General features: G+C 34.2%; 3 protein-coding genes and 1 long non-coding RNA gene across 5 annotated transcripts; 1 reads left to right on the top strand and 3 right to left on the bottom strand.

Annotated features, from left to right (window-relative positions):
* Positions 1–1152: 1152 nt before the first annotated feature.
* Positions 1153–54307, bottom strand: LOC142357290 (leucine-rich repeat serine/threonine-protein kinase 2-like). Its single transcript, XM_075408970.1, has 11 exons — positions 54251–54307; positions 44459–50224; positions 27558–27929; positions 25990–26228; positions 25010–25200; positions 18281–18367; positions 17698–17917; positions 15454–15627; positions 13831–14415; positions 4921–5035; positions 1153–1674 (listed from the first exon to the last, which is right to left on the bottom strand). Exons 2-11 carry the CDS (start codon positions 49886–49888, stop codon positions 1222–1224), a joined length of 7866 nt encoding a protein of 2621 aa, XP_075265085.1. The 5' UTR covers positions 49889–50224; positions 54251–54307; the 3' UTR covers positions 1153–1221.
* Positions 54308–62056: 7749 nt separating this feature from the next.
* LOC142357107 (uncharacterized) lies at positions 62057–98514 on the top strand. 2 transcript variants are annotated; one of them, XM_075408830.1, is made up of 10 exons: positions 62057–62383; positions 66209–66340; positions 66826–67038; positions 92171–92281; positions 95156–95383; positions 95458–95586; positions 95657–95896; positions 96214–96321; positions 96959–97344; positions 98175–98514. In XM_075408830.1, the coding sequence occupies exons 1-10, from the start codon at positions 62231–62233 to the stop codon at positions 98491–98493; spliced, it is 2019 nt and encodes a 672-aa protein (XP_075264945.1). In that variant the 5' UTR covers positions 62057–62230; the 3' UTR covers positions 98494–98514. The 2 variants fall into 2 exon arrangements, with proteins under 2 accessions (XP_075264945.1, XP_075264990.1); XM_075408875.1 differs by lacking the exon at positions 96214–96321 and having other exon boundaries at positions 62060–62383.
* On the bottom strand, positions 79082–80170 carry LOC142344732 (uncharacterized). Its single transcript, XR_012759275.1, has 2 exons — positions 80094–80170; positions 79082–79955 (listed from the first exon to the last, which is right to left on the bottom strand). It is a non-coding gene; the product is annotated as an uncharacterized LOC142344732 (long non-coding RNA).
* Positions 98515–102753: 4239 nt separating the features above from the next.
* Positions 102754–109289, bottom strand: LOC142344724 (uncharacterized). The gene is made up of 4 exons (XM_075396605.1): positions 109141–109289; positions 108273–108368; positions 107731–107802; positions 102754–103021 (listed from the first exon to the last, which is right to left on the bottom strand). Exons 1-4 carry the CDS (start codon positions 109141–109143, stop codon positions 102866–102868), a joined length of 327 nt encoding a protein of 108 aa, XP_075252720.1. The 5' UTR covers positions 109144–109289; the 3' UTR covers positions 102754–102865.
* Between the last annotated feature and the right edge of the window lie 1369 nt (positions 109290–110658).

Genomic DNA, 110658 nt, shown 5'->3' with positions numbered 1-110658 from the left:
TTAAGCGACTGACTAATGACAAGGCTCCTTTCCTGTATGTGCACAAGGTTCCTCCTCAATGCGTACTGAGGAACCACTATTTCTCTGCTAAAATTGGGTTAAGACTTTTTTATTTGCTTTCGAATCCATTTGGTTTGGAATCCATTTGCTTGGAATTCATTTGTTTTGGAATCCTATTGAGTTCTAATTAATAGAACGATAAAAAATGTCCACGTCCTCACAACTTGGTGCTCAACTTCGTGGAAATCATTTGAGCAAAAACGAGTACTCATTGGGTGATATATTCAGGAAGCTGTAATAAAAATGATCCCCGGTTCCCTATTTCTAAATATGATGTAAATCTTATAGCATATTTTTGCTACAAAATTGGCCATTATCACACATTCTCGAGAAGGTATGGAATTTGAATATTATGATCAGGGACACATTCCTGCCCCCCCCCCCCCCCTCGGTGGTCTGATCAGTGCCTATATCAGAGACTGCACAATCTATAGTCTCTATTCGGATAATGTTCAATATACCAATTTTACTTCGAAGTTTTTGTCGATGAGAGTGACAAAAGCTTAAACTATCTTTATATTGCTCGCTCAGTTTTCGTTTTTTCTTTATTAATCACCAAAAATCCAATTTAGAAACCAAGTTTCATCAAAACCCATCTGATCGACAAGTTCCATTTTGCAATGAGTAATGCGGGGGGGGGGGGGGTATGCGCAATTATTTATAAATTAGGCTTTCCTTATGTCTAATCGTCACGTTATTAACTCCGAGATCATGTTATAAATAGTGACAAATTCGTCGAGTAAAACTTATCAAAAATATGCGTTAAAATATGCCTTAGGTGGCCTAAAGTGGTCAACTCTCATCCTGTTCTCCGATCATAACTGACAATATTTTAATTAGCCCAAAATTGATGGCTCCAATTTCGTTATTAATTATCTAAGATCCAATTCCGATAGCACCGTGTGTGAAACTCAAGGTCTGATCAGAGAAAACAAGGCGTATAAACTAATTTATCACAGCGAAGAAAAACTAACTTTGTTTTCACTCCTCAAAATGAACGTGATGAAAACCAGTTGACTTTATTTAGACTGTTTCCCACGAGCTTCATTTTGTAACGGGAAGATCGCCAAAGTTTCAGAACAACTAGCAAAATAATGCCACTTGAGTTGAATTAATAAATAATTCTAATATCAAAACTCGTATCATGAAGCAGAAAATTTATTAAAACGCATCACAAGCCTTCCACGAAATCAAAGTCCAGGGCCTGTTTCTCAAATTGCTTTGACCTTTTGTTTTCAAATTGCTGTGCCTTTGGGCATTACTTTGTAACTTTTGAGGGTGCATGAAACCCTTTCCGATAGAGAACACGAGTGGAATGAACTCCGAATCACAGTTCGCTTCCGTTTCCTCAGAGGTGAACAGAAGTTGCGCGTCAAAATAGTGTCGCTTGATGATCTTGATCGAATCAGTGTCGTCCGTGTGGTACAAATTGAGTACAATTATATGTCCACTTTTTAATGACACCCAAAGAGTGTTATGTGACACGATGGCAATGTCTCTTATGTAGAGATGTTGAGGGGAGGGAATTTCTGTGGTTTTGAGGACTCTTGGAGCTGAGAGATCCAGTTTGCATAGGAGCTGAAGAGTGCAGTTGCTGGGTATCCAAACGTACGTCTGAAACGCAAAAAGATTTAAGCGACTTCTATAACTTTTAATTGTTAAAAAAGTACTAACTGTTAAACACAAGTACTCAATGACTGAATAGTTAAAAACATCTACACGAAAGAAGATATACATCCAGGCTCAACGATACAAACTTAAATTGCTCAAAAAGCAATTTGTTCATTGAAATGTTGCATCGCTTTCTCTTTGTTAAGTACCGGTAACAAACCTGAACTCACGCTTAATGCAATAGGGGTTTTTTCCAGTTTAATCTGGTTCTCGTAACTTCATCTCTCTCGACGAGCTTTAATAATCCCAGGTGTCATCAACTACAACTCTGCTCGAAGTTGTTAATCAATACATTTACTCTTGGTAGCAGTCTCTTGGTCTTAAGTAGTTTGCACGTTCCGATTTATGTGTTTTCAAATATAGCTCTGACTGCTCAGAAGTCAAGTTAAAACACTCACGTGCACATTTTAAAATGCCGAATGTCTGCAGTGCCAGAATTGAAAATGTCAGAAGTTGCTACTTAGCCAGAAGTTGAATTTCGTTGAATTTTGTCATTTTAAAACGAGCGCGTTTCGTGTTTTAAGCATGGTTAAGTGACTCTGCAGAAGTCACTTCGAAATTCTGACTTTATATCTCGAACCGCTTCGCGGTTCTCGATAAACGCCAGAAGTTCTTAGTGACTTCAAGCGGAGTCACGTAACCATTACTTCATTGCACAAGAAAAAAGCTCAGACCCAAAATAATACGATTCTTGAATTTGGATCTTTTCCGTCTGTGCCCCCCCCCCAATACGTTATGCTCCCCCCAGTGACAGAGCACGTGTCATTGCATAGTAAATCATTATGTAAAAATATTGCACGTGCGTCTGGGGGTTGCAAATAATATGCACCCAGTAAGCTGGGGGGGGGCACAAACGGAAAAGATCCTTGAATTTTTAGAAAACAATTTAAACAGTTCAAAAAAGAGGCTCAGCTCTGTAGCAATTTCAGAGCCATGAAATGTTGCAAAATAGAGATAGTTTATAGCGCAAGAAACGGTCTAGATGTAGTTCCATAACGTTTATCAAATATCTGACAAACACGTTAAAAACGCTCGCGTATTCCTTACAAAACGTGTAAAGTAGCCAGAAGCTTAAAAGTAGATGTCAAAGAAACGACAAAAACTACTGCAAAGTAGCGAGCTGTTAACTAACGAAGTTTTTTTCGACTATTTACCGAAATTGTGAAAAGCATTGCCACAAACTCGTAAGTCTTATATTATACCTCTAAGCGGATTTCAGATTTTTTCCTTTGTACAAATCACATTTTTTACGTTTTACATCAGACTTCCCTCGCGTGCTGTTTCAACTGATTGAACTTCAATGAGTTTCGCAAAAAGTCGGAAAACATTCACCTTCGAAAGCGAAAAGTAATACAAAACGGATTAAACTGATAAAGCCCGCTCATTAGGACTTAGAGAATTTTAGGGTCAATGATGATGTTATTAGAATTGAGCTGGCCATCTTCTAGTTTAGAGGCAGGCCGAGTTCTGCATATTTATCTAGTCTAGTGAAATAGCAACAGTTAGAAAAAAATTGGTAATTTCTCCGCCTTTCTTTATCTGTTTTCAATCCTACTTTGATCAGTGAAGTCAACGTCTGCTATTTGCCTGAAATCTGCAGTGTTACTAAGTAAATAAGCCCCATTTCCGAAAAAAAATGTTACCATCGTGCGACGATTGTTGAAACAACTCTGCGTGACTCGCAATCGTACGACGATTGTTGAATATCTTTTTATTTTAATTGAATTCGCTTGACGATTGTTACCGCAAAAAAATGAACAATCTTAGAAGCGAGAAAAGTTTCAATACGCATGAAATCTGTTCTAATATAGTTCGTCTAAACTAATTTTAAGTAAATATAACCACGATTTGTACAGATTAAGGTGGTTTTCGGCTTATAATTTTTAGGTTATCTAGACGATTGTTCACTGAATACGAACCAATTTTGACGTCAATAACACCAGACAAAAAAACTGTAAAAGAGCATCAAAAAACCTTGTCGTCTAAGTTTCACCTTGGTTACTTTGGACGTTAGTACTTCGTATGTTGCTTCATATAGTCAGTCCCATAAAGTTGCAACGCTATCGAACGTCTCAAAGGTCAAAGTTCAAATTTAAAACATGCAGATATTAGCACTTTGATGTTCATTTGCTTGCCAGGAGTTTTTCGAACGTTCGCTTGCATTGCAACTTTATGGGACTTACTATAATAACTCGTTTGCATACACTTTATAGCGTGTCCCATAAAGTTGAAATAAGCGAACGTTTCAAAAGCCACAGGTTAGAATTCAAAGGTCAAAGTTCAAATTTAAAACATGTAGAAAAAATGATGAATAGACGCTTATTGGAAAAAACGTTGACATTCAAATGAGCACATTTATGCTCATTTGCACGTTTTTGGCGTTTTTCGAACGTTCACTTATTTCAACTTTATGGGACAGACTATACTTATACTTACTATACTTACTGTTGGAAAGACGTTGATTTCTATTTTGTTATCTCGAAGCCTGTTATTGAATTCACGTTCGAAATACTGATTGTCTTATCAGAGTTAGCATGCAGTCTATGTTTCAATATTGTGCACCATTATGCACACAGAAAACTACTTATTGCCAAAAGTCGAAACGTCTGTGTTGGAACCATTCATGTGCTTTTCACAGCAAATTGCGATTCGGCTTGTTAACTCTACTTTTGCAACTCTGAAGTCAATTTCTTCATGTGGACTAATTACTAACCTATGGAGGGCGCTGTATTACATCACTTTATTTCTGTAGTTTAATATGTAAAGCCTGGTTGAAATTTGCAGAGGTATCTTATTATTTGTAGATATTTTATCATTCTTGTCCTTGTGACAGGGTGACAACGTTTTACCATGCATTTTAATTTTATGTCAGCGTATTTCTTGATTGCATATCTAATATGTACATATGTATAGTATATGTTAATCATATTTCTAATAAATCCAGATCCAAAATTTAAGACGACCGCTTTACTACTGAGAATTTCTAGTTTTTTGGAGCGTTCTGTATTGACAATGAGATTTATTTAAAAAAAATAGATATCTAGGGTCCTGAATACGATCTAGGGCGTCAATTGTGTCCTTGCGAAGCACATTTGCGAAGGTGTAAAATTTAAAAAGATCAGATTATTGTAATAAATGATCTTTTGTAATAAGCCAATCCGTAAACAATTAAATATTATAATATCTCACCTCAAGGACAGGATTGCGTATTCTCGACAGGACAATGTGCTTATCATGGACCACTAGGCGGCTGATTGGGGCTAGCTTTGCATCATGCCCAGAACTGAAGATCTCTCTTCCCAAGCTAAAACAAGACATCAACCATGACAGTATCTGGTAATTCTAAAACATAAACCAGGGACGTCAAATGAATAGCTCTCGAGAGACAGACAGACAGGCCAATCAATTTAACTCGGAGGTCTCGATTAGCAGCCCAGACAAATTCACTGTACAGCGTCAAATGGTGCCGTTAGAGCTTATTATATATTACTGGTAAGGTGTAGAATGAAAAAGCACAATCAATTTTTGCGCGTTTTTCGAGGGACTTTTAGAAAGAGAAAACTCCATTAGGTAAAGCTAATTTTTTATAGCCATTATTCGAAAACTCTAACTTTGTGCAAATTAGGCGGAAAACATTGAAACCACTTAAAGACGGTAATTCAAATTTCAATTGACGCTATAAAGCACTCTAGTGTCCCTTCCGAAGAGATACAAAAAGAGTTAATGGATACCATTGAAAACCCCAATCAATCTGTCGTACACAATCAATATTGTGTACTTGATCTTGGACTGCGAATCACGTCTGTATTAACGTACGCTTACTTGCGCGGCGAGTGCGCTTAACAGTTTTATAATTGAATTCGCTTAGCGAATCGCTCGACAAATACTTGTCTAATTTACTCAGCTAGTGAATACGACTGACAAGAAATAAATTAAATTGGGCAACTGTACTCGAGGTGCAAAACTAAGAGAATGAAACTGAGTACAAAGTGGGTTCTCAGAAGTCACAACAAACATGAACAATAATTTCCCGATTCGGTAATTAGGGTAACAGACAAGCGCATGAAACAATAAATGAACTAAACTTGACTTTAACACATGCCCTTCAGGATTAAGTACACTCAATAAATAAGTACATCGTATCATAATTTTACTCCACTAAAATAATTGATTATGAACAACATTTCTCCCTCTTTGGTGAAAATTAAAATTGCATGAAATGGAATTTTAATAACAATACTGATAATAAATTAATACTTATTCACCGGTTAAATAGTTATCAACAATATATTTACTGGTTATCATAGCTAGTCATAAGTAATAACATATCGAGTTTTAAACGTTTAGAGTTTAACTACATATCTTCATCGAGTATTTGCTCATCAGAAGAACTGTGGTCTGCTGGTCGAATGCGGGGATCGGTTGGAGATACCTCCCCTATGATAGGCGAGGGGAATGGATTTGCAATAGGTTCCACTTGAGACGCAGTATCCACAATCGTTTGAACTACTGACGGTTGTACCGATTCCACATCACCTGCACGTCGCTTTCTGCGGGGCTGCAGAAAAATTGGGGGGCAGGAATTAGTCGACTCGCCAGACGAATCGTCATTGTCGTACCCGTACCATTTCGGGCTCTTGCGCTTCCTCTTAGTTGTTCGTGGCGGAATCTGTTGTAAAGCTTCTACTGGAGCCGAAGTAGATGGTAGAATCAATTCTGAACGTTGATCCGTTGGAGGGGCAATTATTACCTCGGAAGTAATAATTTGTGGCTCAGGAGTAGCTTCTGGTTGAGAGGACGTTTCTGGCGTTGCAAAATTCTCCGGCACTTTAGGCATGCGAACGCGCATTGCACGAGCAATGTTAGATTTATTTGAGGAGACTCCGCTTCCCGTCTCACGTTTTCGGTGCTTCATTTTGCGATCACCTTTCTGGACGCGTGTTGATTCCTTAATATGGCTTAATATTTTAGCCTCTGTTGTCTTAAGTATACGTGGCCCTCTGCGGTTCATATAGTCCATCAGTTTTGTTTTCGCTCAACGCGTGTGCCAAATTTTGAGATGTCACTATTCCGGACTGTCACCTCTAGCTTTCCAGGCTCACGTATCACTGATGCATGTTGGTCTGTTTTCTGAACCACTGACCCTGGGGCTAACACCTCGTAAAGTCCATCGAGGTACTTTTTCGATCGTCTATGGGGGTGTTTCTTTCTGGCAATGTTGATCTGCACTGCATGCTCCTTTAGCGGTATCGGTCGATTGGCTTTTGTGGTGCGCAAGACTCTAGATTCTTTGTCAGTGGCAAGTCGTTCGCGCGTGGAAGCGTCCCGTGTAGCCTTGCACATATTTCTCTCGACCTCATCGTCGCTACGAGTGTTCCCCCAATGCTCTTCTGGTAACAACTCATTTGGTGTGACCGTCTCTTCGTCTTCATTTGAACAGAGGGTTTGTGATTGAGATTCCGAGGGCTTCGAATAAATCTCTGCCAATCAGTGGTTTTAGTCCGTCTTTAACCACCACAAATTCGGCGTCTTCGATCCGCCACCCATTACTGACTGTATCATTCCAATAACAGTTATGGGTTCATTAGCAAACGTTCTAAGTTCTTGGGCGGGTGCTGTTGTCAGCCATCGTGCAAAAATAGAGTTGTCGATTATTTCCATAGCGAGAAATTAGTTCAAAATACTATACACACTACCGGAGTCAATAAGAAGTCCTACTTGAGAATTTCCGATCTGTAAAGTGGTATTCGTGGTATTCTTTGGTTCGATTTGAATAGAGTTACTAGCAATGCTAGCTACCATATTGTCATCTGAGCTATCATAGTCAGATTCGCATTGGGGATTGTAATCAGCATTTTGGATCGCATTCACGGACTGATCAGTTGTAGTTTCCTCAATTGAGTTAATGCTAGAGCGAGTGGACTTATTAGAGAAAGACTTCGGCTTGCCGCATACTCGTGAGAAATGATTCTCTTAACCACAATTATTGCAGGTCTTGCCTTTTGCAATACACTTATCCTTGTGATTTGCTGACCAAGTCAGGCCACAATTACGGCAAAATTGATTCGACTGTCGAGTAGAGTTTGAAGTAGTTGGCCGCTGATTTGGTTGGCGAAAAGATCGTTGTAGAATTATAGCATTAATATGCGATGCGGGTTGTGTATTCGAGATCTGTAGTTGATTTCGTTGTCCAAGTTCCATGTTTGTCCAAGCATAGGGCTTGAGCTGGTTCAAGAGTTTCTTTAAGCAACTCCCTCTGAATTTCCGGATCTTGCATGTTCGCAATAAACAGATCTCTGATCAGTGTATCCTCCTGGTTTCCAAGATCACAATTCTCGGATAATTCCTTCAATTTGCCAAAGAAATGTTCAATGGATTCTCCCTTCGACTGTTTGGTAGTGAGGAGCATGTACCCATCAAAGGTAATGTTTCGCTGACAAATGAATGTAGATTCCATGATATTCCAAAGCTCTACTGTTGTCAATATGTCCATCTTGAGATGAGAGTTCCTGCTGCAAATAATCCGTCTTCCCTCTGTGCCCAAACTGAGATATAGCATTGATACTGTTTTTCGGTCTGCCTGTGCCCACGGCTTGTCTCCACACATGATCCCTATCTCCATTTGTTTCTGACATCGATTTTCACAATTCATTTTCAGCTGTGCCTTTCTTGCTAACCTTTCTCTTTCCGATTGAGCTGAAGAACCTGTTATTGTATTCTCGTAAATTGGTTCTAGCGGTAGTTTAACAGCTTCGGGTTTTGGTTCGAGCAAGATGTCGAATGCAATGTTTTCCTTCGCAAGAAGAGCCAATTTTGCCTGCATCTGCCATTTCTCCCACTTCAATGGAGGATCAGCACTCGGCTTTTCCCAGAAAGGCTCAATGCCAAGTGGGGTCCGCTTTTGCGTTGCTGACTGCGTCATGTCGTATACATTCACGACTCAACAAATCGCTCGACAAATACTTGTCTAATTTACTCAGCTAGTGAATACGACTGACAAGAAATAAATTAAATTGGGCAACTGTACTCGAGGTGCAAAACTAAGAGAATGAAACTGAGTACAAAGTGGGTTCTCAGAAGTCACAACAAACATGAACAATAATTTCCCGATTCGGGAATTAGGGTAACAGACAAGCACATGAAATAATAAATGAACTAAACTTGACTTCAACACCTGCCCTTCAGGATTAAGTACACTCAATAAATAAGTACAACGTATCATAATTTACTGCACTAAAATAATTGATTATGTACAACACAATCCATCAAAAAATTTTATTTTTGTTATTTGAGCGGAAAACGAGGCTTAATGTTTTCAAGTAAACTTTTTGAAATTAGTCTGCAAATTATATGGCAAATCAATTAGATAATTGTGTTTCAGTATTTTAGTTAATTCTGAGAAAAAATATCAACGGTGTCATTTCAACATATCAAAAAAATCATTTAAGAGCAAAGTTTTGTTGAAAGAGACTTAAGAGACTTGATTACTTTCAGATGCATGATTAATTTTGCTTCCTATATTCTGCGAAACTCATTAAATGTTGACTAAAAGATGAACCCATTAAGCGTTTCAAGAATTCAAGAACATCCAATTTAGCTCTACTTAAAAAACCTTATCAACAATTCTCGATTGCGTCAAATACTATCAAAGTTCTTTTATAATGATAATTGCTAATTGTTTGATACAAAAATATCAAAGTTATTTACCACGGCTTTCGGTTGATCACACTCCAGTAAAAACAGAAGCAACAGAGCTGCAGCCACCACACAGCAAAAATCCAGATTGTGAAAAATCTGTCGAATTAATATAGAAACATTGCCGGTAGATTGCCGGAAAATGGCCGCCGTTGACGCGCTAGACGTACATCGGGATTGAAACAGAAAAAGAAGAGAGTGAAATTGACAAAAAATTTTCCTAAGTTACAAAAATTGTTCTAATTCAGTGTGCAGTTTCAGTTAGATTCTAAACCTCTACTTACTTCAGCTTCTAAAATGAAGGGTATTAAGCCTAACGCTAATATCAGCTAATTATTGCTCTAATGAACTTTGATAACCTAATGCACTATGACTTAATGACCGGGATTTATCGGTTTATCCCCTTTCTTTTGATTTTGCTCTTGACATTGACCGTTTTCACTACATTGCGTAATTCAATGCGTGAAAGAATTTAGAATCCATTCAGTTGAAACAGTGAGTGAGGCAAGTCAGAAGCCAAACGTGAAAAACGTGAATTATGTAAAACGAAAAACGTGATCAAAAGGCAAAGCCAATTAAAAAATATAGCAGGACAAGTCCTGACGTAAAATTCAAAGAATTTTCATTGACTAAAGAAAAACTAGACCTAGAACGGAAAAAAAACTGAAAATCAATGTCAAATTGCCGCATGTGAAGAAAAATCCACTAGCGAGAAAGAGAAATTTGGTTCAAACAAACTAAGCTTAGAATGAACTATGAATGAATTGGGAAAACTATTTAAAAAATCGATCGAAAAAATCGAAAAAAACATTAAAAATCAAAGTAAAATTGCCGCATGCGAACAAAAAATTACTACCGAGAAAGCGAATTGTTGTTCAAGCACCGTTTTCTCACTCTACTTTAAAATTAGAGCGAAAAAAATTCACGTCACAAAACCACTTGCTTTTTCGCTCCACTTCCTGTTTTGGCGTGACCAAAATCACTACTGCAATTTGACTTCAAAAATCATGAAAATGTGTGAACAGATCTTTAAAAAAGACAGCGCCCCAATACAATTCAAATTCTTTGAATTGTAAAAAAAAGGAGAGCACCTCAAAAATAGCCGTTTGATAGGCTGACGGCGGCTATTAATTAAACTTCAATTTAAATTTTATTATAATTCGTCGGGCTTTCCCGGCCAAAAAAACTGAGCCCAAATACTATAGTGACCGCAAAAAGGTGCTTGCTCCTATAAAATATTTTAAATTCTGATTATAAAACAGAGTTAAAAATCTCTGAATAACAAAACAGTATCGTTATGTGATTTCCAAACGCCCAGCTTGTTCCAAAAATTTGTGATCTCTCGTAGTACAAAAAGTGTGAAGTGTTCAACCAAAATGCGCAAATCAAATCTTTTAAAAACACTTTAAAAAACACTATGAATGAACAGTTAAAGTTTCTTTCAAAAACAAAAGAAAAAATAAGTGCCATTTTCAGCTGAAGACGCAAACAGTAAATATGGGCATATCATTAGTTGATTTTTTTAAATATAATTTCAACGCCAAATATGTACATTGTTTCGTAAAATTTTAAATGTAAAAAATATTTCTATTTTTAATACCAGAAGATTTTAACTGTCAGCACCAGGTGGTTGGAAAATTAATAAAAAAGCTGCAAAAGAAAAGAAGCTGAAACAGTGCAGGTCAAAATCCTAGTGATTATTTTGCATTTAAAATACGCCAATTTTTTTTATTGCAAATTACTTGGACAAAACGCGCAATTTTTCTCGTTTTGGAATTTTTTTCATTTCACAAAGAACCTGTGACTTATAGAGATCGTCTGCAACTGGCGATAATAACGATCTCTTTAAATGTTGGTTCACAGGGGATTAAATGAAAATTTTTAAGTCAAAAATTGTTACAGAATTGAAAAATGTGTTTCGTCGAAAAAGATGAGGACTCATTTTTTTAAAAAACGAATTTTTATAATTAGTAAGAAAAATGTTAACAAACCAATGCATTTTTCTGCAAAATTTAAAAATGTAAATAATTCGTTGTTAACACCAGATGAAGGTGTTAACTGTCAACGCCAGGAGTCAGACCACAAAAATAAATAAGGGGCTGTAAAAGAAGCTGAAAATGTGCACGTCAAAGTCAAAAAACGTCAATTTTACAGCAAAACAATTGGAACAAGTTATTTTCAGCGCAATTTTTCCTCGTTGTTTGTTGGATCTTTTTGATATTTTACAGGTAACTGGGATTTAAAGTTCTCATCTGCAACTGTCGATAAAAAGGTTGCCTTTAACTGTTGGCTTACAGGGAACTGACGGGAATTTTGAAAACTATGCATTGTTAAAAAACCGAAAAACAAATACTTCGTTGAGAAAAAGGATGAGCACGTTTTTAAAAAAAAAAACAGAATTTACAATTTTTTAATAATACTAAAATTATACATTAATACAGGGTTTGACTGCTCGGCTTCATTAATAAACTAAAACAACAGAAGCTTGTCATTAAATCTGCTGGTCATTAAATTTGACTTCAAAAAATTTATGCTGCTTTTTCTAGTTTAGCATTGATAAGAATCTTTACAGTATCCAAAACAAGAAAATATCCAGTCTCAGATCAAACTCCGTAGCTAATTGCTTTACCGGCTGATTTTTTTAAATCAAGCGGAGATCTACAATTATCACTACCTGAGTCAAATGAGTCAGACGAAGAATCAGCTAGGAGGAAAATCGCAAAAAAGGCCACAGGACCAATATAATTACCACAAACTTCGTTTGAGAGCAATATTCACAAAGTTGAATTCCCGAAGATATGGACTGTTCTGCTATCAGCCAAGCATTGATTATATTACGAAACATACCCGGCAGATTGCCGGAAAATAGCCGCCGTTGATTCCAATAAGCATGATTGGGATTGAAATAACAGAAGATATTGAAAAAAAAAGATTTTTGTACAAAAACATTTTTTAAGACCGATTTATTTTGATGGCATTTCGTAGTTGATTATACTTCTGTTTCTTAGAGAGAGGCTACAGGGGCTACTATCAATAACAATAAGCATTAGAGAGAGTTAACTAATACTTATAGGAACGACGTTCAAATAGCGGGCATCTAAAATTGGGCTTTATGGGTTTATCCCGTTTCTATTTCTGACTTCAATTTTTCTACTGACTCTGTTCATTTTGAATTGCTTTGCTGAGCAACTGATGTTCAAAATCACTTTTAGCAGAATGAGAGAAGAGAAAAACTAGCCTAGAGAAGTCAAAAAGATTTCACGCAAAATGTTGAAAAGGCGGCAAAATGAGGTAAAGCGAAACATTTTTTTATTCGACGAAGTAAAAAAACATAGCAGGACAAGTCCTGACGTACAATTCAAAGAATTTTCATTGACTAAACAGAAAACTAGACCTAGAACGGACTATGAATGGATTGGGAAAACCATTTAGAAAAAAATCCGATCCAAAAAATCGAAAAAACAGTAAAAATCAAAGTGAAATTGCCGCATGTGAACACAAAACCACTGCCGAGAAACCGAATTTTTGTTCAAACACCGTTTTCTGACTCTACTTTAAATTTAGAGCGAAAAAATTTCACGCCGCAAAACCACTCGCTTTTTCGCTCCACTTCCTGTTTCGGCGTGACCAAAATCACTACTCCAATTTGACTTCAAAAATCATGAAAATGTGTGAACAGATCTTAAAAAAAAAAAGACAGCGCCCCAATACAATTCAAATTCTTTGAATTGTAAAAAAAAATAGGAGCGCTATAATAGCCGGCTGAGAAGATGAGGGCGGCTATTAATTATTGGAATACGAAGTTATTATACGTCGCCCGATATGTGCTCATTGTTTGAATTTAGTTGATTGGATGCTTGACTATTAAGTATACCGTAAGGGTTGAAACCTAATGGTGCGGACGCACAATACCAATCCTCCTTGTTTACATTTTTAAACAAGCTGAGTAGTAAGCAGTGAAACACTTAGAGCCTTATTAATAGTGGAAGAGTCGCTTCAGTTCAGCCGCTTGAAATTCTTAACAGAGGCATTTCGATTACTTAAAAAGTTCACAAATCGAGACTAAAAAATTTAACCTAATTCCAATGAAAAAACGGTTAGTTAGGTGTTAATATTCATGGAAACCAACAAAAGGATTCAGCTAATTGCTCAAAATTATGCTTCCAGGTTAAATTTAGCTTAGGAAAAGAGAATGCTGAGGATAAAAACGATGGACAAATTCGTACAGAATTTTCGGATCTATTCTGTTTCGGCCCCCCAGTGTTTTGACCCCCAGTTACAAATTATATGTTGTTATATAGCACGTTACTATGTCAGAAATAGCACGTGCGCCTGGGGGTCATAAAAAATTTATGCTCACTAAGCTGCGGGGCCGAAACAGAATAGATCCGAATTTTAATGTACCTGCTATTGCAAAGATAAGACCTCGGATCAGAGTCGGCCATCTCTACTGTGTCTCGGCTATCGCTCAAAGTCAAGTCGGTGAGAAACACCTCGTAATACAGAAGTTGAGACCCACAAGAAATCCAAACCAGGTGTTCTTTCGTGTTGATCAAATTACAGATTGGCGTCTCAGCCGTATCAGATCTCAAATCGGATGCTAACTTGAAAATATAAATACCGCTTGAGTAGCTAGTCAAATTCTGATTGCACAAAAGTTGCTCTTTGTCAATACAGACTAGCGTTCCCGAAGCCATACCCAGCATTATCACTTCCGATTGGTACTCAGGTGTACAACCAACAATGCTCAAAATAGTATCGGCTGGAAATTGCAGAAGCTTTGAAAAATCATTATTGCCTTCCAAACTCATTTTGTAGAGAGATCCATGCAGAGTTCCGAGAAGAACTTCAGTTTCTGAGATAAGTCTGATTGACATTATTTCTTTCTCGGGAAGTGTGACCGCTTTCTGGGCAGTTTTCGTGTTGTTGTAGTCGATGGTTATTACATGAGATCGCTTTTCTTTGTCTGAACCAGTAGCCACAAGGAGTCTGGAACAGACACAAATAATTATTGCTGCGAGCAAAAAACTAAGCAAAAAACAAAAAATCAAAACCAAGGCAACATCCTGCATTATGCTGCACTGTCAATTAAGCAAAATTGCAATAATTAGAACATAGCCGGCAGATTGCCGGAATAGCTGCGAAATAGACTTGCGTGCCGTAAAATACAGATGGAAAAAGATACAGAAGTGAGTTGATAATAGTTATCGCCGCCGCCATGAAACTTACAAGTTTATTTCAAAGGAGGTTGTTTTTGGGTGCACAAAAAAGTTTCCCTGTCGCGTCTCGAACCGGCGATCTCCGGATTAACAGCCAGTTGCCTTAACCACTCGGCTGTCGGACCATACGATCTGTTTTCTTACAATCAAGTTTGTTTTAGGAACAGATTCTGTTTCTGAATAACCGCAATTTAGGTCACGCAGAAAGCGTGAAATCAAGCGCGAAAAAGCCATTTAAGCAGTGACGAGACAGAATGTTCTAGAACAAATGTAAAACGAAAATAAAGCGTCAGACGACGAAACAAAAAAAAACCAAGAGCACCGCAATATAGCTACGCTCAGCTTACAGCTTCGCAGCTATAATAAACAGTAATTTTGCAAAGTAACAATTCCAATAATTATAACACATCAAGATCAAAAGAAAATCATGCATTAAACCACGATGTCAGATCCTACGTCAGAAAAAATTGCATTAATTAGACGAACGCAAAGTAAGCGGACATGCAAGCAAGCCGAATGTTATGTAACAGTTATGTAATCTTTTAGAGAGAATACATTGTTAACTGTGCACCAATGAAACAAATATGTAATTTCTAAGACATCCAGTTATTGCAAGCCCCACCGAATCCCTGTCAATGTCTACGTCTCTTATCAGCTGTGGAATGTAATCCCGAAAGCGCGACCAGCCCATTGGCCCGCCAGGCACAATTTATAATACGCCCCTCTAAAATTTTTTACCTTCGTGATGTATTTTTCAAAATTCGGCTTCCTTGCCCATCGGCTTGCTTGGCCGCCACACAATAATTACCTTAAATAGTCATCGTGGCATCTCATGGCAGTAATACAGTTGACCACGTAAGTGTCAGACAGATCATTGGGGAGTTTTACACTCCTACGCATCAGCTGGGCGTCGAAAGAGCGAATGAGGTCAATCAGATCCTTAGACTCGGGTCTGTTCTCCTCAATAGGCGCAGTACAATGTCTAAAATGACACCAATACACCTTCAGTGAGAGCACATATCTTTTTTCTGTTTTAGAGTACAACAGGATAAGGAATATTATAATTATTATAAAGCTTTGAAAAGTTTTCAACCTATTTAAACATATCAAGCAGATTGCCGGAAAATAGCTGCGAGGGCTTCGCAGAACAGTAGTCTCAAAACACCAATGACAAAAAACATAGCAGGACAAGTCCTGATTTACAATCCAAAGAATTGATTTAACTTATGGCCTGACCATTAACAATTTTTCGGCAACATCCAATTAGCCTTTGACCCTATATGATCAAAAATGATTAAAAACAAAAAAAAATTAAGGAAATTCTTAATCCGAGAAATAGAGTTTAAGAATCACTGAAAACTGAACCTATGCATCGTTAGAATGCGTACACGATACAAGAAGAAGCAAAAACTGAAGAATCTGGCAAAAACCAGAGTACCTTCGAAAGACAGTGGCGTCAAACTGAGAGAACCTCACAAAAACATGCCAAAATACTTCACGGCATATCATAAAAGTTCAGAAGTAGTAACCAACCATTTAGCAGTTCTAATGGCAGAAAACGAGACAATAAAACTACAAATGAAGACAAGATTCACAACTTCACTTAAAAATTTCGAAAAAAACGGTATCTCAGTGAATAAACACGTTAGCACAAAGTTAGAGCAAAAAAAAAATTGCTCAAAACAACGGCCCGCTAGGCGGCCAATAATAATTGATGTTTTTGAGACTACCCGATAAGAACACAAAAATAAAAAACATGCACGACTGAAAAATCAACTTGCATTTTTTTAACAAAGTGTCAAAATCATAAAAAACGACTGTTATCAACTCAAAATAAGATTTCAAAACAAACTGACGTCTAAACCGCATAGAGGCATACTTCTTGCTTTTAGAAAATGCCCTAAAGAGCTTTCAATTACATTGAGACAGTCTTTAAACTTATCTCCTCAAATTAAAAATTTGCAATTTGCAAGTGAGGAAATTTTAAGTGTAAATTAAAATTTTACAACTTGCTCGTAAAAAAAATCCCGTAAAATTTTAACAATTCTCACACAATAAAGATTGCACTTTCACTTTTTGATGTTCTATCGTGCAAGACCTCACAAGATACTCATCAATCAGTTCTTACAAGTTATTAGCTCAATCTTCCTGAAGTATTATTTCATAAAATCTTTTCGTGAAACAATCTCCCTGCTTTGAAAGAATTTTAATTTTATCAAATCTTGAAAGAAAATTTTCATTTTATGGGCATGAAAATATTAACGAGCTCCTAATAACGTAGTCAGTGGTTCCAATTTTGTAATTTAAAATTCTTTGCTTAATCTTCAACAACAGCTGACTTACAATCGAAATTGTTTGGGGAAAGAGATGCGTTTATATAGATTACATCTATCCAAAACTATGCTTGAGGCCTGAGAATATGTTGCGACCCCTCGTTGCTCAGAGCTAAAATAATTAATCTTACACAACCTATTGAGCGATTAACTCGAGATCTTACTTGTGAAAATGATTTTGCGATGTGAAAAAAATGGTTTTTTGGATCACTGTCTTACGGCTGACTGATGAAAATCGTAGCTTATCTGTGCTGCTATTTTAACATTTGAAAAATCCACTTTTTCAACTTAACTATTTACTATTTTAGCTTAAGCAGAGCATTGTTTTTTTCTTCTCCCATCCTAAAAGATCTCACCACCTCTTGAACGATAAAAAATTGCAAATCACTGAAGCCTCTTCTTTCTGGGTAGAATATGAACATTATTGAACTGATGGCTTATTAAGCCCAACCTTGTTCTTATATTTTTCATGTTACCTGCAATGGCTAGTCTAAATTCTTAAGAGGCTATATCTTTTCACACGCGAATATTGAGGGCAAAATAGCGAGCGCAAAAGAAGTGAGAGCAAAGGAAACGTACGGCTCTGTCTACGCTATATACCCGCCCATTTAAAACAGCAAGAACCTATTGCCATAAAAATACCATCATAGGGGCCATATTGCACTGGGGGTCTATAACGGGAAAACCAAAATTTCTCATTTGACTCAGTTAGAACAAACTTGATGAGGTCTTCCATATCAGGCCACGGAGCTGCTCCCCGCTCGGAGATGGAGGGAAATTTGGTGTTTGCCAAGACAGCTTTGTCAATCTGATCCGCAAAGTGGATGTCCTCAAATGGATGGGTGCCGTTAGTGACGACGTAGTAGGCCACTATCCCAAATGCGTAGATATCCGACTGTATTGAATAGCGACCCTTGATTTGCTCTGGTGCTTTGTAACCTAAATGCATTAGAATGGCAACACATAGGCATCAATTAAAAATGTCTCTTTTGATTAACCGTTTCAGTTCATTCCACCGTTAAAAAAAAATATGCCTCCGCTTTCAAATAAATTTACTTTCAATAGTACTGCCTTTCAAATTAAATCCTTACATGACACCACGGCTCAATTAACAATAAAAATTATTTTGAGCAAACACCTTAAAATAAGGCAAGAATAATTAATAACGCCTACTTAAATTAGTTATAACAAACTCTTCTAAAAACGATTGAGCAAAATTAGATCAGTGAAATTAGAATTCGTTATAAGAAGGCAGTTTATCTACTATTACATCTTTCTCGGTGAAATGACTTGGTGTTTTACCTGGAGTTCCGACTGATGCAGATATGTGCATAGCTCCCACGTGACATGCAATACCATAATCAGCTATCTTTGCATTCACCTTCGACTCTAAAAACAACATCAACATATTATTACAAACCACCATTCTATTCTGCTTAGCAGTAATTTCACAAGATCTTGAAACACATGTTTGAGACAAATGGAAGCAGAAATTTGCTCCCAACGTTATTCTTGATGACTCAATTGTTTTTTATCATTTTCCTAAAAAAAAGGAAATACACCGATTTAGCAACTACAAGCACAAAAAGCATCTCTCTCTCTCTCTCATCGCCCAAACTTCATTTTGGCGGAAAAATGTAAAACCGGAATATTATCATTAAATTTCAACCGAGAGAACAAATTACGGGTTTTACGGGTTATGATGGGTGCCGTATAAACCATTTAAAGTGTTACATACTGCATATAAAATTTTTCGGCTAAAATTCTATTTAATAAGCAACCGTTCAGAAAGACTATTCTTCGAGAAAAATCCTGATATAGATAAACATTTCCAGCAACATCACACATCAGTCACTATGCGATTACGATAGTATAAGTATAAAGAATGTTCATAACCAAGCAATTGAGTGTTTCAAAACTGATCAGTGCCTGCTCCCAATGCATAAAACTATAACGAAAACATACCCGGCAGATAGCCGCCGTTGAATCCAATAAGCATGATTGGGATTGAAAGAATAGAAGATATCGAAAAAAAGATTTTTGTCCAAAAACATTTTTTAAGTCCGATTTATTTTGATGGCATTTCGTAGTTGAACATACTTCTGTTTTTTAGAGAGAGGCTACAGGGGCTACTATCAATACCAATAAGCATAAGAGATGGTAACTAAGACTTATAGGAACGACGTTCAAATAGCGGGTATCTAAAATTGGGCTTTATGGGTTTATCCCGTTTCTATTTCTGACTTCAGTTTTTTATTCTGACTCTGTTCATTTTGAATTGCTTTGCTGAGCAACTGATGTTCAAATTCACTTTTAACAGAATGAGAGAAGAGAAAAAATAGTCTAGAGAAGTCAAAAAGATTTCACGCAAAATGCTGAAAAAGCGGCAAAATGGTAAAGCGAAAAAAAAGTTCGACGAAGTAAAAAAAAACATAGCCGGAAGAATTGCGGAAGCAACTCGAAGCGTCAAAACTTCACTAACAAAACCGTAATTGCAGCGGAAGCCACTACCTTTTGAAATAAACCATTAACTCACTACCTCTCCAGGTCTGCTCTAAAAATTGGTGAAACTTAAACCAGTGTCACCAAGAGAAACAAAATGCAGCAAAATTTTACATCATTGAAAACGTTTGGTAACGTTAAAAAAAAGCGAATTAAAGAGGTCAAAAAATTGATAGACTAAAAAAAAGCTGAGAATGTTATCAATTGCCCTCAAATAATTCATGATTCTAATCTGAAAAAGATCGCGAAAGCAAACGGCAGATAAATCTTAGAAACTAAGTTAAATCTTTTCAAAACAGAAAGCTCAAATTTAAGAATCAGAAAACACCTATAATTACACTTCTAATCACTGCAAATAAGACAAAAAACAGCACACACTTGTTCTTTGTTGTACATATGCTAGACAATTTGATTGCATACTAATTCAAAAATTAAATTGATCATAGAAAAGACATAAGCAGCAGAAGAATATTCAAAGGCAAAAAATCGTTTAAATCAATACTAAGGCCGGAAGAAAATTGCAGTAAAAATTTTTAAGTGACACTTGTGGAAAAGGCTTGATATCAAACTCTCAGTATAAAGAATGTTCATAACCAAGCAATTGTGTGTTTCAAAACTGATCAGTGCCTGCTCCCAATGCATAAAACTATAACGAAAACATACCCGGCAGATAGCCGCCGTTGAATCCAATAAGCATGATTGGGATTGAAAGAATAGAAGATATCGAAAAAAAGATTTTTGTCCAAAAACATTTTTTAAGTCCGATTTATTTTGATGGCATTTCGTAGTTGAACATACTTCTGTTTTTTAGAGAGAGGCTACAGGGGCTACTATCAATACCAATAAGCATAAGAGATGGTAACTAAGACTTATAGGAACGACGTTCAAATAGCGGGTATCTAAAATTGGGCTTTATGGGTTTATCCCGTTTCTATTTCTGACTTCAGTTTTTTATTCTGACTCTGTTCATTTTGAATTGCTTTGCTGAGCAACTGATGTTCAAATTCACTTTTAACAGAATGAGAGAAGAGAAAAAATAGTCTAGAGAAGTCAAAAATATTTCACGCAAAATGCTGAAAAAGCGGCAAAATGGTAAAGCGAAAAAAAAGTTCGACGAAGTAAAAAAAAACATAGCCGGAAGAATTGCGGAAGCAACTCGAAGCGTCAAAACTTCACTAACAAAACCGTAATTGCAGCGGAAGCCACTACCTTTTGAAATAAACCATTAACTCATTACCTCTCCAGGTCTGCTCTAAAAATTGGTGAAACTTAAACCAGTGTCACCAAGAGAAACAAAATGCAGCAAAATTTTACATCATTGAAAACGTTTGGTAACGTTAAAAAAAAGCGAATTAAAGAGGTCAAAAAAGTGATAGACTAAAAAAAAGCTGAGAATGTTATCAATTGCCCTCAAATAATTCATGATTCTAATCTGAAAAAGATCGCGAAAGCAAACGGCAGATAAATCTTAGAAACTAAGTTAAACCTTTTCAAAACAGAAAGCTCAAATTTAAGAATCAGAAAACACCTATAATTACACTTCTAATCACTGCAATTAAGACAAAAAACAGCACACACTTGTTCATTGTTGTACATATGCTAGACAATTTGATTGCATACTAATTCAAAAATTAAATTGATCATAGAAAAGACATAAGCAGCAGAAGAATATTCAAAGGCAAAAAATCGTTTAAATTAATACTAAGGCCGGAAGAAAATTGCAGTAAAAATTTTTAAGTAACACTTGTGGAAAAGGCTTGATATCAAACTCTCAGTACTGCCTTATGTTGAATGAAATCAAATGCAAACAAAAGAAAAGACGAAAATCTAAGAAAAAGCTGAAATCATTCATTTTTAACAATTGAAAACATCAATATACCGAAAATAAATGTAGGTGCCAGGACAAAGATAAGATAGAATGATACTAACTAGAATGTGAAGAATATGGGCACAATGTAAGGAACACCGTAACAAAAACACATTTTTGATTTTTCAAAGTTAAAAATCAATAAAAAAAATTCAAGAAAAACTAATACATTTCATTGTTCAGCATTCAAGACATATAAAAGATAACTAATCATCCGATACAAAGATCTATTCTCCTGAAGAGAACAAAAAATAGGAAAAAGCAGAACTCATAAATACGAAAAATTGAAACATTTTGCTAAAAAAAAGGTCAAAAAATTTTAAGACTGCATTTATGAAAAAGTTTTAACTGTCTTTCAAAAAACTTACGCCAAAAAATGATTGAATTTTTATTGAAACGAAATTAAAGTCCCTCGTGTTGCACAAAAAGACCATTTCTAGCAATTACAACCAAAATAGAAACAAAAAACTGACGAAAATCGGAAAAAACTACCAAAATCGGATTAGTATATGTTAATTTTATAAAACAAAATTACATCGAGGTAGAAAGAGGCCTGGGTATATTAATTATCAAAGAGAATTTGCCATATTAACTGATTTTTGACAAAAAAAGACGGTTAAAAGATCCAAAAATGAAAAAATTAATAGAAAAAAAAGCCAACAATTAACTAAAAAATCAAGAAATATGTGCCAATTTTCAACTTGAAACGCATTTTCAGGCTCTGCAAAACACTGTGGAATCAATTTCCGAGGTTGACATTTCAATATAGTATCGAATAAACTTTATTTCTACAAGAAACCAAATTAAAAGCAAAAAAATTGGGCCACTTATTCCAAAAAACGGCTAAAAACGGTTATCTATAAGTGCCATTCAGTCAAAAACTATTTTTCAAAGTCAAAAAGTCATTCACTAAACGAAGCACATGATCAAAAAACTTCTCTCGCTTAGCGATAATCTGTTCACCAAGACAGCTTTTCTCACTTTTGCTTTTAGGTCAAAATGCCGCGTGAACAATTCTACTTCCTGTAAAAAAAAGACCGAGAGAAAACCAATACTCCTCTTCGAGTCGTAAAAAATAGGAGCGCTATAATAGCCGGCTGAGAAGATGAGGGCGGCTATTTATCAAATAAAATTCAAATCTGATTTAATTTTAGATTAAACATAACGTACTTTTCTTTTCAAAATGAAAGATATTAAAATAAAAATTTTCTTTATTTTTTTTAGGAATTTAAAGTTATTGACAACTGATGCCAAACGAAAGATTTTTCCTCTAGAAATTTTAAACTCAGAAAGAAAGGGACACTTTTAATACTGATGCAGCACACAAAGGAGTCATAACTCGGAGAGGTCGGCATCATGACCGTAATCTTTACGCCGCAATACATAAACATTTGGCAAAAAAAACGTACAAGTTGCGGGTTTTGTGGACAAGATACTCGTGTAGCATTAATAGCAGTGTTCGGATAATTATATTTTTTATAAGAAGCAAAAACAAACTGATATTAACGATAACAATGATTAAAAAACCAGAAGTTTATCATGCACAGCGCGCTCGTTCAGTATCAAAAAACATCCAGTTAATTTGTCATAAAAGATTGTGAATAAATCTGATTGACGCGCAAACAGCACTATCAAGTGAGACTCATCACTCCATCCCTGCCTCTCCACACCCCCGACCTCATCTCATCCCTGAAAAGGCACACTCGATCCCTACTCCTTGAGAACCTCCACTAAGCTGAAATCTCCCCAACTAAGCCTCCCCCGGCAAGAAGTTGTGTTGGAGCTGAGATTGCGTAGAAGGGTAAAAAAAATAAACTTCTCTTATCTTAGCCACATTCTGCTGCCATGGCAAGTAATTGAGTCATTGTATTAGCATTTCTAATTAAAGAAAATTTAGTGACAAAAAAGATAAAGGGGAAAAATAACAAAAACACACTAAACAACACTGCTCCAGAAACAACAGCTTCTTTTCTATAACTCAGCTGAACTGTTTCTGAAATAAAAAGATCTTCAGCAGTAAATAACTTGATACTGTGTCTGTTATCTAAATTCTGCGCATTAAATTGTCACTGTCTTGTATTGAAAATTATTCTTCTGCACTTAATTATTACAAGCAGTAATTGGCAATAATTGTTAGAAGCTGCTTTTGCTTGTAGGGAACATATGCATACTCTTTTGTCACTGTTTTGCAACATGGCGTTGACGGCGTGCAAAAATGACAGAAATTAATGGAAACCGTTTTGGTAAATGATTGCATAAAGTCACTCGGATTACTAATTGAGGATTAAAACAACAATTGTCAGATTAGCAATTTATGTCCATCAAGACTCGTTAATATTTTTAGGTTTTAGTAATTAGCAACAAACTCCCAAATCATGATTTCGACTAATAACACTATTCGCGGAAAAGATTGTATCTTTAATAGTGTCAAAGGTTGGTTTTTAAACCAGCTATTTGTTAAGTAATGCCTTCTAGTGCTCAATGCAATATTTAAAAAAAACAACATAGCTGGCAGATTGCCAGAAAATAGCCGCAATAGATTCGTAGATCGGCCGTCTAAAAAAACAGTAAAAAAGACAGACCAAAAAAATTCGTCTTTTCATTGAAGGCTGATCTGTTATATTTTGATTAAAAATCTGTATAAGTTTTTGCTGCATCCATTAGCTGCTCTCTAATAACCTTCATTTAGAGTGACACACACCCATTTGACCTTATCTCTTTGAATTAAAGTAAATAAAAGTCAATTTCAAAGTGAGGAAGTCATTTTTGAGAGTGAGGTAAGTCAAGTGTGACCAAAAATTTAATCACGCGCACGAACAAAAAAACTCACTCCACTAAGAGCGAAAAATGACCTCACACATGCAATTCAGTTGAAATTGCATGGACGAATGAACAAAAAGTGGCTGTGACGTCATATGGTCGTAACAAAAATCATGACGACGAAATAAAAAAACATAGCAGGACAAGTCCTGACGTACAATTCAAAGAATTTTCATTGACTAAACAGAAAAATTAGACCAAGAATGGACTATGAGTGAACTGATAAAACCATTTTTTAAAAAATCAGATCAAAAAATAAGAAAAAAATAGAAAATCAATGTCAAAATGCCGCATGTGATCAAAAAAACCACTAGCGAGAAATGAAAATTCATTTCAAACAAAAAACTAGGCCTAGAATGAGCTGTGAATGCATTGGGAAAACCATTTAGAAAAAAATCCGATCCAAAAAATCGAAAAAACAGTAAAAAAAAATTAGAGTGAAATTGCCGCATGTGAACAAAAAACCACTACCGAAAAACCGAATTTTTGTTCAAACACCATTTTCTCACTCTACTTTAAAATTAGAGCAAGAAAATTCACGCCGCAAAACCACTCGCTTTTTCGCTCCATTTCCTGTTTCGGCGTGACCAAAATCATCACTCCAATTTGACTTCAAAAATCATGAAAATGTGTGAACAGATCTTAAAAAAAAGACAGCGCCCCAATACAATTCAAATTCTTTGAATTGTAAAAAACCAAGAGAAGGCCAATAATAGCCCCAGCTATCGCTGTGCGGCTATTAAAAAGAACTTCGAAAACAAAACAGATTTTTAGGAGTTTTACCAACAGTTCAAATGATTCTTAACATTTTTATTATTTCAACACTAAACTGACTGACTGACCAAGAGAGAGTGAGAATACGAGGACGTTTTCTGGCTTCAAGTCTCTGTAGATGATCTTTGCATCGTGCAACACAGTCAGTCCCTTCGCCACTTGACAGAGAATCTTCTGCTTCAAGGCTCTTCCTTTGACCAGTCCAGATGAAATCACGCTCGCAAGACTTCCATAGGGTGCCAACTCCAGAACAAGGGAACTATAAGACAAAATAGATCAATTGAGTACTCATTTTAAAGCTTGTAACAAAAAATTCAAAATCTCTAGTTGTAGACGGGTCCGTTATTTTTGTGACTGGGCCGTCTTTACACTGTCTGGAGGGGAACAGCTTGGAGTGCAGCATCCGGCTAAGTGCTACTTATCATCCCCTATTTTCCGACCTACATCCATCACTGCCGGATGCTGTACACGGCACTTTATTATTATTTTACAATAAAAAGAAGTTGTAGGCGGGTCTAGATTCTATGGAGATTCAAAGGTTGGATAAGAAGAAGTTCATTTATCTGACAAAAAATTGTGCAGAAGGAAAAAAGTTATTTAGCTATTTGCAGCAGAACACAATTTCTAGTAGACGAATAAGTAGGGAATATACAGACAAATAAAGAGGCCAATTTGTAGGCCATGCTATGTAGCCTCGTTAGCAGGTAAAACAAAACTTACAAAATTTCTACCGCAAACTACTAAGGTAGAAGTTTGGCAACCTTACAACGCAGGTCAAATGTGTTAAGGAGTCACAATTTTTGGTTCGTCAGCCAGCACTGACAAACCAGAAATGCAGCAATAGCTTTGATAACCAGTATATAAAATGGCAAGGAAAACAAATCCGATCGATCGAATATTGCAATCGGAGCCAATTTTGATCTTCTCAAAGAAACTCAAAGACAAATCAAAGTAAGACAAAACAAAGACAAAGTAAGACAAAACACCGATCACGAAAATTTTTTGTTAAAGATACCAGCATACCTCTAATTATTTTTAATTTACTAACGTCTGGGGCATTAGGGTGAATCCAAGAGCAGACAAGATCGAGGGGTGTCTCAACCTAACCATCACTTTCAATTCCTTCCTCAGATTGGCCAGACGTCGCATCACCATCTGCACATCTGATTCTGAGGAACCCCCGAACACCTTCACAGCTACGTCCGACTTCTCGATAGACACTCGGAACACAGTGCCGAACCCTCCAGCGCCCAATCGAGAAACTGTCGTCTTGGCAGGATCCAAATTCTGAAATAACGTTTGGATCTATTCTGTTTCGGCCCCCCAGCTTAGTGAGCATAAATCTTTTATGACCTCCAGGCGGACGAGCTATTTTCTTACATAGTAACGTGCTATATAACAACATAAAAATTGTAACTGGGGGTCATAAAAAACACTGGGGGTGGTCGAAACAGAATAGATCCTAACATTTGACTAGAAAGACAGACCGGATGTGAAATGATCAATGCCCTAATTTTTAATTGAAGACCTAAAACGTGAAAAAAGAAAGTGTGGATTATGAAAATTCTTTCTTTAATCGTAACGTTAATAAATCGAAGCTCATAAAACTGAAACTAAAACAAGGTTAACATTAAACAACCAAGCTCCTAAAAATTTGCAGTGGGCAACATTAACAGTTCGAGATTCACCAAAAAAATAAACCTACTAACGTCAGATGAATTGCTCTTGAACTCCAGGCAGGGGGGAGGGGCTATTTTAATTCAGGGATGTAGCTCAGAAACTTTTGTATGAGCGCAAAATCTCCGCCCTCACAGGGGTTCGAACCCGCGCCCTCAAGAACAGCAAGGCTAACCTCTTTACCCTAAGCTACGTTTTTGATCTTCAACCGCACAAAATCGCTTTCATATTAGCAAAAAGTTTAATTTCGGAATGAAAGCAAATGAGATCACTCAAAAATGAAGACGACAAGCGTGAAAAAGTTACTTGAGAAGTCAAAGAATGTTCTAGAACAAAAGCGCAAAAACGGTCAACCAAAACTTTTGCGTAAAAAAGACACTTACGTTTACATTAAAGCCTCAAACGTCGTTCGAGAGCAATTAAAAAAATAGCCGACAGATTGCCAGAATAGCTGCGAAAGAATAGACTTGCGTGCCCTATGATAGAGATAGAAACAGAGACAGATATAAGTTGAAAAACTTATCGACGCCGCTCAAAAAGCTATGTAAAAAAATTAAACGATAAATTAATAACGCCTGTTATAACTCATTGCGCAGAAGCCTTTTCGTTAGGGACCCTTATTACACATATGAGTTCATTTGACCTTAAACTAATTCAACATAAACTTAAATTTTAAAGTGCAAAAGTCATTGTAGTGAGGTAAGTCACTTATGATCAAAATCTAATCACGCAAACAACTTTTGCTACAGAGAGTGAGAAATGACGTCACGCGCGCAAAAGCAGTTAGTGAGAGGAAGAAGTCATTCATAAAATTTGATTTTTCAGCTATGAGGTGTGAAAACGAAAAAAGAGCGTCAGACGACGAAACAAAAAAACAAGAGCACCGAAATATAGCTCCGCTCAGCTTACAGCTATAATAAAATAATGTTAAGAACTCACATCAATGGACAGCTTTTTGCAGAGATCAGAAAAATCACTCATGGTCAAATCTGGCGCCAGGCTCGAAATTGAGAGAGGATAGTCTGGGTGCAAATTACATGTGGTCTCAGATTGGTCCTGGGCGACTTTGTTGGCGAGATCTTCAATCGGGAACAAAGTCGGGAGGCTATTCGGATCCATACGCAGCTCACTAATACAATGAGGACAAACAGCGTTGGCATCGAACAGGGTTTTGTTAGAGTTATCGAATTGTGGTGATATTCCATGGAAAGATTCGTTTATCACGAAGTCGAAGTGGTCAATGAGGTTTCCGAGCACTTTTCCTCCATTTGACGTCATCGGTACTGTTATCACAATTTCTATTCTCTCTCCCTGCGAACAAATGAAATTCATATTCTCAATCAAATCCGAACAAACAGAAAGAATTTGAGTATTTCGAAAGAATTTGAGTCTTGGAAAACAATTTTCTTTTCACGGTCACGCTGCTATTTTTCACATAAGAATCGAATTAGTTAAAGAATTACTTTCAACGCGTATTCGAGCATGGCTGAATAGAACTCAAAGAAAGAAACCTTAAAGCAATTTGAAAACAATTTCTTTAATTGTATTCAAAATTCGGGCTGGTACAAATAGATACTTTTCACCTCACTGATTATTTGGATCTTTTCCTTTTGTGTCCCCCACCCCGGTTAGTGGGTGCATATTAAAATGACGCACAATCCCCCAGACGCACGTGCCATATTTTAACATAATGATTTACTATGTAATGGCACGTGAGTAGTGGATAAAACAAGGATTCCAACCACCAGTAAAATTTGTCCCTTTCTCCTAACGCTAATCGCTCATGTCGAATCGGGCCAAATTTTACTGTTTGTTGAATCCCTTGTTTTATCCACTACTATATTCACCATTATAAATACATACTACGCGCACAATTGTGTACAAAAATGCACATAGCTAGTATAATTTATGCAATTCATACACTAATATCCAAAAGTTCTCAAAGCTAGATTTAAGCCTAATTTCATATCTAATATGCCAAACTATACTGAAATAAATCAGGTTAATCATCTCACAAAGTTTTTTTTCAATAGAATCGGATGGACTGAAAATAACTCAAAATTGCTTAGAATTGGATAATAAGAAACAAGTTTCTTTAAAATTTTTGACCTTAACCAGGAGACGATTGATCTATGATGTTTAACTGAGTGATTCTATGTACCTGGTTACATTTTTGTACAGAATGCTTGAACACTTTTAATTTTAATTATTAGGCTGACTGAAGTCTAATATTAAGCTGACTGAACAATATTAATGTATCATTTTACAGTTTTTGTAGTGAAGTGAAACTCATGATGAATAGCCAAAAAGTGCCGTGGAGAATAAAGGTCCCCACGTGGAGAATTATTCTAGAACATTCTTTTTCTAGAATATTCTCACATGAATTTTAACTTAAAATTAGTTATCATTTCCCAAGTAATTACGTTTTAAAGTAAAATAATAATTAAATCCTTCTATTAAATTGAATGATTTGTATAATCTATTAAAAATCAAATAAAGATTTTAATAAATACTCACTTTACTAGCTAATTTTTAAGGGTATCTTATATTCGAAATTTTCACTTGTTTTCATTCTGTTAGTGGTGGTGGCTTTCTTTGTCAATGGCGGCCGCCATTTTAGCATGACATGCACTTTTCATTCGATCTGCTAAGCAGTGTAATGCGATGTTAAACCAAGCTTGTTGACTTCTTATACTATTAGCGGTTGCTAAATATGAAAGAAAGCGAACAATAATAGCACAGTCAAAAACACTGAGATCGGTGGAAACACAGTGATTAGTGTTTTTCTATGTCTTCTTGAATATTATACTTATAAACATGCTCTCTGAATTGATTTCTAGTATGACCATATCTATATCTATGAAGATAAATACATAGTCTACATTTCCTATTTCTAAATCTATATAATGATATATGTTTATAAACATTACACATACTACATGTTAGATATTGATCAGGATCATAATAATGATATCCCAAATGTTCTATATAATCTTTCACTTTGACCATATTTTTACATACATAACAAGAATATTCTAATTCTTTACAATTATTACAACATTCTTTCCAAGGTTTATTTATGCATTTCATTTTCATTTTTCGAAAAAGTATTTTTTGATTATTTCCCTAAAAAAATACATCATGTCTCAGTCAACAAATACTAATGTCATAAACTTCTGCGATGTCTGTAATCTATCCGTTGAATCAAAGAAGGCTTTATATAGGCATCAATCATACGATCTCAAACATAAGGAACTATTGGAGAAAATGTTTGAGTCTGAAGAAGAGGAAATCTCGGGAGGGTGTATAATTTGGATGAAGATGATTATATTATTAAAACTAAACCAGCCACCAAACCTAAAACTAAAACTGAAGAGGATATCTACACCAGAATTAGGTATGAATGTAAAGAATGTCATGAAGAATTTAGAAGTAAAGTAGCTCTAACTACTCATTCATATAGTCACAATCGCATGTATCTAGAAAACACAGAAGACTTCGATATAAACTTAAGTCAGAACATGAGAGAATTTTATATTACTGATAAAGGTGGGAATTACATTGAAGATATAGATGAAGCAACTAATTACTCTTTAGAAGAAATTAGAAACTTACCAATTTCGTAAAGTTAAGAGTTTTAAATATAAGATCACGGCTGAATGTGATTATAAGAAGAGAACCAAAGAAGAAGTAAAAACTACTAAAATATTTTTCAATACTGATTATATTAACAATAATGCAATATATGAATATGGTGACTTCAATTGGTGGCTAGATTTCGAAAAGGAAATATATGAAGGTTATGGTTATGATTTTGAGTTTCTTGGAATAAGAAGTATTCAGTTAAACATTGAACCAACTAAAGCATCTATTGGTAGTTATATAGATTTACCTCCAGATCTCAACAACTCTAAATCGATATTAAATATACGTAGTTATAAATGCAACTGCTTACAACTAACTATTACTGCTTGGCTACATCCCGCCCACACCATGCAACTCGAGAAAGTAAATATGTAGATAAACTAATTGAACAAAGACAACAACATGAAGATGATTTTGCTTATATAATAAGAATACAGAAATTGTATAGTATTAAAATTTGGGTATACACACCTTGTGGTGGGGGCAAAATAGAATTGTTTAAACAAGTGGATGATTTTAATAAAGATAGAAAAGATGTAAGAATACTAGTTTGGAGTTAAATATTATTATTGTGATAGGTGTACCTATTGGTTTAACTCACAAATTAAATATGATAAACACGAATGCAGCACCTCATTCAAACCAGAGATTGTTTGTCCTAAGAAAAAACATATTACTTTTGTAAATGAACACAAACGTCAGAATATAAAAAATATTATAACTGCCGATATAGAATGTTGCATTGTTGATCCACGAAGCAGTTTCACCGATGTCTCAACTAATGATTTACAATATGTAATAGCTGAACATATTCCAATAGCTGTGGGTTACACCTGGCAAGGTAACTTCAAACACTACTTCGGTCTAGGCTGCATCAAAAGATTTGCTAGAGATCTGTTAGAAATAGAAACAGAATAATTTCAAACATAATGAAAAGATGATATTCACAGAAGAAGATAAATTATATCATGAAACTAATAACACTTGTCATATCTGCAGCAAAACATGTATTAAAAAAATAAGAGATCATTGTCATGAAACTGGTAAATATAGAGGACCAGCATGTAAAATATGTAATCTAAGATACAAACAACAAAACTTCATTCCAGTTATATTCCATAATGGCTCTGGCTATGACTTCAACCTACTATACAGTGAACTCTTCAAACAGAATAATGATAAAAGAAAAGTAGATAACATACCACTAGCTGCTGGTAAGTCTAAGATGTTTAGCATTGGTTGTCTCAAATTCTTAGATAGTTATAACTTCCTAGTTATGCCTCTAGATCAAATGGCAAAGATATATGGGTGTAAAACTAAAACATTATATCCATATGAATACTTTGGTTTAGACTCCTATAATAATCTTATAGGTAATCTAAAAAAAGAAGACTTTAAATCCTTTCTACATAATAAATTACCAACACAAGAGGAAGTAGATAACTTTAATAATGAAAACAGTCATAAAACTGGTAAAAATCTAACTATAGAGTATTTACAGAATGATGTGGAAGTATTAGACTATTGCATGAATGAATATGTTAAACTAAGCATGAAAGAATTCAAGCTCAATACCCTACACTATGTAAGTCTCCCAGGTTATAGTTTTGATTGTTGGTTAATGTCAAGTGGTGTTACACTAGATACATTGCAAAATAAACAAATGCTAGATGATTTTGTTGTAGCAAAGCGAGGTGGTATATGCGGAATAATGGGTGATAGATATATTACTAATGATAATACTAATACTAATATAAATACTAAAGATAAACTTAATAATAGAAATATATGGTACATCGATGCAACCAACCTATACGGTTATGCAATGATGCAAAAGTTACCTTATAAGGATTTTGAGTTTATTACTACTACTACTACTCTAGATGTAATATTGAATACTCCAGATGATAGTGATCATGGTTACTATATAGTTTGTGATATTGATTATACTAATGAATGTAAAGAGAGAACAGAACAGTTAGCACTAATGCCTAATAAGAGAAAGATAAATGGTAATGAATTGGGATACCAACAAAGAGAGAAAAGTAAAGCAAGATCCGAGAAATTAATCTTAGATCAAAACAACAAAACAGCATATATGGTTCATTATAGGATGTTAAAGTTCTATGTTAAGATGGGAGTAAAAGTAAAAAAAATACAGAATAATTAAATTTAAACAAGACTACATATGTAGCGATTATATACAAAACAATACAAATAAAAGAGCAACAGCTAAAACTGAAGCAGAAAAGGATGGAAGGAAATTAATGAATAACTCATTATATGGAAGAATGTGCATGAATCCTCTACACTTCTTTCAAAGCAAGTTCTTGCATGATGAAGAAAAGATAATGAAAAGTGTAAGTAAACCAACATTTAAGAATATAACTAGATGTAGAGATTATAGCAAAATAGAATATATAAAGAAAAAAATAGAATATGATTCTCCAGTATATGTAGGTGTTACTATCTTAGAGTTAAGTAAATTACACATGTATGATGTATTCTATAATATTCTACAACCATCCCTCAAAGATCTAACACTTCACTATATGGATACGGACAGTTTCGTATTAAGTTATAGTGAAGGTAAAGTTAGTGATGAGCATATGGACTTAAGTAATCTAGACATACCTATAAAAACTAATAATAAAGTCCCGGGCAAGTTTAAGCACGAGCTGGGAAGTAGGATTATTGAGGAATTTATAGCATTGTCCACCAAAACATATAGCTTCAAAAATTATCCTAAAAACACTAAAGAAAAAGGAATAAAGAAGCATAATAATGCTAGGCACATAGATTATTATGATGCATTAATGAATAATACACAGAGAACAGTAGATGAATGTAGAATACAAAAAGTTGGCGATAACATGACAACCACAAAAACAAGTATGATTAGTTTAATAATATTTGATGATAAAAGGTTTTATGTAAACAATATAAAAACTTATCCGCATGATAAGGAACTATATTTAACTAAAAGAGATTTAATAAAAATGATCCACCAAGCATCATTAGATGGAGACAAAGACCTACTGGTTAATAATATTCTAGAACTAACCATTAATGATGATAGAAAGTTAATTGAAGTTGCTATTATATTATATAACGAGCTTTGCTAATTTTTATAACAAATAATTATAGACCTAATTCATTCATTACATCCATATGGTTGGTAGTTAGTATATTATAAATCATTATCTGAGCCATATATTTTTCCATAGTGTCTCCCATGATTGTATTCTTATGTAGTGTAGCTCCAGCTATTATATTTTTATTATATTCTAGAAATTTTATTATCTTCCCAGCCCCATCTACATATTTAGAATAAGTTGAAATTATTAAATCATCATGATTTGGTTCCTTAATATGATCAATAAACTCATCTATAGTATTACAACGTCTTTTACAAGCTAAACATCTTTTTAGATTAAGAGAAAAGCTGTTTTCATTATACATTTTTTACTCTTATTACAATTTTTCAATACATATATAATGACTAAACTAGATAAACTTATAGAATTAAACAATCTAGAAAAACATAGAAGATAAATTAAAACAACAAGAATATTATGGTGAAATAGAAGAGTTATTCGATCCTTTAACTAAAACTATCAGTGAAACTGCTTCGCAGGTAATGAAAACAATGAACAGAATCTAGCATTAAGTGAACAAACATTAAGAGCAATAGATTGGCAAAATCAAGAGTTAGATAAACAAACTAAGATGATCGAGCAAGCTGGTTCCCAGTTTAATGAAACTGCTTCCAAGATTGGTGAAACGTTAAAAGGGACCATAAAGCAAACTCAAGATATAGCACCAGTTTATGTTGATACAAAAACAGCCAAACTTCTTCATGACATGGGGGCTCAAACTAATCCTCAATTAAAATTAGAACTCGTAGATGTACCTAGTAGGAGATATAAAATGAATGGTGTTGATATATTTCTAGAGCAGGGTGCATTTTTAGTTAGGGATAATGTTTTCAGAGTTTTCAGAAGGATTTACTGATTTTCTTGCTAAAACAAATGTAACATATGATAAGGTTGAGGAAGATGAAAACAAAATTAAAAGGTTTTTAAAGGATATTAGATATGATTTAGGAAAAGGGGATAAGAAAAGCGCTAGATATAGAACAATAAAACGTATAATGGAGGTAAGAGATGATATATTTGGCAGGGGATTAAATGGCAACCCAAATAATTTAGTAGAAAGACTAGAATTATTAATACTAGAAACAAAAGATGGTCATGATGGGTTATATGATGAAATGCTCGATATATCTAAGCAACTATTATCTATGAATATTATTAATCAAAACCAACTAGATAATTTTGATTTTAATTATGGTAAATAGGTGAAACCATGACTACGTCCATCAGGGAACCTGCTTCGCAGATGACTATGTCCATAAATAAAACGATAAAAAAACAACAACAACTAGCTAAAAAAGTATTCAGTCCTCAAATAACAAAGTTTAAAAGACAAAGAATAATACCACTATATAAAGATGGAACATGGTCAGCTGATTTAATTGATAAGTCATCTCTAAGTAAATACAATAATAATTATAAGTTTATATTAACAGTTATAGATATATTCACAAAATATGCATGGGCTATTCCATTAAAGAATAAATCTGGTTTATCTATAACTAACGGTTTTAAAATAGTATTAAGTGAACATCCACAAGGTGGCTCTGAACCTAGAAAACCGAAAAGTTATGGGTAAATAGAGGTAGTGAGTTTTACAATAAAACATTTAAATCTTTACTGAAAGAATATGGAACCGGCAAAGCCGCTTCAGGGATAGAGCTATATTCTACTTATAGTGATTTAAAGGCTGTATTCGTAGAGAGATTCAATAGAACATTATTACACATAATAAATAAACCTATGTTCATGAATGGCGATGGTAATTGGGTAAATATAATAAATGATGCTGTTGTAACATATAACAATAACATTCACTCAACAATTAAAATGACACCAGTTGATACTTCTAATAATCCTGATAAAGTTAAATACTATGTTAATTCTACCAAAGCAACACCAAAATTTAAAGTTGGTGATTATGTTAGAAATGTAGATAAACGTAATATCTTCTCTAAAGGTTATACTTCTAATTGGAATAGAGAATTGTTTGAAGTTAATGAAGTTCTAAAAACACAACCACCAACTTATAAATTAGGAGATATTAATGGTGAGATAATAGAAGGTAAATATTATGAACAGGAACTATTGAAATCCGAGTTTGATTTTGAATCTAATAATAAGGTTTTGGAATCATTAAATATTGACCTGTGGTCCTAAGTCTAATTATAATTCTAAGTCTAAGTCTAATTGTAAGACTAATTATAAGTCTAATTACAAGACTAATTATTATTCTAATTATATGTAAACAAATACAAAGATGACAAGAAATAGATTCAATCAAGCTAAACATAAATCAACATCAACATCAACAAACAACTTAACACTAAGTAAGGCTCGTGGGTTATTCCTAGAAGATACTGATGATATTGATATGAAGGATACCTATAAAATTACAAATGTTCATCCTCCTAGAGATGAAAAAGATGTTGTTAATAAAGAGTATTGTGACAATAACTTATTATCCTCTTCTAATAAAATAGACATTTTAAGTAGAAACATAACTGAACTAAGAAAGGGTGATTTTGATAAAGTTACAACTAAAACATTACAACTAAATGAAACACAATTTAATGAAGAACTAATTAATGAGTTTATTGAATCAACAAATGAAGTCAGAAATACTGTTAAGTTTTGTAATAAAGTTGCTGCAGATACTATCTCTAAATATAATCAATTTAAGCAAGAATTTGATAATAATAAGTTTAATCAGAATATAACTAACATACACTTAGATGAAATGTTTACTAACGGTCTGAGAGAAATGAAAAGCAATGACCAATCCAAAGCAATGACCAATCCAACAGCACCGAGTGAGAGATTACTATATACAGATTTGTCATCAGTATCAGAAAGATTGATAAACGAAAAGATTCAAGCTAATAATAAATTTAACAACAATATTAACATTACAAAAGATACTAGAAATTATTATGAAACTGAAACTAATAACTATAATAAGAAGTTAAAAAGATATAAGAATTATATTAACATAGCTGAGATAACAGAAATAGTATTATCATCAATAGCAACAACTGCAACATCAACATCAGTTGCATTAACAGGTATGGGATTAGTTTATTCTATACCAACAGCTTTTGCTAAAGCAACTGTTTGTGGTTCATTATCAAAAACAATTAATAATAATATTAGAAATAAAATTATAAAGTATTCACAAATGTATATTTTAAGTAAACAGTTTAGTGATAAGTTTAATAAACTATATACTAAATCAATGAATGATAATAAAATAGATAATGATGAGTATAATGAATTTGTTAAGTTATATGAGGATTATAAGAAGAATAAGAAAAACAAGCTGAGTATTTTTTTAGATTAAAAATATTAGTGCTTAGTAATAACAATGTTTTTAGTAATAATAATATTAGTATTAATATTTATCCGCGAAGCGGTTACACCGATCGATAAATATATAATCATAATCTTAGTTATAATCATAATCATAAACATAATATAATCATAATTATAATCAAATAATTATCTTTTCTTTGTACCTAAGTATAACCCTCTTCCTTTTTGTACTACTTTTACACCTTCACCAGTAGTTGCAAATTTAATTAAATCAGGTGTGGCTGATAAAGCAGCTCTAGAGTTTCTAGATGCAGCTGCACTTCCCATTTTACTTGCTATTTCTAATGCTCTTACTGGATTATTAGCAACTTTCTTTCCAAAATTAACCGTAGCTTTACCAACACTTTTAAAGAAATCTTTAAGTCCTTCTGCTTCTATTGTTGCATCAGATACTGTCATTGATTTATTCCTTCTACATAAAACACAATTACCTTTTAACATCTTAGTTCCTTTTGAAGTAATAGCTCCTCTTATATTAACAGTACCACTATAATGTCTACCTCCAACACAATATGAATTAGTTTTGAACTTATTTAAAAGACTCATTTCTATATATAAAAAATAATGGAAGTTAAAAAGTATAATCCCTTTGTTGTTATTAAGCCTAAGCCTACGGGTTCCACCCGCGAGCAAAGCTCGAAGACTGAGCCTAAACCTAAGGTTAAAACCAAGCCCAAGGTTAAGCTTGAAGCTAGAGGCTTGGCTCTAGAGAATAAAAAGAAATTAGACATTATTTATGCTAAAGGTTTTGTTAATACTAATAAGAAATAGTTAGGTATTAACAAGAATAACAATTAGAGCTGACTAGCTATAAATATAAGTATAAGTATATGGTTATGTATCAGTATAAGTATATAATTATAACAATAACTATATTATACTATAATTATAAATTATCGCTAGAGTTATATCTAAAATTATAATTATCGCTAGAGTTATATCTAAAATTATAATTATCGCTAGAGTTATATCTATGACTAAAATTATATCTATGACTTAAATTATATCTATGACTTAAATTATATCTATGATATTATGTCTACCATCTTATTAGCATGACTATTCACACTAATAACCTTTCTAGTTAATACTAATGCATGACATAACATCTGCAACTGCAGCACTAAATTTAAAATTAAGTTGCATTGGTTGTGGACCTATATGATCCCTTTGATATCTAGTATCGAATACACATATTCTATAATTACTTTCGAATGTTCTATGATTTATATATGGTTTTGAATTATGTGGTAGCCCATTATAATCTTTATTAAAGCTAACAATCCCTTTAAAAGCCTCATTATAATTATTGGTTCCATAATTAATATTCATTCTATCCTCGGGATAAAACTCACTACCAATCTTACAATAACATTCAGTAACACTCATTACATCAAATGTACTTGCATCATGAGTTTGTTCATTAACATTATTATTTTCAAAACCAACTATTATATATTGCGGTCTTTCCATACCACTTTCCATACCTAGATCAAACAAGAAGTTAGTAGCATTGGGTACATTCTCATAAAATGTCTTTCTTTCATAATAACTAAAGTCTACATTATTCTTTTTACTTAAACCCTTTTGCACAATAATTCTATTATCATTACTAGGATCAATACTAGGTACACACCATGATTTATCTCTAATTTCTATATTACCATCATTGGCAACTGCACCAGGATTAGCATTAAATCTATATAGAGCTCTATCATTATTATTTCTTTTTAAAATTAGTTTAAATCCTAAACCATATATAATCTTAGGATGACAATGATCTATATATTCAATAATCCTACCACCACTAGTTTCAAGCTTAATTGAACTGAACAATGCCATCATACCATAATTAACTAATCTAATATTAGCATCATTAGCAAATACACCACCATTATCATCTGATACAACAAACTCTATCTCTAGATATGAATCACGCAAATTTAAGTGATTCTCTTCTCTATTGAGTATGATATTAATATTGGTATTAACCGTATTCATTGTTGCTAGATTATTAGGTTTATATTTTATAATCTTACTTTTATGTATATCATTATAATAACCATAAGTTGTATCCAAATTAAAATCCATTTTTATTAGATAAAAAATGACAGACCACTTGATTTTGTATGAACTACAAAATATACACGAAGCTTTAACTAAAACTAAAGAAGAGCATACACTTAACTTTAGAATGATTAAACCAACAGGAAAGTTTAACTTTAGTGAACCTATACTGAATACAACAAAATTAGGTTTAATTAGATTATCTGTTTATAATTCAGTGTTTAATGTGAATAGGAGAAACAATCAATTCTTATATGCTAGTACTGTTATAGAAGATGATGAAGCTTTACCTCGGGCTCTTAGCTCTGACCCTAACCTTAACCCTATCTCTACCTCAAGCCCAAACATTACATCTATACTTAATTATAATTATAAAGGAATCCCGTTGCTATATTCAACTATTACACCGGGAGCATATGAGTTAACTGACATAGCAGAAATAATAAAAGAAGAAACTGATGGTAATGTTATAATAGAACCTGATAAGAATACGATGAAATGTTTAATGGAAATAAAACAAGGAGCAATCAGCTTTGATATAGAAAACTCACTAGCCTCATTACTAGGATTTAGAAAAATAATTTATAAAAAAGGTAGATATAAATCTCACAAAATTATTGATATTATGGGTTTTAGTACTATTAACATTCATTGTAATGTGATATCTGGAGCTAAAGATAATGGTAAAGATACAGATATACTATATACTTTTAATCTAACTGAACCACCAGGTTACTTGATAAATATTATACCAACTAATATCTTGTATCAAAATGTAACTAAAGATAGAAAAGAAAATATAGAATTTCATATTAAAGATGAGCATGGAAGACCTATAGACTTTAATGGTGATGTATTAAGTTTTACTTTACATCTGTGTTAACAACTTCGTTGATCTGATTTACACTTACACTTATCTGCGAAGCAGGTTCTCCCGATACTTGTACATAGACTTACACTTATCTGCGAAGCAGGTTCCCTGATACTTAAACTTAAACTAAACTACATAACTCTCCGATCCCAATTAATTCTTAGTTTACCATTAATATTTTTATTTTTAGTTATATCAATGACAATATAATTATAAGGCTCTTTCCATACCTTATTACATATATTAGCAAAATCATTATAACTAAGTTCAACATTATTAAAGAAATCTTGATATATAGATATGAGGACTTTACCTCTCTGTTCAAATAAAATAAATAGATTACAGTTCTCTCTAACACTCTGCCTATCCAGAGAGAACAGGTTTTGATTAAGATATATCATATTACAGTTATTATGTCTACCTCTACAAAAGTATTCATTAATAACTGGTTCTTTGGCTCTAACATCATCAAATATCATTAGTTTCTTTAAGTCTTTGCGTAGTTTATCAGGAGATGGTAAATCTTTTATATCTTTAATAAATTCAACATCTGCTTTTGGGTTTATTCTTTCTATACCATGGTACTGATCACCAGTAGGTCCAATGATGTATAGCTTATCAAAGTATATACTAGCTAGAATTAGTTTTTTCAATAAGAATGTCTTACCACATTCACTAGGACCAGATATTATACATCTAAAATTATCTGGGAATGCGTCCTCAGTAATTATATCATCATCATTTAACCATAAAAATAGATAATCATTTATGTTTACAGATATCGGTGAAACCGCTTCACGGATATTATTAGTAGGACTATTACTAATGCTATTACTATTGCTATTCCTATTAGATTTACTCCTTTGATATTTTTCATCAAATAGATATATAAAATTATCATTATCATTATCATTATCATTATCATTATCATTATCAATGACATTATCCTTATCATTAACATTATCATTATCATTAAAATTATCATTATTAGCAAAGCTACTTCGTAGATCATTAACATTATCATTGAAATTATCCTTATCTTTATCACCACCTCTACTACAACTTAAACAAAAACACTCATTATATATTCCTGGATATTTACATTGATTAACTAGAATATTCAAAGCACTTTTAATTCTAAATCCTCTATCAATAAGATAGATCATATATAAACAATAAACCCCACAATAAGATTCATCATATTGTTGTATTCTCTCATTAGAGCATAGATCAACATATTCTTCTAGGAATAATGGCGGGGTTTCTACACCCAAACTATCAAAGTAATACACAGGACCATCGGTGGAAGGACCTTCGGTCTTGGTTCCCCAACCGCTTCGCGTATCTTCTCTTCTTATAACTAAAACCCAAGGTGTACCTTCAGTTGGATGTAGATTTACAATAATGTTGAAGTTAGGATCCCTGATACTATCTGGAGTTTGATCTCTCATTACAATCTCAATTGGTGTTAGACTTATATCTTTACCTATATCTTTTATTCTGATATCACTCATAGCATTATTATCAATATTAAATTTATTATTGATTTCCTCAAAAGTTAGGATGAGCATTTTTATATAATAAATTTATTAAATCTAAGTCTAATTATAAGTCTCAGTCTAAATCTAAATCAAATCTTTATTTATTATATAAAAATGGAAACAGGTAGTGCAGTTTTTATTTTTATTATTATAATTGGAATTTGTTATATAATATATGATTCAAGACCAACTAAATACACAAAACTAGAAGAAAGCTTTGGTGGATTTATGAATAGGAGTCTAGTTAGATTTGAATATGAAAAGTCACCACTACATACTATTGTTTATGGTGGAACTGGAACGGGTAAAACATATTTTATTAGACAATACTTAAAGTTATACTTAGACCATGGTCAAGTTCAAGATCAAGTTCAAGATCAAGATCCGCGAAGCGGTTACACCGATCAAGTTCAAGATCAAGACCAAAGGTCCATAGTTATAGTTTGAAAAGATGACAGAGACTGGATAGATCCTGAGTCTAATAAGTTTTATACTGGGTTTAATAAATGGGATATAAAAATGATCACAAAAAATAATATGCATAAATTTCAAAATTGTGTAATAGTACTTGATGATATGGGTGATAGGTTAAATAAGGATATAGGTAATTATTTTACTGAAGGTAGACATTATAATATTCAAATGATTGCAATGTGTCATAAACCAGCTCAAATAATTAATACAGCAAGAATGAGTTGTGATACTATTTATTTAACAACTTATAATGGACCTGACTTATTTAAAAACTTTAATGAGATATATAAAAGTGAACATGACTTCAATAAATTAATTAGTGAATTAAATAGTAACTATTATAATTGTAGAGATGGAATGTCAGATGAACTTCGTTATGGTATAATTAAATATAATAAAAAGGAAAATACTTTTATTATTATCAGTAGTAATAGAACAATGAAATATGATTCAAGAGTTGGTTTCCTTGATTTAAAAGCTCTTAGTTTAAAAGATGATTTAGAAAGAGAAGATATAAATAAACTTATAGCATATATGAAACCACTCATGATAAATGCAACAGATAGAAATGTTATTAATTATGATAATTATCAGTTTTATTTTAATAAACTTCTTACTTTAAATAATATTAAAATTCAGAATGATGTTTTAACAAAAGAGATGATTAAGGGAAAGGGTATGAAAATTTTATCAAATATTGGTGGAATTATAGGCACAGGTTTATTTATATTTAATTGTTTTTATCCTAATTCATTATCAAGAAATGCTGGAACTGTATCAATGGGAGCAAGCACAATGTTGAGTAGAGTAAATACATTAGTTAATGTTGGATATGGAGAAGGGTTGGAAGGTGAAACACGGACAAAGTCCGATTCCTCGATCTGCGAAGCAGGTTCCGTGATCTAAGAGGAATATATAGATCGGGGAAGCAGTTATACTGATCAGGGAAGCAGTTATACTGATCAGTGTAACTGTGACTTCGTCAATGAAGAGATGGGAATTTTGAATAGAAAGGGAGGAAAGTTTTAAAACAAACTATATATAAATAATGAAGAATTTAGAGAAGAGATTATAAATTTTGTTAAAGATAAAAAAGAATTAGACCTTGATTTGATCTTAGATAAGAGATGTAAAACTAATACACTCAATACTTTAGGAAATAAATATTTAGCAGAGTGTATCACATCTAAAGATAATACTAAAGATTTAATTGAAATCATGGCTAAATATTATCCACAAAGTTTGTACACCGATTCTACAGCATAGCTAATATTATCTGCGAATTTGCAAAACAGCTCCGTTGAGCAGTTTGGTAAACCACGAACAAAGTTCGTTCACTGATAATTTTATCTATTAAAAATGCTTTTACAATGTTTAGAGTGTAACTATAAATGTGGAAACATTGGTTTTAAAATATCATTATGAATCATTTCATAAAGATAAAACTGATAAATGTATGTGTGGTAATATAATATTAAGTGGTATTTGTGCTAATGATTTTTCCCCATGGGGTTGTTCTTTAAAAAATGAATCTAGTTCTAGTTCTAATTCTAGTTCTAACCCTAGTTCTAATTCTAATTCTAATTCTAGTTCTATCCCTAGTTCTAGTTCTAACCCTAATTCTAACTCTAGTTCTAACCCTAGTTCTAGTTCTAGTTCTGGTTCTGGTTCTAACCCCAGTTCTAGCTCTAGTTCTGGTTCTGGTTCTATCTATGACTATAACTCTAACTCAGATCCTAACCCCAACCCTAACCCTAACCTTATCCCCAACCCTAACCCTAACCTTATCCCTAACCCTAACCTTAACCCCAGCTCAGAAGTATTAACTAGATGTTGTAATAAGTAATTATATAAAACCACTAAATAATTTTGATGAGGGTAAGTATACATGTAGAAGTTGTACTTCAGCTAAAGTTAATTGTCCATATTGTACTTCTGTTGTGAGATATGATGGGATACGGGCTCATGTAAAGAAACAACATCCAGATATAGAATTGACTAAAGGATTTAGTAGAAATATAACTGATCGGTGTAACCGCTTCGCGGATAAAACAATTAATCCTAGTTGGCAAAGTCCTAGAGCTGTAAGTCCTTTAGTTATTAACCAAACAGAGGATCTGCGAAGCAGTTTCACTGATAGTTGTTCATGTAAATACTATAATTTTGTATCATTTCTTATTAATAATGGAATAAATATAGAAAAAATAAAAGAAAATATAAATTTATTGAAAAGTATAGATAATTTGAAATAAAAAGTTTAAATAAAAAAAATATCAAAAAAGAGGGATTCACTCTTTAAGAGCGAAGAAGAGCGATCTTTTCTACTGGGGATCACTCCGAATAAGAGTGAATCACTCTTAAATGTAAATTTTGCTTTGATTTTTGTTTTTATTTTTGATTTTAATTGATTTTTTTATTGAATTTAGAGCTAATATATAGTAGTGGATAAAACAAGGGATTCAACAAACAGTAAAATTTGGCCCGATTCGACATGCGCGATTAGCGTTAGGAGAAAGGGACAAATTTTACTGGTGGTTGGAATCCTTGTTTTATCCACTACTCACGTGCTCTCTTACTGGGGGGTGCAAAACGTACTGGGGGGAGGGGGCACAAACAAAAAAGATTTGATTATTTTTAGGTATTCGAGAGTTTAAAATGTGCACGTGGGATTCGCACCCAATATTTGAGTTAAAATGAACAATTTAAAAAACGTACGTGTCGAACTTCTATTGCGGCAACTACGACAGGATCTGTGAGTACGTGTACTTCTACATAGTTGGAAAAGTAGTCAATTGTGACATAATTTCTGTTTTTCTTGCTCACGCCTGGTGGGTGTGGCAGGATGTCCTGCAACTCAGACACAATTCTCGCCAGTAAAAGCGGCATCAAACTCTCAGGCAGGAACAACATTGAGTACACTCTCTGAATTAGAAGCTGCTTCCCAAGCGCATTCAGCTGCGAGGTGTAAAAATCTGGTTTTTGTGGAAGTCGATTTGGGATCAACCATTTCTTCTCAGCAATCGGAATCAAAATACAGAATCGCTCCATTAGCCGAATATAGATTTTCAACAGAGAAATTTCCGCTAAGTAAATAATGCACAAACCATCATACGTAATAACAGAATTTCTGATAATTTCATCGGATTTTGAATTGGGAATAAGAATTCGGGACATTAGACCGCACAACCATTGCGGGTCAAGGAAATAGATATCTGGTCGCGATCGTGAAAACATCATATCGGGAAAAGTTATGACAGTTCCGGTGCTATTCATAAACTTCATAGCCATGTGGATATCATGTGCGTTTAACTCTAATTTTTGTTTCTGAATCAAATTAGCGATAGTCAAAGAATCAATCGCACTTTTTATTCCAGCATTCTCACGTTTTATCCGGTCTTTATAACTAATAACTGCTTCTTCCAGTTTTTGGTATACTATGGGTACTCTGCGCCCCATGAAATAGTCACCTTCCGATTTGAACTCGGCCAATTTGGTGCGGATCAGACTTCGTAGATTGCTGACCGAATTCGACTCCTCAATTTTTGAGTCCTCACCAGAAGCGTTCAACCCCACAAAGGCGTACGTGTACCTATGAGTTTGGCTGAAAAAATGATGCGTGAAGAAATCATAGCAAAAATTTTTGCGTCGTTGTCTATCGCTTTCATTCGTTATAATATCAACGTGGGTTCCGACAATGATAGTTGGCGCGTTCGGACCGCGCGCATGTATGTTATACAACCAGGATGAAACTAAATTTAGCTCTTCGTGTAAATTCTCTGCGGCGAAGTTGTACACAACCATATACAGAGCTTCTTTCGACGCAAACACTTGATGAGTAGCAAAGAAATGTTCCTGTCCGGCGAAATCCCAACAGTTGATTGTGAAATTAACAGGTTTGTTTGTTTTCCGATCGATCGAGCGCATGATCCATTCAGAAATCTCAATCCCGAACGTATTGGGTTCCGACTGTTCCGAGTTCAGTTCGTAATAGTTGTCCATCAATTTGCGAAGCGTCGAGGTCTTCCCCCGTCCAGCGTGGCCCATGACTAACATTTTAACCGCGTAATAATTAGAAGAGTTGCGGGCTCGTTCTTGGAGGTACTTCATCAAAGATCCTGTATTACCTCTTTGAACATACAACGGCATGTTGGCTAAATTGACACCAATTTTGTAAAAACGTCTCAAGGATTCACACTTGTATAGATCGGAAGGAATTCGCTTTATTTTGGTATTGTGGCTCACATCAAGAGTTTCAAGCTTCTTCAAGTTGCAAATTTCATTCGGAATCACTTTCAAGTCATTGTAGTCAAAATATAAATCTGTAACTTGGTCAAAATTTGCCAAATCATCGCTCAAATCGATTGATGAAATATGGTTTTCACTGCAACGAATTTTGGTCAATCCGTTGGAGTTCCAAAGAAGAGGTTTCGGAAATGACCTCAGTTGATTCTTGCTCAAATTAACATCTCGAAGCCAACGAAGTTTCAGCACAAAATTAGGAACATCGTGCTCATTGTTACCACCTAGATTGTTGGCCGAGAGGTCCAGAACTGTCAAGTTTGTCAACAGTTGCGCGCTTTCTTCAGGCAAAGTTTTGAGAGAATTCGAAGCAAGGTTCAATTGTTTGACGTTGACAAATGACGACAGAAAATTTTGCGATACTGAACAAATTTTGTTGCATGACAAATCTAGTATTGCAACATTGTTTGGAATTCCGACATCTGGAATAGTTGCCAAACTATTATGATCCAAATAAATTTCAGAAACTTCCGGAAACCACTTCAAAAAGTTGTCCGGCCACACTTTGATTTTGTTGTCGGAGAGTTTCAAGGTCTTAATCGAAGAGGAAAATGCTTCGTTTTCCAGAAGAGGTTGATTCATATGAAGTTTATTTATAAAATTGTGGGAAATATCCAGCTCTTCCAACTTTCTGGCAAAGAATATTTCGAAAGGAAATTCTCTGAATGAGTTCTCATTGACACTCAAACTCACTAAATTGACTAGATTACTCATCAAAGTCGCAGGCAATGCTGAAATTGTATTTCGACTTAAGTAGAGATTTTTCAGCGACGAAAAACAGTGGGTTAATTTAGCACTCATTGCTATTGACTCGAGGCTAGTAGTTTGGTTTTCACTTAAAGAAAGAGTTTCAACTTTGAATTTGTGGTACTTCGCAAATCCTGTCAATGTTCGAGAATGCCTTCGACGTCTCAAAAGGTTAGCTTCTGCTTTCACGAGGTGTATTGAGCGAGAACTTAAAGCTCGATTCAAATAACTCGCAACGTTCTCTAAGCTGTCACGCGAAGAAGCATAACTCATTTCACGTTCAGAAGTGTTCGGAGAGTTTTGTTGATCAAGCGATTTGAATTTGAAGTAATCGCGCGCGTCGTTTTCTTGCCGGATTCGTTCAACATAGTCGGTAAATGTCGGGTACACGGGCAGAGCACTGAATCGTTTATTGGAACCCAGATCCGACGTCTCGGATTCGGACGATGATAAATGACCGTCAAAATTTGCACCTTGATTGGTACGCCCGTTGCCACTTTGGCGAAAAACGCTTCCTCCTTCGGAGCTTTCTCGTGCCTCCTGGATCTCAGGTAATGAACTCTCTGAACTTTTCTTACTCTCGTTGTTTCTCAGTGCAACCAAGGCTGGGTTATCGTACGCCATAACATGTGCCGGCGTAAGTTTTCGTTTAGTCGGGCCAACATCGTGACGAGATTGCTGTTTCGAAAGCGTGCTATTCTGGAAACTGCTTCGACTGGTTTCTTTGCTGTCATCAAAAATGACGAACGTCTTGAATAACCATTCAGGCTTCGGGTTTCCAAGTCCAAGTCTTTCCCACATGACATGACCTGTTTCTCGACTGGTACCATGTCGGCTCAAGATCAGAGCAATTATTTCATCCCGATTATCCAGCTGCTCACTTTTCAAAACCATATCAAGGCACTTTTCAACATCTTTGGTGGCACCGTTTTGCAGCAAATACGACACGAGACCCAGATTCTCATTCGAAACGACTCGATTTAAACACGATTGTCCATTTTTCTCATAATTGACGTCAGCTCCTAAGAGGACTAAAGCTATCACAGATTTTCCGTAATTCTTATCGCAAGCCAAGAACAAGAACTCGTTCAATATCTCAACTTTGCACTTTTTCTTCAAAGTGAGGAAGAAATTTTTCTGGTAAAACTCGAGCTCAGAGTCAGTAGATGACAACGTTTCGTTAATTTCAAGCGAATGAAGAATCTTGTCAATAATTTTGAAATCAATCACAAACTGGTAGAAATATAAGTTTGTGTCTGAATAAATTTTCAAAGACATGAAAACTTCTTTTTTCACTTGTAGATTGTCTTTATACTCGCTCAGGTTGTTTGTCAACAAGTGGCAGTAGTTCATAAACGTCTCGTCACGGATTTCTACGTTGCGAACTTGAAGCGCTAAGTTGTTAATGAGACGCAACCCTTTCACTTGTATTTCGGGCTTACACAGGTTTACTGAAAGAGCTTTTATGCACGGGGCTAATAATTTAGCTGCATTTAGACCTTCACTTTTGAATATGGGAACATATCGACTTAGAATGTTGAGGGCGTAGAAAACTAACGGCGGCTGACAACTGCAGAAATTCTCCAGCATTTTTAGAACTCCCTCAATGATTCCATAATTTAAGCTGGCATTCAGAGTCGAGTTACAATGAAACCACGATTCCAAAATCAAAATTACTTCCAGACAAAACTTTACGTTTTTGGGGAATAGTTGAAAAATTTGCGCCCACTTTTGAAAATTTTGATACTTCGTAAACTCAAATCCGATATCATACTCTTCGATGCATAATCCCCGAACCGCTCGCAGAATGGATGTTACCGCATAATCGGACTCATAGTAACTCTGCGCTAATTTGAGTAAAATCAAGTCGACATTTTTGTCCATGAAAAATTGTTTGAACGTTTTGTCGTAGTTATAACTGGAACAGATGACGAAAATAGCTTCACAAACACAAACTATAACTTCCGGGTTGTGCTGATAAATTTCTAACGTCGGAACTAAAACTGATAATTCTTCAGTGGTGAAAAGGTAGTAATTAATCGGCTTATCCTCATTGCTAATTTTGTGTTCGAGTAAAACTAAAGTTCTCAAGCACATCATCATTACGTCATCAGGCAGGTGACCAGAATCCAAGGTTTGAACAACCAGTTCTCGAAAGAACGGCAGGTTTTCGCGCTCGCCACAGCCTTTTAAAAGCATTTCAGTAATAAGAGTAAAAAGCAACGTTAGCATCTCAAAATTTTTGAAGTCTTCAAACGACAAAGACAACAGAATTATCTTTGTTGATTGTATAAACTTTAGCGACATGATAACACTTTTGTTGGAGCTTGGAAATTTCAAAATTGAAATGAGATACTTCAGTATTAAAGAATTATGCACCTCATAACAATCTTCAACTCGATCTTCCAATTTTTCCAAACTATGTTTTACAACGTTGAAGTCCAAGTGCTTTTTCAAAGTCAGAATTCGCAACGAGTAGCTAAAGATGTCTATATCCTGCTTCCCTATTTGATGCAAAATCAAATGCTCGTCGGCTATACGATAAGAGATTTCTTCACTTTCAGGCAAATTTAGTTGCCCACTCAAGAGCTTCTCAATGAAGTGCAGACAGAGCCGCAGCATATTTTGCGAATTTTCACCAGAGCCTTCAAAAGTCCTGCAAGATTGGTATAGAACTTCCAGAAGATCGTTTTCCAGCATGTAATTTAAATTTTCAGGACAGTCAGCTAACTTGTACAGGACCTGCAATGCCCATTTGATCAACGCTTTCGGCGAATTCTCGTCAAACAAGGCTTTGCAAGTTGTATAAAGCAACATAAATTTATTTTGGAGATAACACAGTCCATCTTTTTTGCTGAGAACCAAGGCAAAGATTTCCAAACATTCAGTGCACTTGGTGACATCACCATTGTTGCTGAATTTTATGAAGCTGGTTAAAATATCGTCTAATTTAGAGGGCGTTTGGGCAATGTACGCGATGTAGTCCGCATCCAGCAGGACCCTCTTAAGTACTTGGCGAGTGTCCTCTACAAATGAGTCTTCTCTGACACTAGAGGTCGCGGGGTGAAGTGAACCAGTTGACAGCCACTTGGACGTCATCTTTTTGATAGGCACAATTCAGTGCCGCAAAAGTGGCTATCGGCGCTTAGTGAAGAGCGCGATTTACTTTTGATAACTTAATCAATAGAGATTTAATCAATAGAGTTATAAAAAAGTCACATGTCCTTCGAATTGGTTTAAGAGACAACTATTTACAATACGTTTGTAGAATTTCGCAACAGTTTGAGAAATTATTTAAGTATAAATTTTGAAGAATGCGGACGATGTCCAACGAAAGGTGAAAATAAGCCAGCAATGTGGAATGTTTATTTGTTTTGATGTGACTTTTGGAATGCCTCATATCATAATGAAAATCCATATTTGCAATTCTTTGACCTAAAAGGTAACAAATTCAATTTCAAACATTCAAAACAGTTACGTCATCCTGCAGTTAACCAGTCATATATATTTTGTCTAATAATGAGTAACATCTTTTCTACTAACTTCGAAAAATCAGACGCAACTGCTGGAATTTCGTTTGAATTCTAACAGTGCATAGCAGGGCAAAATGAGACACAGATTTGTCAACTTAACCTCTTGTGGTCTTCTATTTAGTGATGATAGAAACTGAACACAAAAAGTTCAATTTTGTTCACATACATGCATTGGCATCCGTTCTTATATACGTACGTGCTCTATTGTTGTTCCGACCCCACTTGTGGGGGAGGAACTATGTACTCAAATGCGTTTTTTTATCAGACAATTTTGGCCGATCGATATATTCATCGTAGAGAAATGTGAGTGGTATCAACAAAAAGCTCAGCCAGCGTAGATTTCGAAATAAAGATTTATTTTCGTTTTTTTTTCGAGCAGTTATCGAGGTTTAAAGTTTCATGTGAACACGGGATATTTGGTTCACTTTTGTTCAATTTTAGCGTAAATTTCGTTCGAATATTTTTTCCATAAAAAATTTATTTCAAAATTACCTTTCACTCTACAAAATGCATCAATTTGGTGTTCCTAAAAGACGAAAGGCAATTAAAAAGACTACTTTTGGTCTCATAGGGAATTTACCACAAAAAAATTCGAATACTATTTGAGAGCTGTTTTCTTTTCAGAAAAAATTATATATTCTTTTTTGTTTTTTAACTCACCAAGAGAAAAGTCACCTTTCATATCGAGGTTCAGTTAATGACTAACCTCATTTACGTTCCAATGATGCACAATGAAAAATAGCTTTCAAGGAATCGCGCATGCGCATATTTTTTTCGCCTTCGACACTGAGTGATCGTAATTTTTGATGAAATTTTGATTTTATTTTTGAGGTTTTACTGAATTTTTGAAATCCTATGCTATAGACACTTTCACTGAAAGTGCAATAGTCTTCCTGGTAAGCATTAAGTGAACCTATTTAGTTCTTTGAGTGGACAGCCAATGGTTGTTCAGGCAAAAAAAAATTCGAATTTTTTTTTTGAACGTTAGTCGATCTTTAACTTATTTTTTGCGAACTCTTTCAGTCTAAGTAATGACAAGACCTCCCCTAATTTGTACTGCAACCAAGCTTACTATGGCTAGTTGTTTTATCTTCAATTATCGGCTTTATGACTTCAGTGCGACGAGTTTCCATATATATTTTTTTCAATTTTAGTATAATTTTTTTCGTAATTTTGTTTCCTTCTGGAATCGTATCGCATTATCCTAATACTGATAGTTCCCATTGGCTCATTGAAGACGTCAAAAGAATCATGGATAAAGTTTTTCAGAGAAAAGCTTTTGGATTAAATGGCTTCGGCAATTTCGTCTCGCACTTTTCTATTTAAATTTTGGTTTTGTCTGTATTTGTTATTGTTTTCATAGTCTTAATCTGATGTCTTATTGCTGACTGGTCAACAACAGACAGCACTTTCTTCCCATCGAGGCATATTGTAATGTATTATTTGATTTCCGTTGAAAACTATTGAACTTAATGTTGATACTACGGTTTTTCTCAAAGATTTCGTGCTTTTAAAAAACTTGTTCATATTTGTTGATTTTTTGAGCTCTTATATTTTAAAAAAGAGGAATTCTATTGTTGCTATAAATTAATTGAAGATAGAATTGTTTGTACGTAAGAAATTCTTTTTTAATGACTTCGACACTTTTGTCTCATTTTTTTTTAGAATTCGCTGTTTTTTATTCTTTATGTAGTCGTAAAGTGCTGAGAGGTCTCAAAAGCTCTAATTGATGATGAAAGACATTACTCTATGCAGTTAGTTGATAGCGAATAGTCTTACAGTTTATGATTTTATCCGTTCAATTTTTTTTCCTTTTTTGTTATTTTCATTGTTCTCTGTATAGTATTTTTTGTTGTTCTTTTTGTCGACCTGTAACTAATTCTCATCCTTGAGAGGACCCATCCAATTCCTTATACTTCGAAAATTAAACTTTCTCTTGATATTTCTTGATATTATGTCGTAACTGATGTTTTGTTCCAGGGAAAATATGGGTTTTCATAAATGTTTTGCGAGTGATCAATATTTGTGTTTGTTTCTGTTCTTTTACCACGTTCGCGTATTGACAGAGCCCAATTAATTTCAAATGAGGGCCAAATGAACTTATTTATTCTTTCAGTTTAATTTTAGCTCAATTATTATAGATAACAATTGAAACAAAAAACAACATTTAGATAATAGCTAATTATTTTAATGGTCTCAATGATTTGTGTTTTCGCATATTGTTTGTTCTTTCAAAAAATATCTTGAGCTTTTCTGTATCTTTAATCCGTTTCTTTGGCTTAGTCTAACCAACGACAAGTCCTATCAGTTTTGCAAGGACTTAAGAGTAAATTTATCGAGATTTATTTTGTTAAAATATTTTGATTTTTAAGACGTTTGAAATTATTTGGTTCAAAAAATGTTGATAGATTTTTGAATTTCGCCTCATTATCTTTTCTTTTTACTTGTTACCTAGTCATATTAAGAAAAAGTCCCATCTGCTGTATAGTTATAGATATATTGTGCAGTTAAGGTTTTATCTGATTGCATTTTGACGTTTACTAGGTTCTTTGACATTTAGATAATGAGTTTTTGCCGTTATTTTGCCGTTTTGCTGATTTTGTGTTTTTCCCGTAGTCTTTTTATAGGCAGATCTTGTGAGCGCTATAATGAGGCATGAAATTGTGTAATTCAATTAGTAGTTTGGGTGTGAAACGTTTTTTTGAAAATCAAACATCTGTTTTTGGTTATCTCTTCAATCGGTTGACAATTAAGTCAAAAATGTAGATCAGCTCGGGTCGGAACTTCATGTGCAAACGCACATTAGCGAGCCTCCTTGTTGGTTTTAAGAATTCATCTGAGCTGTGAAGCACCTACTCAGTTTGATTTTGTAGTTAAAACGAGACAAGTTGAATAAATATAAGGAATCGGAGACAGTGATCATAAAAAATTAGCTACAAAATTGCTTAAATTCAATGGTTTTCAGAACTCAAAAATTATTCAAAACTCAAATCCCTTCCTTAAATTTTTTGGGTAGTCTCAAAAATAAAATCTTTCATTAAATAGATCGCCGTTACTGATATTGAAAGGTCGCAACCTCAAGTTCCCTTATTTTCAGTTTTAAAAATCACTTGAGATAAAGAGGAAATTCATTTTATGATTTTAAGAACTAAACACGCATGTCAATTAAGGCCACAAAGCTAAACAATGTAACGAATGACATCAAGCACATAACATGCGTTAAAGAATGTCATTAAAAAAAAACAAAACGGCGCATTGCGTCGTAAAATATTTAATACAAAGATTGAGCGGGAGCCGACAAAACAAAAGCAGAACTCTAAGAACGGACACACTTGAATCAGAGAATTTTACTCAGAGAAACACCCAAAAAATCTGCTTGACTCACAAACTGTTCAACCAACCGGTATAGTTCAGGTTATCAATTTTAGAAAACAAGGAGGCTCGGTTATGTGCGTACGCACATAAGGTTCCGACCCCGCTCATCCACATTTCTGAGTTAATTGGCTACCAAATGATGAAGAGTTAGAGAACATTCAACAACATACATATCGTTCAATACACAACGAATGGAATACAATGGTGTACCGCTTTTTCACCCCTAATCATTTAACCCCCCTATCATTTAGCCCCGATTTTTTCACCCCCGTATCATTTAACCACTCTATGTTTTAACCCATCAATCATTACCCGATTTTAATCTTTCTATAAAATACTGATTATTAAATTAGCAACATAATCATTTGACCATGCCTCGCGGGCCATGGCCTTGCCTCAGCGGCCCGTGGTATTTGATAAAACAATTTAACCCATACTTCATTATAATAAATATTAGACTTGTCCTCACTGCGACTGGTTAACAAGCCGACAAAAAAAGCAGAGGTGCGAAATTCAAAAATACGTTTCCATTTTTGAAAACAATTAATTTTACCGTTATTAATGTCAATAGATATCAACTCGTAGTAAATCTCATAGTAACAGTAAATCTCATAGTAAATCTCATATCAAATCTCGTAGTAACAGTAATAACAAAGCCGAGAAACAAATGTTTGAAGCAAAAATTGTTGTAGGATCAAATTGTAGTTCACTGGAAACGTCTTGTGGCCTGTGTTTACAGAGACTGAGCTAAAAATTGACCAAAAAACTGTTTAAAAAATGATGAAGCTCAAAAACCGAAATATGTTTTTGAAAACAAATATTTTCAAAAGTCATAACAGACTTAAAATGTCAACAAACAGTAACGGATTAAGTTGCAATACCTCAGGAAGCCAATTGAGCCTGTTAATAATGAGACTAAGTCAAGACCCCACAAAATAATAGCAAATATATAAAGAAGCCAAAACTTCAAACGATTTTACGAGATCACACTATTCAAGGCACTATAATTATAAAATGACGCCTGTAAGAAACAAAAAGTGTCACTTTCCTTCATTTTAACATCAACAAGACTTATTTATAAAAGGACGATTACGAGGAGATGACAAAAAACCCAAAAATTTAGCATTATAGAAGCTTCGAAAACTTTTTGTGAAAATAATAGTCGAAGCAATAGATCACAACGTGTAACCCAGCGCAAAAAAATAAGTATCAACAAAAGCATTTGAGACTTCTACTTAGTGAGATCGAGTTACATGGTTACGTAAATGAAAGCAAAGGGATACATTTAAAAAATTTTTCTTATTACAATTTTAAAGTCATTGAAACAAACAACTATAAACTGAAATCTTTAATTAGGTTGAGTTATATGTCCTGGGGAACTAATTGAGACCTTTTGTTGTCAGGTATATGGCGTACAACAACAAAAAATGACAACCATAGGCAAAAACAAAAAAAAACCTGAACAAGAAAACTGTGCCTCAGCCCAAAAAGCATAAACTAAATAAGTAAAACAATTAACATATCAAGATACGTTTTTTTCCAACGCTGTGCGTTTTCCCTACGATGCTTTCTTTCAATTGGTCTTGTCAATAATATGATAATTTGACAAGGAAACGAAACAAACTCATAAAATATAGAATTATCCGTATTATAATCTCTTTGGGCCTCGTTTTTTGTGCATAGTATCTGTCACTCATTGAGCACTGATTTGAATTTCTTGTGAGTAAAAAAGATTATATAAAAAACCTTTACATAACGGAAACATTTTGAAAAAAAATCGCGCCCCATTAAAATCTAAAAAAAATTTCGTCGTGAGCATTCATGGCGAGATCAAGATCAGCCCAGATGTTACTGCGCGTCTAACAAAATACTATTTTTTTCAAATGGTTGCGGAATAGAACAATTTTTCAACAAAATTTTTCAGTTTGTCAAAAATAAAAATGCATTTTTTAGTTATCGAGTTTAGATTTGACTTTAATTTGCACAAAAACTGGCAAAATATTAATTCCATAAGACTCTCAAAGCCAGCGGGTGTAGAACTAGCTCATTTTCAGCTTAAAAACAGCATTGCCGCATTTTCAAGCTATATACTTCCAGCAAATTTAAAATAAGGGGGCTAAAAAAGCAAATTTGGTCCCGAAGAAAATCGAATTTTAAAATTATCAAAAATTCTAGCCACAAAACTCAGATCGAAGAATTCATCAAACCTCCTCTATCTTTAGAGTTAAAATCAATAACACTAAAACAAAAAATCTGAACAAATTTTAGCAAAATTGATAAAAAAATTAGGTCTAAAATACCGAAAATAACAGATGAATTACGGTAAATATTCACAAAATTTTAAACCTCGACAACTCCCTATAAAAAGCGAAAATTGAAAAAAATCTTAATTCCATATTCTATGCTGGACGAGCTTTTTAATGATACCACTCACAACTCTCAACGATGCTTATATCGATCGGCCAAAATTGACTGAACAAAAAAACCCATTTGAGTATATAGTTCTTCCCCCACTAAAGTGGGTCGGAACAATGATTGCAAGCGAGTGGTCATTACTTCCACTAAAAACTGGGATTCCGTTTTAGTTTGAGAAATACGCATCAAATTGTTGAGATGCTTTTGATATCAAAAGATGTAATCAGAAACTTAAAAAAGAACAATTTCACGAAGTTTATCTCTCAAATAAATCGAAACGTAGATATTAAATCAAAGCAAAAAAAAATCCTATATTGAACTGGTGCGCAGAAAATCTGATCAACAAATTCCACAAACTACAAAATTTTTAGGTACAAAAAAACTGAGGAAATTAATTCATCAAACCCCAAAATTTAAAAAAGCAAAAAAATTCTCTTCTCCGAAAATCAATAAAAGAAACAAGTTTTAAAGAAAATGAGAGCAAAAAATAGCTGCCCCACCTAAGTTTGCTTTGAAAATTACGTGCTGCATTTGACTGCAAAGAGCTTCGTGTGTCACTAATAGCAGCAAGTATCTAAAAGAATTCAATTGTAATTCCAGCAAAAATTTTTTGAAATAGGAATTTTATAGGAAAAACCAAACAAAAATATCAAAAATACATCAAAGTACACAAATGAAACACAATACGGGTTGTTCCTCAGCAGATAGCAATACATTTTTACAAAAAAAAACGATTACAAGCGATTACAAAAAAATCGTTCCAACTTTAGTAAAATGAAATCAAACCACGTAAAGATCACTGAAAAAGTCAAATTTATTAGTTAAAAATTGAAATTTTTTTGTTTTTTTAAAATTGAGAAACTCAAAAAACCCACTCAAACGTCCCAAAAACTGGTTGAATTAATACTAAAATGCTGCGTATTCCCTTGAACATAAAAATTCTCAACTCTTGACTGGAAAAATTCTCAATCCGTATTCCGAAAACAGAATCAATCAGGATGAAAATTTTGAATTTAAAATTTAAAAATAAGATAAGACTTTTTAAAATGCGGTATTTTACTATAAATATTAATTTTTATTTAAATTAAAAACAAACCGAAAATTTTGATCATCTTAAAGAACGGCCTTCAATAAAACAGCAATCAGCAAACATAATATATACCCTAGAATCTAATACAACAAATTTAAACAAAAAACGAATTAAAAGTATCAGACTGCTGCACGTGAACAAACAAGGTTCAATACACTTTTGTCCCTGTCTAGAAAGACGTATGAAAATGAATACCGTAAATTCACCCACTTCTTCCTCTTTCTGGTTCGATCTGATAACAATCACCACTCGAAAAGCAAGCATCAATTGATTAACAGCAGATTAGAGCCACTACTGAAAGACAATTCAAAAAATATAGGACCGACAATTTTTGACGGAGCGCAGAAACTTTACATGGAAGAGACGGGAAGACTTTTACTTGAAAAACAAGTTCTATAGCATAAGTTCATTGATTGGGCAAAATTTGTTAGCCATGCCAAAAACTTCAAAAGATTGAACAAAAAAATTATGCTTATCAATAAAAAATAATGTTAGAACCTTTAAGACTTTCAGAGTTAATTTATCGAACAAATATTTGTCAGTGTATAAACTTTCGTGTAAAATTATTTTATGTTGCCACAATGAGTTTAAAACGAAAAATTGAATTGTCTACTTCTATTTCATATAGCATAGCGAGGATTAAGAGATTAATATTGTTCTAAAAATGGCTACTGTAACAGTTAAACTAAGTCTCCGAAACGTCTCATGGACGTTACTACTTGGTTTTCAGCAATATCATACCGTCAATTTATTTCTCAGACAAACCTTTCAAATGTTGACAAACTGACTTTGATTGTTTATAAAACAAAAACGGCTCAACTAAACACATAAAAATAAGAAAATGGTTAAGGGCGTCTCTAGTAACGTCGGGCGAATTGCTCTCAAACTACGGGCGAGCGGTTGGCTTTGGCAGTAGCCAGCTGGGGCTTAGGAATTTAGCATTAGGGCGTGTGAGCGGAGTGGAAAGGAGGGGAGGGGGTCAAGCGATGGGTGGTAGGGTCATGGGAGAGCTGGACGGGGGGGGGGGGGGTGACTGAGGGTGTCAAACGTTTAAGACTAAAGACCGCCACTTTCGGTGAATTGCATACTTATAGACTAGTGAGGCGTAGGGCTCTAAGAGAGCTGCTCGCCTAGTTAATGCCCTCCGAGCGTTACCTGTTTATCACGTTTTTGAGGACTATAAGTCAAAAGGGCCAGACCAAAAATCGGTCAAGCAAAAAAAACACATTTACTACCTTCTAGAAGATAGAGACACATTTATTGTTGAGAGAATTGGTTATCTTTGAGAAAATTGTGGCAAAACATTGGCCAAAACACAACGTCCTTAGTATGCGAAGTAGGGAAGAATTTCTGTCTCAATTTTTTTTCAGAAACAAGCAAGTGGGACAATTAATTGATCAGTAGAATTCCAGAATTATACATTTTTACAATGCTAAGAAATATGCTTTTCACAATATTCAAAAACATTGCAAGAATAGAGCTTTGTGTATGAATATAAAAAACATGATCCTTCATACGAAGTAATAGCTAATCTCTGGAAAATCAGAAACCGGATACCAGAAAAAATATTAGATAAAACTTAAACCGGTCTATCTTCAACCTCTTGGTAAACTTTCACCAGGCAGTGATACAAAACAGTCAACCAACTAGAAGTAATTAAGAAAATTATGGAGAAAAAGATAGCTGAGAATTTCTGTTATTTACTTTTTGAAAGTTTCGTTTACGAATAATAAATTTCCGTACGAGACTACAACAAATGTAATTATACATTAACAGGAAAGCCATTTCTATCGGCCGTTGAAGAACATTGGGTTTCTTCTAACTTTTAAGTCTTTCCTTTACACCAAAAATTTTCCTGCCGTTCAATGTTTTAAGGCTCATCTCCTCCGAATGCTAGAAGAAAAATTAATGAGCAGCATGCCATTTGATAACCTGGATTTCATATTAATTTTATTTTAGCTTGACTCAATATTCTCTGGACTTTAAATTTTTATCAAAAACATCGCCGCAACATAAACCAACAAATCAAAACCTGTGGTGTGTCAAAGATATATTGGGGCGATATAAACTTTGGCACAATCATCTGACCATGCTTTGACGGACGCGATCGATAAACAGGAAACACACAATAGCTCTACAACAAAAACTACACAACAAATCATGCTTTACATGAAACACCAGATAACAATTAATCCCGGTAGTTGAACAGAAGAAAGTTTACTGCTAAACTTCAGGAAAATCAGAAAATTAAAAAGCACAATCAAATTTAATAAACAGAAAAATAAAAAACTGAACAAAATCTCAGCTGAACGCCTTGCCTTGTCTTAAGCTGAGCATATTGATTTTGCAATTTATTTTAAACTGACAGCCAGAAATGTTTTAAAATTATTAAAATGGCGGGGCATTCCTGGTCAAGTCATTTAAAGTTCAAAATGATCTATGATTTTTTTCAGAAAAATGGAATTTTGAAAATTGGTGGCAGAATGAAAACGCACATTGCACTAACTTGTCCAAAAAGAAGAAAAATGTCTTCACAAATAGTTACGAGGATATATTGTTATCTTAAAAAAGGTGGACAAATTAAGCCAGCCATATTCATCACCAGCAAAAAATATAGCTGGTTTTCATCTTGGTTCCAAGTTAACATTTCAGAAGGCTCTTTTCTCTTCCGTGAACTTTTCACTTTTGATTGCACATCGCAAAGAAAAAAAACTGGAAACATCATTTTGTTGACGTTAGAGGCTACTTTTGAATTCTATTAAAAATGCCATTCTTTGCAGGTAGAATTTTTTCAAAATTAGAAGGATAACTGGAGCTGAAAAAGTATAGGGGAGGAGATGCATTTCTAGTTTTGCGTTTAAGTTGCAAAGTTATCAAAAACAATGCAAAAAAATCGATAAACAAGACAAAAATTTACATTTTTATCGTAATTTGATTGAAGACAAGAACACAAAACATAAGAGACACTGAACACATAGCCGTTTTTAAATATCTCGGTTTCTTCCTCAAAATGAAAATAAGCAACTTAAAAGTTAGTATTTTGTAGTTTAGCAGAGTTCTGATGCCGCCAAAATTAGGGAAAATCATTTGAGTTATGACCAGACATTAATAAAACCCACACTGAATATCGTACGAAAATATTTAATTTGAATATCGTACGAAAATATTTAAACAACTGAATATTTAATTTGAACAAAAACCTTTAACTGCTTCCTTTTTCAAGATAGCACAAACCGTCTAGTTAAATGGTTTTCTGGTCCGAAGGGAGTTTGCTTTTCTTGGCTTCATTGAATAATTGAGTTAACTAAAAATCTTGAAACCAAAATCCGCCGATAAGCAGTATGATTCAACGGGGAACTGGAACATGAAAAGTAGAATGTTGCACTCTAAATAAAAAAGAGTTAAACGTTTTTTGGGCAGATAAACGCTAAAAATCACAATTTTTAGCCAACATCTAAAGTTAAAACTAAAGTACTCTACTTAAATGTTCTACTTTCTACGGAATTGATTCAACTAAAAACTGACCCGGAATGGGATACATACTAAAACAACACAAAGCATAAAGTCGGGTAAAGGTAAAACAAAAAGGTTAATTATCCCTCTCTCTCTCTCTCATAACCTTCCGCTATTTTTTCAGAATTTAGAGCCACTTTCGAATTTAAGCTCTCCAGTTGGTTTGCAGTTGTACTCAGGGAATTAGTAAAGGAGTCATTAGTATATTTTAAATTTGGACAAGAAAATACTGAGGTCAAAATGTTGCTTGTTCAACAATTTCTTCTGACAAGGACTTTCAGTTGACCATGATATTATTATCTCCAATTGATTCCAATTTCGACTCACCTAATAATATGCACAATCCACTAGCGTAAAACTCTTGCTATGCAAAGGCAAACAAAAAAAATCAGCATCTTCATACTTTTTCCGATTTTTGTATTTTTTCGGAAAATATTTTTAAATGTTTTAGGTTTTATCTGATGAGCGGTATCAGCATGTGATTGAAATTAGTATGTTTAAGGCAATTTGAATCAATTTCTTGCCAAAAAACAAACGTGACATCTCAATCTCTAATTTTGATGATTTTTCATTTTCAGCTATTGGGAAAATGTCTGGAAGAGAAACGGAAGAATCAATTATTTTATGACAACAGTTTCATATTACGAGGCAAATGACATTGCTTATGGTTAAACACCTGGTAAAAAATATCATTCAGATGCCTCTGAAATTTTCACAGAAATTATCGCAATAAACAAATCGCACTGATGAGATTTTTCTCAGAACAAGGACAAGCTTTTGGCAAAATGGAGACGTATGTTGTAACATTCAGCGCTTTGAATAGATCTTCAGTGCTTTTAAATGATTCTACTTGGTTTTACGGAGGAAAAAAAACATTACCGAATAAAAAGCACATTCAAGACTCTGCTTAACAATTTGGCTATATTTTGATTCGATTAGAAAAACTGAACAATAATAATCATGGTTCAGGACACCAAACGCATTATACCCTATTCTGTTGTTAAAATTATCAAAAGGACTATTAAGCATAATAACGCCTAATGGGGATAATTTATTGTAATGAAGTATATTTATTAAGTTTTAACTATAAGACTAGATCTTTTGGCTACATCTCGGGGGGCAAAGACTGTCTGTCTCAGAGTCACGTTGATATGGGAATATCACAACTCAACATGAGATCAAATTTCATAAATTAAGATGATTTTCTTGGCTGAAGTGAACCGAAGATCAACACTCAATCAATGTTTTCGTTGAATGACTCAAAATTGAATCAAAGCGCTGACAGTACAAACAATGCAAACAGACATTTGAAAATCAAAGCTCACAAAAACACTCGTTGAGTTATACGCACTTCAAATGCTTACGTTTCACAAATACACATAAAAATCATAATTAAGCGCAAAGTCAGATATACATTGATTTACATTATAACTAATGTTTTAGCTAACTTTTATTCGTTCGTTTCAATACTACTCTCTACTTACAAACTAATAAAATCAGCAAACTTAGGTAATTATGGAAAGTTCCGACGAGGGAGAATTCGAGGTCGTGTCGACAGGCGATTTCGCGAAAGCCGAGGACGAAATCAAGTATTTGAAGTCAATTGTTCAGGAGCTGGAGTCCAGAAACCGTGAACAAACCATCACATTAGAGAACATTACCGATGAGGTTTGAATTCATGAGCCAATTTTCAACTTAACAATGTTTCCCAATAGATCAACGTGAGGAATATTGAAAGGCCACAAAAAAATTTAGGGTGTAACTTGTTTTATTGACTTAAAAAAGATTTTGATAGTGTGCACTAAGATATTTCGATAGATAAGCTTCTTCTATCAACTGTTAAGGGGTAAAAATGGAAAAATCCTTGAAAACAATTTAGGGAAGATGCCAATTTTGTGAAAATTAGGGAGCGCGGTCTAGTATTTTACCGATAAAACCTTGAGCACTGCAGGGGTCAATTTTGGGTATATCTTTTATATGTTAATGACTTACCATATGCTATTTAAAAAAAGTAAAATTGCACTTTTTGCTGACGACAATGCAATATCTCTTCACAATAAAGCAAAAGAATTTACGAAGATATTTCAAAGTGATTTGAATCGATTCCCTTTGTGGCTCAAAATCAACAAACTAACCCTAAATGTAGAAACCCAAACTTATATTTCCTGCTCGGATAACAATATGTCCTTTTTGGAAAGTAATCTCAAAGTGTGTTCCGAAAACAAATAAATAGAAATTACAATTGACTCTAATCTCCATTTCAAAACTCCCGTGAATAATCTCGTTAATAAAATTGTCAGGATTCAATGGGATGTTGTATCATGCACGCCGTATTCTTCCTAAAATTTGTTTGATTAGGTGGAAAAATCTTTATGCGAAACCATTAGTTCAATATGAAACAAAATCATACGGAAGAACGTATTGCTCTAAACTGAATCACATTTTGTTGAATCTAAAGAATTTTACGAACAATCGGCTTTAAGAGAATGTTTGAACAATGCTCTGCTTTATATGATTTGTACAACAACGAAACAGTTTTTGATCTGTTTTTTTTAAGTTTTGTTTATTGACTCTTTTGACTGATACGTCGGTTACAAGGTTGCATTAATACCCGTAGTCAGATAAGATCATTTTCAAGAGCTAACACCCAATCAAGCGGTCAGAAGCTACCGCGAGAACTAGATAGATTTTTCAAGCTTCAGACAACTCGCAAAATTGTCCCGCTTTTTTGGGAGACAGTAGAGTGAGCCTAACCCCTTAAATTTTTCATTGTTCAAGTATTTTCAACCATACCGCAACTATCACCAAACAGTTTTTATGATGACAACTGGTTAGAAGCTGAATCACAATTATGCAACACACAAAGATCAACACACAAACTAATGAAATACAACTCTAAACAATTATTCACAAGTGGGTGGTAACTGTTCTGTTTAATAGTGCTAATCACAATGTAAAAAAAATGCCACATACCAATAAAAGCGAAAAAAAATATTCTCACTTTCCTTCGTAACACTTCTACAAGATGTGACGGTCTATTGACAGCTCGAAGAGACTTTGTCATGGCATTCTTGTTCACTTAGTGACAATCACTATGACAGATAACAAACTAAACAACAATAAAAGCGAGAAAAGCAAACGCACAAAACAAAATAAATTATAGCACTGAATTCAGTCGAAACTGGTTTAAAAAACAGCCAAAAGGCCAGAATCGACACAAAGCAAAATTTGACCTAAGTCGTAGCCAGCTACTCACTTCAAGAAACTATTTACCTAATTAAACTACTAAATTGAAAAAGCAGGGAAGAAGTAGATGAAATAAAATGAGGAAACTAAATCAAACATCGACACATCAGAGCATTTGATACTATTTCTGTCCAGTCAATTAAATACCATTAGGTAGACAGAAAACAGATACTTACGAGAAAAAAAGAAGGAAAATGAAAACAAAAGCAAAATCTAACCTTCAGAAACTCTCCACTATTTGCAAAATCGCAAACCTCATTCTAAAGAGACCTTTGTGTTGTGATCAATTATCTCAGATAAAACTGGCCCATCAATTAAGTGTCTCGCCTTCATAAGAATGCCCAATTCAGTCACAATTTTGACTCAACTTTAAGTATTTTTTTCAAGAAAAACTTAAAATTGTCAGTGAGCTCTTTTTCCTTTTGGTGTTCTTTCCGTGGGGTTTTTTCCTATCTAATTTTGGATGGGTTTTTTCCGACACCGGTCCGGTAGATTGCCGGAAAATAGCCGCAATTGATTCCCATACACCCCCTTAGAATAGAATGCAGCGAATAAAAAATCTATTGTACAAAGTTTTACGAAAGAGCTATCTATTTTTATTGAACTCTGTAGTTAAGACGTAACTCTGTTTTTTAATAAGAGCATACAGGTATTTGTATTCATGCCAATCAACTTTAGAACAAAGTTCAAACATGGGGCATCTAAAATTGGGATTTACGAGTTTATCCCAATTTTTTAATTTAATTTTTCGATACTGACTCTGTTGAATCTGGATTGCTTTGCTGAGCAACTGCTGCTTAAAAGCACATTCAGCAGAATGAGACAAGAATGAAAAGAGCCTAGAAACTCAAAAAAGATCTCACACAAAATGTCAAGACACGAATTTTACTGAGAATCGCAATAAGGTGGAAAAATCGTCTGAATGAGTAAAATGAACCGGAAGTGAATCTAAAATTCAATAATCAAAAATGCTTCCAAACGCAAAATTAATTGGCATTGGTGATAAAGCAATTTAACCAATAAAACGAATTGAATGCTTTCAAAATTCCGCAGGTGACTAACAATTTAGGTTCTTTAACAGAGTTTTAACAATCTCGCTTTCTCTCTCAGAAAATACAAAAAATAATCTTGTTGCCTTTGCTTTCAAATGTTGTCCAGCATGACCTACAACATTTTTCAAGTGCGACACCAGTTTTACATGTATCACTGGAATATTACTTTAAAAAATCGCCATAACTCCTCCCAGTCGGACAAAAGGCAGCGACCGAATACAATTCAAATACCTTAAACTGAAAAACCAAAGATCGCCCCCAGCTGCATTCTTTTTACATCATGTTTCGCTTATACAATACTAATAAAAATCTGAAGAAGCTAATAAAAGCACCTCCCTAATTTTCAATTAAAAAGAACAATATTTCGGAAATGTACTTTCACTCAGCGTACTGGTTTATAACTGATTGATCTCACCCCATGCAGGTAATGAAAAATTTTGCAAAACAGGCTGGCTATTTGAAACCTTTTACGGCAATCATTAGCTGCTTGTAACCTCGTAAAATTCCACTTGAGGAAAATTTACTGCTTTTCACAGGCTGAGGTACCAATAATCTTTCTATAAGGAAGATAGTAAAAAAGCAAACGAACGCTATGACAGCTTGGTACTTTTTTAAAAAAGTGAAAAACTAGTTTTCCAGAACTGTACTCTGACAGTTCCAACTCTATTCATTCGATCAACTTTTGGCTTGTACCAAAATTTTATCTCGACAAATCTATTTTCTGGAGAATAATTGAAAAGTGCTACTTAAAGCAATGGTTTGAACAGATCGCTGGAGTACAAACCTTCTCCGCCTCCTGTCTACCACTGCAACAATCTGTCACAATGAAATATGAATCCATGATGAACTCTAACCTGGCTGTACTTCTTGAATTATTGGTTATTTACTTATGCACTCTACATAAGATTCCAAAATCGGTCGGTACTGGGCTTAGATCTGAAATATCTTTTCAAAATCAACATTGACCATCACGTCCCAATTATTAGGTTCAGACGGAGGATCTTTTCCGTTTGCGCCCCCAGTACGTTATGCACTCCCCAGTTACAGAGCACGTGCCATTACATAGGAAATCATTACGTAAAAATATGGCACTTAGCGCTGGGGGAGGAGCACCAGCGGAAAAGATCCCAGACGTAATTAAACCGGAACTTGATTAAATGGCGAGCACTTTTAAACTGAAGTTTTAAAATTTCAGGTGAAAATTTTCACAGAAGAAAAGGAGAGAGAAGTGCGAGATTTGAAAGGAGACAATCATGAGTTGAACAACCAAGTTTCAGTTCTACAGGAACAGAACAGATCACTCAAATCACAGCTCCACAATGCTCAGGTATTTGAAATCTGTTCAACTTTCTCCAAGTTTTATTAAAATTACCCAGCTGAGCAAAAAAAGTTTGCACGTTGTTGAGAGAAACTTAGCATTTATTTACAGTCCTTTTATAAGCTCAATTCGGCTTCGTCGCAATAGGGATTTATGCGTCTACACATATAAACATGAAGTCGTAAAGAACATGGATCATCGATTAAATTATAAGTAATGGTTAAGTGACTCTGCTTGAAGTCACTGAGAACTTCTGGCGTTTATCGAGAACCACGAAGCGGTTCGAGATATTATGTCAGAATTTCGAAGTGACTTCTGCAGTCACTTAACCATGCTTAAAACACGAAACGCACACGTTTTAAAATGACGAAAGTCAACGGAGGTCAACTTCTGGCTAAGTAGGAACTTCTGGCATTTTAACTTCTGGCACTGCAGACTTTCGGCATTTTAAAATGTGCATGTGAGTTTTTTAATCATTCTTATTGACTTTTCAGCGATCTAATAAACCTCAATCAGAAGCAAATGAGACTAATGAAGAGATGCGGATTCGGATGGCAGCTGAATTAGAGGTCATTTCCATCACAGCCAAGGGCGCAGGAAAGCTCCTCCAACTGATTGGAAAGACGCCCACTTTTGACATAAACGACCTGCAGCAGCGCAGAATCGGGCAAACCAGTGTCGAAAAATGGGCTGAGGAGCATAAACGGGTGAGTTGAATTTGATCAAATAATTAAAATTCGTGTATTGATAAGAACGACAACGCAATCAGGGACAAAATGCAAAAAAAACACGACAGAATTGCTAATCAGAAAAGAAAATTTCCCGTGTGATGATGAATTAACACAATTTTTCAGGCAACATTAGATAATCTCGATTTTTACATCAGAAAAATTAATCATGTGAGGAAGAGTCACACATTCCGTGTTAACAAAATAAATATCTACTGTTTCAAGACTCGCATTAAAATTTTCAAGACTCGCATGAAATAGCGCAAAATTGGTCTTTTATCGTGCGTCCGTTTTTAAAAAGATGGTGAATAAATTAAGCTATGAAATTCGATTTGTTTCTTTACCTCCAGCAACTTTCCGTCAGGTTTCGAGCAACTACAATCATCCAACAAACCAATGGTCGAGAATAAGTCCAACTATTATAGATAAATATGCCTTTTAAAGCAAAAAACGAACACAATATTGCATTGATTCAGTAAGAATTTGTCACAGAAAACAGTGAATGTGATGAGAAATAGGAAACTAAATAATCTCAACTTCCCAAAATTAAAAATTATCTATCAGAAACAATTCAAAACACGCCGTTTTGTGCTAATGAACATAATTTGATCAGCATTTTTATGAAACATACGATGAGACAGTGAGTTAGCCGGCCTGAGCTATCGGCAAACCATATTTTACTAATGATTTCCAATAACTTTGTAAACAAAAACCAAAACCTCAACCCCCCAACGATAGTATTATGTATTCTCAGCTTTTAATCCACAAGGACTCCACAAGATACCACATCATGCATTAGCAATTTCAGAGAGCTGGATGACTCTCACTTTTAACATGCAGTTTTTATTTTCTGATAGCTTAAGGACCTTCAAAACGATTACGCATTACATATAAGTTGAACAATTTGCAAGACACCGTTACACTTTTTGATACCTTCAGTTTTCTTCTGCGACCAAGTTCAAAATTAACAGAGTTGAACAGGAATAGTAATTGTTTCACTCAATTAGCACTAAGAATTATTACTGCCCTTCAGAGATGAAAACTGGCATGACATGATAATTATGTTGTCAAGTAAAAGAACAGTTGCCATGAAAAAGCTCCGACAGTTTCATAAGAATTATTGAAGGATGGTCAGAAGCACGATGACCAATGGAAAATGCCATGAAAATCGTTCGTTTGCTCACAGCAAGCAAGTGCAGCCGAGTATCAACCCCGCGCATGAATTTAGGATACGCTGTACTTTCACTAAAGATAATTCTGTAGGTCATATTAGAGAGAGTCGTAAATTCGAGCGATAAAACTAAAGAACTGCCTAACTTGACTAAAGGAGAGCGATCGAGCTCATTACGGGCTGAGAAATTTTAGCATTTAAGTACATATTTCAGCGGGCAGCATTATTCTGGCTACTAAAATTAAAATCACAAGCAGAAATCCAAGCAATTTTCTTTTTTAAGAAAACTTCATTCTCGTGGTAGCTTTGAACTATATGATGCAGTTTGATTCCGTGTTCTCAATCATAAGCTGTTTCCTCCCAGCCCAAATTTGATTTTGCTCCCGCAAACAGAGGATCAAAATTTCAAAGATCAAACTAATTTAGTTTGACAGATCGAAGAATCAAAAAGAATTGGACTTTTACCGCGGATCCGTTTTTAGAAAGATGGTGAATACATTAATCTAAGAAATTCCATTTTTTTCCTTACCTCCAGAAACTTTCCGTCAAGTTTAGAGCAACTACAATCAACAAACAAACCAAAGGTCGAGAATAAGTCCAATCATTATAGGTAAATACGCCTTTTAGAGCATATAATCACTGCATCGATTCAACAAGAAATTGTCACAGAAAAGAATAAATGTGATGAGAAATAGGAAATGAGCAAATTCTTAACTTCCCGAAATTTAAAATAAAAGGTCAGAAACAATTCAAAACACGCCATTTTGTGCTTATGAAAATAATATGATCAGCATTTTTATGGAGCATGCGACGAGACGGGCAGTATAGCTGGACTGAACTATCCGCAAACCATAATTTACTAATGATTTCCAAATATTTTGTAAGAAAACCAAAACCTCAAGAACCGACAACAGTTTTATGTATTCTCAGCTCTTATTCCACACGCCTCTACGAGATACCACTTCATGCATTAGCAGTTTCAGAGCTGGATGGCTCTCAATTTTAACACGCCATTTTTATTTCACTGTAGCTTAAATAAACTCAACACTATGATGCATCATATATCTACAACGAATAGATAAGATCTAAGTTGAACAATTTGCAAGACACCTTTACTCTTTTTGATACCTTCAGTTTCCTTCTGAGATCAAGTTTAAAATCAACAGAGTTGAAAAGGAATAGTAATTGTTTCACTCAATCAGCACTAACAATTATTACTGCCCTTCAGAGATGAAAACTGGCATGACATGATAATTATGTTGTCAAGTAAAAGAACAGTTGCCATGAAAAAGCTCCGACAGTTTCATAAGAATTATTGAAGGATGGTCAGAAGCACGATGACCAATGGAAAATGCCATGAAAATCGTTCGTTTGCTCACAGCAAGCAAGTGCAGCCGAGTATCAACCCCGCGCATGAACTTAGGATACGCTGTATTCTCACTAAAGATAATTCTGTAGGTCATATTAGAGAGTCGTAAATTCGAGCGATAAAACTAAAGAACTGCCTAACTTGAATAAAGGAGAGCGATCGAGCTCATTACGGGCTGAGAATTTTTAGCATTTAGGTACAAATTTCAGCGGGCAGCATTAATCTGGCTACTAAAATTAAAATCACAAGCAGAAATCCAAGCAATTTTCTTTTTTAAGAAAACTTCATTCTCGTGGTAGCTTTAAACTATATGATGCAGTTTGATTCCGTGTTCTCAATCATAAGCTGTTTCCTCCCAGCCCAGTTTTGATTTTGCTCCCGCAAACAGAGGATCAAAATTTCAAGGATCAAACTAATTTAGTTTGACAGCTCGAAGAATCAAAAAGAATTGGACTTTTACCGCGGATCCGTTTTTAGAAAGATGGCGAATAAATTAATCTAAGAAATTCCATTTTTTTCCTTACCTCCAGAAACTTTCCGTCAAGTTTAGAGCAACTACAATCAACAAACAAACCAAAGGTCGAGAATAAGTCCAATCATTATAGGTAAATACGCCTTTTAGAGCATATAATCACTGCATCGATTCAACAAGAAATTGTCACAGAAAAGAATAAATGTGATGAGAAATAGGAAATGAGCAAATTCTTAACTTCCCGAAATTTAAAATAAAAGGTCAGAAACAATTCAAAACACGCCATTTTGTGCTTATGAAAATAATATGATCAGCATTTTTATGGAGCATGCGACGAGACGGGCAGTATAGCTGGACTGAACTATCCGCAAACCATAATTTACTAATGATTTCCAAATATTTTGTAAGAAAACCAAAACCTCAAGAACCGACAACAGTTTTATGTATTCTCAGCTCTTATTCCACACGCCTCTACGAGATACCACTTCATGCATTAGCAGTTTCAGAGCTGGATGGCTCTCAATTTTAACACGCCATTTTTATTTCACTGTAGCTTAAATAAACTCAACACTATGATGCATCATATATCTACAACGAATAGATAAGATCTAAGTTGAACAATTTGCAAGACACCTTTACTCTTTTTGATACCTTCAGTTTCCTTCTGAGATCAAGTTTAAAATCAACAGAGTTGAAAAGGAATAGTAATTGTTTCACTCAATTAGCACTAACAATTATTACTGCCCTTCAGAGATGAAAACTGGCATGACATGATTATTATGTTGTCAAGTAACAAAATAGTTGCCATGAAAAAGTTACGACAGTTACATAAGAATTTTTGAAGGATGGTCATAAGCACAATGTCCAAGAAAAAATGTCAGCAAAAGCATTCTTTTGCTCACAGCGAGCAAGTGAAGACGAGTACCAACCGGGCGCATGAAGTTAGGATACGCTGTATTTTCACTAAAAGATAATTCGGCAGGCCATAGTTGAAAGTCAGTCCAAAAATTCGAGCCGAAAAACTAAAAACTGGCTAACTAGACTGAAAGACCAGGATCGAGCCCACAACACGCCTAGAAAATTTAGCACTTAAGCACAAACTTCAGCAGACAGCAATAATCTGGCAAAAAAATTAAAATCACAAGCTGAAATCCAAGCAATTTTCTATTTTACAAAAATTTTGTTCTTGTGGTAGCTTTCAACTATATGATACAGTTTGATTCTGTTTACTTAATCATAAGCTGTTTCTTCCCAGTCGAATTTTGATTTTGCTCCCGAAAACCGTTTAAAACTAATTTTTGTGAGCGGTTGCTCAAGTAGTTTGTGAGCAGATCTAAAACAACTGATAGTGATCCTAGTCCATTAGAACGCAGGGAGAGTAGAACACTTTGATCGATAATATCAGAAGCAGATGATAGATACGAGTCAAATATAGATAACTGATTTACTTCTTCCAAATAAGTTAACATTTTGATACCTTTAGAAGGGGTTTCCATTGTAAGTGATCCTGTAGGCACTTGATTTTTACTTTTCATTTTAAAGGCCCTTCCCCTAAAAGCGTAGTCAAATCGGGGGTCGCAAGTCAAATCCTATGTATAACTACAAATATTGACAATTAAAAAATATAAAAAAGAAATAAGTTTAATAAAACGGCCCCAAGTTTTGTTGATTAAATATAACTTATTTGATAAAAACAAAAATATATAATTAAATCAGGAGGCTCGTTAATGAGCGTTCGCACATGATGTTCCGAACCGCGCTCATCGACATTTCTGACTTAACTGTCTTTTGACTTAAATTTTTGACAAAGAGATAATAAAAATAGTTGTTTCAATTTTAAAAAAAATCGTTACACAACCAAACTAATAATTGAATTAAATAAAGCCATGACTCATTATTCCACACGCCTCCACGAGATACCACTTCATGCATTAGCAGTTTCAGAGCTGGATGGCTCTCAATTTTAACACGCCATTTTTATTTCACTGTAGCTTAAATAAACTCAACACTATGATGCATCATATATATACAACGAATAGATAAGATCTAAGTTGAACAATTTGCAAGACACCTTTACTCTTTTTGATACCTTCAGTTTCCTTCTGAGATCAAGTTTAAAATCAACAGAGTTGAAAAGGAATAGTAATTGTTTCACTCAATTAGCACTAACAATTATTACTGCCCTTCAGAGATGAAATCTGGCATGACATGATTATTGTTGTCAAGTAACAGAATAGTTGCCATGAAAAAGTTACGACAGTTACATAAGAATTTTTGAAGGATGGTCATAAGCACGATGTCCAATAAAAAATGTCAGCAAAAGCATTCTTTTGCTCACAGCGAGCAAGTGAAGACGAGTACCAACCGGGCGCATGAAGTTAGGATACGCTGTATTTTCACTAAAAGATAATTCGGCAGGCCATAGTTGAAAGTCAGTCCAAAAATTAGAGCCGAAAAACTAAAAACTGGCTAACTAGACTGAAAGACCAGGATCGAGCCCACAACAGGCCTAGAAAATTTAGCACTTAAGCACAAACTTCAGCAGACAGCAATAATCTGGCAAAAAAATTAAAATCACAAGCTGAAATCCAAGCAATTTTATATTTTACAAAAATTTTGTTCTTGTGGTAGCTTTCAACTATATGATGCAGTTTGATTCTGTTTACTTAATCATAAGCTGTTTCTTCCCAGTCGAATTTTGATTTTGCTCCCGAAAACCGTTTAAAACTAATTTTTGTGAGCGGTTGCTCAAGTAGTTTGTGAGCAGATCTAAAACAACTGATAGTGATCCTAGTCCATTAGAACGCAGGGAGAGCGGAACACTTTGATCGATAATATCAGAAGCAGATGATAGATACGAGTCAAATATAGATAACTGGTATACTTCTTCCAAATAAGTTGACATTTTGACACCTTTAGAAGGGGTTTCCATTGTAAGTGATTCTGTAGGTACTTGATTTTTGCTTTTCATTTTAAAGGCTCTTCCCCTAAAAGCGTAGTCAAATCGGGCGTCGCAAGTCAAATCCTATGTATAACTACAAATATTGACAATTAAAAAATATAAAAAAAGAAATAAGTTTAATAAAACGGCCCCAAGTTTTGTTGATTAAATATAACTTATTTGATAAAAACAAAAATAAATAATTAAATCAGGAGGCTCGTTAATGAGCGTTCGCACATGATGTTCCGACCCGCGCTCATCGACATTTCTGACTTAACTGTCTTTTGACTTAAATTTTTGACAAAGAGATAATAAAAATAGTTGTTTGAATTTTAAAAAAAATCGTTACACAACCAAACTAATAATTGAATTAAATAAAGCCATGACTCATTATTCCACACGCCTCCACGAGATACCACTTCATGCATTAGCAGTTTCAGAGCTGGATGGCTCTCAATTTTAACACGCCATTTTTATTTCACTGTAGCTTAAATAAACTCAACACTATGATGCATCATACATCTACAACGAATAGATAAGATCTAAGTTGAACAATTTGCAAGACACCTTTACTCTTTTTGATACCTTCAATTTCCTTCTGAGTTTAAAATCAACAGAGTTGAAAAGGAATAGTAATTGTTTCACTCAATTAGCACTAACAATTATCACTGCCCTTCAGAGATGAAAACTGGCATGACATGATTATTATGTTGTCAAGTAACAGAAAAGTTGCCATGAAAAAGTTACGACAGTTACATAAGAATTTTTGAAGGATGGTCATAAGCACGATGTCCAATAAAAAATGTCAGCAAAAGCATTCTTTTGCTCACAGCGAGCAAGTGAAGACGAGTACCAACCGGGCGCATGAAGTTAGGATACGCTGTATTTTCACTAAAAGATAATTCGGCAGGCCATAGTTGAAAGTCAGTCCAAAATTTCGGGCCGAAAAACTAAAAACTGGCTAACTAGACTGAAAGACCAGGATCGAGCCCACAACGGGCCTGGGAAAATTTAGCACTTAAGCACAAACTTCAGCAGACAGCAATAATCTGGCAAAAAAATTAAAATCACAAGCTGAAATCCAAGCAATTTTCTATTTTACAAAAATTTTGTTCTTGTGGTAGCTTTCAACTATATGATGCAGTTTGATTCTGTTTACTTAATCATAAGCTGTTTCTTCCCAGTCGAATTTTGATTTTGCTCCCGAAAACCATTTAAAACTAATTTTTGTGAGCGGTTGCTCAAGCTTTGTGAGCAGATCTGAAACAACTGATAGTGATCCTAGTCCATTAGAACGCAGGGAGAGCAGAACACTTTGATCGATAATATCAGAAGCAGATGATAGATACGAGTCAAATATAGATAACTGATTTACTACTTCCAAATAAGTTGACATTTTGACACCTTTAGAAGGGGTTTCCATTGTAAGTGATTCTGTAGGCACTTGATTTTCACTTTTCATTTTAAAGGCCCTTCCCCTAAAAGTGTAGTCAAATCGGGGGTCGGAAGTCAAATCCTATGTATAACTACAAATATTGACAATTAGAAAATATAAAAAAAGAAATAAGTTTAATAAAACGGCCCCAAGTTTTGTTGATTAAATATAACTTATTTGATAAAAACAAAAATATATAATTAAATCAGGAGGCTCGTTAATGAGTGTTCGCACATGATGTTCCGAACCGCGCTCATCGACATTTCTGACTTAACTGTCTTTTGACTTAAATTTTTGACAAAGAGATAATAAAAATAGTTGTTTCAATTTTAAAAAAAATCGTTACACAACCAAACTAATAATTGAATTAAATAAAGCCATGACTCATTATTCCACACGCCTCCACGAGATAAAACTTCATGCATTAGCAGTTTCAGAGCTGGATGGCTCTCAATTCTAACACGCCCTTTTTATTTCACTGTAGCTTAAATAAACTCAACACTATGATGCATCATATATCTACAACGAATAGATAAGATCTAAGTTGAACAATTTGCAAGACACCTTTACTCTTTTTGATACCTTCAGTTTCCTTCTGAGATCAAGTTTAAAATCAACAGAGTTGAAAAGGAATAATAATTGTTTCACTCAATTAGCACTAACAATTATTACTGCCCTTCAGAGATGAAAACTGGCATGACATGATTATTATGTTGTCAAGTAACAGAATAGTTGCCATGAAAAAGTTACGACAGTTACATGAGAATTTTTGAAGGATGGTCATAAGCACGATGTCCAATAAAAAATGTCAGCAAAAGCATTCTTTTGCTCACAGCGAGCAAGTGAAGACGAGTACCAACCGGGCGCATGAAGTTAGGATACGCTGTATTTTCACTAAAAGATAATTCGGCAGGCCATAGTTGAAAGTCAGTCCGAAAATTCGGGCCGAAAAACTAAAAACTGGCTAACTAGACTGAAGGACCAGGATCGAGCCCACAACGGGGTTTCCATTGTAAGTGATTCTGTAGGCACTTGATTTTTACTTTTCATTTTAAAGGCCCTTCCCCTAAAACAGTAGTCAAATCGGGGGTCGCAAGTCACATCCTATGTATAACTACAAATATTGACAATTAAAAAATTGAAAAAAAGAAATAAGTTTAATAAAACGGCCCCAAGTTTTGTTGATTAAATATAACTTATTTGATAAAAACAAAAATAAATAATTAAATCAGGAGGCTCGTTAATGAGCGTTCGCACATGATGTTCCGACCCGCGCTCATCAACATTTCTGACTTAACTGTCTTTTGACTTAAATTTTTGACAAAGAGATAATAAAAATAGTTGTTTGAATTTTTAAAAAAATCGTTACACAACCAAACTAATAATTGAATTAAATAATGCCATGACTCATTACAACGAGATCTGCATTGAAAAGACTACGAGAAAAAAAACAACACAGCAGATGAGATTTTTTTATGAGACTAGGTAACACGAAATTCAAAAATCAATTAACCTTTTTAAACCAAATAAACTCAAGTCTTAAAAACCATTAGCTTTTAATGAAATAATTCTTGACGAATGCACTAAAAAGTCAGAGTGAAACCAAGAGAACCTGCCTTTGGTTAGACTAAGCCATAGGAACGGACTATAGATGCAGAAAAACTCAAAAAATTACGAACAAAAAATCGCAAACATTGCGAAAACACAAATTAGTGAAGCCATTAAAATTATTGGCTATTATCTGAAAATTAAGTATTTTAATTTCAATTTACACTAATTCAGCTAAAGTTACACTGAATGAATAAATAGGTTCAATTTAGCCACATTTGAAAACCATTGGGTTCTCTTGTTACGCGATCGTGCTGAAGCAGGAGAAAAAGAAACAAATACACCTCTCAAATAAATTTTTAAGAAAGCGCATTTTGTCCAACAAACAAAACATGAGTTACGTCATAATATCAGTAAACACGTTAAGTTTTAAATTACAGGGAATTGCATGGGAGTTCTCAATGATGAGACAGTTACAAGTTGACGATATTAACAACAAAAACTGAAAAAACCTTAAAATCTTAAAATTTATAATATAATCTTTAAGACTATTCGCTATAAAGTGACTAATTCGGGTAACATTTTTCAATCAATCCTCAATTACAAGCTTTTGAGACCGGTCAGCATTTTACGGCTAGCTAAAGAATAAGAAAAGGCTAACATAACAAATTCAAAAAAAATGAGCGAGAGAAGTGCCGAAGCCATTAAAAAATGATCTTTTTCAGATAAAACTTTTCTTCTTTCAATTAATTTTAACAGCAATGGGTACTTTTTTTAACAATTTGACTCCAATGAATCAACAAACATGAACAAATACATTAAAACAACGCCATTAAATTCAATAAATTTCAAGAGAAGCCAATAAATACGCTAAGTTAGCCTCGATGAGACAAAGAGGATGTTTGTCATTCATAACTCATCAATAGGACATTACAAAAGTCATTGACAATGAAAACAACAAACAGGCAAAAGCCAAAAAAAAATCAGTAGAAAAAGTGCAAAAAGGAAAGTGTCGAAGCCATTTAAATCAGTAGCTTTTGACTAGCAGTAAACTTTATGTATGATCCATTGAACGACTGCTCTAAGCCAATGCATCTATCAATATTAGGATAAGGTGTTAAGATTCCAAAAGGAACCAAAATTGCTAAATATCTGGTGCATCGAAGTCATAACACCAATAGTTGAACCGCTAACTAGATTAAATTTTGTTGAAGTAGAGAGGAAGGGTCCAGTCATTACTAAGACTGACTTACAGTTCAGAAAATAAGGGTTAAGATCGTCAATATTAAAAAAATTTTCTCGAAAAATCATTTCTAAAGTCTTAACAGCCATTAAATTCTAGCACTCAACGCAAGTCAATTAAAACGCTCTGTTATCCCTCGATTGGAAGCCAAGGATATCTGGCATGCATAGGTAATCAATAAGACATCACAAAAAGTCTTATGACTATGGAAACAACAACAAATACCGGCAAAAACCCAAAAATTCAGTGGAAAAGTGCGCGAAGAAAGTGTCGAAGCCCTTTACACCATAAGCTTTTCTCTGAAAACGTTATCGATGTTCCATTGCACATATTTTCTAAGCCAATGGGCGATACCAATATCAGGATAATGTGATAAGATTTCAAGAGGGACCAATAATAAGAAAATATCCAAAAAATTTTCAAGAATATTTTGAAATCTTGTGGCATTGAAGTCATAAAAAAATAATTTGAAGAGAAAACCGCAAACCAGATTAATTTTTGTTGCAGTAGAAAGAGAAGGCGTCCTGTCATTACCAAGACTGACTTACAATTCACGAAAATAATTTATGATCGGTTGATGTTAAAAAATTTCTCGAAAAATTATTTTTAAAGTCTTATCAGCAACTAGCTGTCCACTCAAAGCTCTAGATAGGTTCACTTAATGCTCATTACGAAACCTAATTCACTTTAAGTCAACGAGTCTATGTCACAGGACTCCAAACAATTAGTGGAACCCAAAAGGAAAATCAAAATTTCATTTAAAATTACGAAAACTCGACGGGTCGAAGCCAAAAAAAGACACGAGAGAATCCTTGAAAACAAAATTTTTGTTCATTGGGCTTCATTAGACTATCAATCATGTTTGTCATTAACGGAACCTCGTTATGAAAAGTGACTAGTCTCTAGGTGACTTAAGAAAACGAAAAAAAATATGAAAAGTTTTCTAAAAAAAGAGCTATCAAATACAATTTCAATTTTTTGATAGTTAACTTCCCTAGGAGACAGGAACTAGTCTTTTTATCACCCTTCGTCTATAAGGCAATCAAAATTGATTCTTTTTGAGGCGTGAATTGTAATTTTGAATCAATATTTTTATAAAAAATGTCTTTTATAAAAAAGACATTTTTATATTTCATAAAAATATATAATTTTATATATTCTGTTATATTTTATTGTCTCTTATATTGTCACTTATATTTTATTAAAAATTTGAAGAAAACTTACACCAAAAGTGGGCAAAATCATGTCAAATATCATGTGTTCAAACAAAACTTGAATCCTCGATAACTCCTCGAAAAAACGAAATTTAAAAATTCTTTTTAGTTTCGAATTCTAATCTGGACGAGCTTTTTAATGATACCACTCACATTTCTCTACGATGAATATATCGATCGTCAAAAATTGTCTGAATAAAAAAAACCCATTTGAAAGTATAGTTCCTCCCCCCACAATTGGGGTCGGAACAATTAAGGTCAAAACTTATAAGCGTATAGATTATAAACATTTCTTCCCTTTCCTCACGGATTTCAAACGAATTAAAACGTCCCCCTAATAGAATGGCCTCGCAGGAGTTATCCACTAGCGATCGGTTTTTGAGGGATTTGAATCCCCACAGGCATAGTTTGCACCTTTGCATGCGCGCAAAAATGACAGCCGTTCGAATATAGTTAGGCCTGTAGTTCGATAGACTTTTTCAATAAGGGCCTGACAATACTTTAATCAGATCTGTTTTTCTATAATATCATTTTCTGACGTCTGATCATCTGAGTACTGCACGGAACGGAATCAGTTAACGCAACAAGTTCTCGCTAGTCTCACCTCAAGAGCAGAAAATAAAAATCAACACAGAACAAAGAATTAATTAATTTATCACAGTACCAAAATAGATCAAAATATATTCATATTACTAATTAACTACTTTCGTACATCCTTTGAGTCATCTGATATAAATTTAACCATTTCCTGCAGCATATTTCAGTCAAGGATACATTGTAGCTTCAGAAATGACAGCCACTCCAATTACCCTCTTGATCAAATCAGTCCTCTCTCCTATCGAGTTAAGGCTTTCCACTGCCCTTCGTCTTCATTAGTCAAGCATACCCAAGAAATGTTGTGATGTTCATCAAGTAAGTAATGGTAAAAATTTGGTCTGAATCATTTGGTAGTTCATGTTACTGAACAAAATCCCCGCAAAGGAATCGCAGTAATCTCGAGCACCGAATCTGGATAGTTCAGGAAACTTCATCACTTGATCCCTTCACGTTGTTGTTCTCCACGAAACTTGTCGGTTCTATTCTTAGGCAGTTCAAGTAGTTCGCAACTTCTGTTCTGACCCTCGTAGTCTGGAGGTATCAACGTTCTAATCTGTTCATCCTTCATGAATTTTGCAGAAAGAAGTAGATCATTATGCTGCAGAAACATAGGCAGAGGCAATATGTTGATTATCCGCAGGTGCTGTACATAGGGTTGTATTGTTTCAAGCTATCCACCGGACCACGCTTTTCTGAAATCTTTTGAGAGACGTCATCTCAGTTCTCCAAGAAACGCAGTGAAATCCATACGTGAGAAATGGGATCAGCTAAGATTTGTAAAGGCCCAGTTTTGCTGCCATTTTGGGCTCATATGAAACAATTCTCCCGAGAAGATGAAAGACACTTCGCTTTCTTCGGTCTAGTTTCAATATGGGTGTGTCAGCTTATGTCAGCACGAAAAACGACCTGAAAATTATTGAGAGTGTACAAAAGAAAACCTCGAAATGGATTTTAAGATACTGTCCCATTGGCTATAAAAAAAAGACTCCAGAAATTGAAGCTACTTCCTGTGTCGCTCTATCATGAGCTACATGTTCTACTAACCTTTATTTCAACGAAAAGTTTCGGCTAGACTGGAAATCCAAAGTGGAAATTGTAAAGATTAATAAGAAGGTCATCAGTACAATACAAGTGCAAAGAAATGAAAGAGGAGCAAGCAAGAAGGAGACTTTTGGCTTCGAGCCACGACTTTCGCTAACCTCTTTGGACAGTATTTCGGTGTGGATGTGGCCAAGCTTTGCAGTTACAAGACGAAACTTTCGACGGCGTATCTGAGCTATTTCAACCGCAGTTTTAACGAGATGGACATGTGTTCCTGGCGATTGACATGCAACTGCGCTGATTGTAGAAACATCAAAAAAAAACTCGAACTGAATGACTGTTAAATTTGATTTGGGAACTTAAAAACTTCTCTTGCTTATTCCCTAAATCTTGTGTTAATATTATTAACAAGTTGAACTTGAGCAAGTTAACTTGGATGAAGGTGATTCAACACACTGTTCGCTCGGAAGCCATAATCACTCCTTGCTTTCGCAGTTAAGACCTTCGGAATCTTACACGTGATAGGCCAGTGAGCAGCAAAACATTAGCAGTGTAAGACTTTATTGTGAAAGAAACCGACTTGTCAAATTAAAATTATTTCCGATATTAAAAACAAACGTTTTCGAACTTTACGTTCATCGTCAGGTTAAAACTGTTTTACAAATTGTTAAAAGATAAAAATGAATATGTATTTACATTTGTCTGAGACCACACTTAAAACAATTCTAGGAACTATTCTAAGAAATTCAACCAAAATTTTTTCCTTATATACAATATTTAGCCTATTTACAACTCATATTTACATCTGTTATCGACTTATTTAAAAACATTCCTATTCCTGATTTTTCGATTTTGGCCATGTTATTGTATTTTTAAGGCTATTCCGAATTTGCCCTAAACTTAAGTATCCCTCTTGTGGAGGTTTTGCAAATTTCGTTTTGTCATGAACAAAATGTTATTTGCCCTATTTATCCTCATCTAGTCAAAATTATAATTTGAACTAATAATTTAACGTGAGCTCCCGCCCCCTATATTCATCGCGTGTGTTTAGTGCCGACTTCAGCTTGCTGATGCATATAGCTTCAATAAACATTAGTTTTTCTAGAGTCCGACAGGCGTCCAGAATTTTCCATTCAATGTCATTCGTGGCGCCACGACATTCAACAGATTTTTACCCACCTGTGAATCTTTCTTTTGATGTTCTGTTATCCTTGTGGTAATATGCCGGCTTGTTTGCCCAACATAGTTGGATCCCATCCATTACATTTAATCTCATATACCACGTGGGATTTCAGGTCTCTATCGAAAGATGATTTGATTATAAAACTTGATTGCTTTTGAGGCATCAAATATCAGCCTGAAAATATAATGGCAGGAACCTGATGTTTAATAGCCTCATACGTGTGTACTCTCTTTTTATGCAACAGATCCAAAGAATGCCCTTAATCCGAATTCGTTCGAGATCACAAATGACTTCAACCTAAATGTATATCTTAATCCGTGTCGGAAAAGGGCAACAACGGATCGCTATGAAAGCCACAACATCCATCTGTAACCAAAACGTAGCCCGTGTCATTAAACAATTAACACAAGATCAAATCCCGTGGTCAAAGCAACAATTTACACAAAACACAACTCGAGATAGAGACAATTCCTTTGATGATATTGTATGTACGACGAAATCAACAAGCGGAGAACTGCTCGAAGTTAAGGCATTGCATTGCCGTTTGCATCTACATTAGAAAATTTAGATACAAACGGCGAATTGCTTTTTCTTGACATGTATGTGTTAAACTTGAATTCTATGTTAGCAAGGAAAAAAGTTTCATGCAGACGGTACCGTAAGCCTAAAGATAGCTTTAAATTTCGGAACTTTCGTAGTTGTGCCGCATTGCAACATAAGGAAAATATTGTGAAAGGCACGGTGCATAGGATTCTTTGTTGCACGAGTAATTGGAAAAGTTTTGACGAGGCACTTACAAAAGACTAGAATATATGGTTGAAGCATCAGTACCTCGAAATTTGGACTGTGAAAATTGCAAACAAACATCTCGAAACGCTTGTTGTCGGGAAACAGAAAAGCTGACAAACAGAGAAAAAAACATATAGCATTGGAGAAAAATAGTCGAGCGGAAATCCCAACTTTTTATGCATCACATAGGCAGTTTAAGCGTGCGATTGAAACAAAAACTACAAAAATATATCGCTTAAATATTATGTTGGCTAGAAGAGTGAAATTTTGCTTGACTTCGCTTACGAGTTTCGGTAAAAATCTGAAATCTTAGGTTTTATCCAGATCAAAAATCTGAAATCTCGGATGAAATGTCTTGTAGTGGTTGTGAATCCCCCTATGCTGTCAAACATGCCACCATATTACCACGAGGTTGACAGAGCACAAGAAACTTGACTCAGTGGTCGTGCAGCAAGGTAGCGACTGCTGTGGATCGTCAAAGATTTGTAATTGGCGTTTCAATGATCAGTACAGAGACACTACAAAACTGATCACGTGGAGGTATTGCACATAAGGCAACAAAAACCAAGTCCCCACAGACGCAATCAAAACTGGGCGCGAGAGCTGAAACTCAAGTATTAGGTTAAAATGTAGGTTGGCTTAATCGGAAAAATTTCAACAAAGAATATGCGCAAAATACAAGAAATCACCATAATTTCGAAAAACAGTCCCTCAAAAACTCAAAAGTGATAAACTTGTAACACGTTTTGAGGGATTCAAAGATTTTTGAAAGTTTTAAAAACCTCGATTTAAACAAGTTAACAAATCCAAATATCTCAATAATTTTTAACTTTAATTTTTCAACTTAAAATTTTATGGTTAATGTAGATATATGAAAGGCGAAAAAGGAGATTTAGAGTGAAAAAAACCTATAAAAAGTTGTAGCCGATTTAAAAACTTAAGAGTTTTAGCACCACCTTGCATGGTGGACATGCAATTATACGGCTTCTGGAGGACCAGATTCAACAAAACTTTGTTCTGCGTGAAATTTATTATATTCGACCGTCATGCATGAAGGAACCCAACGAAGCATACAAATTTCGCGAGGCAATTTTAAATTTAAAAAATTACAACAAATTTTGGAAACTGAAAAAAGTAGTGTTTTCTTGCATGGGAGGCAGCGCAGTGTCCACTGCAAACCAAACCATACAGAAACCAGCAACAAAAACTTATGAAATAAATGACACATACTGAAACGCAACACTACAAAATCAGACAAAGATGAGTTTCACACTCATAGGCAGCTCACTTGTATGTCAGAGGCTGCCGTTATACAGCACCTTAATTTTTTCTAAGGTATTTTCAATTTTTTTTTACAAAAAAGTATAAAGTTGAGATTCAACGAATGGACGGAACAGTGAACACCCACTAATAAACATTATAGCAGCCTATTTGAGTTTACCACAAAATGCAATGAACTTCAAACGTACACCAATATGCTATGCTGTAAGCGCAGCATTAAAAATTTGAAATGAAACTGTACTAATTAGGTTTCTAGATTCCCCTCTAACGCAAGAAGACAATGAGTATTATTAATCTCAGATACATGTTTAATACACCGGCATTCTCTGAGACAGAAATTGGTGCTGCGTAGGAGTGTGACACTTTTTTTACGCATTTACGTTTTTTGGTCCTAGTATACACCGTCCTTCTTTCAGACATTTTTGTTGCTCGTTTTGTTATAGCCTGTCCTGCAGAGGGCCCTGAGCCGCCTCCCATGCTTGTTTTTTTTGTGTTTTTCTTCCTTTTTGGGCATAACTTCACCAACGGTTTAAAAATTATCACTATAAAGAAAAATAAAAAAAAATTGTACCCCCAAAATCCATTTGCTTTTGTGTCAATTCAAGCGTTGTAATCAGTGCTTGCAGATTTGTTGCAAACGTTGAATTTTTTTGCTGAAATTGATTGTTAAACGAGAAACCGTTGCGCTTCTTTGTCGAGACTTTGATGCAGTTGGAAACTCTTTGATGACGAGCTGACAACAAGACGCTTGCTTTCAGGTAATTTTCAAAGAATATCTTTTTTACGAGCTTAAATACTCCTATGTAGAGCGTTGCTTTCAACTTGCGTAAACCAATCCTGCAGGAGATGAATATTTATGAGATCTTCATTTCGAAGAGTCACGACAGCAACGAGAGATGCAGCGTAGTCAGTGTCGTATTCCGATCCTTAGAGTTGTAAGACCCAGGTGTCAGGGTCGGTTGCAGATACAACTGGTTGGCGTTTTCGATGACAGGTGAGTAACAAAAACGTAGGCAACAAAAAGTGTTTAAATTTTTTTTCCTTGTCCGGATTTTTGTTCAGAGGGTAAGTATTTGATCGAGCAATAAAAGCAGGTTCCTGCTGAACACTTCTCGTAAAATTCTTGAAATTTTGAGAAGGCGTTTTGTTTTTGAAGATTTCTATAAGTTTCTGCACACAATTGCGAAGTCTTTGCAATTTAAGTGCTAGGAAAGATTGACGCAACTTTTCACTGCCAATGACAAATTCCAAAACAGGGCAGCAATCTACAATATTGTCAACAGTTCCTCTGAAAAATTCTCAAATTGTTGAGTTTGTGCTCTCCTTTAGAAACAATTGGCTTTTTCAGCGTTCACTAGATATTCAAAAAACCCACCATGATTCACTAAATCCGCAATGAAATTCATGTTCTCAGCGATTCTTAGCATAGTGCCAAATTCTGCGTAATTTTTTTTTGCCTTACTTGAGTTTCTTTTGAGGTAAATCAATGGGAGTATGATTATACCACATACTGCCATTGATATAGGATTTCCATGGGTGGTACTTTAATGAGATTGCAATCAAGTCGATAACAGTTGATTTTTATGAATATAGTTATTAACATTTGAATCTAAGGTTGAAAATACTGATAGTGTTGTGCGGGAGGGCAGGCAAAAAACCAAATTTCTATTAGTAATGTTTTAATTATTTGATGCGTCTCCTAGAGCCTAGCAAATTGCCGTATGTTCAAAACGCAATGAAATTTTGTAATGACATTTGACACGCTGCGATGATTCCCCACAGTGCGGGTCCAGGGTATCGTTCATTTGCTGAAATGTAACTTTTTCTACCTTTTTATTTCTACTGAGTTATTCAACAGAACTATTGAACTACTGTCCAACGTGGAGATTTAGAGTGCAAAAAAATTCATTAAAAGTTAGAAATACCTTGCATGTTGAATTTGCAATTATAAGAACTTGTAATTCTAAACAGCTCCATATTGATGTTTACGAGTTTGGAGAAGTTTTGAACACTAATCAAATAAAATTTACATATGTTTTTTTTTTCAGTTTTTGTATCTGTTCATAGGTTTTTTTCATTTTTCCGATAAACCAATAAATTGTTTTTCAAAAATGAATAAAAACGATATATTAGTTGCACTTGTTTTTTTGGTATAACTTTGCTGGATTTGCCTAGGTAGTTAGTTATGATAGTTTGCTTGAGCAGAATTATAAAAAGCTTTTCCATAGCCCAGAAAACTGCGGGCCTGTGAGGTGATCTATCACTTTGTACTTGAATTGCCTTAGGAGTCGCAGTGCTCAGCCAAAAAGTGTTCACAAGGAGATTCGTCTCCCGATGTTATAAAACTCTTGTGTATAATTGTCGCAAAATTTGTTTGACACAGGCTTTAAATCCGAACCTAATTTCATAAACCATTTGTTTCTGTACCTTTTATCTTAACTGTGGTGATAGCAAATTAACGAGTGAATTCGTTCACTGTTTTATACGTAATTGTTCTGTCAGCGATTTGAGTGGCAGATCAGAAAAAATCTAGGTGGAACTAGCTCTCGCAAAGTGACCTATTAATCCGATAATCGGTCAAGAGCAATTCTTTAACCAAGATCTAATCAGGATAGCAGAAAAATTACAAAGATGTACGGGAGCGCCTTGCAGCATTTAGATTCATTTCTTTATAATCACTGATGGCACGATTGTGTTGATTTCTTGTTTTTGTTTGTCTTTCTAAGTTACTGATTACAGTGGCCATCAGCTGAAAAAATCAATACTGCAGTATTTGTTTTTTCACTGTCTCCACCTTAATTACCTTTGTAATTAGCCTTTAGGTATAATCAAATTTAGTAAAATTTAAGGAATTTTAACAAATCACAACTCAGCTGACTGTCACTGTAATCAGAAACTTAGAAAAAAACAAAAACAAAAGAATCAATGCAATGGTGCAATCGGTGATTATTAAAGGAAATTAAAGGATGTTCAATGGCACACCGGACAGTTGATCAGTTTTTCTGCTATCTGGTTTGGATCTAGGTTGAAGATTTGCTCTCGATCAATTATTGGTGAATAGGTTACCTTGTGAGTGCTAGCTTTTGTCTGGTTTGTCGCTCAGTTCGGTAACTGAAAAATACAGCGACCTACTATCATACAGCGAACGATTTCACTCTTTAGTTTGTTTATCACCACAGTTAAACAAAAATGTAGTAAGAAGCATGGTTCATGAAATTAAGCGTAGATTGAAATGTTTCTGTGTCAAATAAACATTCCGACATTTATCAACAAAAGTTTTTGAACGTCGAAAACTGAATCTCCTAATGGACCGTGTTTGGTTGAGTGCACAAGCTGCCTATATTTCTGCGCCAGCAAGCCATCGGAACTGGCTACCTATTCAAATCAAGAGAAATTAAACCAAAATACTAGTGCAACTAAAATGTTGTTTTCATGCATATTATATTTTATTCGTTTATCGGAAAAATGAAAACAAAAAGTTTTGAACAAATATATAAAACTGAAAAAGACTTATATAAAACAGGCAATTTTAATTGAGTTAATGACTTATCTTTCAAAGTTTGTTTAAACTCGGGAAAAAAATAAGGAGTTTTTAGAATTAAAAGTTACCCCAGGAAAGTTTAACAAATAATGGATCATATGTTGACTCCGTGACTCCTTCACATTTGAAAAAAGACCATTTCTAGTTGAGAGATCGTTTGATCGATTAAACAGAAACCAAAAAAGTGCTTACAGAATTTTTTGAAACTATAGCACAAAATTTCTTCTTGCCTTGAAATTGCAATTCGATTGTGCCAGTATTGCTGAATCGGCGTGCAGATTTCTGTCATTGTCAATGATATTGTTTACATCCGCAAATGTTGTACTTTAAATTATTAGTTTATGGTTTTTTCGAGATTTTCTTTATAACCCTTGAAGAACAACCCATTAGATACTGATTAGAGGTCAACATAGTTTTTCATCCTCTTTCGACAATGCCCGGGTCGAGGTTTTTTGGTAAATTTTTGTAAGAAATGCGGTGAATGCGATGAATTTTTGTAAGAAAAGTGCTGATTGCGGTGAATGCGTTGAAAATAAATATTTCACCGCATTTCACCGCATTTCTTACAAAAATTCACCGGGAAGTTAACCGCATTTCTTACAAGAATTCGCCGCATTCGCTTTCCAACGTTTACTCAATCTTCTTTAAATAGCAGTGGAATAAGCAGATGAAGGCATGCAGGAGTTCACAGGTGCGAACCCGGGTAGGGACGACTATTGTATGTAAGAGTACTGAGAACGCGGTAAAAATAAATAATCCACCGCGATTCACCGCATTCACCGCAAAAAGATGTAAGAAATAAGCGGTGAAATTTTTTTCATTTCACCGCATTTCTTACCAAAATTCACCACCAAACCTCGACTCGGGTGGTATTTTCTCCGTGTGTACCCCCAGCTTAGTGGGTGCATTTTGTTTCCACCCCGGACACACGTGCCAAATTTTTACATAAAAATGACGTACCGAGGTTTTTGCATTCAGAGCCAAACAAATTAAAAGCTTTAATTAATGGGTTCTGCTTGTTGTCAATATGCTGACATTTGTATATTGTTGTACAGGTCAGGCCATCTTCAAATCGCTTCTTTTATATTTCAAATCGAATTAATAGAAACGAATAACAACTAATGGTTTTGAAATTGACAACAAATTAATCAATTTTGCTTGATTGCAGAAACTGTCAGTGATTTTTTTTGGAACGGGATAGCGTATTTTTCTTAATATGCTAGCGTGCTTTTATGCTTTTCTATCATATCTCCTTTTCTTGTCAAATTTCTGTATAATTGGACCTTTACTGAATTGGACGATTATTGAAACTTATTTAAAAATCATTTTTTTCCTACACATTATACGCTAACTTAAAAACGTCATAAACCAGCGATTTCTGCCTATTTTATATATAAATTTAGCAATTTAATAAACTGTCCAATTTCAGCTTCTTAACCACAGTTTAATATAGGAATTCCAATAATTGTTGTTGCAGTACTTGTACGTTTTAGAAGTGGGAAACAGGTTGTCAGAAAAGCGTAGAAAAGTTGTTCAGAAAGACTAGATATTGTGTCAGAAATTTGCTGAAAAAGTGGAACAAAATAATTTGAAAGCGCATCAAGACTAAAAGGCTTTAAGATCCGGGCCGAGGTGTTAACGCTAAAAAAAAACGAAAAAATATGTACGATTGGCGGTGAATGCGTTCAATTTATGTATGATCTACACTCAAGCGTAGATTTTATATAAATTCAACACATTCATCGCTAATCATAAATAATTTTGCGTTCTTAAGCGTAGATCTTGCGTAGTGTTGCATTGGAATTAGCTTTGATCTTACATAATTTTGCATTGAATTTAGCATAGACCTTACATAATTTTATGTTGCACTTAGCGTAGATCTTACCTAAATTTGAGTTGAAAGTAGCGTAGATCTAACACAAATTCAACGCATTTTGCTAATCTTACATAAAATTGCGTTTTTAAGCGTAGATCATACAAAATTTTGCGTTGGATTTTACCTTGATCTTACAAATTTTTGCGCTGAATATAGCGTGGATTTTATGTAATTTTTCGTTGTAATTGGCGTAGATCTTACAAAACTTTGCGTCTAATATAGCGTAGATCTTACATGACTTCAATGCATTCACCACTAATCTTACATGAATTTGGGTTTTCGAGCTTAGTTGTTACAAATTTTGCGTCGGATTTTCCTTTGACCTTACAAAATTTTGCGCTGAATTTAGCAAGAATTGTACATAATTTTGGGTTACAATTAGCTTAGATCTTACATAATTTTGCGTCGAACGTAGTTTGGGCAGATCTTACATGAATTCAATGCATTCACCGCAATCCTTACATAATTTTTAAGCGTAGATCATACAAAATTTTGCGTTGGATTTGGGGGAACTAGGTATGGCCTTGTGTTTGTGTGTGTGAGGGTTGAGGAGTTTGGCGAAAAGTAGGGCAGAGGTTGTGCGTGGGGGTTATGGTTAGGTTACAAATTTTGGAATCCCAAAAGTGATTTTTGTGTCAAGTTCATGTTATTTGTTTTAAAGTTTTTAAGTCCCGTTTTAAAGTCCGTTTTAAAGTCACCGAAAACCCGTTTTCAAGTCAAAATTTATTTTAAAGAAATTCAATAATTGTCTGCGGAACCCCAACGCTTTGCTATATGCAACTAACAAGTACTGAATATTTGCGCTTAGAAATGCAAAATTAATCAAAGTATAAGCTTAGAAAAGGCAAAATTATGTACGATCTACGCTTAGAAACACCAATATTATGTGCAACGTGATGTTCCAGTCCGATTTATAAACAGGCGATTTTTAGGAAAGCTAAGGTTTTGTGGCACATTGGTGGTGAGTCGTTCGAGTCTCATACGCAGAGTTCTACGCGTTGATTTATCTAAGATCTACTATATTTCAACGTAAAATTATGTAAGATCGGCTATTAGAAATGCAAAATTATGTAAAGTAGGTGGTAGCTAGCGTTCACACGTCGGAAAAACCCTTGAAATTTTTCTACTTAATTTTGCGTTGATTGCTTTGAATTTATGTCTCTAATTTCAACTCATTCAACCCAAATTTATGTAAGCAATTTGCGTTGAATTTTGCGACTTGTCATTGCTCGTTTCCGCTTGTCATATATAATTTTAAAAAGTTCCTTGGCCTGGGAAAAACTACTGAAAGTTTAGAAGACCTGCACAGAAAGAGTGTTAAGCGTTGACAATATGTCAGAAAGTTGTGAATAACATGCAGGGAACGTTTTGAAATTTTTTAGGATACGTGTTGAGAATGTAGAAAATTGTGATGAGAAATGTTACGAGTGTGAAAAATATCCAAGGAAAGACTGGAAAATAAGGACAAAATATCAAGAAAGTACATAGGTTAAACAAGGCAAATGTAACAAGTCAAGTGTGGTATTAGCTAACTCCCTTTACTGCTAGGAAGTTACTGCTAAGAATTTACTGCTCACAATTTGCTGCTAAGAGGACGCAAACCTACTATCTCCGAAACCGGGAAGGCAATGGTACCAGAGACAACCTTGATCTGCTGAAGTAGCGTCTGTTTAGCGTGATATACTACCAGCTGAGGATTACACAAGCTTTGAAAATTCAAAAGAAAGGCGCTGAATATGCGGAAAAATTGTTAGACAAGCTATTAAGTTTTGGAAAAAAGGGAAATTTTGGATGAGATGTTAGAAAAGTGCCCCAGGTTGAGGTGCCAGACGGAAGTGACCACTGATCAGGCCCAAGTTCAACTCACATGGTTTGTTTCAAGACAATAGGGTTACAGGTTCTGAGATTTGGTTCCAACGCACAATATTATGACTAGAGGTCACTTCGGTCTGGGGATGGTCTGATCAGGTGTCACTGGCGGATGGTAACGGCTGTCTGGGTTCGTCTAACCAGAGGTGTACCCAGGAGGACATTAGTCTGATTAGGGAGTTTCGAGCGCAATTGGGTTTGATCTCAGAGACCATCTCTAGCGCTTATTCTTCTTTCGTTTTTTTGTGCATTTTTTTACTGAGAGATATTGGCTCTGCCAAGAGGCAAAAAAGCAATATTTTGATTAAGGACAAATCTCGAGCTGATAGCATATGGGGGTTCCCTTGAGAGGAAATTTTGATTAACTGTAGACCACGGTGTTTCTTATGGAAAGCTGTCTAAATTCATCCATTAGGTCAGAAATATGAACTAATGGTAAAGTAAATTTTTTTCTCAGCAGTTGGGTTTTCTTTTCATTAGCAGTACTTTTAGATTTGTTTTTCTTTAGATGAATTGAATACTGCAAAGATCAATTTATGAGATGAAAGTATTATTGCATAATTAAAGAGATTCGTTCATAATGAAAACCGTTCAATGATCAGACTATTTCAAGCATTATTTAGTCTGATCAGAGGCGATTTTAAGAGCACAATAATCTGATCAGGAGTGACTTTCGAGCGCACAGTAGTCTGTTCAGAATTAATTTTGAGCACACAATCGTCTGGACAATGGTCTGGGTTTGGTCTGGGACATGGTCGAAAAATCGTCTGGACAATGGTCTGATTTGGTTCTGATCAGAGGTCATTTCCGTCTGGAAAGGTCTGATCAGATACAACCTTGAGCTCACTCCGAGCGCGCACTGTGTTTCGAGCGAACTTCAGTCTGATCAGTGGACACTTTGGTCTGGGATAGTCTGATCAGAGGTTACTTTTGTCTGGCACAGTCTGGCACATAGGTCAGTTACGGAAGGCGCCTCAACATGCGTGTACAAAATGTGTACGAAAGAAGCTGAATGTCTAGAAAAAAATTTTTAAATGAGCTTAAACTGTTTACTGTTTATCTCAAATAATTTTCGGAAAACACTGGCCCGGGAGCTCTTTGATTTTTCTGATTATTATTCACCCATTGTGTTTGTCGGCGTTTCAAATTTCATGGCACATAAGAGACTATAGAGTTCAAACAATTGATCAGAGAAGCACCTCAAAAACATCAAGAAAATTCTCAACAATCAATCAGTATTATACATGGTCAACTCTTCACTTTTTACTTTTGATCATTTCTTTGTGCTTTTGAAACAGCTCTTTATTAGCAACAACGAAAACCATGACTCACGCTAAGTTAATTGTGCGTTGTAAAAGTTTCACTTTCTGGTGGACTTTTGCTTATTAAAAATATATAGTTTGTTGTAAACCTCTACAAAACCGTAGCCTTACGTTTTAGTTATTCATTCTTGTCATTCAATTTTGTTATTATTTGTGGATTTTTTGTTTATATGTGGTGATTATTTTCTTTTTTTTTCCAACTTCTTGTTTATATTTTAGCTATGGGTTCTGATCAATGAGCTTTACGAGGAAAAGATGGAGCTGCACGAGGCGATAGTTCTCAAGGACAGGGAAATTGAGAACCTGAAAGCGCACCTGAACGAAATTCAGGTTTTGCTATTCAATATCCAAATAAACAGATTGAACCTCACTAAACGCGGTTTTACTGTAAGCTTCACATGCTGAATTGCGCAGTACAGCACAAAAGCATTAAGTAAAAAATTACGTATTTTGAGCTAAATTTAACTATATATTACAGCTCCAAAAAAAGAACGGAGCTAAATACTTTTTCGATCAAAATTGAAAATTAATTAGATTTTGAGATAAAATTGAAGAAAAAACTGATCAATTGATATTACTGTTCAATGCAAGACAGTTCAAATAATACTAAACTGAAAAAGTGCTACGGATATTAGCGCACGAAAATATTTCATTTTCTTAACGTCAGCAATGCGTATGCTAAAAAAGTATCTTTAATACAGAACCATTTGAGCCGCAAAATATCGTAAGTAACTTTAATAACTGGAACTAGTTTCCTTCCCTTTGAAGAATGATCTCATGTTATTCTAATAAGAGACGATCCATAAAACATTACTCGATAAATCCAGAAATTATTTCGTAGTAAATTGCATGATATTTTAAAAACTAGACGCTTCAAGATTAATGAAAAAACTGAAATATTTTTTATTATAGTCCCAAGATATCGGCAACTCTGATACTCACTCAGAATGGTTTTTCTTCTCGAAAGAGAAAATAATGAAAATATTCAGAAATTTTGCAATGTTCATAACAAAACAATTTTGCAAGTAAAGGCTGATCACCAAATTTCTAGCAGTGTGCACCTAACTTCCATGGATATGAAGAAAAGGTTTCACAATTAGTTTTCCAAATCTTTAAAAAATGTTATTGAATTTGACATAAGGTAACAAAATAGTGCAAAAAAAAGCCCTGATTAATTGATTATTCATAATTAAGGAATGAGTTGCAAATCAATAAATTACAAGTTTTTGTAAAACAAGGGAGAACAGATATAATCTTTTTGTATTGAGTATGTATGGGAGCAATTTGGAGCAATTCCGATTTGAGATTTTTAAAGAATATTCTATGGTTAAAAAATTGGCAGGGAATTGCAAAATTCCGGATCAAGAGCCTCAATTTTACTGAAACCCTTTGGACTGTTTAATTAAGTCATGCTTCGATCGGAAAAAACAGACATGGCTATAAAATAATTTTTTGGAGTTGAACATCATCACAATTTTTAAAACACCACTTGACTCAAATTTTCTCTGCTATTGCGATTAATCTTTTCTTGTAAAATTAAGAGACTTTTACGAGTTGTAATTGTTTCTCATCAATTATTTTATGAATTGAACTCCAAATAATTGTCTCCAGGTATCATAAAAAAGAAATCATTTATCGTTTCAATGGGCATTTTTTCCACAATTGTTTTAAGACAAATAGGCTTTATTCAACACAATTTTTAGAGGAAAGAGATTTAAAAATTTAAATACAAAAAATCGTCAAGTCTCCAACATAGTTTTCGATTGCCAATAAAGTTCCTACTGTAGTTTATGTGAAGGATTCCAGCTTAGCAGTCAAAGAAGGGAGTTGTTCTACTCTTTGCAACCAAAATAAAGGCTTCGAATTTTAGAAAATCTGTCACTCAGGATTTATGTTCATCTATTTTTTCACAAATCTACCTCAACTGTGTATTGACAACTGGTTGAAATCAGTCATAGACCTTCGATCTGTTTTTTTTAATCAAAAATATTTTAACACTTTTAAAATTTGATCAATGCATGACTCAATGCACGAAAATATGCTGTATTGAAAGATATCACACAATGATTTGTTAGACAACATGAACAGCGAGGGCATGGACTTCTAAAAATTTTGAAGGAAACAAATCTAACTTTTCTACTTGAAGATCACTGTGTTCTCAATATCTCAGACAACACCTTATAGAAACTAAATAATATTCATGGAGGAAAAATTTCAGTAGAAGGATTCAAGGAAAGGTAAAGCATTTATCGTATTTGAAAACAATCAAATTTTCAAAATTATGTTAACTTTTCGAATTTTATTCATAAATTTTAAAGAAGAAACGGCTATTGATGTAACAAAAAGTCCATTCAATATAGTTGAACGAAACAGAAAAAGTTTTAACTCATTTAAAATTTTGCTCATTTTGAGTGCATATCTGACATTTTTTCTATTTTCTGAAATCTGTACTGGTTCTTTATGATTATTATAAAAAAATTAGAGTGAAAGGGAAATTTTCCTTCCACTCGAAGGAGAAGTCTTTGAATTAATTTTTTTGTCTCTGAAGTCCTAAAAGTTTTTTTTAAATAGGAAAAGGAATGATTTGTCAAAAGGATTTTGCTTTTTTTTTTTTGATACGCAACCTACGAAATTGGCTCAGGAAGTTTCAGATCGAAGAAGGCAAGGCTTACAAAAATTTTCAAAAATACTCCTTGTTTTATTTTGGCTAAATCTAAAAAAATCTTTAAAAGTTGTATCAGAAATAGTAAATTAAAACTGTTCAAGATAATGTCAAAAATATAACCAAATTTTGAATTTGTAATTGTATAGTTCAACCCGTAATTGAAAATAAAATATATCTTAGCAAAAACTCGCAGAATATCTTGTTTTTATTTTTTTTTCCAAATGTGATTCCTTTTTTCTACTAGTTGCACTTTGTATGCAGCAGAATTACTGGTAGCATTGAATAAAATCAGAAGTTCCTTTAAAATTTTTGTCGTTTTTAAAAGAAATCGTTTTTTTCCAAACCTCGTTCTTTTTCTGAAAATTAAAATTTGTCATATTTTGTACCGAAAAGGATTAAAACAAATTTCAACAGGCAGTCAATGGTTGAATTTTTCTGGATGCAAACACTAGTTTAGTTTAAAGCTAACAGCAAAATACTGGGAAAATGTTTAATGATATATTATATAATAAAAGTAAGTTGCGGTTCAATTTGCACAGGAATCTTATGAAAAGAACGAAGAAACTTTGAAGAAGTCACTAGAGTACAAAATCAAACACTTAGAAGAAGAAGTGAACAGTCTGGAAGAAGACAATGAAGACCTCAGAGATCAAAACAGTGCACTCAAAACTGCGGCTGATAAATCAACAGAGGTCAAACAGCTAGAGGACGAAATTGGTGCCATCAGTCTTAAAAATGATGAGCTTACTCAACAACTGTTAGAAAAAGTTAATCAATTTTTGGTTGTTGGAAAAATTTGAACCATTTAAGTTTTAAGATTTTAAATGGTTAATTTTTAAAGGATGAGCAAATAACAGCTGGAGTTAAAAGACAACAAACCCTTGAAATGCAGCAGCTGGAAGAGAAAATTGAAACCCTCAGCAACGAATTGGAAAAGGCGGAGAAGGAAAAAAAGTTACAGGAAAAAGAGGTTTTGTTTTTGATTTTCATACTTTTGTAAAACATGCTTTTTGAAATCTAAACGCTGATTGGTCGATTAGATCAGCGATCTGAAGCATTCGTTGGAGGAGGCGGATGCGGAGTTTGACCAATCAGAGGCCAATTTTTTGAAAGAAATAGCGAAGCTGAAGTCCGACTGGGAGGCAAAAGACAGGGAATTGAAAGAAGTGAAAAAACAGAATTTGAGTCTGGAAAAAGAGCTGACAGAAGCAGATAAAGACATCGATGACCTCGAAGATGAGATAAAGAAGTTGAAAAGTGCCAAAAATAGCGATGAAAAGGTGATTAAATTACTGTACAAGTTGGAAATTTCTAATTTTAAAGTTCAAGTAATTCAAGTTCGGTAGTCGAGGATTTCGCTTATAGCGAATTTCGGGGACCTTCGGACCAAATTTAGCTTACCAATTAAAGGGTTAAAAATGTTACGTCATTGTCACTTTACTTATACGTTGCGAGGGTGTTTACATTTTTAGTGGTTCCGTTTATTTGTTTTATTTGACAGCTTAACCTTCTTTGTTGTTTTTACAGAAACAATTCATAGAATTGATTATTATATTATCAGAGTTTGTTTGTTAAATAAATTATTGATTATTTGTAGATTATGTCGGCAAGTGATGGGAATCTTCCAGTTTACGCGAAATCTCTCATTACTTCATCAAGTTTAAACTTTCCATCGAATAGTTACGCCAACTTTTTTTTCGACGGGGTAAGTGACTTTTCTAAAATTTACACTGAAAAGTTTAGATGGTTTCAGTTCACTTCAGAACTATATACCCAAATGGGTTTTTTAGTTCAGTCAATTTTCGCCGATCGATATAATCATCTTAGAGAGTTGTGAGTGGTATCATTAGAAAGCCCGTGCAGTGTAGAATTTGCAATTAAAAAGATTTCGATAATTTTCGTATTTTACACGGAGTCATCGAGGTTTATAGTTTTGCGAATAGGAGACGGTATTCCATTGTTTTCATTTCACATTTTCCGTGTTTTTGAAAAAATTGTCGTCAATTTTGCATAAAATATGTTAAAATTTTTATTGATAATGAGATTGATTTTGTCTTTAAAGATAGAAGAGGGTTGCTGAATTGTTCGATCCGAGTTTTTGTTCTAGAATTTATACTATATTACTCAAAATTCAGACTCTCTTTGTCAAAAATGGGACCAAATATGTTTTTTAGCCCACTCTCTTTAGCTTTGGTTGTTGATAAGTACTGAAAAAATGTCAAAAACAATGCGTTCTAATGTTATTTTGTGAAAATTTTGGTGCTTAAAGCCCCAAAACCTGCATAGGGCCCACGTAAAAACAATTTTTTGTGCATTATTTTTTAAATTAAATCTATTTTTAGAGTCAAATATCAAAACTAGAGGAGCAAAAAGTGCAATTACAAACAGACTTTAACACTCTACAAGATGATATCTTCAAAATCAACACAGACAAAAACAAACTCAAAGACGAGAGAGATCGGCTCAAAACCGAATCGACCAAACTCAAAGCCGAGTTAGACGAAGCCCTAGCCGAGATTGAACGGCTCAAAGCACGACTTAAACAGTCGGATGACAATGAAAAATCTCTTCAACAAAAATTGGTCGTGTTTTCCAAAACGAAGGCTGAAAATGAGCATTTGATGGAGAGAGTGGATATTTTGGAAAAAGAGGTCAAGTCGAACAGAGCAGATGCAAATGAAATTGCAGAAAAACGGAAGGCAATTGAAGAGTTGGAGCGCAAATTGAAGTTAGTAATCAATTTTTATCCAGCTGTTACATGTGTTAAAAGAAGTTCAATTAACAACCCGGATCCTAGCGGTTGCGAAAAAAAAACCCACGGAAAAAACCCACTTCATTTTAGATAGGAAATAAACCCCCACGGAAATAAACCCCCACTTTATTCTTAAAGATCTGCGCATTTAGTGCGTTTGGCCATGCCTCAGCGGCCCGTGGGACTTGATATGAAACTATCACAACCGAGCAAATGATCACGACCGAAATTCAATTTTAAAATGAGGGTTTATTTCCGTGGAGGTTTATTTTCTATCTAAAGTTAAGTGGGTTTTTTTTATCCGTGGGGGTTTATTTCCTAGACCCAGATCATAGTAATATGAAAAACAAACAATTTTATATTAACAGATTTTTTTACCTTACAATTTAGACCTATTTGCCATTATCTCTTGCCTCAAATTATCTCGAATTGAATTTCAGTTTACCAGAACAAAAGAACAGGATCCTTACATTAAGATCGAGATCCAAGAGAGCCAAAATCTTCCAAGACTTTTGCACGAAATTGTTATTTTGCAAGGCGGCTAGACGTTCGAAATGGCAAGCGTTTCATCACAAGCGATGCTTGTAGCTCAAAAAGTGAGAAATGTTGTCAACATAAATCAACATACAGTGTTTAATCAGCGGCTCTCCTGTTTATAATAAAAGTAAAGATTCAAAACACCAAATTCATCACCAAACCCTGAAATTATGTTTTTCAGTTTTTTTATTCTGAAATTCTCCTGTATAAGAAATAAGCACTCTGTTTTAAGTTATGAGCGGATTAAATCTTCTTTTTTATTATTTCAGGCTGTATTCCCAAGAAAAAGAGGAAAATCGAGCGCTGACCCAAGAAATCGCAGTTCTGAAGAAGGAAAATGAACATCTAATTGCCAAAACCCTCAGCATGACATTCGAGGTCACTGATGACAAGATGAAAACTTTAGTATTTCACGGAAAGGAACAGACTAACGAGCTGATCTTGAAATTGTACTACGTGTTCAAAGAGAATCTGGACAAATTGAGACTAATTCGACCAGAATTGGCTAATTTGAAGTCTGAAATTTGGCTGGATATGAACTTTGACGACAAAGGGAGATTGTTTTATTTGTTCAGATATAATAGATGAAATTTTAACTTTCCAAATTTGTTGGTTTGTCGTAAGCGAGAGTTTGAAACAACGCTTGACTATCTGTGAAACAATTTGAACATATAAGCTGTAATTGTGATAATGTTTTAGTTTGCAACCATTGTAACTAAAAACAACACGGCAAAGCTCAACTTTTACTGGTTGACCTCTGGAAAAAATTTTAATTATTCTACATGTCCGAGCAGCTCGAAAAATATTTGTTGACAAAAAATGAATCCTTAAAAATGGTGAGAGAGATGAGACAGTTAAAGATGAATGGTAGGAAGTCATAACGATTTATGACAAAGTTCGGATCTATTCTGTTTGCCCCCCACCCCACCTTAATGAGCTTATATTTTTCACGCCCCCAGGAGCACGTGCTATTTTCTTACATAGTAACGTGCTATATAACAACATATAATTTGTATAGGGGGCGTAAAAACACTGGGGGGGGGGGCAAAACAGAATAGATCCCAAAGATCTAACGAATCAATGCATCGCTAAAATGAAATCTTTCAAAAAATTACTCCATTTTCTTGTTTTTTTTAATAAAAAGAATTTGCGGAGAAAAAGATTCGAACACAATAAAAAGAAAATAAAACAAAACTTTTAAAAAAAATTCAGACGAATTTTTTGAATATGTGTAGCCAAATTGTTCTTAAACATTGTCCTCTGGAGAACTAGTGAGATCCATGCTCAATAACCATAACCAAATTAAACGCCGAAATAATTATTTTGTGAAATTTTGCAAGGCTCTATCTAAAATGTGTATTCTGGACCATCTAACATCTCTTCTTTATAAAAGGACTACGGAGAAACAACAAAAAAATGAAACCCAAAAGTTGAACAGTGTAAAAGTCTCCAATTTTTTATGCATGTCCAAGCCATCAGTCAAAAAATATAACTAACAGAGAAAAAAATGTTCATATCACCAAAGTATTTGAGACTTCTTAGTAGTGAGATTGAGTTACTTTTTTTAGTTAGTTTTTTTAAGTTAATTTGAAAGTGAATAATACATTCAGATATAAAATGAAATATTTAAATAGGTTCATTTATAAATCCTTGGAAAGCAATTGAGACATTTTACTATCAGTTATATGTTTTACAATAACAAAGAAGACAAACATAGAAACAATTTTGAAAAAATCCACTAAATTTTGCTAGAGAACTGTGTTTCGGCCCAAAAGCATAAAATATTCATAAAAAAACAAATAACATATTCAAAAACGCCTTTTTTAACACTGTGCATTTGTGCAACTATGCTTCTTTCAATTGGACTTGTCAATATGGTTGTACTTTGAGAAGGAAGCAAAATTGACGTATAAAATGTGCAATCATCCTCAAAAATCGAAAAAAATTGAAAAATCGCAGTATCAAATCCAAGAAAGCATTAGTTAAATATAAAATGTTTACAGACATTAAATTGCAACTCACAGGAAATGGGTTTCCGCCGCTTTTTTCCCAGAATACGCCAGAAGTTGAGAGAAACAAGATAAAATATTGGCAAAGTTCAAAAATTCACGTCATTATCTTAAAACAAATATATTCAAAGTCATAATAGACATTAGATAACAATTGAAAGCATCGTCTAGGTTTATTTATACGTCTTCAAAAAAATCAATCGGATCTTTGCAAGAGGAGAATAAGTCATTGGACTATAAATTACAAAAGTATACCAAATCAAAGCAAATGACAAGAAGTCCCGGACAAAAAGTTTAACAAAAACAGTTGCTCAGAGCCGAAAGAACCATGAGCTTAACTCTGAAACCACAATAACTTTTTTAGTTAAAATTTCCTTTGATATATGAATTCCTCTGATTCGAACTTACATAAATTACAAAAAATCAATAAATGCAGAAAAATTTTGAAAAAAAGCCCGCGCACGACTAAAGTTTAAATTCTGTTTACCGTAATGATCCATGGTGAAATCAAAATCAACCCTGATATTGCGGCGCGCCAAAAAAGCAATCAATATTTCAATTGGTTGCAAATTAGATCAATTTTTAATGTTTAAAATTGCGAAAAACTGGCAAAGATATAACTCCAGAAGACTCTGAAAGGCAGCGAGAGTACAAATTGCTTCCTTTTTGAGCTTAAGAAGAATACGAGCGCTGTTTTGAGGTGTCTATTTCTGGTTAATTTAAAAAAATTGAGCCAAAAAAACATGTTTGGTCCCATTGTTTACGCAAAATGTAGTCTGAATTTTGAAAAATTTAGCTTAAATTCCAGCCAAAAATTCCAATCGAACAATTCAGCAACCCTCCTTTATTTTTAAAGATCAAATCAATAACACTACTGTTAATAATTTTAGCATAATGTCAGCAAAATTAACGAAAGTTTGATTAAAAGTACGGAAAATGTGATTAAAAACAACGGAGCATCATATACTATTCACAAAAATTTACACCTCAGTAACTCCCTGTAGAAAGCAAGAATCAGTGTAAAATGTCTGCGAATCAGTCTAAAATGTCTCTTTATCTCCATGTAAAATGCAAATATATAAAAAGTTCTGTTTATTTCCATATTCTAAGTTTTCTAATGATACCACTCACAACTCTCTACGATGATTATATCGATCGGCCAAAATTGACTGAAGAAGAAAAAACATTTGAGTATATAGTTCCCCCCCCCCACTAAAGTGGGTCAACACAATGAAACAAATAAACACTGCTTATCTGAAATTTATAAGGAAAGCTAGTGAATTTAAGCATTCAGTGCATATATTATTACTCTTTTATTGGAGCGTACTAACATAAAGTGGAAAACTTTTAAAATTTTTTGATTTAATCCTTTTTTTACTATTTACCCAACTACACTTGTCAAAATTAGTTTTCTGATTAAAACCGCTACTTTGAATTAGGATTATTTGTTTTACATTTCGTTTGAGTTCGCTTTCACTATATACTTTCAGTTTGGAATTGAATATCTTGTCTTTTTTTATAATTAGTCGGACTTGGCAATACGAACATTCATCATGCCCAAACTTTATTTGAACAGCTAAATTGTAATATGTGAAAGCACTTAATATGAAACTCCACTCTCTGTTATATTCCACATTGAGTCTCAATTGATCGAAAAACAAGATTTAAAAAATTTCTCTTACTCCTTGTTATTTTTATAGAGTTTGAAAGATTTTTTTTCTAGAAAAGCAGCAAAATATTTTCTAAAATTTGTCTTCCAAAAAAGCTGTAAACGCATTGCAGATCTTTTGACAATTTGTGGGTACTTCGACTCCATATTTTGCCTGCAAGCACATTTTTCGAGGAAAATTTTTCTGAATGCACAGCGCACGACCTTGATTTTAAGTCGAGTTGATTGTGTATTTTTGTACATAAAAAAGACATTTTCTAGCAAAAAAAAATTAGCAAGCGGTAAAAGATCAGATGGAATTGACCATCTTTTCTGTTTGAGTTGAGAAAGCTTTAAAGTAATCTCTTAAATATTAAGTCTGAAATTTCAAGATTTTTTCGCTCCTTAGCGCCGACATGATTAATAAAAAAAAATCAGACGTATGTAACTTTTTTTCTACCACAATACATGATCCGAAACAATAAGGGTCTCTGTTACCTAGACTATCTATTTCCTAAGACTGTATAAGCGACGTATACTCTTTCTTGAATTCAACAATGCATGTCTGCTTTGATTCTCATTTGAACAATAGCAAAACACAACAAAAGTTTCATGTTTTTGTTCACAAGAACATATTTTAACAGAGCATATTGGTGCAGTTTTTGAGTGCTGTTCAATATCGTCCATCATTGCAGTTCGGACGTGCAAAGTTAATGTTTTTTTTTGCGAATTGATGTAAGAAGTATGAAGTTTTTGTTGATATGAAAAAAAGCTCAATTATTGGACGCACTTAAAAATGAAACAACGTCATCTCGATCAAAAACAGTTTATTTAGACTACTTATGTTTTCAGGTTTTATTCACAACAGGTTTTATTTCACGCGTTGAAATCAAAAGCAATTGATCATCTAATCTTACCGGCTAACTTTTAATCATAATCTCATTGTCACGGTCATGAAAAAGATTGATATACGAAAACCGTGTAGGATAATAATATTGCAAAGAACAACAATCCAAACCTTCTCTGAAGTATTAAACTCTTATACGTGAAGCTTCCATCTTACCGGGGTCAAGAGGTCACTTTCATAAATAAAGATGGCAATTTCAACAAAATTAAGAACAGAAGGGAATATTTGAATGGAAAATGGGATAATGTCTGCTTTTGTATTTTGGTGACGCAAAATTATTAATTTTTGATAATACGTTTCAAATTGACCCTTGGCCCTGGTCAGAAAGAAGCGAGTGCGGTGTTTGTAAAACAGTTGTTATAACTAGACATCAATATTATATTATTAGTTTTAAATTCAGGCATCCTCAGGATCTCGAAGCAGCTCTCCTAGTAGTTGTTTGATAAATCCTCCTAACTCATCTTGGTCGATTGATCCGGAACCGTCAGCATCGTATGCTTGGAAAATGTTGTTGTAGAGCTCGTCTGGAATTTGCAAATCTGCCTCGTCGCACTTAAAACAAAAGAAAACAATGAAACATTGATACAGGAAAAAAAAACAAAAGCCCGAGCAAAAGCTTAGACATGTGTTCTGTAAGGGCGCCTGCAAGTAAGCCGCTCTAATATTTCGCTTTTTTATATGATTGGATCCACTAAAATATATTAAGCTAGAAAAAAATTGTATGCTCTTCTAAACATAGATAATTTACAAATTACCATGAAAAACTTAGCAATGATTGATTGCGAAAGATCGTTTTTTAAAGTCAATTACAAATTTCGCAAAAACTAACCTCAGAATTGAAGGGGTAAGCATGGGGAGTAGGTTTGGTTGTGAGCGCCGGTGGGGGGCGAGCGAACGGGGGGGGGGCGAGCGAATCAAAGATGCGCCCTTCACACCATGAACTTGTCTTTTAAAAGGTTTCCATGAATTTGATAACGGAAAATAATTCAAACAGGACAAGAAACAAGGCTTTTCGAGTAACTTATACAAAAAAGCGGTGCATCTAATGAACGTGCAATCAAGAGGTAGCTGGAAGATCAATTGACAATATCAGACAGCAATACGATCTTCTTAAAGCAAAATTTAGTCAACCTCAGTTTTAAATCTCATCAATTATTAATCACACCAAAAAAACGGAAAAAAATCCCACAAGATATCAATTGGCTACTTAAATGTTAAAAGCTAATTTGCTTATTTCCTCTAATGCAGCTTGTGTGTTTGTCACAATAGAAAACTGTTGAAGTCAAAAATTTAAAAAGATTGACAAAATTGTTACTTCTATCAATTGCTACGTGTTAACATTATTTCTGACAAATTGTTGAAGAGTGATTTAATTCAGTCTGCCCGACTTTTATCAATTTTAATCGCCTTTGTTACTCAGACTTTAGTAGTGTGAACTGACCTAAATTTGGTACATAACAAAAAAATATTTTAAGGAAAGAGCTAGTACATCAGTTAAAATTCAGTTTTGAACTTCCAGAGCGTCGTATGTATATTACAAAACAACGCATTCCACAAATGAATTACAACTAATTTAGAGCTTCCAGACGAGTAAATGTTCAAACATCTAAGCTCCTTTAAAAAGGAAATTCTCCACAGAAGTGCAAAATTTTGGATATGAGCAAATGGAATGAAAAACAGTTAATAATTAATGTTTGGGAAAACACCAGAATGCAATAAAGCTGAAATCGGCACATTTTTATAGTCCCATATTTTTAAAAAAAGATTAAGATGGAGAAACACAGAAAATGCTCCAACAAACAAAATGAAGAAACGAAAGAATGGGTTCAACATTGATATGCCTTTTTTGAGTATAAGTTATAAAAAAATCTCAAAATATATGCATTTGAGATCAGATGCATTGGAATATGATACCAAGCACATAATAACACCGTTTTGTAAATTCAAAATCGAAAATTCTCTTTGCTTCTGAAGTAAACAGATAAAAATTGTTTTCTTATTGCTTCTTATGTCAAACAAAATTGATTTTTATGGTGCCATTATAATGAAAAAAATCTATGAGCATGAAAACTTTTATGCAGTAACTTATTGTGTTTTGGTTTTGAACATAGGTTTTGAAAAAATAAGGACTGTTTTTAAGAAATAGTGACTGCAACAGAGATGTAATCCGTTGAGACTTTTAACCACAAAATAATTTTTTTTATGTTGAGTATATTTCTCTCAACGAAGACATTAGGTCAAAATAAAAAGCACGAACTTTGTCTAAAAATTGTTTCAACCTATGAAAACTGCTCTTTCTATTGTAAAATATCAACTGTCAGCAAAAACTAGGAGGACTTTTATTTGTTGCCTTTTGTCAGTTAGTTTTCTCAACAACGACTATGAAACCTGGCAATGATTTCGTAGCGAATTGGCCAATTTTCTCTACTAAAAAAGTCAACGATAAATTTCGGCAATCTTTACAAAACATTTAAAGCCGCGTTTTAAAAAACGACACCGAGGCTAATTGCTCTCAAACAACAAGTGATTGGCTTCATCAGTAGCTGGCTGAGGCATGGGGATACTAACTTTAGTTCAACTGAGGGAGAATGGTGAACATGGTGGTCTGAGAAGGGTTGGAGTGAACATGAGAGGGTGGAAGGCGAGCTTTGGTTGCTACGAGCGAGAAGTGCTACGGCTGGAATGAGGCTACGGGGTGAGATCAAGATTTGAATTGGCGATAGTGATGGGAGGACGGTATGTGAGGAGAGGCATATTCTATTAAGTGCAATATATGCCATGAATTTTTGACAATATGCAGTAATCCTTAGAACTGAGATAAAAATAATTGTCACATGTTTGTCTTGAACAGCAAAAATTATTTGTCAAAACTCAAGATTTTTAAGACCAATCCAGGCACTCTGTAATAAATCTTAAATTAGAACGACTATGCTATAATTGATCTGTGTAATTGATCTGAAAAATTTTTCGGAATTGCGAAACCAATTTAACCCTAAGAAACTGGAAATAAATAAAAATAACTCTTGAATTCTGGTTTACCGATTTAAAGGCAAAATTAAAAAAAAAAACATTTTAAAATCAAATTCCGAATAACTTGTAAAGATAAAGGCTACTTGCACAACTTGAATGCACGCCAATTGTAGTGCGAGGACAAACTATTGATCTTTGATCTCGTTTTTTTTACTGGTCAGTTCATTGGTTGTTTGGCGTGTTTTTGTGCTTGGAATTCTAACGAGCTATACATGACAACCCACAGATATTGGGTTCCGGTTTCAACGCATTTTTTCTTTCTTCTTTTGGGTTCAGCACTGTTAAGCTATTTTCATGCCTTATAGTTTAAAAGCACTTTTTAAGACAATTCTGAATAATTTACCTCGAAGAAATGAAAAGGACAAATTTTTCCCCCTAAATATGAGAACTTCGTGAACAATTTGAACAATAAGCTTAGGAAGCATATAAAAAAAGAGACTTTTTAACTGAAGTGATTCAATAGAATAAAAATTCCCAATAAAGCTCAAAATTTTCTTCAACGGGCGCTCAACGAGCAGATAATTAGAAATTGTCATCGATTCAAAACTGGAACCCCATAGTCAACTAAACAATTTGACATTTTTTCACCCCTACAAGTACAATTACCACTCAAATCTATTTTGATAGTGTTGAATTCACAATTTTCATCACAATAACTATTAAGAGTAGTTCTTTCTCAGAATCTCAATTGAGCTGGCATATTGACGTTGTGCCTATTAAATGATTAACCCTAAGTAAAACAATGCAAACTGGTTAAGATAGCTCTAGAACTCTAATTGGGCAGTTTGAATGCAAAACTGAAAGCCGATTTTCAAACCAAAATTCGAATTATTATTATTATAATTATTATTATTATTTTTATTATTATTATTATTATTATTATTATTATTAATATTATTATTATTATTATTATTATTTTTATTATTAAATTGACTTGGTATCCGCGATGCGGGAATCACTTTGTTAATGAATTACAAAAACAGGACCAATTAACAGGATACTGATAGTATTTAAAGTTCACAGCCTTTAAGTTCAACAGAGAGTTCAGCTGTTCCGAAATAACACCGTTGGACATGTCCAGTCAAAAGTTGAGATGTCATTTCACTGGGTGAGAACATTTGCATATTTCACAACTCTCAGGACAATATACTCTTCCAATTTGACTGCTTTCGTCTAATTAAAATGTGTTCTCAAAAATTGTTTTGCTGCAGAACGGTTACTGCGTGGTCCCTTGAAAACTTTCCAATAATCATCAAACTTAAGGGCAGTATCACAGTTGTAAACTTTGTTAAGCATAAGAAGATCATTTCAAACCAAAAGAAAACAGATTGGCAACAATTTGTTGTAAATGAGGCTCTGATTGTAGTCACTATCTGTAAAAAATTTCTTATTTAAAGCCCAATTGAACTGGTAGAAAGTTATAAACCTCGCGTGCACAACACGACTGCATGACAATGGTAGTGCTGCATACTTCTATTGACGCCGTTATTTCATCGACCATTTCAGGGTTGTTTGCGTCGTGCTTGGAACTCAATCCAGCTTAAGATGCCCACCAATAGATTTTAGGCATTCCGTTTGAACTTTCCTTTTTTTTCAATTCTTTTTGAGAGCTTTTAAAATAGTTTGGGGGACTACAGCGTGCTGGTAATGGGAATCTAAGTTGAATGTTCTCTTCAGCACTGATCGGTTAATTTTATACCCAGTAGTTTAAAAGCAATAATTCTCAGCAAAAATTGGAGAAATTGGGCTGGGAGAGTTAAAAAGTATATACTTGACCCTCCCACGGCAAATGAAACTGTTGAAAATTTGGAAAAAAATCGAATGTGTTGGAAATAAAGTGTGAAAAAATATTTGATTCATGCATCATCAAAATTTAGAGAGAGCCCAAACTTTCAATAAAATTCAATATTCTACCTTACGAGCGATTAACCTCTCAAATGATTATTTCAGTAGTTTTAAACAAATGTTTTCTAGTAAAACAATGTGATGGAAAAATTTAATTATAATAATCTATCTGAAACATTTCTGAAAACAACGGCAAAAACAAGCGTGGCAAAATAAACGCAAGCAAAAATTAAGTACGAAAAAGCACCCAAACTTCCAATCGAAGAAAGATTTTGAAATCCTGTAGGCAAAATTCAAACAAATGCATCCAGTACAGCAGTTCCACGGAAATGAAGGGTCTCTCTTATGGATAGCAATTTTTTTATGGGAAGCGATTGTTTACTTACTAGTTCGCTTTGTGAGAGGAAATGTTTAATCAACTGCTTCGTCTCGTCTTTGTCTAATGACCCGTTTTTGTCCTAAAGCGAAAATAAACTCTCCTGAATTTAAAAATTTGCGCTCATAGACACAAATTGGTGTGTTTTCTGAAATCATTGAAGAATCATTGAAATTATCCAAGATGCCGTTAGTGCATTCGACAAATTCGCTCTAATAAATTAGTTAAATCAGCTCAGATCGATATTTGACATAAAATGGTTGATGAGACTTGCAAATGGCAAATAAATTGACTGCGTCAGAATTGAGATACGTCATCAAGACACGTCACGAGACCCAGACCACGATCTTTGCAGTAATTATAATCTTTAATTTTAAATTACACTTTCTCCAACCTTAGTAAGGAGATAACTAACGGTGAAATATTCTGTGTTTTCACTTTTTCAACTCTGTTATTTTCCCTGTTAAGTTTGGGGAAAATCCTCGACTCGGGAAGCAATTTTATAAAAAAAATAACTAAAATCTCAAAGACAATCTTTAACTTTAAGGATACCTTATCGAATTCCTGCATGATGTTGGCCACAATGCACTTGATAGCATCCTCGTTGTCTAAGAGAGACTTGATAGCCTCCTTCTCTTTCTCTCCACTCTGCGATATAAAACATTCCACAATTAAAACCTCTAAAATCAATTTGTTTCAAAACATCTATTGAGAGAGATCGTCTTCAGTTCTGAATTTAAAAGAAGTAAGTATATCATACTTGCTTCTTTTAAATACCAATTCAGAACTGGAGACGATCTCTCTTCAGTACTCGAATCCGTAAGTGAAATCAGTTTAATAAATCTTTTTCGCATTTTGTAGTCACCACCCAAAACCTGATTTACTGAAAACACTTTTGGAGTATAGAAGATAGAAACCCTAATGATCAGTGGATTCAAATCTTACAAGATTCTTGCAAGATGATTTAAGACTTGCAAGATGCTTCAAAACTTGCAAGATTCATGCAAGATGATCTTAAAATACAAGATTCTTGCAAGATTATTCGAAATTTGCATGATTCTTGCATGATTCAAAACTTACGAGATCGATTCTTGCAAGATGATTCAAAACTTACAAGATTCATTGTTCAAAACTTGCAAGATGACTCAAAACTTGCATAAATCTTGAAACATGTTTCAAAACTTGCAAAATTCTTGCGAGATGATTCAAAACTTGCAAGATTCATGGAAGATTATTTAAAACTTGCAAGATTCTAGAACAATTATCTCAGCAAAAGCTAAGTTGTTTTTTTGTTTTGCCGTCGATGCAATTAATGCCAATTTTTAGAACAATTTTGAAGTACACGCGGCGCAGAAGTTGCCGCAATTTAAACTTAAACCATCCATATTGAATTTGAGGCTAAATTTTAGAAGTGACTTACCATTTGAGTTAAATTAAATTAGTTAGTTATTCACCAAATGGTATCAACTGAAATGGAAGCTGAGCGAATAATGAAACAGTGGAAAAATGAAGCGCAGCTTTTGTTGCTTTAGATTCAACTTTTGTCTACAATATGCGCGTCGCATAGATAACAAAACTCTCCCAAACTGATGCCACTAAAATAAAGTATATTAACTTTTTGCAACACGCCGAGTTTTGTTTATTATTCCTTATTGTAAACTTGAGAAGGAAAAAATTGTTCAAAGTTGTATAAATATTTTACCAAAGTTGTCTCCGTGAGTGAGGACGCCCATCTAGCCGAATGGGCATCTAGCAGAATGAGAAAAAATGGCAAATAAAGCTGATTAGTCCCCCCCCCCTCTCGCGTTATGGTCAGTTCCCGGGTCGAGGCATGAACAGCTAAATATCGGTGATAGGAGTGTAAAAAGTTTTCCACCGTTGAAAATCAGGGGTAAGGGTGGAAAGTGGATAAATATGAATTTCCTTCTTAGTCCATCTTTATTCCACACAATTCCACCCCTATTCCACCCGTAAATTCTTAAAGTGGACAGATCGGAATTTCCCTCTAAGTCCACCTTTATTTCACCGCAATTCCACCCCTATTTCACCCCTATTTCACCCGTAAATTATTTAAGTGCGGACAGATCGCAATTTTAAGATCACACTAAAATAGGTCATAAAAAACATCCAGTGCCACAAATTTGATACCCAATGCATAAAACGCAAATTTTCATCACTTTTTAGCAAAATTTTGGTTGAAATGTGGTAACGACAACTTTTCTATATAAATTTAATTTCTTTCTTGTTCGGCTAACCGCTCATTCGGCTAAGCACACTCCATTTTCTATCGTTTTTTTCAGCAATGAAGTCTGAAAAGAAGTTTAAAACTTCACACAAATGTTTCTATGCTTTCAATGCAGCTTTGCAACTTGTTCATTTTGACACATTTCTGTTTAGTTTCGCTTTAAAAAGGAATTAAAAAAATAGATTTTTCGTTTCATTGACGCATGTCAGCGAATGAAATAGATTTCAGAGAATGTTTGAATTTGCGCTCTCTTTGATATTTCAGCTGAAACCGAATGACGTGTCAATTGTCATAACCAAACTATATTTCCCAGGCACAAATATGAACAAATAACGACTTCCAAAACCTTGCATTTAGGTAATAGAAACTGAAAAAAAAATTGAAGCGCTGTTTGCAGATAGCGGACCAATTGACAACTGTTACTCTTGAAAAAATCCAAGCCTGAATAATGTTACATCTGATCCCTGGCGATGAGCGGTTTGAAATCTTGCATGAATCTTACAAGATGACTCAGATCTTGCAAGATTCTTGCAAGAATCTTGCAAGATATCAATAAAGGCAAAAAATAAATCAGGTTACAAATATTTTAGAAAACATCTTTGAAGCAAATTATTTTTTATTAAACAAGTTACAAAACCAAAATCAATAAAAAATTTTTTGGCCCGTTTTCAAACTCTTGCCAGAATCTTGCAA

The sequence above is a fragment of the Convolutriloba macropyga genome, chromosome 1, assembly GCF_964194025.1.
Source record: "Convolutriloba macropyga chromosome 1, txConMacr16.3, whole genome shotgun sequence".
Taxonomy (NCBI): Eukaryota; Metazoa; Xenacoelomorpha; order Acoela; family Convolutidae; genus Convolutriloba; species Convolutriloba macropyga.
The sequence above is the reverse complement of the archived record's forward strand: the minus strand, read 5'-3'. Positions and strand labels throughout refer to the sequence as shown.

What these genes read in the sequence shown, in the direction of transcription:
- LOC142357107 (XM_075408830.1), top strand. Translation starts at nt 62,231, where the DNA reads ATGGAAAGTTCCGACGAGGGAGAATTCGAGGTCGTGTCGACAGGCGAT. An exon ending in TAGAGAACATTACCGATGAG is followed by an intron (nt 62,384 to 66,208) that starts GTTTGAATTCAT and finishes TTAAAATTTCAG; the next exon opens with GTGAAAATTTTCACAGAAGA. An exon ending in CACAGCTCCACAATGCTCAG is followed by an intron (nt 66,341 to 66,825) that starts GTATTTGAAATC and finishes TTGACTTTTCAG; the next exon opens with CGATCTAATAAACCTCAATC.
- LOC142357290 (XM_075408970.1), bottom strand. Translation starts at nt 49,888, where the DNA reads ATGACGTCCAAGTGGCTGTCAACTGGTTCACTTCACCCCGCGACCTCT. An exon ending in TTCACCCTAATGCCCCAGAC is followed by an intron (nt 25,201 to 25,989) that starts GTTAGTAAATTA and finishes TTTGTCTTATAG; the next exon opens with TTCCCTTGTTCTGGAGTTGG. An exon ending in TACGCAATCCTGTCCTTGAG is followed by an intron (nt 1,675 to 4,920) that starts GTGAGATATTAT and finishes TTTGCGTTTCAG; the next exon opens with ACGTACGTTTGGATACCCAG.
- LOC142344724 (XM_075396605.1), bottom strand. An exon ending in TCATGCAGGAATTCGATAAG is followed by an intron (nt 107,803 to 108,272) that starts GTATCCTTAAAG and finishes TTTTCGCTTTAG; the next exon opens with GACAAAAACGGGTCATTAGA. An exon ending in TCCTCTCACAAAGCGAACTA is followed by an intron (nt 103,022 to 107,730) that starts GTAAGTAAACAA and finishes TTTTGTTTTAAG; the next exon opens with TGCGACGAGGCAGATTTGCA.